At 46.0% G+C, this 108,968-nt stretch overlaps 3 protein-coding genes across 11 annotated transcripts; all 3 read right to left on the reverse strand.

Moving 5' to 3' along the window:
* Nucleotides 1-26,243: 26,243 nt before the first annotated feature.
* On the reverse strand, nt 26,244-52,551 carry RBM38 (RNA binding motif protein 38). 2 transcript variants are annotated; one of them, XM_069952633.1, is made up of 5 exons: nt 51,533-52,551; nt 41,330-41,583; nt 37,075-37,198; nt 36,482-36,536; nt 26,244-29,332 (listed from the first exon to the last, which is right to left on the reverse strand). In XM_069952633.1, exons 1-5 carry the CDS (start codon nt 51,543-51,545, stop codon nt 29,032-29,034), a joined length of 747 nt encoding a protein of 248 aa, XP_069808734.1. In that variant the 5' UTR covers nt 51,546-52,551; the 3' UTR covers nt 26,244-29,031. The 2 variants fall into 2 exon arrangements, with proteins under 2 accessions (XP_069808734.1, XP_069808733.1); XM_069952632.1 differs by lacking the exon at nt 51,533-52,551 and adding an exon at nt 44,756-44,862.
* A 1,149-nt stretch (nt 52,552-53,700) lies between these two features.
* RAE1 (ribonucleic acid export 1) lies at nt 53,701-64,230 on the reverse strand. 3 transcript variants are annotated; one of them, XM_069954033.1, is made up of 13 exons: nt 64,137-64,230; nt 62,615-62,711; nt 62,434-62,538; nt 61,168-61,260; nt 60,728-60,814; nt 59,134-59,220; nt 57,613-57,684; nt 57,397-57,504; nt 56,027-56,133; nt 55,874-55,949; nt 55,558-55,752; nt 55,369-55,485; nt 53,701-54,084 (listed from the first exon to the last, which is right to left on the reverse strand). In XM_069954033.1, exons 2-12 carry the CDS (start codon nt 62,702-62,704, stop codon nt 55,399-55,401), a joined length of 1,107 nt encoding a protein of 368 aa, XP_069810134.1. In that variant the 5' UTR covers nt 62,705-62,711; nt 64,137-64,230; the 3' UTR covers nt 53,701-54,084; nt 55,369-55,398. The 3 variants fall into 3 exon arrangements, with proteins under 3 accessions (XP_069810134.1, XP_069810136.1, XP_069810135.1); XM_069954035.1 differs by lacking the exon at nt 64,137-64,230 and adding an exon at nt 64,094-64,112; XM_069954034.1 differs by lacking the exon at nt 64,137-64,230 and adding an exon at nt 64,075-64,093.
* Nucleotides 64,231-69,487: 5,257 nt separating this feature from the next.
* On the reverse strand, nt 69,488-95,212 carry SPO11 (SPO11 initiator of meiotic double strand breaks). Of its 6 annotated transcripts, none has more exons than XM_069951600.1 (15): nt 95,109-95,164; nt 82,113-82,368; nt 78,187-78,325; nt 77,537-77,650; nt 77,340-77,428; nt 73,747-73,813; nt 73,354-73,462; nt 73,191-73,277; nt 72,083-72,119; nt 71,587-71,696; nt 71,409-71,508; nt 70,531-70,568; nt 70,202-70,278; nt 70,014-70,125; nt 69,488-69,932 (listed from the first exon to the last, which is right to left on the reverse strand). In XM_069951600.1, the coding sequence occupies exons 3-15, from the start codon at nt 78,315-78,317 to the stop codon at nt 69,813-69,815; spliced, it is 1,191 nt and encodes a 396-aa protein (XP_069807701.1). In that variant the 5' UTR covers nt 78,318-78,325; nt 82,113-82,368; nt 95,109-95,164; the 3' UTR covers nt 69,488-69,812. The 6 variants fall into 6 exon arrangements, with proteins under 6 accessions (XP_069807701.1, XP_069807698.1, XP_069807699.1 ...); XM_069951597.1 differs by having other exon boundaries at nt 77,537-77,671; XM_069951598.1 differs by lacking the exon at nt 82,113-82,368 and having other exon boundaries at nt 77,537-77,671; nt 95,109-95,212.
* Nucleotides 95,213-108,968: the final 13,756 nt, after the last annotated feature.

Below are 108,968 nucleotides of genomic sequence, written 5' to 3' on the forward strand. Positions count from 1 at the left end.
ATACAGGAATATAACTACTATAATACTGCCTCCTAGCTGTGAGGACGTGTTTTGGTTGCTCTCCTGATGCCTGGAGAAAGCCCAGGGCGGGGCCACCCTGGGTGGGGAAGCTCCCCAAGCGAGGCCCAGGCTTCAAGGCCTATTATGGGAAGTAATTCCCAGACCCCTTCTCCTGTGGGTGAATACCCCAAAGTTTTTCCTGATGGAAGAAAAGGTCAGAATGTCAGCAGTCCCAGTGCAGCAAGAACTGTTGATGGGAGTAAAGTTGGTGAAGTAAAGAAAGTATCGTCAGCAGCAGCAAGTAAGAGTGTGGTGGAAGAATCTTCCAGTGTGGGTGTGCAGCAGGTAAAAGAAATGAATATAAGAAAAGAAAGTTCTAAAGTTCTGGATAAACCAGAGAACAGAAGCCCCCAGAATGTGCAGGAGGTGAGGCAGACTCCATTGCAGCCCTCAGGTGTGCAGTGCCCCCCTCCCCATGGCAGACAGAGGAGAACGTCCTTGGAGAAGCAGACCATGCAGGAGAATCTGCAGCAGCCTGTGCTCATACGGTCTGACCGCACGCGATCCCGGAGCGGGAACTGCGCAAAAGTTACCATGTCTGTGGAGGAGACCAAAGTGAGAGCAACTGGAAGGCTTCCTAGCACAGCAAGTGCCGCCATTGGGAAGAACCAGGGGCCCAGTCCCCAATCTGCAGATTGTGACTCCACAGTGAGAAGCCATCCACCTGCAAAGCTCCTGGAGCATAGAGAGCGCGCACCTGAGCTCTGCCTGGCCGATAACCTACCTGCACTGGTAAAGAGACTAAACACCCTCAAAAAGAACAAGCTACTGGTGCAAAAACAGATAGAATGTGTATACCAGCTGAAAGCTGCAAACCCTCACAGCCACACCATCCATGACAAGAAACTCACCTCCCTGGCTAAAGATCTCGCCGACAATGTGAAGGAGATTGAAAGCATTCTGGAGCAGATGGGACCAGTTGCAGAGTCCTACAGGAACCAGCAACGATTTGAGGAGGACAAGCAGAGTTCTGAGCCCAGATCACCTCCATCTACTGCTGGAACCAAGCCTAAGACCATCTTGGATGACAACATGCAGTCCTGTGCAAGGCCTGTACTGAGACCAGCCACCTTTCCCTTTGGAAAAAAGGATTTGGACAGACAAGGAGGAGCAGGTGTCCAGCAGCAGCAAGGACCTGCAGTAGCTGCTCACCAGACACCACAAGTCCCAGAAGGCCCTACTGTGAAGCAGGACTATGGCATTGTACCTGAAGGTAACGGTGTAGTAGCAGTGCAGTCACCACAAGCCCTGGGGGGCAGTACAGAGCAGCAGGACTGTGAACTTATTTCTGGAAGTAACAGTGTGGCATCACACCAGGGTTCACAGGTGATTGATGAGCAGGACTATCCGGGCTCTGGTGTGGTGGACTCTGCAGGCTCTGATGTGGTAGACTCTCCGGGCTCTGGGGTGGTGGACTATCCGGGCTCAGATGTTGGGGGCTCTCTGCGCTCTAATGTGGTGGACGCTCTGGTCTCTGAGTTTGGGGCCTCTCCGGCCTCTGATGCTGTTGACTGTCCAGGCTCTGCTGTGCAGGATCATGATACAAGTGACTCTGTGGATATGACTGTATCTGACATTGCTGATAATCCTGTGTGTGATATTGATGCTTCACAGTCTGTGTGGGATCTGGGATCATCTGTGGGGTCTGGACCATCTGTAGCTCACCCTGTAGAGGCTGGTAACATGGAGAGCATAGAGGTTGATGGTGGAGAAGGGACTGTACAACCTGGGGCACAGGACTTCCCTCCTTTGGCTACAGAGGTGTCAGGTCCCAGTAGTTCAGGTGGTCAGCAGCCAGCACAGCGCCCCCAAGTACAGCAGGAGGGTAGAGCTGGGCAGGCCTCCTCTGGCAATGCCTGGAGCCGGGGATCACCATTCTCCTCTAATGTAAACTATACAGGCCAGGCATTTAAGAGGAGGAATGTGGTCAGGTTCAGGCATAGAGGGGCCAAGGAAGATCTGCCAGACAGGAGGTTCATAGTCCGAGAGCTACTGTGCAAACAGATGGGCTTCTTGCCAACTAACATCCTGGCAGTGATCAATCTCCCGGACAGACAGGGCTACGATATCAGTTTCAAGCTTATGTCTGACCTGGACCGCTTCTGGTCCGGCTTCGCGAGGTTCAGAGATGCTGATGGGTGGAATAAGTTCAGTTTCATCCCCATCTCTAAACCAGACACTGTTACGGTCACCATCTTATTCTGGAATGAGTCTGTTCCCCATCAGGACATTGTAATCTGGCTCAGGAGACATTGTGAGCTCATGTCTGATCTGACTAAGACCAGGGATGAGGATGGTATATGGACTGGAGGGTGGCGGGTCTTGGTGCGGTTACACCAACACAATAACATAACCCAACATCTGCCCAACTCATTCTTCATTGGTCGGGAGAAGGGCGTCTGTTTTTATGCAGGTCAGCCTAGGAAATGTTTTAAGTGTGGTAAGCCTGGCCATATAGCGAGTGTGTGTACCGTCCTGAAGTGCCATCTGTGTGGGGAGACCGGTCATGTGAGTGCGGAGTGTAAGAGCATTAGATGTAATCTTTGTGGTAAGATTGGTCACCCCCATAGGGACTGCCCTGATGCCTGGCATAACATCTGTAAGGACTTCCCTGATGAGGACCTGCTGGAAGGGGCAGATGACCTGGAGGAGGAGACCTTGTTGTCAGGGTCAATGTTGTCACAGCCAGAGCCCCAGCACCATAGTAATGATATAGTGCAAGACCAGCCCCATCCAGTAGCCATTGAAGAGAACAGGGAGGGTGCTGAACAGGTTGTGCAGCACTCAGCGGCCATGTCTTCTCCTGCCCCAAAGGTTGATGCTGAGAGCAATAAAAATTCTCAGAAAAGAAAGAAGAAAGATAAGTCTAGCCGCATGCCTGAAGGTGAATGGACCACTGTCCGGAAACCTTCTAAAAAGAAAGTGAGTACAGCACCAGGTGTAATGGTGGTAGAGAATAGGTACAGTGTCCTATCAGAGTCAGATGTAGAGGCAGAGATGGAAAAAGAGTTGAACAGAGTCCGAGAAGAGTTTGATGAGGAGCCGGAGGGCGATCCTCCCCCCATAAAAAGGAGACTCCCCCAAGTTGAGCAGCAGACTGAGTCAGACATGGAGACGGGTGGTGAACATGAGGACTCTGATTCAGAACTATGATGATGGGGGTTATATCTCTGATACTTCTAACTTTCTTCACTCTGATGGCGGACTTTACCCTTAACTTTATTTCCAGTAATGTAAATAGTATAAGAGTGAGGAGGACACGGCAGGCTGTCTATGAGCATCTGAGATATCTTGATGCCGATGTGTTTTTCTTACAGGAAACCCGGTTAAATACTCTAGGGCTCTTACGAGAGGCAGAGCGGGAATGGCAGCATGGTCCGTCCTTTTGGTCACTGGCTGTGGAACCGAGTGCCGGGGTCTCTATCCTTTTTAACACCCATGATGTCACCGTACATAAGTTAACAGAAGTATTAATGGGACGGTGCTTAGTGCTGGAAATTACTATTCGAGGTAGAAGACTCCGGCTTATTAACATCTATGGTCCACAGACAGTGACTGAGAGGATTAACCTCTATAATGAAGTAAAGCCATACCTTTTTACATCTGTTCCGGTGGTCTTGGCGGGGGATTTTAATGCCTCTAGGTCAACTGACGATAGATCCTCTCATAGACCACTGACCAGGGATTCTAAGGTCCTCAACAGAATCATTCTGCAAGCTGGATTGTCTGATGTGTTTATACAGGGTGGTAGGAGGCCAAAATATACCTACTCATGTGGTGGACGAAGTAGTCGAATAGACCTAGCCCTGGTAAGCCCAACAGAGGTAATCAGTCAGAAAGATGAAAAGTTGGTTCCCTATTCAGACCATCTTGCCTTGTATTTTTGTTTGGGTGCTACAAAGTGTCCAGACATAGGTAAAGGGTTATGGAGACTCAATTCCAGTCTTGTAGAGGATCTTTCTGTTCAGGAACAAGTTCACTCTCTTTTAATGAGTCAGCTAGAGAGAGTGGACTTTTATGATCAAATGGCCGACTGGTGGGAGGACGTCAAGGATGAGATCAGAACCCTCTTAAAGAGACTGTCAATTAATAGAGGGAAAAGTAAGTATGGCCAGTATCTCAGGCTGCGTAAAGAATTGGAGTCACTCTATTCGGCGGGTGGGGAAAACCAACAGAAGATTTACCGGCTGAAATCTGAGATGAGGCAGTATCAGTACAGTAGGTATACCTCCCTGGTAGTTGAACGGGATTATGGGTCCTTAGGGTCTCCTGATCCCTTTGAAAATTGCCGGGAGCGTGTGGCAAAGAAATCTGTCACCGGTCTCACTGACTCCCAGGGTGTTTTGCAAGAATCACGGGAGGGTATCCTGGAGGTCGTGAGATCGTACTATACTGAATTATTTCAGAGGAAGGCTTTGGATAAGGAAAAAGTGACCCAATTCTTGGAGGCAACTCCACTCCCTGATACTAATAATTTGGACTTTTCTCCTTTGACAGCAGAATTATCGGTGGAGGAGGTTAAAGAGGCCATTGATAAGTTACATCTGAAGAAGGCACCAGGTCCAGATGGTATCACAGCTGAATTCTATAAGAAATTTAGAGACCTCTTGGCTCCAGTCCTCGTGGATGTATATAGGAATTGTTTAGAAAATCACCTGATGCCTCCATCCATGAGGGTTTCATCGTTGATTCTGCTGTCTAAAGGTAAAGACCCTAGCGACATCAAGAACTGGAGGCCAATTGCCCTCTTGAATGTCGACAGGAAGATTCTGGCAAAAATTCTGTTCTCTAGATTAGTTTGTTTGTCCCCGTCACTGTTGGCAGGCTGTCAGTATGGCACGGTACAAGGGCGGAACATCTCTGGAGCGGTGCTCTCTATCAGGGAGATGTTTGAGAGATGTAAAGCCCTTGGGTGTGGGAGATATGTTGTTGGTCTTGACCAGGCTAAAGCCTTTGACAGAGTGGATCATGCATATCTATGGGCTACTTTGTCAAAGTACGGTATTCCGGGACAATTCATAGATTGGCTGAGAACTTTGTACTGTGAGGCTGAGAGCTTTCCTCTGATCAATGGTTGGCAGGGTGGCACGTTCAGGGTTGAGGCCGGGGTGCGACAAGGTTGTCCCCTGAGTCCACTGCTGTATGTGTTTGCTATCGATCCGTTCCTGAGGTCACTGCAGCGGTGTGGTTTTCAGGGGGTGCCGGTCCCCCATTGCTTGCCCCTGGATGTTGTTGCCTACGCGGATGATGTGACTGTAGTGATATCTGAGCCTCGTGAGGTGGAGATGTTGTCTGCAGCCATCAGAAGCTACTCGGAGGCCTCAGGGTCTCTGGTCAACCTTGAGAAGAGTCAAGCTTTCTGGATATTAGATAGTGAGCCAGATTTTGATCTGCCACAGTTTTCAAGAGCCTCCTCCAATATTAAGATCCTAGGGGTTAAATTCGGGAGGAACGATAATGCCAGGTTAAATTGGGAAGAAAAGTTGGATGCCGGAAATGCAAAGATTCAGCGATGGAAGAACTGGAGGCTGACCTATAGAGAGCGGGTTACGATGTTGAAGACTTACCTGGTCCCCGTCTTCTTGTACGTCTCTGTCGTGTTTCCTTTGCCAGAATCTTTCTCGGCTAGGCTCTTTAGCCTGTTCTTCCAGCTTTTTTGGGGAAACAGGTTGAACCCAATAAAAAGAGGGATCACCTACCTGCAGAGGAGAGAGGGTGGGATGGATATGTTAAATCCAAGGGTGTTCTTTGACTCCATGTTTCTAAAAGTTAATTTTGGTTGCCTGGACTCAAACGACAGTCCTCTGTGGGTGAATAGTGTCAGGGACTGGATATTGCCTTTTGCAGAATCCTGGGTGCGAGGCGGCAGTCTCAAGAGGGGGAGATTGACTCGTGGCTTCCTCCCCCAGTATCTGGAGTATGGGATTAAATGTCTTAAGAGATGGGGCATAGAAAAATCTTACATTGAGAGTAAGACCCGGAAGGAGCTATATGTCAGGGTGTGTAAGACCTTTTTCTGTTTGCTGCCAGCACTAAGGGACTGTACAACTGCAACCCTACAGGACAGTCTGAAGCTCCTCAATGGTGTCAGGCTCCCTCCCAAGTTCTATGACATTGCCTGGTTGTCTTTACATGGGAGACTTTTAGTAAAAGGTAACTTGAAATACCTGAGCGTGTCAGAGCGCAAGTGTCCCCTGGGATGTCCGGAGGAGGAGACCATGGCACATTTTATATCAGAGTGCTGGGGAGGGCGACAAATATGGCAGGTAATATCAAGCAGGCTAAAAATCCCACATCTAAAGTCCATAAAATATCCAGATATCATCTATGGTGTACCATCTAGTGTGAGTGACATTGATCGGGGGACCCTGTATATAATCATCACTGTCATAAAGTACTATCATTGGCAGACCAGAACCAGGGTGTCCATGTACAGTGAGCCCTTCTATCATAGCCGAGCAGTGGACCTGATCCTGTCAGAGCTCAGGTGGATCAAATCTTTAAAAGTAAGGAAAAATGAGAACAATAAAACATTATGGAGGAATGTATATATATAGAATGATATCCATCATTATACTGCACTTGTGTTGTCTTTACTATTTCTTTTTATTTATTTAATTTTCCCATTAACAGCAATGGACTTTTGTTGAGCTAATATTTTTCATTTTACTTTAAGTTTGACATGTATGATTTCTAATACTTGGTCATCGTATTGTTGATTTGATGGAATGTTCTGTATTATTTCTGTTTGTTTTATACTAATAAAAATTGCCCCCTATATACAGGAATTTAACTACTATAATACTGCTCCTATATACAGGAATATAACTACTATAATACTGCCCCCTATATACAGGAATATAACTACTATAATAATGCTCCTATATACAGGAATATAACTACTATAATACTGCTCCTATATACAGGAATATAACTACTATAATACTGCTCCCTATATACAGGAATATAACTACTATAATACTGCTCCTATATACAAGAATATAACTACTATAATACTTCCCCTATATACAAGAATATAACTACTATAATACTGCTCCTATATACAATATAACTACTATAATACTGCTCCTATATACAGGGATATAACTACTATAATACTGCTCCTATATACATGAATATAACTACTATAATACTGCTCCTATATACAGGAATATAACTACTATAATACTGCTCCTATATACATGAATATAACTACTATAATACTGCTCCTATATACAGGGATATAACTGCTATAATACTGCTCCTATATACAGGAATATAACTACTATAATACACGGAAACTGGAGAGAATGGAACCGCTGCACATCCCATCTATGGCTGATACTAATGCCGCTAGGCCTATATTAAAAATCAACACCAGAGTGTCTGTATATGAATTGATCAAGCCATATTGCCCCGTGTACCACCGTGCAGGTCCTCTGGTCCACACGGGTCCCTACGCTAACTCCACACCGTGTCGGTCAGCGACCGCCAACCCCGCAAAGCGTGCACGTGCAGGGAAGGGAGGCCATAGAACGGCCCTGCAACCCCAATGTCACAGGACCAGACCCAAAAAGCCCCCCCAAGACCGACACGGTGTGGAGTTGGCGTGGGGACCCGTGTGGATCAGAGGACCTGCGCGGTGGTACACGGGGCAATATGGCTTGATCAATTCATATACAGACACTCTGGTGTTGATTTTTAATATAGGCCTAGCGGCATTAGTATCAGCCATAGATGGGATGTGCAGCCGTTCCTTTCTCTCCAGTTTCCGTGTATTATAGTAGTTATATCCCTGTATATAGGAGCAGTATTATAGTAGTTATATTCCTGTATATAGGAGCAGTATTATAGTAGTTATATTCCTGTATATAGGAGCGGTATTATAGTAGTTATATTCTTGTATATAGGAGCGGTATTATAGTAGTTATATTCCTGTATATAGGAGCAGTATTATAGTAGTTATACACGAACTGGAGAGAATGGAACCGCTGCACATCCCATCTATGGCTGATACTAATGCCGCTAGGCCTATATTAAAAATCAACACCAGAGTGTCTGTATATGAATTGATCAAACCATATTGCCCCGTGTACCACCGCGCAGGTCCTCTGGTCCACACGGGTCCAGAGCACTCTGTTTCTTCCCTGAACCACATAACTACTATAATACTGCTCCTATATACAGAAATATAACTACTACAATACTGCTCCCTATATACAGGAATATAACTACTATAATACTGCCCCTATATACAAGAATATAACTACTATAATACTGCTCCTATATACAGGAATATAACTACTATAATACTGCTCCTATATACAGGGATATAACTACTATAATACTGCTCCTATATACAGGAATATAACTACTATAATACTGCTCCTATATACAAGAATATAACCACTATAATACTGCTCCTATATACAGGAATATAACTACTATAATACTGCTCCTATATACAGGAATATAACTACTATAATACTGCTCCTATATACAAGAATATAACCACTATAATACTGCCCCCTATATACAGGAATATAACTACTATAATACTGCTCCTATATACAGGAATATAACTACTATAATACTGCTCCTATATACAAGAATATAACCACTATAATACTGCTCCTATATACAGGGATATAACTCCTATAATACTGCTCCTATATACAGGAATATAACTACTATAATACTGCCCCTATATACAGGAATATAACTACTATAATACTGCTCCTATATACAAGAATATAACTACTATAATACTGCTCCTATATACAGGGATATAACTACTATAATACTGCTCCTAAATGCAGAAATATAACTACTATAATACTGCCCCCTATATACAGGGATATAACTACTATAATAATGCCCCCTATATACAGGAATATAACTACTATAATACTGCTCCTATATACAGGAATATAACTACTATAATACTGCTCCTATATACAGGAATATAACTACTATAATACTGCTCCTATATACAAGAATATAACTACTATAATACTGCTCCTATATACAGGAATATAACTACTATAATACTGCTCCCTATATACAGGAATATAACTACTATAATACTGCTCCTATATACAGGAATATAACTACTATAATACTGCTCCTATATACAGGAATATAACTACTATAATACCGCCCCCTATATACAGGAATATAACTACTATAATACTGCTCCTATATACAGGAATATAACTACTATAATACTGCCTCCTATATACAGGAATATAACTACTATAATACTGCCCCTATATACAGGAATATAACTACTATAATACTGCTCCTATATACAGGAATATAACTACTATAATACTGCTCCTATATACAGGAATATAACTACTATAATACTGCTCCTATATACAGGAATATAACTACTATAATACTGCTCCTATATACAGGAATATAACTACTATAATACCGCCCCTATATACAGAAATATAACTGATATAATACTGCTTCTATATACAGGAATATAACTACTATAATACTGCCCCCTATATACAGGAATATAACTACTATAATACTGCTCCTATATACAGGAATATAACTACTATAATACTGCTCCTATATACAGGAATATAACTACTATAATACCGCCCCTATATACAGAAATATAACTGATATAATACTGCTTCTATATACAGGAATATAACTACTATAATACTGTTCCTATATACAGGAATATAACTACTATAATACTGCTCCTATATACAAGAATATAACTACTATAATACTGCTCCTATATACAGGAATATAACTACTATAATACTGCTCCCTATATACAGGAATATAACTACTATAATACTGCTCCTATATACAGGGATATAACTACTATAATACTGCTCCTATATACAGGAATATAACTACTATAATACTGCTCCTATATACAGGGATAAAACTACTATAATACTGCCCCTATATACAAGAATATAACTACTATAATACTGCTCCTATATACAGGAATATAACTACTATAATACTGCCTCTATATACAAGAATATAACTACTATAATACTGCTCCTATATACAGGCATATAACTACTATAATACTGCTCCTATATACAGGGATATAACTACTATAATACTGCTCCTATATACAGGTATATACTACTATAATACTGCTCCTATATACAAGAATATAACTACTATAATACTGCTCCTATATACAGGAATATAACTACTATAATACTGCTCCTATATACAGGAATATAACTACTATAATACTGCTCCTATATACAGGAATATAACTACTATAATACTGCTCCTATATACAGGAATATAACTACTATAATACTGCTCCTATATACAGGGATATAACTACTATAATACTGCTCCTATATACAGGAATATAACTACTATAATACTGCTCCTATATACAAGAATATAACTACTATAATACTGCCTCCTATATACAGGAATATAACTACTATAATACTGCTCCTATATACAGGAATATAACTACTATAATACCGCCCCCTATATATCAGACAGCAGGTATAGCAGTCGGCCTGTGATGTGTCCCCCTTCCCTGTTGTACAGAATTCTGTTAGTCTTATACAAATCTCCTGATGCAAATCCTCCTGTATGTAAATGTGGGTGATGATGATGGGAGTGTCTCAGTGGTGCAGCCTCCTGTGTGGTCGCTCGGGCAGGTGGGGGACAGCTGCCTGTCTGTGCAGCACATCTCGCCTGCCCCACTGATCTCTGGGAGCCGGTAATTTGCACATCTATGCAAATAGGTGATATGTGTGGTACTGCGGCAGGTGATCCCAGGGGTCGGCAGTGGAAGCACACAGGGTACTGCCCATTGTTCTCTGTTGTTGGGGGGACAGACAGTAGAACAATAGTAACAGCCGGTCTGTCAGAGCTGCAGTGTAAAGTACGGGGGACAGGGAGGTCTGCAGCCCAGTAAATAGTCTCCACAGTAGTCCCAACCACAGGACCTCCAACCCAGCGGCAACTACAGGGCACCCATCACAGTGCCAATCCCAGGGATCCAACAGCAATGGCCGCCTTATGGCGTCTACAACAGGACCAACATGGTATGCAGTGACAGTGGGAGCATCCTCATCACATACCCCATAACACTGCCAGTCATAGTGTACCCCCATAACACTGCCAGTCATACTGTACCCCCATAACACTGCCAGTCATACTGTACCCCCATAACACTGCCAGTCATACTGTACCCCATAACACTGCCAGTCATACTGTACCTCCATAACACTGCCAGTCATACTGTACCCCCATAACACTGCCAGTCATACTGTAACCCCATAACACTGCCAGTTATACTGTACCCCCATAACACTGCCAGTCATACTGTACCCCCATAACACTGCCAGTTATACTGTACCCCCATAACACTGCCAGTCATAGTGTACCCCATAACACTGCCAGTCATACTGTACCCCCATAACACTGCCAGTTATACTGTACCCCCATAACACTGCCAGTCATACTGTACCCCCATAACACTGCCAGTCATACTGTACCCCCATAACACTGCCAGTCATACTGTACCCCATAACACTGCCAGTTATACTGTACCCCCATAACACTGCCAGTCATACTGTACCCCCATAACACTGCCAGTCATACTGTACCCCATAACACTGCCAGTCATACTGTACCCCATAACACTGCCAGTCATACTGTACCCCCATAACACTGCCAGTCATACTGTACCCCCATAACACTGCCGGTTATACTGTACCCCATAACACTGCCAGTCATACTGTACCCCCATAACACTGCCAGTTATACTGTACCCCATAACACTGCCAGTCATACATATAGATGTGTCTCTGTTCATCCTGAGCCTCCTGCTTCATGAAGTGATGGCAGATCCATGGAGATGACTATATTTCAGTAGGAGAGAATTGGGGGTTCTGTGTGTGGTAAGGAGCGCCCCATAACTCTGCAGCTCTGGACATCATTCAGGATCTGCGGAAAGCTGGGTGCACTTCTCTATTGACGGCAGAGGCTGCTGCCGGCTGATTATACCCCCTGGGGCTGCACCCACCGACAGCCCTGCACCCCGGAGATAAGAGCCGCCAGACGGGCCCAGATAAGTGGCCTCGTCACCCTGCATGGCGCTCACCCACACTCACTCAGCTCCCCTAGGACAGAGGCCTCCTCAGCAGAGGGTCAATATGGCGGCCAAGGTGGCCATGAGTGAGGGCCAGAGGGGCCCCTGTGTATTACCTGACAGGACCGGAGATTGGGAGCATGGCAAGGGTTAAACATAAGGGTGGCGGAGGATCACATGATCAGTGATGGGTGACAGTGCCGAAGACTCTGTTATCTGTGACCCACAGCATCAGCCGGGAGGATCAGCCTCCACCAGAGAGAACGTGGGAGGGGGACTACAACTACCAGAGAGACCAAAGAGAGGAGGAGGAAGGACTACAACTACCAGAGAGAGCATAGAGAGGAGGAGGAAGGACTACAACTACCAGAGAGACCAAAGAGAGGAGGAAGGACTACAACTACCAGAGAGACCATAGAGAGGAGGAGGAAGGACTACAACTACCAGAGAGACCAAAGAGAGGAGGAGGAAGGACTACAACTACCAGAGAGACCAAAGAGAGGAGGAGGAAGGACTACAACTACCAGAGAGACCAAAGAGGAGGAGGAAGGACTACAACTACCAGAGAGACCATAGAGAGGAGGAGGAAGGACTACAACTACCAGAGAGACCAAAGAGAGGAGGAGAAAGGACTACAACTACCAGAGAGACCAAAGAGAGGAGGAGGAAGGACTACAACTACCAGAAAGAGCATAGAGAGGAGGAGGAAGGACTACAACTACCAGAGAGACCAAAGAGAGGAGGAGGAAGGACTACAACTACCAGAGAGACCATAGAGAGGAGGAGGGGGACTACAACTACTATAGAGAGGAGGAGGAAGGACTACAAGTACCAGGCCCCCCTATGGTGGTGGTGGTGGTGGTGGGGGGGGGGTATAGCATGCAGCCCCCCCTTTGGTGGTGGGGGGGGGTATAGCATGCAGCCACCCTATGATGGTGGTGGGGGGGTATAGCATGCAGCCCCCCCTTTGGTGGTGGTGGTGGGGGTATAGCATGCAGCCCCCCCTATGGTGGTGGGGGGAGGGGGGGTGTCACTTTCATTGCTTCCCAACCCCTCACCGAGCAGGATACGGAGCCTGGTGAATTGCATCATGGGGCGACTGATAGAGACTGATAAGCAGCGAAAAGGGGGGCACTTATTTATTATCACCCCCTTATAGTGACAGTCTCTTCATACCCCCCTTATAGTGACAGTCTCTCCATACATCCCCTGATAGTGACAGTCTCTCCATACACCCCCTTATAGTGACAGTCTCTCCATACACCCCCTTATAGTGACAGTCTCTCCATACACCCCCTTATAGTGGCAGTCTCTCCATACCCCCCTTATAGTGACAGTCTCTCCATACCCCCCTTATAGTGACAGTCTCTCCATACACCCCCTTATAGTGACAGTCTCTCCATACACCCCCTTATAGTGACAGTCTCTCCATACACCCCCTGATAGTGACAGTCTCTTCATACCCCCCTTATAGTGACAGTCTCTCCATACCCCCCTTATAGTGACAGTCTCTCCATACACCCCCTTATAGTGACAGTCTCTCCATACACCCCCTGATAGTGACAGTCTCTCCATACACCCCCTTATAGTGACAGTCTCTCCATACACCCCCTTATAGTGACAGTCTCTCCATACACCCCCTGATAGTGACAGTCTCTTCATACCCCCCTTATAGTGACAGTCTCTTTATACACTCCCTTATAGTGGCAGTCTCTCCATACACTCCCTTATAGTGGCAGTCTCTCCATACACCCCCTTATAGTGACAGTCTCTCCATACACCCCCTTATAGTGGCAGTCTCTCCATACCCCCCTTATAGTGACAGTCTCTCCATACCCCCCTTATAGTGACAGTCTCTCCATACACCCCCCTTATAGTGGCAGTCTCTCCATACACCCCCTTATAGTGACAGTCTCTCCATACACCCCCTTATAGTGGCAGTCTCTCCATACCCCCCTTATAGTGACAGTCTCTCCATACCCCCCTTATAGTGACAGTCTCTCCATACCCCCCTTATAGTGACAGTCTCTCCATACCCCCTTATAGTGACAGTCTCTCCTTACACCCCCCTTATAGTGACAGTCTCTCCATACCCCCTTATAGTGACAGTCTCTCCTTACACCCCCCTTATAGTGACAGTCTCTCCATACCCCCTTATAGTGACAGTCTCTCCTTACACCCCCCTTATAGTGACAGTCTCTCCTTACACCCCCTTATAGTGACAGTCTCTCCTTACACCCCCCTGCACTGACAGCGTCACCATCAGATTTATGACCTGTGGAGGAGTCATCTCTGCTCCATTGATTCATGTTACTTTGATAAGCAATGATGCTGATGGTCCAGAGTATCAGAGGATGAGACCTCCACCTCACAGCGAGGCGGCCTGTGAGCCATTACATATGGTTATATATATATAGTTACCATGGTATATATGGATCATCCCGTGTGAATGCAGCCATCTACCCCAACAAGACAAGATGGCGCCTCATAGGAAATAATCCAGATAGAGTCCCCATACTGTACCTAAGCTGTATGCGTTATACTCCAGAGCTGCACTCTTAAATCTTTTACAGGTAGTAAAGGTGTAAGGTTAAAAACCTGACTACCTTAGTAAATCAGCCCCATAGTGTGTAATATCACCAAACCATTACGAAATAACATCCGCTGTACAAAGACCAGTATCCCTATGCACTCACCCATATAGAGGTAAATACCTCTCTTCTCTTTGCGGAGTCACTTTTCCATCTCTTCTCCATCTGGCCCGACTACCATGAGGCCCCCATATAGTAGTTAGGCCTCCTTTGTGTCTCTATATAGTAGTTAGGCCTTCTTTGTGTCTCCATATAGTAGTTAGGCCTCCTTTGTGTCTCCATATAGTAGTTAGGCCTCCTTTGTGTCTCCGTATAGTAGTTAGCCTTCCTTTGTGTCTCCATATAGTAGTTAGGCCTTCTTTGTGTCTCCATATAGTAGTTGGGTGTCCTTTGTGTCTCCATATAGTAGTTAGGCCTCCTTTATGTCTCCGTATAGTAGTTAGGCCTCCTTTTTGTGTCCATATAGTAGTTAGGCCTTCTTTGTGTCTCCATATAGTAGTTGGGTGTCCTTTGTGTCTCCATATAGTAGTTAGGCCTTCTTTGTGTCTCCATATAGTAGTTAGGCCTTCTTTGTGTCTCCATACAGTAGTTAGGTGTCCTTTGTGTCTCCATATAGTAGTTGGGCCTTCTTTGTGTCTCCATATAGTAGTTAGGCCTCCTTTGTGTCTCCATATAGTAGTTAGGCCTTCTTTGTGTCTCCATATAGTAGTTAGGCCTTCTTTGTGTCTCCATATAGTAGTTAGGCCTTCTTTGTGTGTCCATATAGTAGTTAGGCCTTCTTTGTGTCTCCCTATATTAGTTGGGTCTCCTTTGTGTCTCCATATCGTAGTTAGGCATTTTGGTGCCTCCATATAATAGTTAGGCCTCATCTGCTCCTCCATATAGTAGTCAGACCCTTCTGTTCCCCAGCATAATATGAGGTTTTTCTTTGCATCCATATAATAGCTGGATCATCTCTGTGCCCCCAGATAGTAGTTAACCCCCTCTGTGCAGATAGCCTCCCCAAGTACATAGTATGCCAGTATGCTCCATGTACCTATTATCCCCCCCAACCCTGCAGGCAGTACCACCCCGGTAGGTAATCCCCTGATACTTAGACCCCCCACAGTAGTTACTATCTCCCTTAACATAATCCTTCTTGGTAGATACCCCCCACCAATTGTTCATTGTTACCACTTACATTTATAGGGCTCTGCACAGCACGCAGTAGCTGAGTGGGCCTCGACATTTGCCTGGGTGCTGATGCCAGTCCAGGATTCCCACACCAGCTTGGTGCCCACCAGATACCATCTGGTCCTTCACCTGCTCACCACCACCGCCCTGTCCACTCTTCTGTACTCCATGCTTGTCCAGGGGCTGCTTGTGTCTTCTGACATCATCTTTCTTATTCTGATCCCTGCAGCAATAATACCTCTGGCCACTAGGGTGTGCATGCGGCCACCTGCTCTGGATTTATACATGGCGCTTGTCTCCACCTGCTACTGCCATTCACCAATCCAGAGCCGTCTGCACCAACTTAGTCTGCCCCGTCCTGTCTGAGCATTGTTGCATTGTTGGTGCGTTTCTGTGATTCTCCTGATTCATGCCTGTGTGCTTTCTGCCTTAACCTGTCTGTACTACCGACCTCTTCCATCGCCGACCCGCATCTGAAGCCACCTGGTATCCTCTAGTCACAGTCCAGCGTCCACATCCTGGAGCAGCATAAAGGGGCACGTGGACTCTGGGCTTCCTGGTCTGGCCCAAAGCCTTACGAGTTGAGTAGCGAAGCTGGTCCACATACATTGTTAGGCTATGTTCACACTTTGTAAGAGACCGGCCGTTCCGTGACCCGGCCGGTCTCTGCCCAGATCATTCCGGCCGGTACTTAAGTACTGGTCGGATGATCTTTCCGGCCGCAGTGTTCTGATGCAGGCACATCAGCACGCGCCCGCATCAGAACTTCCCCCTGCACACTATGAAACAAGCGGCCGGAGCCGCTCGCTTCATTGTGTGAACTGACAGGGTTTCCTACAGACGCAATTCATTGAATTGCGGCTGCAGAAAACTGACATCTCAGTTATTTGCAGCCCCGTGTGGGATCCCGGCAGGAGCGTATACGATGTATACTATCCCATACAACAAAAGGCAATGTTCCACACCGCACAAAGTACGGCCGTTGTTGCCGATGGCAACAACGGCCGCACTTTTAAATAGTATTAGCATAGCCTTACACAGGGGTTCCCCCCAGTCCGAGCCTGTACGTGGATGATATTAAAGGGGTTATCCAGCATTTGAAAAACACGGCCACTTTCTTTCAGAGACAACACCCCTCTTGTCTCCAGTTCAGGTGGGGTTTGCAATTAAAGGGGTAGTTCACGAAAAATGTTTTTCTTTCAGACTAACTGGTCCCAGCAAGTGCCATAGATTTGTAATTTACTTCTATATAAAAATCTTCCAGTTTTTTATATGTCTTCCAGTACTTATCAGCTGTTGTATGTCCTGCAGGAAGTGGTGTATTCTTTTCAGTCTGACACTGTCCATGTCAGGAACTGTCCAGAGCAGGAGAGGTTTTTTTATGGGAATTTGCTACTGCTCTGGACAGTTCCCGACATGGACAGAGGTGGCAGCAGAGAGCACTGTGTCAGACTGGAGAGAATACACCACTTCCTGCAGGACATACAGCAGCTGATAAGTACTGGAAGACTGGAGATTATTTAATAGAAGTAAATTACAAATCTCCAATGTGAACGGAGTACTGAAGACAAGAGCGGTGCTGTCTCTGGAAGAAAGCGGCCATGATTTATGTTATATATTGTGTAGAGGCGGAGCTGCCCTTTAAGACCAGATACACCTGATGCTTTATGTTACGTCTCTAATTCTGCTGATGTACTAAGACTAGAGTTACGCAGCTGGGCGGCTAAGAATAACAGCCGTCCGTCAGGTAGCGCTCACATCGCCATATATATACATAGCTGGGCCTTTTCCCATCTATTGCCGGAATATTTGGGTTGGGGGCCTGTCCATGAGCGATCTGCCAGGCGGCTTACCCCGCTGACAGCTTCCTGACGACATGAGCTCCTGTTAGTGGATTCTTATTGCAGATGTTTCTCTTTCTGGAAAGTTAACGTATTAGCGGTTTTACGGCGCGGCGCTCCTCATACATCACTGTTTATAAGCCCTTTATTCCAGATTCCTCCATGAAATCCCCCTCTATCCCGCAGTGTTTACACTTTGCAGCCTAATTGTTCTCCCATTCCAAACATGGCCTGGAGTATAACACCCAGCGGAGCAGACGCAGCCCGTCTCATCATCAGGAATACAATGCTGGAACTGCAGAGAACACTGACACATAGAGCAAGGGAGAGGCGCTAGAGCAGGGATGGGGAACCTTCGACGTTCAAGCTGTTGCAAAACAACAACTCCCATCATGCCTGGACAGCCAAAGGCTGTCCAGGCATGATGGAGGTTGGAGTTTTGCAACAGCTGGAACACAGAATATTCCCATCTCTGCCCTAGAGAGAAGAGTATCTAAGTATCACAAAGACAACCTCATGGGAAAAGGTTCCTTGTTGTAAATGGAGGGTAAGCGCAGAATACCCCACACTGTCACCGATATATTACCACCTTAAAGCATACTTTTTTTTCTGTTAAATAAACTGGTGCTAGAAAGTTATATAGATTTGTAATTGACTTCTATTTAAAAATTTCCAGTCTTCCATTACGTATCAGCTGCTGTATGTCTTGCAGGAAGTGGTGTATTCTCCCCAGTCTGACACAGTGCTCTCTTCTGCCACCTCTGTCCATGTCAGGAACTGTCCAGAGCAGGAGAGGGTTTCTATGGGGATTTGCAGTTCCTGACATGGACAGAGGTGGCAGCATAGAGCAATGAGTCAGACTGGAGAGAATACGCCGTATCCTGCAGGATATACAGCAGCTGATAAGTACTGGAAGGCTGAAGATTTTTAAATTGAAGTAATGTATGGCTTAAGGCGACTATACTTATAAGTAGGGAGAGATTGGATGATGAAATGATGAATGAGGTGCTGCTCACCAGGATACGGATTACAGAATCTTCTTAGGTGCAAAGACGGACAACGTGTTTCAGGAGTGGATTGGTCTCTTCATCAGGTCATCGTCCCTTGTGTTTTTAAGGCGGCCATAAACATCCAGCTTCTTCTCCTGTGACCCCTCACACAGGTACGTGCTGGGCTCAGCCAAGTGTGAAGGTGTTCTCAATGGGGAGAGAAGAATAAGCCGCTGCCAGACTCTCCTGTCTCCTCCAAACTCCTCTGCCCTCCCCCATATCCCCCCAAACCCTCCACAATCCTTTGTCCCCTTCAGACTCTTTTGTCTCCCTCTGGGGGAGGGGTAATGTTGACGGAGTTGCCCTTTAAAGAGTCACTGTCGTATTTTTTTTTCGGTGACAGCCGTATTCAGAGGTCTGAGAGGTCAGTGCTGACTGTCAGAGGAGATAGCCCGGTGATTTGTTGTCCGGTTTTGGTGCCTCATCTCCCTCCACCCCTCCCCTCTCCATAAGCAAGCCATGAAGACAGGAGGAAAGCTTCAAACTGCTTTCTCATGATAAAAATGCATTTTTGGCTAACAAACCCAATTACAAAGTTTCTGAAAATCGCCTGTACTATTGATTTCTGGGGAAAAAAAAAAAATTTAAACGACAATGACACTTTAGGTAAGCCTGGTCATAGCAGCATGAATGGGATTAGGGTGATAGTAGTAGTTGCAATGGAACTAACCCATCATGAAGAGGTCAATGAGCGGAGTGGGCCCAGAAATCCTGCTGGGGGCAATACACCTCACTTTGAACAATAGGGCAGTGTATAAAACCATCTTGCATGGTGTAAAGTGAAACTGGCTCAGTTGCCCCCGGCAACCAATCAGATTCCACCTTTAATTTTCCAAAGAGTCTGTGAGGAATGAGAGGTGGAATCTGATTGGTTGCTAGGGGCAACTGGGCCAGTTTCACTTTACACCATGTTTGATCAATCTCTACCTACAGTCAGGGCCGGCGTTAGGTGGGGGGCAAAGTAGGGACTTGCCCAGGGCCCCCATCCCCCAGGGGCCCCCTAGCTCCTTCCTTCATTAGTGGAGCAGGAAGCAGAGCAGCACAAGCAGCTCCCCTGCTCCACTAATGAACGAAGGAGCTGAGCTGTGAGGACGGAGCGCCCCTCCTGCAGAGCTGCCTGTGCCCTACAGAAGAGGAGGAACGGCAAGCCCAGGTAAAGAAATAGAGGGGGGGGTGTTAGAGGGTCACGGAGACTGGGGGCGGGACTTGCGACCAGGGGGCGGTGCTTACGGCCGCGGGTGGGCGGAGCCTCGGGTGTCTTTATAAAACAGTAACCCCCTCCCCATATACTAGCCTAGCGAACAGTATACAGGAAGTGGGCAGGGGATCTTGTATGATGCAGTCCCCCCTTCCACCATATACTGTTCAGGGCCCTCCTCCCTCTGTATCTATGGCCACCAGGCCCTGAGCAGTACATGATGGAGGTGGGTGCTGAATCACACAGTATCCTGTATGATAAAGTACCCCCATATCTCTCCTCTGCTCTACTACTACCCCCAATACTACTCCTAATACTGCTCTACTACTACCCCCAATACTACTCCTAATACTGCTCTACTACTACCCCCAATACTACTCCTAATACTGCCCTACTATTACCCCCAATACTACTCCTAATACTGCCCTACTATTACCCCCAATACTGCTCCACTACTACCCCCAATACTACTCCTAATACTGCCCTACTATTACCCCCAATAGTGCCCTACTATAACCCCCAATACTACTCCTAATACTGCCCTACTATTACCCCCAATAGTGCCCTACTATTACCCCCAATACTACTCCTAATACTGCTCTACTACTATCCCCAATACTGCTCTACTACTACCCCCAATACTGCTCCACTACTACCCCCAATACTGCTCCACTACTACCCCCAATACTGCTCCACTACTACCCCCAATACTGCTCCACTACTACCCCCAATACTGCTCTACTAATACCCCCATACTGCTCTACTAATACCCCCAATACTACTCCTAATACTGCTCTACTACTACCCCCATACTGCTCTACTAATACCCCCAATACTACTCCTAATACTGCCCTACTACTACCCCAATACTACTCCTAATACTGCCCTACTACTACCCCCAATACTACTCCTAATATTGCTCTACTACTACCCCCAATAGTGCCCTACTACTACCACCATCAATACTACTCCTAATACTGCTCTACTACTACCCCCAATAGTGCCCTACTACTACCCCCAATACTACTCCTAATACTGCCCTACTACTACCCCCAATAGTGCCCTACTACTACCCCAATACTACTCCTAATACTGCCCTACTACTACCCCCAATAGTGCCCTACTACTACCCCAATACTACTCCTAATACTGCCCTACTACTACCCCCAATAGTGCCCTACTACTACCCCCAATACTACTCCTAATACTGCTCTACTATTACCCCCAATACTACTCCTAATACTGCCCTACTATTACCCCCAATAGTGCCCTACTACTACCCCAATACTACTCCTAATACTGCCCTACTACTACCCCCAATAGTGCCCTACTACTACCCCCAATACTACTCCTAATACTGCTCTACTATTACCCCCAATACTACTCCTAATACTGCCCTACTATTACCCCCAATAGTGCCCTACTACTACCCCAATACTACTCCTAATACTGCCCTACTACTACCCCCAATAGTGCCCTACTACTACCCCCAATACTACTCCTAATACTGCCCTACTACTACCCCCAATAGTGCCCTACTACTACCCCCAATACTACTCCTAATATTGCCCTACTATTACCCCCAATAGTGCCCTACTACTACCCCCAATACTACTCCTAATACTGCTCTACTATTACCCCCAATACTACTCCTAATACTGCCCTACTACTACCCCCAATACTACTCCTAATACTGCTCTACTACTACCCCCAATAGTGCCCTACTACTACCCCAATACTACTCCTAATACTGCCCTACTACTACCCCCAATAGTGCCCTACTACTACCCCCAATACTACTCCTAATACTGCTCTACTACTACCCCCAATAGTGCCCTACTAATACCCCCAATACTACTCCTAATACTGCTCTACTATTACCCCCAATACTACTCCTAATACTGCCCTACTACCACCATCAATACTACTCCTAATACTGCTCTACTACTACCCCCAATAGTGCCTTACTACTACCCCAATACTACTCCTAATACTGCCCTACTACTACCCCCAGTAGTGCCCTACTACTACCCCCAATACTACTAATACTGCCCTACTACTACCCCCAATAGTGCCCTACTACTACCACCATCAATACTACTCCTAATACTGCTCTACTACTACCCCCAGTAGTGCCCTACTACTACCCCCAATACTACTCCTAATATTGCTCTACTACTACCCCCAATAGTGCCCTACTATTACCCCCAATACTACTCCTAATACTGCCCTACTACTACCCCCAATAGTGCCCTACTACTACCACCATCAATACTACTCCTAATACTGCTCTACTACTACCCCCAATAGTGCCCTACTATTACCCCCAATACTACTCCAAATACTGCTCTACTACCCCCAATACTGCCCTACTACTACCCCCAATACTACTCCCAATACTGCTCTACTACTACCACAAATACTGCCCTACTACTACCCCCAATACTACTCCCAATACTGCTCTACTACTACCACAAATACTGCCCTACTACTACCCCAATACTACTCCTAATACTGCTCTACTACTACCCCCAATACTGCTCTACTACTACCCCCATACTGCCCTACTACTACCCCCAATACTACTCTTAATACTGCTCCACTACTACCCCCAATACTGCTCTACTACTACCCCCAATACTGCTATACTACTACCCCCATACTGCCCTACTACTACCCCCAATACTACTCCTAATACTGCTCTACTACTACCCCAATACTGCTCTACTACTACCCCCAATACTGCTCTACTACTACTACTCCCAATACTACTCTACTACTACCCCTAATACTGCTCTACTACTACCCCCAATACTGCTCTACTACTACCCCCAATACTGCTCTACTACTACCCCCAATACTGCTCTACTACTACCCCCAATACTGCTCTACTACTACCCCCAATACTGCTCTACTACTACCCCCAATACTGCTCTACTACTACCCCCAATACTGCTCTACTACTACTACTCCCAATACTACTCTACTACTACCCCTAATACTGCTCTACTACTACCCCCAATACTGCTCTACTACTACCCCCAATACTGCTCTACTACTACCCCCAATACTGCTCTACTACTACCCCCAATACTGCTCTACTACCATTGCTATTATTACCTCCACTCCTGATACTACTACTACTCCCAAAACTGCTACTCCCCTTATCTACTACTACACCCCTCATCTTATATGCTTCTACTATTGCTACACCCCTTATCCACTATGCCTATACTACTACACCCATCAAAAAATAAATAAAAAAAAATCGAGAAAAGAAAAAACGAGATTTTATTTTTTGCCCACATCACCCCAGCCCTAGGAGATGCTATGTGCTGGGGGCGGGGGGGCATTTAACTATCAGTGGAGATGCTATCTGCTGAGGGGGCAACTATCAGGGGGCTAGCTAACAGGTGTAAAACCTACAGTGAGATGCCTCCTACATTGGTGGATACTACATACTGGGTGGTGGAGGTAACTACCAGAAGAATTACCTACAGAGGGATACCGACTATATGTACTATGGAGGCACAGAGGGACCTATCTACTATATAGGGCACAGAGGGGTCTTATTTAAGGTCACAGAAGATCACCCCACCTCGAGCAGCGCGCCAACCGCTGACAAAAAAGTATCGGGACCTTAAATTGCTGCTACAATGTTTTAGCATTTGGGGCCCCACCTTCAACTTTGCCCAGGGCCACATTTTGTCTAAAACCGGCCCTGCCTACAGTGTGTGTATATATATATATATATATATATATATATATATATTCTACTTGGCCCAGACACTCTAATTCTGGGCAACAAGAAAAGTGGCGCCAACCCATCTCTGGCAGCCCATAGCCCTGTCTAGTGCCATGATAATACCACCTCATAGTATCCCCATATAGTGCTGCGGCCACATTATACCGCTATACACTGCAGAATGAGAATGGCTCCGGGGGCGTCCGGCTCAGACCTCCCTCCATGGCTCTACTTTTACATACTACAATGGCGGACCCCCTACCCTCCAGGTCAGCGCACATGGCCGTCGATTCGGCCGTCTCTGCATTTGCAAGGAGCCCCATTTGCGGTTCAGGCTCAGACTTTTATGCGGCCTAGTCCTACAGACCAATGGCTATGCTGACCACAAAACTAACATAACCATGAGCAGGAAGCCTTAATAGGTGCCGCGTGTAACTCCATAGTTTTACCTCCTCTCATCCCTGTCTGGACGTTCTGCCCTATACCAGCTGACCACACACTCACATAGCGGAGTCATCTCTCCCGATCCCCCTATATACATGCAGACTTGTTGGTATAAGCTGTCAGGGTACAGTCCATGGTGGCTTATCAAACAGAGAACAAAAGGGTCAGACACATAATATTACATTTTGAGCCTTCTGTCCCGTGACAGGAAGCCTCCATAGACTGGCAGGTTCAGCCAATACTTACCTAATGGGAGTAGTCGGGGTTACAACCATAAAGGCTCCTTCCCTGCAGCTTTTGCTATAATTTCCAGCCATATTGTGGTGTACCCCCCGTTGTGATGTTATATCGGAGGATTGGCCGGTCACTTGGTTGGGTGTGACTCCACCCCGGAGGTGGTTGGCCAAGATACAGCCGGACCCGGAGTGTTACTTCGTGACGCCAGTGCCTGGTGGGCACACAGGTGTGATGCTTTTAGTTAACAAGGCCGGTTGTACCCTTTTCCCCTGTGGTCAGTGTCCTGCGGGGTTACTACCAGGTCCCTTGGGTTACAGTGATCACTGATGGCCAGAGCGGTGTAGTGACCCTCCCAGACTATCGGAACCGCCATCCACAGAAAGCGGAAGTGTCCCAAGGTTGCGGTGTGCGCTGTGTCGGTGGATAGTGATTGGTTTACTTTGAGTTGCAAATGTGCAGCAGGTCATACAGAACAGTATGAGGTTCCTCAGGATAAAGCACTGCATAACACACTTGGCAATAGTTCTGGACAATACAACAACCCAATCTGGAGTAGAGGTGCAGTGTAGGATTATAGTCGTGCTGACTGGGTAGTGTGCTGAGTAGTACGAAGAAGCAGAGCAGCAGAGAGGAGGATGCTGTGAGAGTCTCAACCCATGTAGTACTGTGCTCTGCCGGCATGTTGGAGGATGAGGTAGAATACTTAGAAGAATAAGAACACCTGTGCCCGTGTATTGCCTTTGACTAGTCTTCACACTACCTTATGCTCGGCTGAACCGTCCTAGGGGGTAACACAGGCCCCAGACCTTGTTATGTGGGATGAGCAGAGTGCTGAGGGTTCCTTGCTGACACCCGCGTTGCGGGAAAGAGTGCCTAGGCTTGCTGCAACTCTACCTAGATCAGTTCCTAGCTCTGTGTCCTTCCTCCACAATGCTGTAACACGAAAGACCTTGCACCTCCTCCACCCATGTGACTTACTTCCCCAGTGTAACTAACGTGCGCTGTGAGTGGGTGAAGAGTACAACAGAAGAAATAAGAAGAGAGGTGATATGAGAGAAGAAAAAAAGACCCCTACTGGTCTACAGATTCAGGGGACACACAAATAAACAATAACCCTTTACATCCTTCAGCTGTGCAGCTTCCATATACGCATATACAGTACAGTGACATCTAGTGGTGAACCTTAAAACTACCTTCATCACCACACAGGTACCGTAAGTACAGACTTTTGCGAGGGGTGTATATTACTGTAACACCTGTGGTAGGACACCCCAATATTACAGTGGGAAAAAAAACTTTAAACAATGTCATGTAGAGCTTTAAAAGGGCTAAACTGGCTTAAAAAATCTTTAAGATTATCTGTTGCCAGAAAGTTATATAGGTTTGTAACTTACTTCTATTTAAAAATGTCCAGCCTTCCAGTACTTATCAGCTGCTGTATGTCCTGCAGGAAGTGGTGTATTCTCTCCAGTGTGACAGTGCTCTCTGCTGCCACCTCTGTCCATGTCAGGAACTGTCCAGAGCAGGAGAGGTTTTCTATGGGAATTTGCTGCTGCTCTGGACAGTTCCTGACATGGATAGAGGTGGCAGCAGAGAGCACTGTGTCAGACTGGAGAGAATACACCACTTCCTGCAGGACATACAGCAGCTGATAAGTATTGGAAGACTGGAGATTTTTTTTTTTTTTAATAGTCCATAACCAGTTGATTTAAAAGAAAACATTTTTCGTACCCCTTTAAGGACATGCAGCCGGCCGATCGCCACCACTATATATTACACAGCAAACACAAAACTTTCAAAATTAAAATTAACTTTATTTTTTTTTTTACTAAAAAAAAAAAACAAAAACAAAAAAAAAACTTGTATTCTTCAAGTCATGGATGAGGACAAAAGGATTTACAGGAAGTATAAAACAAGTTGTTTCAATTGTGCATCATTGAATACACACTGTAGAACACCAACCTGACCTCTATGGTAGTGGGGGGAGGGCAGATCGGCCCAGGAATCACAGTGGTGGCAACTGCACATTGGACCTTTGGGGTTGCTGGGACCTCCAGAACATTGCACATTATGGGGATATGATGAGGTCCACCCACAGCTCTACTATCCCTCAGACATTGGCTTGTAGGAGCTCGGCCACTGACTTTAGCGTAAGGTTGGATGATATCTCAGACTGAAGCAAATTCAACGTCCAGATCCATGAGATCACATATCGGGACAGATTTGGATGGGATTATGGGTTCTACAGGAAATCGGCCTCCAAGAACTGACAGGGGGCAAGAAGGTTTTCTCTCTACTAGAATACGTTGGCACTGAGGTCTTCTTCATTGGCCACCACTTGCCCTGCTGGTCTCCCTTAACCATATAGTCAGTCTCCAATGGAACCCAGATGAATTAATGGCTTCTACTTTGAAATTGTAGGAAAGTGTTGATATTATTGCCACCTCCCATTCAAGAAAAGCAATCCTATCCCATGACTATAGGCTAGTAGCCGGAAAAGAGAGACAACGGACACTGTTCCTAGTGTACCATCTGGCTGCACGCATGGCCCAAAGCCCCAAAATACAGACATGTCACCATCAGCATCACCAACTCTAGACAACTACAAGTCCCAGCATTCACCATGGGAGCTGCCTATTTGCAACAGCCGAAAAGCCACGATTAGTAACAGTAAAGTCCAAAATGTTCGAAAATCCATGAATGAAGGAATTACGAGTGGGTGATCCCAAAAAAAAAAAAACACCAGGAAAACTGTGGTGTCCCCCCAAACAGGCAACCACTACTTTTTATGGTTCGATACCTGAGGCCCACTTAAGCTGAGACTTGCAGAACATGGGATAATATATTGTCTTCAACTTCCCAAATAAAAAAAAAAAAGGAGGAAAAAACAAAGTAGTTGTAATTTCTTGAACTCCCTCAAAAAATAAGGGGAAAAACCCCCCACAATCCTTGCAAAATGTAAAGTAAAATTCTGAAGAGAAGGACTGCAGCAAGGATGAGATTGCATAGTATCGGAATATTCTGGAGAAACAAGATAGAACAACAAAAAGGATTGTTCACGTGGATCCAGTCCTCAACAAAGGCTTGTGCTATTCAGGTCCGGGGCCCCATAGTAACGTCAGAGTCCTTTACCGGGCTTGTGTCTTGTAGGAAAGAGGGAACGTCAACTTTAACCATAGCCCTTAAAAATGGGAGAATTTTTTACTTTTTTTTTCACCCTTTGGGGGCTAGATACCAAACAGGCCCCTATCCAATGAAGAACCCCTCAATTCTTGAGTTTTGTTGTCCCAAAACTTTTTTAACTTTGGAGTATTCCACTTTCTCATTTTGGGGGGTCATAAATCTTAACAGAAACCCTTGTAGCATCCTACGTGCATCGTAGCGCCCCCTCAGTCCCACTTAAAGGAAGCCGATACACCTCAAGTCATCACTTGGTTGTGACAAGGTTCCGCCATGTCTAAGGTAAAGGGCAACTCAAAGGAAAATATTGTCAAAAACATCAACATTTTTGTTGCCTTTTTTGCGTTACTGCTCCTTATGGGATGATAATAAAAAAAAAAGGAATTAAAAGTCCACTAAGGGTTAAGAAAGGAAAAAATAGTCTTTTCACCCGCTGTGGCGATCCGTCACCAGATGCAGCCTGCGCTCCGCATGAATAAAATATAGTATATAGGGTTTTTTTGCATTTATAAGCACATCCTAGTAAAATCACTTTTGGTGTTGCGATTCCTCCGTCTCGACATAAAATACTGCATTTCCCTCGGCTGCAGCTCGGCGAGACCTCAGCAGTTACACAATGTACTTTAGCTTTTGTCTTTTTTTTTTTGTCCTTTTTTGTGTTTTGTTGTTTTTGTTTTATTTTAATATACCTATCTGAACAGTTATTATCAATAAAATATTACAGTGCCGCGACTACGGAGGTCTCCGCTTTTACATCCCCCAATAAATGGGGAGCTTAAGTCCAATCTCCGTCATTTGCATATTGAAATAGTCAGCAATTACCTAGAAAAAAAAAAAAACTTTAACAATAATTTAGCAAAAAAAAAAAAAAAAAAAAAAATTCAACAAGGTGGATAAATACTCCTGCCCCTTCATGTACTAATTCACAGCTAAGGTGAACATGGAAAAAAAAAAAACAATAAATATTGAAAAATAGTTATTTCTATAAGGCATCGCTGAGCAGTTTAGTTTGTGTACGGACAATGAAGAGTATTTTTGTGTTTTTTTTTATTTTTGCTTTGTAAGAAGAGTACCTCCAGGAGACGTTTTTCTGCCCATTTCTACTTCATTCTTTTTAATTTTTTTTTATTTTTTTTCACTCGCAGAAAATGGCCAGAGGGGGCAGCGTAAACTGTCGTCAGATTGGGTTCCCCCCTTCCGTGTACGACTCCCACTTCTCAGGATGCCAAAAAAAATCAAAAATAATGAACATAAAGAAACTCCGACATTGTCTGTAACAACTGAAACCTTAAGGGCACGGCGTAGGAGTCTTTTGCCTCTAGGAGATAATACGTCTTGTCTTCTTGCAGCCGCATCCTCTGGCGCTCGATAGAGGGGAACCCTAGGCAGAGCGTGGTCCTCTCACTGCAGGCGGTCCGGCTGGAGCTGTGCAGGCTGGTACTGGATGTAGGCGGTGGGCGGTGCCCCAGTGGTGGTACCAGTGATCGGCTGCTGGACAGCACTGGTGTAGCCGTAGCCCATGTAGCCAGTGGCGGGCGAGGCCGCGTAAGGATACTGTTCATAGGCAGCTGTGGTGTAATGGGTGTAGGCCTGGGTAGCAGCGTTATAATCAATGTACGGAGATGGTAGAGACTGGATTGGCGTTGGAATGACCACACTTGGTTGGATGAGGGTGGATGGGTAGATATACTGCGGTGTCAGCCTGTAAAAAAAAAAATCAATAAAAAGGTTAAAATTAACAAAAAAAAAATTATACTTTTCATAAATTTTTATTTCATTCACATATTTTAGTATCTATGTAGGAGAATTTTCCCCCCTTCCATAAGGTAAACCAGCAAACAATGACAGATGCATGAGATTCAACCCCCCCCCCCCATACAGACGCCCTCACCGGCCCGTCTTATTCAGTTATTCTGAACCAATGTAAAAGAAAAAAAAAGGTGTAAAAGGAAAAACAAAGTTTAAGGTTTTACCTTCCAAAAACAGGAACACAATGGGACAAAGATTCCGCCCCAGACATAACAAAAAGAAGCGATTATCATCCGAGAAGGACGAGACAAGAGCCGTGTTTACAGCGCACAATCTGCATAATAAGCTTATATGGAAATGAGTTGTTTGGGGCCCGACCCACGCTGGGGGATGTTTATGTGACCAGAGGCCTTATCTCCTGCTGCTTCCACCACACAATGTGCAGATAAGTGCGAGACACAGACAACACTCACAGGAGCCTTCCAGGACACAGAGATGGTAATGACAACAAGATATCCCAATATCCAACATGGTGGGAGCAAAAGGGACACCGCAGGGGCCGACACCGACCCCCCCCCCCCAACTATAATACCGCTCCTATATACAGGAATATAACTACTATAATACTGTCCCCTATATACAGGAATATAACTACTATAATACTGCTCCTATATACAGGAATATAACTACTATAATACTGCTCCTATACACAGGAATATAACTACTATAATACTGCTCCTATATACAGGAATATAACTACTATAATACTGCTCCCTATATACAGGAATATAACTACTATAATACTGCCTCCTATATACAAGAATATAACTACTATAATACTGCCCCTATATACAGGAATATAACTACTATAATACTGCTCCTATATACAGGGATATAATAATACTGCTCCTATATACAGGGATATAACTACTATAATACTGCTCCTATATACAGGAATATAACTACTATAATACTGATCCTATATACAGGGATATAACTACTATAATACTGATCCTATATACAGGGATATAACTACTATAATACTGCTCCTATATACAGGGATATAACTACTATAATACTGCTCCTATATACAGGGATATAACTACTATAATACTGCTCCTATATACAGGAATATAACTACTATAATACTGCCCCCTATATACAGGAATATACTACTATAATACTGCCCCCTATATACAGGAATATAACTACTATAATACTGCTCCTATATACAGGAATATAACTACTATAATACTGCTCCTATATAGAAGAATATAACTACTATAATACTGCCCCCTATATACAAGGATATAACTACTATCATACTGCTCCCTATATACAGGGATATACTACTATAATACTGCCCCCTATATACAGGAATATAACTACTATAATACTGCTCCTATATACAGGAATATAACTACTATAATACTGCCCCTATATACAGGGATATAACTACTATAATACTGCTCCTATATACAAGAATATAACTACTATAATACTGCTCCTATATACAGGAATATAACTACTATAATACTGCTCCTATATACAGGAATATAACTACTATAATACTGCTCCTATATACAGGAATATAACTACTATAATACTGCTCCTATATACAGGAATATAACTACTATAATACTGCTCCTATATACAGGAATATAACTACTATAATACACGGTGTGGAGTTAGCGTAGGGACCCGTGTGGACCAGAGGACCTGCGCGGTGGTACACGGGGCAATATGGCTTGATCAATTCATATACAGACACTCTGGTGTTGATTTTTAATATAGGCCTAGCGGCATTAGTATCAGCCATAGATGGGATGTGCAGCCGTTCCTTTCTCTCCAGTTCGTGTATAACTACTATAATACTGCTCCTATATACAGGAATATAACTACTATAATACTGCTCCTATATACAGGAATATAACTACTATAATACTGCCCCTATATACAGGAATATAACTACTATAATACTGCTCCTATATACAGGAATATAACTACTATAATACTGCCTCCTATATACAGGAATATAACTACTATAATACTGCCCCCTATATACAGGAATGTAACTACTATAATACTGCTCCTATATACAGGAATATAACTACTATAATACTGCCCCCTATATACAGGAATATAACTACTATAATACTGCCCCTATATACAGGAATATAACTACTATAATACTGCTCCTATATACAGGAATATTAGTAGCCATCCCTCCCTAACCCTATATACATACAGCCATCCCTCCTGACCCCTATATACATACAGCCATCCCTCCTGACCCCTATATACATACAGCTATCCCTCCTGACCCCTATATACATACAGCCATCCCTCCTGACCCCTATATACATACAGCTATTCCTCCTGACCCCTATATACATACAGTCATCCCTCCTGACCCCTATATACATACAGCTATCCCTCCTGACCCCTATATACATACAGCTATCCCTCCTGACCCCTATATACATACAGCCATCCCTCCTGACCCCTGTATACATACAGCTATCCCTCCTGACCTCTGTATACATACAGCCATCCCTCCTGACCCCTATATACATACAGCTATCCCTCCTGACCTCTGTATACATACAGCCATCCCTCCTGACCTCTATATACATACAGCTATCCCTCCTGACACCTATATACATACAGCCATCCCTCCTGACCCCTATATACATACAGCCATCCCTCCTGACCCCTATATACATACAGCCATCCCTCCTGACCCCTATATACATACAGCCATCCCTCCTGACCCCTATATACATACAGCCATCCCTCCTGACCCCTATATACATACAGCTATCCCTCCTGACCCCTATATACATACAGCCATCCCTCCTGACCCCTATATACATACAGCCATCCCTCCTGACCCCTATATACATACAGCCATCCCTCCTGACCCCTATATACATACAGCTATCCCTCCTGACCCCTATATACATACAGCCATCCCTCCTGACCCCTATATACATACAGCTATCCCTCCTGACCCCTATATACATACAGCCATCCCTCCTGACCCCTATATACATACAGCTATCCCTCCTGACCTCTGTATACATACAGCCATCCCTCCTGACCCCTATATGCATACAGCCATCCCTCCTGACCCCTATATACATACAGCCATCCCTCCTGACCCCTATATACATACAGCCATCCCTCCTGACCCCTATATACATACAGCTATCCCTCCTGACCCCTATATACATACAGCCATCCCTCCTGACCCCTATATACATACAGCCATCCCTCCTGACCCCTATATACATACAGCCATCCCTCCTGACCCCTATATACATACAGCCATCCCTCCTGACCCCTATATACATACAGCCATCCCTCCTGACCCCTATATACATACAGCTATCCCTCCTGACCCCTATATACATACAGCTATCCCTCCTGACCCCTATATACATACAGCCATCCCTCCTGACCCCTATATACATACAGCTATCCCTCCTGACCTCTGTATACATACAGCCATCCCTCCTGACCCCTATATACATACAGCCATCCCTCCTGACCCCTATATACATACAGCCATCCCTCCTGACCTCTATATACATACAGCTATCCCTCCTGACCCCTATATACATACAGCCATCCCTCCTGACCCCTATATACATACAGCCATCCCTCCTGACCCCTATATACATACAGCCATCCCTCCTGACCCCTATATACATACAGCTATCCCTCCTGACCTCTGTATACATACAGCTATCCCTCCTGACCCCTATATACATACAGCCATCCCTCCTGACCCCTATATACATACAGCTATCCCTCCTGACCTCTGTATACATACAGCCATCCCTCCTGACCCCTATATACATACAGCCATCCCTCTTGACCCCTATATACATACAGCCATCCCTCCTGACCCCTATATACATACAGCTATCCCTCCTGACCCCTATATACATACAGCCATCCCTCCTGACCCCTATATACATACAGCTATCCCTCCTGACCCCTATATACATACAGCCATACCTCCTGACCCCTATATACATGCTGCTTGTAATGAAAGAAAGGGATGTAGAAACCCCCTAAGCAAACACACTGACAGATCTGGATACATCCCAAGTGCAGTACACTATCCATCCATCATAACTGTGCAGTTTTCGTCACTTTGTTACTATACACACACAATCTCCGCTTGTTGGCAGTGAATGGAAACTCTCTTGTTTACGTCTAAAGCCAGAAAATCCTGTTGTGCCGCGGCCCTGTTCACACCTGAGGGTTTGTTACCATTGTCTCCAGTCTCTTTGATGCTGAACGGCCATGACCTCCGGCCTCCCATACATAGAGCTGCACCGACACATTGTGACAGACATCTCTCCAGGTATCTCACAGGGAGACAGCTCTCTAATGCTGCAAGACTACAACTCCCAGCATGGCTGACAGCCTGAGCCTGATGGGGGTTGTAGTGCTGCGTAGTGTGGAGATGAGTGATGTGTAGGAGGCAAGGAGTGGATGATTCCGGTCACTGACAGCAAGCAGAGGTCCTGAGACTATGAGGAGGCTGCAGAACGCTCAGTATACACGGGAAAACCCCTTCTTGTCCGGTCCTTCCCGCCAATCCCCCGATGATGTCACCAGAGATGGCGGCGGCTCTGTTTACCTCCTCATGTATCTGCACTGTGCCAAGTCATCTCCAGATAAACTACAGTATGGCTGCCAACTTCCCCTTAACCCCTTGTGCTCCGGGGGGTAACTCCCCCTCCCCCTATAGACCTGAGATGTCAGAGGAAGCTAGGGGGGGGGGGGTCTGGTGTAAAACATCACACTAGAGGTGACATGGAGGCTACAGAGGAGTGACAGCAGCGGCAGCCCATCACCCCTCCGACCCTGCCGGCCGCCGCGCAGGAAGCTGCCCCACACTACACAATGCAGGGTGTGGGGCCACAACCACAACACAATGCAACCGGGGTGAGGCCATGTGCTCAGCCCCACACCACTACCACCCGCAGCAGGAGCCGCACACCACTACCACCCGCAGCAGGAGCCGCACACCACTACCACCCGCAGCAGGAGCCGCACACCACTACCACCCGCAGCAGGATCCGCACACCACTACCACCCCCAGCAGGAGCCGCACGCCACTACCACCCGCAGCAGGAGCCGCACACCACTACCACCCCCAGCAGGAGAGCCGCACACCACTACCACCCCCAGCAGGAGAGCCGCACACCACTACCACCCCCAGCAGGAGCCGTACACCACTACCACCCCCAGCAGGAGCCGTACACCACTACCACCCCCAGCAGGAGCCGTACACCACTACCACCCGCAGCAGGAGCCGCACACCACTACCACCCCCAGCAGGAGCCGCACACCACTACCACCCCCAGCAGGAGCCGCACACCACTACCACCCCCAGCAGGAGCCGCACACCACTACCACCCCCAGCAGGAGCCGCACACCACTACCACCCGCAGCAGGAGCCGCACACCACTACCACCCGCAGCAGGAGCCGCACACCACTACCACCCCCAGCAGGAGCCGCACACCACTACCACCCGCAGCAGGAGCCGCACACCACTACCACCCCCAGCAGGAGAGCCGCACTGTCTAACCAGCTGTGTATCAGCTTCCTCTCTTTTCCTGGTCGTCTCATGTAGAGCAGTATATGACGGATTCCAGCTGTGAGGCTCACTATCTCTGTGGGGGGATGGGACGTATTCACACTGCGCAGTTCTGGGTGATTCGCAGGGAATATACGATCACAGCGGACTGCTCCGTCCATCACGTTTATTATCTGTGTCACCCCCTGCGGCCCCCGACGTCACATGACAGACGCCACACCTGCAGCGGCATCAGACACAAACTATGGGGGCCGCAGCACCAGCTCTGCTATATACTGTAACACAACTACAGCTCCAGCTTTCCCAGAGCCCTGAATGGCCACTCTGCCTAGTTATTTGACAACAATGCACCCCCCAATGTCACAACCAAAATTTATATTAATATATATACATACACACACATATATACAGCCTGAGCTACATCCAATACATTACACATGGTCACCCAGCTTTCCCAGAATCCTGACCATCAGTACACATATTAGCCATTCAGAAGTCTTAGAGAGCTGGGTGATAACCAGTAGGACGAGGGTCGACCACACAGCTTTCCTAATTATTACAGTAATTCAGGAGTAGGGGAAAGCTGGGTGATCAGCCATTGTTGTATCACCCAGCTTTCCCAGACTCCTGAAAGGCTTTGCAGTGATAATCCTGACAGGTAAAGCTGGGCGTCATCTATAGCAGCAGCCGCCATGTTGTCTGTCCCCCATCTTTCCCAGGAGCGGAGGATGATGTGGCCGGGGGGGGGGGGGGGGGGGGGGGGGGGGGCACACTTGGTGGTGGCGGTGACCCCCCGGCCCGGCCGTCTGCGCGGCGTTGTGACATAAGTGTGCGCATTGTCCCCATTGTCCGTCCCTCATACATCCAGCACAACAGCTGGGATCGGCCCCCGACGGGACAATTAACCCCACAGCCGCCACATCCAGGAGGTAAACAAACGGCAGGCGGAGGCTGCGGCGCCCCACAAAGGGTTAGCCGGAGGCCTTTGTCGTGGGCCCATTGTTTTCGGGGATCACTCGAGCCTTCTAGAACAGCTGCCGTGTCCAATTAGAGCGGCTGGGGGGAGGGGAAGCTATTCAAAAAGGCCACCAGACAATAGAGCCCTATGAGAGTCCGTGCCAGACCCCGCACAACATCTGTCTGCTACGGCTTCTAACGTCTCCTCGCTGCCGAGGAGGGAGACAGGGAGCCAAAAACACCTGGGAATCCGGAGGACAGATACCTCCGCAGCCTGGACCCCCACATCACAACCAGCCTGGATTCCTATACAGCAAACAGGGCTCCTCACCCAGCTTTCCAGGGACTCCCATAAGGAAAGCTGTGTCGGTCTGTACAGTAATGCTGGCATTGTATTCATGAACCAGCATGCTCTGGATGAACAGGTTTAGTGGTCCCTACAGATCCACTACAATAAAAGTGACCAGGGGTCATTCCATATGTTATATACAGGGGGTAACCACAGGGGGGCGCCCATAACTTACCCGATGGGTCTCTGGATGAAGGCCGGGTGTAGCTGCTGAACGCCGATGGTTAAACCTGCGGAAAGAGACAAACGTTATAATGTACAGAAACATCACATACATATCAATATATTAATCCTGCCCCCCCTCCCGGGCAGATATTTAAAGGGACAGTAACTCTTTGTGCGCTATGGTTTAATATAGTCTATTGTTCTCAGTTATCGGCCGTTCCAGGTTATGGAATCAATGACGCAAAGTGCAGAACATCAAGAAGTTAAGGAGGTGATCTCCAATAGTTGCAAAACTCAACTCCCAGCATGCCCGGACAGCTGATGCTGGGAGTTGTAGTCTTGCAACCACATCACTTTACTACACTAGGAGGTGAAGGTTACATGTGACTGACACAGCCGCTCTCTGAAGGTTACCGGCCCTTTAACACGGCAGTGGTTTCCACTGCCTCGGCCAGTACACCCAGTTACCCCGCTGTCAAACAAATCAATCCGGATCATGCCGTTTCTATGGTGGCAGCAAAATGGCCACCAACAGAGACTTCCAATATGGCCGCCGTCCCAGGAAGAGTTACTGGTCTTTCCCAGTAAGGGAGGGTTTCTTACCAGTTTGGAGGTTCCTGGGCTTGGCTCCGATGTAAGCGAGGTTCACATTTGCTTTCCGGCCGTCTATGATGGGGTTGGGGTCCTTGCAGGCCCGGTCAGCAGCCGCTCTGTCCGCCATTGTGACCTGCAACCATAAACACGAAAGATTAGAGACTGACAGTGACCAAATCTCCTGTGCTCAGAGCAACTACCTCTGTCTGGTTAAAGGGGTACTCCACTCAGACATAACTTCTGATATGTTGCTGCCCATGGTGAGACTAAAAATTCCTTCCATACTTGTTATCTATTCAGTCTCCTTCCCCCAGTTCTTAGCTGCTGCTTTCTGCTCAAGACACAAAAATCAGTGTGTGAGCTTTTCTCTCTGTCTCCCCCTCCCTTCTGAGACATCTGATGTAAACAAGTCCCTGGCTGGCTGTATCTGCAACATTGTACCTTCTTTGTAATGCTGGGAGGGTTATTCTGAGGCCAAGTTGCTGATGAATTCACTGTGATTATCCACCCCAGCATTACAAAGAAGCTACAAGGTTGCAGATAAAGCCTGCCAGGGACTTGTTTACATCAACTATTTTAGAAGGGAGTTGGATGGGGAGAAAAAAAAGCTCACACACAGAGATTTTTTGTGTCTTCAGCAGAAAGCAGCAGCTGAGAAGTGGGGGAAGGAGACAGAATAGATAATAACAAGTATGGAAGGAATTGTTAGTCTTACCATGGGCAGCAACGTATCAGAAGTTATATGTGGGTGGAATACCCCTTTAACATGAATATTGTCATCTGGAAACAACTACTTCTGTCTGGTTCTGAGAAGGAGAATCCTGTCCTTACAAGATCCTAGACCTGACTTCATGCCCTGCATGGACGCCTGGAAACTCTCCAACTCCCATCAGTGTGCCCCCCCAGCACCTGTGTAACATGGTGGCATCATGGGTCAGGCAATACAAAACATTGCATGATGGGAGTTGTAGTTCTGCAACAGCTGGAAAGCCATGAAACTACAGCACTTGATGGGAGTTGTAGCATAGGGACAGCCGGAGCGCTACAGAGTATAAGGGTAGAAAGGGAGTTGTACGTTAGACTGCTGGAGAGCCACAAGGTGTCAGGGCATGCTGGGAGTTGTAGTACTGCAATAGCTGACGAGTCACAGAGCTTAAATATTATATATAAATCCAGGACCTGACAACTAACAGGATGAGAGTTGTAGTTCTACCAAGGCCAGGGGGGGATTCTCAATAGACCCAACCTGTAGGCCTGCTGGGAGTTGTAGTTTTACAACATAGATTGGAGAACACAGCTCTAGACCAAAATAACTATCTATGCGATTACAAAGCAAAAGGAACGGCTGCCTCCTTCTATGTATCTCAGTTTACAGCAGAGGGTTGGGGTGTGCCAGGATCCTGAGCTGTCTGTCTAAGCTCCTGTAATCCGGCAGCACTGTGCTGGACCATCAGACCCCCGCCATCTATTCCTAGTCCATACACGCCTGGCTATGAGGTAACCGGGCTGCGGCCATCACAATGCCATGTGAGAACAGGATGTGCCCCCCAGTTTGGCACGCTCTGCCATTATCCCGGTGCCCAGAACGGCCTTTCATTCCCCAGCCGAGGGTGATCTAAGGGGCGCCGGTGCCAGCTTGGCATCTACTCAGCTACAAGGGGTCAGGGGGTCACATGGCCCCAGAAAACTTCATGACATTAGGGGCATCAGCCATTCTCCTGAAGAATATTAAGAGACATCGGGACCCAGAGAACTACAGGTGTCAGCATGCCTGCTCACAGAAACCCCCTGGAAATGAGAAGGCCGAGTGAGCCCCCATGTCCCGGTGAAACTGGGAGGGGGATCATGGCAGCCATATTGGTGGTCACCCAGATTTTCAGAACTTAAAGGGGAAATACAACCTGCAGCTCCCAATGATCTGTATGTGAGGGAGAACATGTTACTATATGGAGGGAGGGGGGAGGTATTCCCCTACGCACAGCTGACTTCCTGTCATCTAATCCAATGGACAGACTGTAACCTGCAAGAGATGACGGACTGCACTGATATATATATATATATATAAATACAGTGGTACCTTGGTTTAAGAGTAACTTGGTTTAAGAGCGTTTTGGTTCAAGAGCTCACAGTTTTTCAAAATTGTGACTTGGTTTAAGAGCATTGCTTTGGTTTAAGAGCTCCCTGTACTGGGTGGGAGTGGAGGAGGGGCATGGTCTGCATAGCGGGGTCTACAGCCCTGTACTCTGACCCAGGAAGTCTCCCTCACCTTCCAAATCATAGCAGATCCACTTTAGGCTGGGGCTTACATCAGGGGACAGGACTGTGGAGGTAATCTCTCCATAGATGTAACCCCTCTCTCCCCGGACAGAGAGTGCTGCATGTATGTACCCACATCTGTCCTGCTCATTCCTTCCTGCTCCCTGCAGTCTCTGTCCGCCCTTGTGTTTCCCATCCCCTCCATTACTGTACAGTAACTTATAATATCACAAATTCTGCTGTTTCTGAATGTTTGTTTCATCTGTTTTACACGTTATTCAGAATAAAAAATCTTTTTTTTTGGGGTGTGGAACCAATTGTCTGCATTTCTATGATTTCTTATGGGAAAATTTGCTTTGGTATAAGAGTGGATTTGGATTACAAGCACGGCCCCGGAACCAATTATGCTCCTAATCCAAGGCACCACTGTATATGTATGTGTATATATATATATATATATATATATATATATATATATATATATATATATATATATCACACACACACAGTCCTGTAACAATAATCCAGAATTTGATAATTCAGCACCTAAATCCGTCATCACGAATCAAGAGCTCCCCAACCTGTGTCTCTTCAGCTACTGCAGAACTACAACTCTCAGCATGCCCTGACATTCAACGTTCTTAAATGGCAGCATTCACCCACCAGTGTCTCTCCAGCTGGAGACACACTGGCCGGGGGAACCCTGATCTGACAGGTTTGTGTGTCCTGTAGCTTTTCAGCATTTTTTTTCCCCTCAACATAACCTTGGCCACTAGGGGCACCCTTGCGTCTATTAGCTGGCTATGAAAAATGGCTGACTCAAAAAAGCAATTGGCTTTAAATCTTTAGTTGCAAGCCATCCAATTCCTAAGCATGACGGGCAGCACAAGAAATCACTTATTATAATAAATTCTTATACTGCTGTTATTCATTTTTATTATGTTACATATTATATTGTTACAGTTATATTATCGTTTACGTTATTAGTTTTATTCTTATTTAGTATTATTATATTATCGTTTACGTTATTAGTTTTATTCTTATTTAGTATTATTATATTATCGTTTACGTTATTAGTTTTATTCTTATTTAGTATTATTATATTATCGTTTACGTTATTAGTTTTATTCTTATTTAGTAATATTATATTATCGTTTACGTTATAAGTTTTATTCTTATTTATTATTATTATTGTTTGTGTTATTAGTTTATACTGTTCCTTAGTATTGTGTCACTACTATACTGTTATTATATTATCATTTACATGTTATAGTTTAATAAGCTGTTATATCATTAATTACTAACATAAAAAAACACAATGACCACCACAAACACCCAGTAATCCTCTGATGCCAACAGCCCTGACCCTGGTCTGGCTGCCCTGAAGTGTTATCATAGGGTCACGGGTAGGTTATAACCGTACACGGGCGATTAGATTATTCTCATTGGCAAAAAAAAAAAGTTACAATGTAACCACCTAGTAAAAGACGCAGGTGAGCAACAAGCGCACAATGCGGCTGAGGTCAACATTGCACAACCCCGATCCCCGGCAGAACCCTTCAGGTCTCGGTGAATGTTTTCAGTCTAAACATGTTTCCTTATAAACTACCTGTTGTGTCGACCTGCAACAAAACCTGTGTTTTTACCACAGTGACAAAAATAGGCGAAAAAAAAAAAAAAAAAAAGAACAGGACGGCAGAAAATGACAGGGGGGGGGGGGGGGGCCCTGACCTTGGGCTAAACTAAAAGAAATCCAGAGTGGGGCCCCGGCTGCTAACAAGGGCAGACAATGGCTCCGGCTCTGCATACATTGTATATAAAAGCATAAAAACAATAAAAAGCCCTGAGCCTGGATGAGGCGTCTGGCGGCTGCCCGGGACCACCTGCTGCACCTGGACCCTCCGCCACCCCAGCATTTCTAGACAATGAGACATCAAAAAAATAATACAAAAAAAAAGGTAAAAAAGAGGCGGTGATGGCGAGGATGGCGACCACTCCGGATACTTACAAAGCCGTAGCCCCGAGACTTGCTGGTCTGTCTGTCCGTGATCACCACCGCTTCATCTATATCCCCAAAAACCTCAAAGTATTTCCTGAGGGAGGAGTCGGTGGTGTGGTACGGGAGCCCCCCCACAAAGATCTTGGTGAAGGTGGTGTCCTTCTGCACCGTGTGCATCTTGGGTCGCTCTTCAGGAGCACAAATCCAACATCCAAAATGATCCCAGGAGGAGGAGGAATCTTCTTCCCAGTCCTTCACCTTCACTGCATAGAAGAGAGGAAACAATCACCACTCCACAAGGTAAAAGGCCAATCGAGCCGGCGGCTTAAAGGGCCGGTGAGGTAGCTGTGCAGACTGCTGGGAGCGGGGATGATGTGTGGCCAGCGTGCTGCACCGGCCGCCCCTCGCTCAGCTCTGTTATCATAGCCGATCATACACTGCACAAGGTTTTGTACTCAGACCAGGCCCCGCCCACCAACAAACCCCCCTCCCCCCGCCCACAAGAAAAAAAAAAACCCTGAAAGGACCAGTTGCATCATGGGTGTTGTAGTTTATTTTTGTTTATTTAAATGCAACAGGATTCTATGTGTGCAAATCCTAGTAAGTAAATATTGTGAGAGAAAACCTGGTGATATTTATAAAGGGGGACGCCAAATAATGACACAAAGAACTCTACCCGAGGCCGTGTCAGCGAGAGACAGGGGGCCCGGGACATGTCACCGAGACATGGGGGGGCCCCGGGACATCTCACCGAGAGACAGGGGGGGCCCCGGGACATGTCACCGAGAGACAGGGGGCCCCTGGACATGTCACAGAGACATGGGGGGGCCCTGGGACATCTCACCGAGAGAGACAGGGGGCCCCTGGACATGTCACCGAGAGACAGGGGGCCCCTGAACATGTCACAGAGACATGGGGGGGCCCCAGGACATGTCACCGAGACATTGGGGGGGGGGCCCTGGACATGTCACCGAGAGACAGGGGGCCCCTGGACATGTCACCGAGAGACAGGGGGCCCCTGGACATGTCACCGAGACATGGGGGGGGGGGGGTGCGCCTGGACATGTCACCGAGACATGGGGGGGCCCTGGGACATGTCACCGAGAGACAGGGGGCCCCTGGACATGTCACCGAGAGACAGGGGGCCCCTGGACATGTCACCGAGAGACAGGGGGGGGCCCCGGGACATGTCACCGAGAGACAGGGGGCCCCTGGACATGTCACAGAGACATGGGGGGGCCCCAGGACATGTCACCGAGAGACAGGGGGCCCCTGAACATGTCACCGAGACATTAGGGGGGGGGGGGCCCTGGACATGTCACCGAGACATGGGGGGTGGGGGGCCTGGACATGTCACCGAGACATGGGGGGAGGGGGGGGGGGGCCTGGACATGTCACCGAGACATGGGGGGAGGGGGGGGGGGCCTGGACATGTCACCGAGAGACAGGGGGCCCCTGGACATGTCACAGAGACATGGGGGGGGCCCCAGGACATGTCACCGAGAGACAGGGGGCCCCTGAACATGTCACCGAGACATTAGGGGGGGGGGGCCCTGGACATGTCACCGAGACATGGGGGGTGGGGGGCCTGGACATGTCACCGAGACATGGGGGGAGGGGGGGGGGGGGGCCTGGACATGTCACCGAGACATGGGGGGAGGGGGGGGGGGGCCTGGACATGTCACCGAGAGACAGGGGGCCCCTGGACATGTCACAGAGACATGGGGGGGCCCCAGGACATGTCACCGAGAGACAGGGGGCCCCTGAACATGTCACCGAGACATTAGGGGGGGGGGGCCCTGGACATGTCACCGAGACATGGGGGGTGGGGGGCCTGGACATGTCACCGAGACATTAGGGGGGGGGGGGGGGCCTGGACATGTCACCGAGACATGGGGGGAGGGGGGGGGGCCTGGACATGTCACCGAGACATGGGGGGAGGGGGGGGGGCCGGGACAGGTCACCGAGAGACAGGGGGCCCCGGGACATGTCACAGAGACATGGGGGGGCCCCAGGACATGTCACCGAGAGACAGGGGGCCCCTGAACATGTCACCGAGACATTAGGGGGGGGGGGCCCTGGACATGTCACCGAGACATGGGGGGTGGGGGGCCTGGACATGTCACCGAGACATTAGGGGGGGGGGGGGGCCTGGACATGTCACCGAGACATGGGGGGAGGGGGGGGGGGGCCTGGACATGTCACCGAGACATGGGGGGAGGGGGGGGGGGGGCCTGGACATGTCACAGAGAGACAGGGGGCCCCTGGACATGTCACCGAGAGACGGGGGGGGGTGGGGGGCCTGGACATGTCACCGAGACAGGGGGGGAGGGGGGGGGGGGGCCTGGACATGTCACCGAGACATGGGGGGAGGGGGGGGGGGGGGGGGCCTGGACATGTCACAGAGAGACAGGGGGCCCCTGGACATGTCACCGAGACACGGGGGGGGGGGGGGCCTGGACATGTCACCGAGACACGGGGGGCCCCAGGACATGTCACCGAGACACGGGGGGCCCCAGGACATGTCACCGAGACAAGGGGAGGCCCCAGGACATGTCACCGAGACAGGGGACCCCAGAACAGGAGCGCACCGCCTCAGGACATGTCACAGAGACAGGGGACCCCAGGACAGGAGCGCACCGCCTCGGGACATGTCACCGAGACAGGGGACCCCAGAACAGGAGCGCACCGCCTCAGGACATGTCACAGAGACAGGGGACCCCAGGACAGGAGCGCACCGCCTCAGGACATGTCACAGAGACAGGGGACCCCAGAACAGGAGCGCACCGCCTCAGGACATCTTTACACAGGACTGGAAGGCTGCAGATCTGTTCTGGGAAAAACTGCAGCAAATCTTTCCTGTGTGAACACGGCCAATGCTGTAACCAATGGAATAATAAATACACATGCAAAATAAAGGTGACAGTTAAACTATAAAATCTTCATATAATTTATTAATTATTTAAATAAAAAATTATAGAAACTAAAATCTTTTCGCTATAAAATACATATAATAATAACAAGACTGCGTTGTGTTCACTCATTAAAGTTTTGCGGCAAAAACTGAAGATACTGCAAGGAAAACTGCACGGTGTGAACACAGCCTTATAGTGAGGATAATAATAAGATAAAAAATATATTTAAAAAATAATTTAAAAAAAATTAATAAAAGAGTAAAAAACGACTATTTGCCCTTATATTCTCACACACACATACATATATATATATTATATATATATACATATCTCTTCGGGGGTCTCCAGCCATGTGGGAGCCGCAGGTGAGGAGACACTGACGGATACACATGGTAATTATAACATTAACACAATAATAGTGACAAGACAAAAGGTAAGTGAGAGGGTGTGAGGGGCGGCATCCCCCCCAGCAGGGCTCCATTCACACCTGTCGCCCCCTCTCCCCGCCTCCCGCGCTCACCTGAGTCGCACTCACTCCACATAACTGCTCTGAAGTGACTCAAAACTTTCACGCCCCGCCCACTACAAAAGTCCTAGAGGAAGGATTGTGGGAGCTGTAGTCTTCTCCCAATGAGCCGCGCGGGAAGCGAAGAGGAAGTGACTACGAGTCCCAGAAGGCAGTGCGGCCGCAGCACGTGCACCACGTGACCCGCCCCGAAGCGTCTATAGAGGCAGCGACTGTTTGTATTGGGATAAGTGTGATATAATAGACGAGACGTATAATAAAGAGGTTGCCATAGCAGCAGGGAGCATCTCAGGAAAGGGGTGTGTAGTTCCTGTAAGGCGCAGGGCTGCACAGCGCAACAGAGTATTTCAGACGAGGGTCACACACAGAGGGTGCAGAAAGAGAGCAGCACAGAGTATGTCAGGAGAGGGAGCCTCCCAGCAGCACAGAGTATGTCAGGAGGAGCCCCCCAGCAGCACAGAGTATGTCAGAAGAAGAAGTCTCCCAGCAGCACAGAGTATGTCAGGAGAGGGAGCCCCCCAGCAGCACAGAGTATGTCAGGAGAAGGAGCCCCCCAGCAGCACAGAGTATGTCAGGAGAAGGAGCCCCCCAGCAGCACAGAGTATGTCAGGAGAGGGAGCCCCCCAGCAGCACAGAGTATGTCAGGAGAAGGAGCCCCCCAGCAGCACAGAGTATGTCAGGAAAGGGAGCCCCCCCAGCAGCACAGAGTATGTCAGGAGAGGGAGTCTCCCAGCAGCACAGAGTATGTCAGGAAAGGAAGCCCCCCAGCAGCACAGAGTATGTCAGGAGAAGAAGCCTCCCAGCAGCACAGAGTATGTCAGGAGAAGGAGCCCCCCAGCAGCACAGAGTATGTCAGGAGAAGGAGTCTCCCAGCAGCACAGAGTATGTCAGGAGAAGAAGCCTCCCAGCAGCACAGAGTATGTCAGGAGAAGGAGTCTCCCAGCAGCACAGAGTATGTCAGGAGAAGGAGTCTCCCAGCAGCACAGAGTATGTCAGGAAAGGGAGCCCCCCCAGCAGCACAGAGTATGTCAGAAGATGGAGTCTCCCAGCAGCACAGAGTATGTCAGGAGAAGGAGTCTCCCAGCAGCACAGAGTATGTCAGGAGAGGGAGCCCCCCAGCAGCACAGAGTATGTCAGGAGAGGGAGCCCCCCAGCAGCACAGAGTATGTCAGGAGAGGGAGCCCCCCAGCAGCACAGAGTATGTCAGGAGAGGAAGCCCCCCAGCAGCACAGAGTATGTCAGGAGAAGGAGTCTCCCAGCAGCACAGAGTATGTCAGGAGAGGAAGCCTCCCAGCAGCACAGAGTATGTCAGGAGAAGGAGTCTCCCAGCAGCACAGAGTATGTCAGGAGAGGGAGCCTCCCACCAGCACAGAGTATGTCAGGAGAGGGAGCCTCCCAGCAGCACAGAGTATTTCAGGAGAGCTGTGAGCTGATTTTGTGGGAGTTTTTAGACTGATTGATGTTACAGAAGGTGCGCCCCCCAGCAGCACAGAGTATTTTAGGAGTGTGCTAATCTCTTATAGGAGATTACAGGCCTGACAGAGCTGTGCTGAAATACTCTGCGCTATGTGATGAATAATGTTACTATTAGCTGTGATGCCTTCCCCCTCTTGTCACTTCCAAGTCACCTTTTTCTCTTTTACTGTCACAACTACAATTCCCATGATGCCTTGCAGCCCTGTGAACACATTGTAAAGGCCCCTGTGGCTGCTGGGCGGGCGGTCAGGAGGTTTACAGGGGGAGGAGGGGGGTTACAGCAATTTGACTTGGAAATCTACTTTTGCAAAGCAAATATCACAGTCATAACCCGCCATGAAAAGCCGCTGAAAATGCTGAAAAAGACACAGCAAACACGATGCCCTGATACCAGGCTGATTTATGAGTCAGGCGCGACCGCTCCTTGTATCCAGGCAAACAGATGAGAAGAATGAGAACAGTCCAGAACCTTCCCTATAATACAGCACCATAGTGATACAGGGGATGGGTGGCAATAAATATAAACTGTGGCTATTCCCATCAGGCCCCAGGACCAAGAACACAATACAAAACCACATATACCAGGATAATACTACATTATAATACTGCTCCTATATACAGGAATATCACTACTATAATACTGCTCCTATATACAGGGATATAACTACTATAATACTGCTCCTATATACAGGAATATAACTACTATAATACTGCTCCTATATACAGGGATATAACTACTATAATACTGCCCCTATATACAGGAATATAACTACTATAATACTGCTCCTATATACAGGAATATAACTACTATAATACTGCCCCTATATACAGGAATATAACTACTATAATACTGCTCCTATATACAGGAATATAACTACTATAATACTGCTCCTATATACAGGAATATAACTACTATAATACTGCTCCTATATACAGGGATAGAACTACTATAATACTGCTCCTATATACTGGAATAGAACTACTATAATACTGCTCCCTATATACAGGAATAGAACTACTATAATACTGCTCCTATATACAGGGATAGAACTACTATAATAATGTTCCTATATACAGGAATATAACTACTATAATACTGCTCCTATATACAAGAATATAACTACTATAATACTGCTCCTATATACAGGAATATAACTACTATAATACTGCTCCTATATACAGGAATATAACTACTATAATACTGCTCCTATATACAGGGATAGAACTACTATAATACTGCTCCTATATACTGGAATAGAACTACTATAATACTGCTCCTATATACAGGGATAGAACTACTATAATACTGCTCCTATATACTGGAATAGAACTACTATAATACTGCTCCTATATACAGGGATAGAACTACTATAATACTGCTCCTATATACTGGAATAGAACTACTATAATACTGCTCCTATATACAAGGATATAACTACTATAATACTGCTCCTATATACAAGAATATAACTACTATAATACAGCCCTTATATATTAGATAGTTTGGTAAGCCTCATGTTTGTTACACCGTTATATACTTCGCCAGCAACAATTTCCTGTTTTGGTTGAGAAGAGGTTAATGAGATGCGGCTTTTGCTGCCTCCATGTGACATTGAGTTGCTCTCCTCTCACCATGTGTTGAGTCTTTGTTGTGTAAATGGTTTGTTGTCACACCTTGCACTTTACACTGATATACCCCCCCTCCCCCTCTATCAGGGCTGGATTATATTCCGCCCTCCACCTTCCTCTCCTCCCTGGTGGTTAGATAGAGTACACTGTGGCGCTATTATATATTACTGTAGATCTCCACCACCTGTGCGCACATGTTCCACCATGTTTCGGCTCTGTGGATGAAGCACTTATATAGCCGTCCGTCTCCTGTCGCATTTGCGGAGTGAACGTGGCGCTATCTAGCCCACTTTTAAAAAATCTTCTCCTCTGTGCTGAGACTACCCCAGTAATAAATGGCGCACTAGTCTGCCCCGCGGGTCTCCCCTCAGCGATGTTGTAGACGCCACATTGCCAGGTGAGACATGTCGGTGTCCGGCGGTGATCTGTCAGCTGCTGCTCCATTCATCGGGGTGCGGAGCAGCTGGGAGACGTTCTCAGGACTGCGCCGTCCTCCGGAGTGAACGTCCGCTCGTCCCTGCACCATTTCCTTTTTTGGTATCTGCCGGTGACTTCTACGTAAACAAAATAAAATTAAGAAAGACTCTTTCCCGTCATCCATCAGCGAACCGGCAGCTATGGAGACGACCTCGAATCCACCGCCACCCATTAACCCCTTCCTGCGCCCCCTGCCGGCCTCCACCATCACAGGCCGACAACTGCACCTACATGCACAATTTCATGTGTCCCCCCCCCCCCCCCAAAAAAAGTTGCATTTTACCAAAAGCAAATTTCAAACCTAAAATTCGTAAACCGATATGTGAATCTAAGGCGAGAATAACATAGAGACTGTGCGCCATTGAGGGGTTCTTTAGGATTCTTCCAAAAACAGCGCCATCCCTGTCCTCAGGTTGTGCGTGGAATTACATCTCTCTTCACTTCAAAGGAGCTGAGCTGCAGTACCACAACCGGACTGAGGATAAGGGTGGCACTGTTTCTAGAAAAATACAGCACTGTGTTACTAAAACTGGAGAACCGATTAACCAGAAAAGTTGCTAAACCCAAAACTGTTAAAGCGGTCATCACCGTAATCAGCTGATCTGGGGAATAACATTATCCTAAAAAAAAAAAAATGGCGGCATTGCGATACGTTTTATTTTTATTTGTTTTATAAGTAACTTGATATTTTTTTCTGACATATTATGTCTCCTGAGAGGGGAGGCCTCTGAGCTGCCAATCTCCAGCCCAGCAGGGATCCGGTGAGGTCACCACCAGACCCCCAGGACACCAGGAGACAATAGGTCTGAGCCCTCCGGTTATCAGCAACTCAGAACCAAGGATATCAGAGGTAACCTGTGTGTGACCCATCCAGGAGATAAGCACCAGATTATAGGAGCACCATGTATACCCTACCGCTCCCAACCCTATATACAGTGATATGGGACATGCTGGTATAACCTGGGGATCTCCTGTATATAATTGTATATGTACAGCTGGTATAACCTGGGTACATACTGTATATAATTATATATGTACAGCTGGTATAACCTGGGGATCTCCTGTATATAATTATATATATACAGCTGGTATAACCTGGGTATTTCCTGTATATAATTATATATGTACACCTGGTATAACCTGGGTATATACTGTATATAATTATATATGTACAGCCGGTATAACCTGGGGAACTCCTGTATATAATTATATATGTACAGCTGATATAACCTGGGTATATACTGTATATAATTATATATGTACAGCTGATATAACCTGGGTATCTCCTGTATATAATTATATATGTACAGCTGGTATAACCTGGGTATCTCCTGTATATAATTATATATGTACAGCTGATATAACCTGGGTATATCCTGTATATAAATATATATATGTACAGCTGGTATAACCTGGGTATTTCCTGTATATAATTATATATGTACAGCTGGTATAACCTGGGGATCTCCTGTTTATAATTATATATGTACAGCTGGTATAACCTGGGGATCTCCTGTATATGATTATATATGTACAGCTGGTATGACCTGGGTATATACTGTATATAATTATATATGTACAGCTGGTAGAACCTGGGGATCTCCTGTATATAATTATATATGTACAGCTGGTATAACCTGGGTATATACTGTATATAATTATATATGTACAGCTGGTAGAACCTGGGGATCTCCTGTATATAATTATATATGTACAGCTGGTAGAACCTGGGTATATACTGTATATAATTATATATGTACATCTGGTATAACCTGGGGAACTCCTGTATATAATTATATATGTACAGCTGGTATAACCTGGGGATCTCCTGTATATAATTATATATGTACAGCTGATATAACCTGGGTATATACTGTATATAATTATATATGTACAGCTGGTATAACCTGGGGATCTCCTGTATATAATTATATATGTACAGCTGGTATAACCTGGGTATATACTGTATATAATTATATATGTACATCTGGTATAACCTGGGGAACTCCTGTATATAATTATATATGTACAGCTGATATAACCTGGGTATATACTGTATATAATTATATATGTACAGCTGGTATAACCTGGGGATCTCCTGTCTATAATTATATATGTACAGCCGGTATAACCTGGGGATCTCCTGCATATAATTATATATATACAGCTGGTATAACCTGGGTATTTCCTGTATATAATTATATATGTACAGCTGGTATAACCTGGGGATCTCCTGTATATAATTATATATGTACAGCTGGTATAACCTGGGGATCTCCTGTATATAATTATATATGTACAGCTGGTATAACCTGGGGGTCTCCTGTATATAATTATATATGTACAGCCGGTATAACCTGGGGATCTCCTGTATATGATTATATATGTACAGCTGGTATGACCTGGGTATATACTGTATATAATTATATATGTACAGCTGGTATAACCTGGGGATCTCCTGTATATAATTACATATGTACAGCTGGTATAACCTGGGGATCTCCTGTATATAATTATATATGTACAGCTAATATAACCTGGGGATCTCCTGCATATAATTATATATGTACAGCTGGTATAACATGGGTATATATACTGTATTTAATTATATATGTACAGGTGGTATAACATGGGTATTTCTTGTATATAATACATATGTACAGCTAATATAACCTGGGGATCTCCTGTGTATAATAATATATGTATAGCTGGTATAACCTGGGGATCTCCTGTCTATAATTATATATGTACAGGTGGTATAACATGGGTATTTCTTGTATATAATACATATGTACAGCTAATATAACCTGGGGATCTCCTGTGTATAATAATATATGTATAGCTGGTATAACCTGGGGATCTCCTGTCTATAATTATATATGTACAGGTGGTATAACATGGGTATTTCTTGTATATAATACATATGTACAGCTAATATAACCTGGGGATCTCCTGTGTATAATATATGTCAGGGCACATAGTGGCTATAATTATTCTGTAGTTTCTCTTTCAGTGTACACAGGAGTGGACAATGTCATTATTGTAGCTGTACTGCCCCCTAGTGATGGAGATAACATGTTGCAGGACATTAATACACTCACATGTTGGTAGGATGTGGCCTGAGGGCTATAGATTACATCTCCTCTTTTTCCTTCATTTTTCTGTGATTTTCAGAAGCCAAGACGTTACCTTTAGGTGTCATGGAGGCTGAAGCTTAGATCACTGTGCACCCATGACAACACTTCCTGTCCTGACAGCAGCAGAAGGTGTTATATAACCAGGGGCTTGGAAAGGTGATTCTTCTATACAGCTCTCATGCGATATAGATACACACACAGACCATTGGTATTTCAGGCCCCAGAAATATACTGAAAGAACATAAAAAGTTGGTGGAAATGACAGTAAAGGGATCTAAAATAAAACTGCACCAACGTTTCACTGATAAATTACAAATCTATGTAACTTTCTGACACCAGTTGATTGGAAAGAATAAAAATTTTGCTGGATAACCCCTGTAAGGACTTGTGCACAGTAGCGTATATGTATATATGTTTAGTCGACCTAGAGACTGTATTTCATTCATATGACACCATTACTACCCCTGCCTCCTCTTATCCTCCACCCCAGCCGCCATCTTTACTGCTGGGTACCCCGTGATCAGGAGGGGGTGACTGGAGAACGGACGCGACCACAGTGCAGGTCTATGGGGCTAGATGCAATGATTCTAGCTGAGGTGTCAGGATCTGCTGTGTATGGAGCCGCTTAGCTCCAGGAAACCTTCTCCGCATTACATCAAAGGTCAGGAAGGGGTTAAACGGGTTGCTGGAGAATGTAACACGTGGCCCAGACTACAGGAAAAGCTCAGGAGAAGAGGTGACAAATACAAGGAAATAAGGCGTCTGGTGTGAGAGGAACCGGGACAGGAGGGATCAATTGGCTCTGATGGTGTACTGGGTGGTGGGCGACCTGTCCGGACATCTGGTGTGAGAACAGGAGGGATCAATAGGATCTGATGGTGTATATGACCTGTCTGCTAGGGTGAGGGGTCCACATGGCGGTGTATATGACCTGTCTGCTAGGGTGAGGGGTCCACATGGCGGTGTATATGACCCGTCTGCACCTGCTGGGGTGAGGGGTCCACATGGCGGTGTATATGACCAGTCTGCACCTGCTGGGGTGAGGGGTCCACACGGCGGTGTATATCACCCGTCTGCACCTGCTAGGGTGAGGGGTCCACATGGCGGTGTATATGACCTGTCTGCTAGGGTGAGGGGTCCACATGGCGGTGTATATGACCCGTCTGCACCTGCTGGGGTGAGGGGTCCACATGGCGGTGTATATGACCCGTCTGCACCTGCTGGGGTGAGGGGTCCACACGGCGGTGTATATCACCTGTCTGCTGGGGTGAGGGTTCCACATGGCGGTGTACATGACCTGTCTGCACCCGCTGGGTGAGGGGTCCACATGGCGGTGTATATGACCTGTCTGCACCCGCTGGGTGAGGGGTCCACATGGCGGTGTATATGACCTGTCTGCTGGGGTGAGGGGTCCCAATGCCGGTGTACATGACCTGTCTGCTAGGGTGAGGGGTCCACATGGCGGTGTACATGACCTGTCTGCACCCGCTGGGGTGAGGGGTCCACATGGCGGTGTACATGACCTGTCTGCTGGGGTGAGGGGTCCACATGGCGGTGTACATGACCTGTCTGCTGGGGTGAGGGGTCCACATGGCGGTGTACATGACCTGTCTGCACCCGCTGGGGTGAGGGGTCCACATGGCGGTGTACATGACCTGTCTGCTGGGGTGAGGGGTCCACATGGCGGTGTACATGACCTGTCTGCTGGGGTGAGGGGTCCACATGGCGGTGTACATGACCTGTCTGCTGGGGTGAGGGGTCCACATGGCGGTGTACATGACCTGTCTGCAGGGGTGAGGGGTCCACATGGCGGTGTACATGACCTGTCTGCTGGGGTGAGGGGTCCACATGGCGGTGTACATGACCTGTCTGCACCCGCTGGGGCGAGGGGTCCACATGGCGGTGTACATGACCTGTCTGCACCCGCTGGGTGAGGGGTCCACATGGCGGTGTACATGACCTGTCTGCATGGGTGAGTAGTCCACATGGCGGTGTATATGACCTGTCTGCACCCGCTGGGTGAGGGGTCCACATGGCGGTGTATATCACCTGCCTGCTGGGGTGAGGGGTCCACATGGCGGTGTACATGACCTGTCTGCAGGGGTGAGGGGTCCACATGGCGGTGTACATGACCTGTCTGCACCCGCTGGGGTGAGGGGTCCGGCCCTCTGAAAATGACCAAAAAAAGCGAAGATGTAAAAATGACAAAATAGTCCCAACTTATTAAACCAAAATCTTATTTAACCATCTCAGTCCAGTGCAGCAACCAAGTATCACAATACGGCAACAACGTATCCGGAGGCGAGGCTGGGTCATGTGACCATCGCTAAGCCAAAAAATAAAAATAATAATGTTTTATTCAGATACAAAATAAGGAGCAGGATGCAGTTTCCATTGTAGACAGATAAGGCAGGTTGTAGCTGTCCGCATGCGGAGGCCTCGCCGTCCCACAACAGAGACCCAGAGACGCTGCTGCAGAGGCCGCACACCGGCGCTGTATGTCAGCATTCTGGGCTCAGTGTGAATGTGAGGAGTAGTGAAGAGCTTGAGAGATGAAACCCGACGAGTGCAGAGAAGGTAAGGGCAGAAGTCAGTAAGATCCACCTGTCAGGAAGAGAGGCAGATTACATGGAGGCCCCTGCCTGACACTATGTGGAGACAAGACCTGTGGAAAAGGCCCTTAAAGGGAAACTCCAGCAAAAACTATTTCCTTTCAATTCAACAGGTGTCAGAAAGTTATATAGATTTGTAATTTACTTCTATTAAAAAGTCTCCAGTCTTTGGTACTTATCAGCTGCTGTATGTCCTACATATGTATGTCTGATATACAGCAGCTAAGTACCGTCAGGGTATGTTCACACTGCGGAATCCATGGAGACTTCAAGGGTAGGCTGCCCAGCAGAATCCACTTGAAGTCTCGCCTGTTCCATAGAATCAATATGATGATACATCTCAATTCTTTGGCGGACAGCAGAATCCGCCAGCAAATATCACCGAGTCTAAGGGATTTGAAGCCAAAGCCAGAAACAAACTATAAACAGAGATCACGTTATAAAGGAAATATTGAGATTTCTCCTCTGTTCAAATCCATTCCTGGCTTTGGCTTCAAATCTTTGGCAGATAATCTTTCTGTGTAAATGGACCCTAAGGAACGGGTGGCCGCCCAGCTGAATCCACTTGAAGTTTCCGCATGGATTCCGCAGTGTGAACGTACCCTGACAGTGCTTACTAGCTGCTGTATGTCATAGACATAGATATGCAGGACATACAGCAGCTGATAAGTAACAGAAGACTGGAGACTTTTTAATGGAAGTAAATTACAAATCTATATAACTTTCTGACACCTGTTGAATTTAAAGGAAATAATTTTTGCTGGGCCTTTTCCACAGGTCTGATTTAAAAGAAAGTGGTTTTTGCTGGAGTTGCCCTTTAAAAGGAAGCACTGCAAGAAAGCGGCAATCCAATCCTGGCAGGAACCAGCCGATTCCCCTGCACCCTTCCTCTGTCCGATAAGACCCCCATCAACCCCCCAAAAACTACTATGACGTTGCTGTTTTACTGATAATATCCTGTATGTTAATACATCATCCTCTGTGTCACTATGAGGGCAGCAGGCTGGGGGTACAGACGGCCCTGGGGTGACTGGGAACCATTTCCTAGAAAACACCTGGGGCTGTGGTGATGAAAGGGTAAAACAGCTGGTGTCCTGTGGTTACTATAGGAATAGCTGTTGGTAAGACCGGGTTCACACTGCGTTACATAGAACGCATACATAAAGAGGGAAGCAGTGTGAACCGGCCTAGCAGTAAGAAACCCCCATCTACCTGCTGTTAAACAGAGATCGGTCACGGAGGGGTTAATCTGCAGTATGGAGGACTATGGCCTCACCGGTAATAACACAGGATTCTGGGACTCTTCCTATTTTTTATTCCGGGGCTTCAGCTCCTCAGCAGCGTTCCGCAGGAAGATGTAATTCTTCTTCTGTGGATTGTAGAACTCGTGACCCTGGAGGGAGATGAGGATTAGTGACAGGTAGATGGCAGCACTGAGCAGGCGGCACATGATGGCAGGACTCACCTTGGACCAGTCATAGCTGGAGGAATAGGCAAAGATGTTCCCGTTGTGGTTGAAGCAGCAGGCGGAGATGGGCTGGTCCAGCTGCTCAGAAGTCTTCAGTTTTGTCCGAGCGTCTTTGTCCCAGAAGCTGAAGCGTCCGTCGGAGCCGACCGTGGCCAGAGTGCCATGTACCGGGTGGAAGGCAATGCCGTTTACCTGGCGGACATAGAGAAGGATGTTTATTATGACCGACGTACAGAACACTGCTCTCCCTGCATACAGAGGCAGGCAGCGGGAGGGGGCAGGGAACCCCGGGATAGAACCCCACCATCCCTACCGCATAGATGTCCTGAGGGGCTGCCGTGTTCGTCCCGTTGGACCGATGACATTTGAATGTGAAGTTGTCTTTGGCTCTGTGAGAGAACGACACTCCTGTTACTGCCTATACCCACAATGCATCCTGCCCAGCCCCCACACCTGGAATACTTACGGATTTGGGGGGTTGATATAATGGATGGCGACTCTACCCTCAATACTGCCCAGGGCAAAGCCGGTTGGCTTGTTCTGTTTATCTTTAAATATGGCGACACATCGGTGCTGAAAAACGGAGGAGAGGAAGTCAGAATTTTCCAGAGTATGAGCGGCTTTATATCAATGATGCAATGCCTCCCCCCCCCACTTATAGTATAGCTAAGCCCAGCCCCCTCATCCTGTGTTCTGTCCTTCTGTCACTCTCTCCCCTGCATATAGTATAGCTAAGCCCCGCCCCCTCATCCTATGTTCTGTCCTTCTGTCACTCTCCCCTGCATATAGTATAGCTAAGCCCCGCCCCCACATCCTGTGTTCTGTCCTTGTCTGTTACTTTCTCCCCTGCATATAGTATAGATAAGCCCCGCCCCCACATCCTGTGTTCTGTCCTTCTGTCACTCTCTCCCCTGCATATAGTATAGATAAGCCCCGCCCCCACATCCTGTGTTCTGTCCTTGTCTGTTACTTTCTCCCCTGGATATAGTATAGATAAGCCCCGCCCCCACATCCTGTGTTCTGTCCTTCTGTCACTCTCTCCCCTGCATATAGTATAGATAAGCCCCGCCCCCACATCCTGTGTTCTGTCCTTGTCTGTTACTTTCTCCCCTGGATATAGTATAGATAAGCCCCGCCCCCACATCCTGTGTTCTGTCCTTCTGTCACTCCCTCCCCTGCATATAGTATAGCTAAGCCCCGCCCCCACATCCTGTGTTCTGTCCTTCTGTCACTCCCTCCCTTGCATATAGTATAGCTAAGCCCCGCCCCCTCATCCTTTGTTCTGTCCTTCTGTCACTCTCCCCTGCATATAGTATAGATAAGCCCCGCCCCCACATCCTGTGTTCTGTCCTTCTGTCACTCTCTCCCCTGCATATAGTATAGCTAAGCCCCGCCCCCACATCCTGTGTTCTGTCCTTGTCTGTTACTTTCTCCCCTGCATATAGTATAGATAAGCCCCGCCCCCACATCCTGTGTTCTGTCCTTCTGTCACTCCCTCCCTTGCATATAGTATAGATAAGCCCCGCCCCCACATCCTTTGTTCTGTCCTTCTGTCACTCCCTCCCCTGCATATAGTATAGATAAGCCCCGCCCCCACATCCTGTGTTCTGTCCTTGTCTGTTCCTTTTTTTCCTGCATATAGTATAGCTAGGCTCCGCCCCCATTGCGTTATTACTTTCTATATATGCAGCAAGGACACCTCTAAAGATATGTCTATATATTACACACATAAACCCTTGTAAGCGAGGGCCAATTTTTCACATAGTACATCGGGCTATGTAATAGGGCCCTTATCCTCTATGTACAGACGACCCCGACCCCCATACTGCACATTACCTGGTGTTTCAGGGGGGAGTCAATTCTCCGGAACTCAGACGGCTGGGACTCTAGCTGGTAAACTATTAACCCTCTCTCTGCCGTGGCTACAACAGCCATAGGATAAACCTGTGAAGACCACCACAAGGTAACAGCACGGTGAGTGATGCTTCTCATCTATCATAGACAGACAGCTACATCTATAACGTATGGAGCCATGATTCAGGGACAACTTACCACGTCTGCACAGTAACATCGCTCAGGAAGCTGAAGGGTCATCAGGGGGTTCGGGGAACGGGTGTCCCAAAACTACAGGGAGAACAGAATGTGATGTCAACACTTAAACACCGAGCATTGATGGATGGAAAACGGCCCCATGCCACAAGGTTTCTGGCATCTTCTCATTTTATTTGAAGGCATTATTAAAGTCAGCTTTAAAAAGGGGTCTTCTGGGTTATACCACTGATTGTTGGGGGTGCCAGGTGTCTGCACTCCACCGATCACACATGAATGGGTTATACCACTGATTGTTGGGGGTGCCAGGTGTCTGCACTCCACCGATCACACATGAATGGGTTATACCACTGATTGTTGGGGGTGCCAGGTGTCTGCACTCCACCGATCACACATGAATGGGTTATACCACTGATTGTTGGGGGTGCCAGGTGTCTGCACTCCACCGATCACACATGAATGGGTTATACCACTGATTGTTGGGGTGCCAGGTGTCTGCACTCCACCGATCACACATGAATGGGTTATACCACTGATTGTTGGGGGTGCCAGGTGTCTGCACTCCACCGATCACACATAAATGGGTTATACCACTGATTGTTGGGGGTGCCAGGTGCACTCCACGGATCACACATAAATGGGTTATACCACTGATTGTTGGGTGTGCCAGGTGTTGGCACTCCACCGATCACACATGAATGGGTTATACCACTGATTGTTGGGGTGCCAGGTGTCTGCACTCCACCGATGACACATGAATGGGTTATACCACTGATTGTTGGGGGTGCCAGGTGTCTGCACTTCACAGATCACACATGGATGGGTTATACCACTGATTGTTGGGATGCCAGGTGTCCACTGATCACACATAGATGGCTTATGTAGTGTATAGGCCAGAAGACCAGCTACTGCACAGAATCCACATATAAAACTAAGCTGAGACTTCCTGTTGTGTCTGTGGTGATAAGAGGAGGCTGCTATAAAGCGATCTGTACAGCACTGCAGCATCATGTGACACCAGTAGATAGAGGAGACAATAGCAGCTCCCTTTGGAATGACCTCTTCATAGGTCACAGAGAGCGCTCAGTAATGTCTCACATTCATCTCAAGGGGACACGGTCTGTCTATTGTTGTCTATATCCATGAGTCTTGCTGTAAAGCATATCACTAAATGCTGTTAAAAACAGCCCAGGTAATATGGCCACCCCCATAACAATGTACAGAAAGTGACATAAAAAATACAGTCAGAAAATAGAAACAGATTAGAATAAAAGAACAAGTTTCAGTATCTGACTCTAATCAGTAAAATCTAGGTGACACCTTCCCTTTAACAGACTCCGAGGTCCTGACTTCTCCCGGCTCCTTGAAGGAAGCAGAAAGCTCAGGCCTGGTGGGAGGGTAGAAGTACTTCCCATGGGAGACTGTGATGGAAGGAGGACCTGCATCCATCCCTCAGTTACTGAGCCTCCAGCGCTGCCGTCATGGGGCCATAACTGCAGTGAAATCATCGGCCATGACTTGTACCTTGAGGGTTTTGTCCCAGCTTCCCGTCATGATGCAGCTGTAGTTCGGAGCCTTTATCCAGTGGACGGTCTTTATAGGAGCATCATGCTGAGAGGAGGGAAGGATGGAGGTGTTAGCTGTGCGGAACCAGCCATCTATATCTATACACACACACACACACACCATCTACACACTCACCAGCCACTTTATTAGATACACCTGTCCAACTGCACGTTACCACTTAATTTCTAATCAGCCAATCACATGGCGGCAACTCAGTGCATTTAGGCATGTAGACATGGTCAAGACAATCTCCTGCAGTTCAAACCGAGCATCAGTATGGGGAAGAAAGGTGATTTGAGGGCCTTTGAACGTGGCATGGTTGTTGGTGCCAGAAGGGCTGGTCTGAGTATTTCAGAAACTGCTGATCTACTGGAATTTTCACGCACAACCATCTCTAGGGTTTACAGAGAATGGTCCGAAAAAGAAAAAACATCCAGTGAGCGGCCGTTCTGTGGGCGGAAATGCCTTGTTGATGCCAGAGGTCAGAGGAGAATGGGCAGACTGGTTCCAGCTGATAGAAAGGCAACAGTGACTCAAATAGCCAACCGTTACAACCAAGGTAGGCAGAAGAGCATCTCTGACCGCACAGTACACAGTATGGGCTACAGCAGCAGAAGACCACACCGGGTGCCACTCCGCTCAGCTAAGAACAGGAAACTGAGGCTACAAATCGAAATTGGACAGTAGAAGATTGGAAAAACGTTGCCTGGTCTGATGAGTCTCGATTTCTGCTGTGACATTCGGATGGTAGGGTCAGAATTCGGCGTCAACAACATGAAAGCATGGATCCATCCTGCCTTGTATCAACGGTTCAGGCTGGTGGTGGTGGTGTCATGGTGTGGGGAATATTTTCTTGGCACTCTTTGGGCCCCTTGGTACCAATTGAGCATGGTTGCAACGCCACAGCCTACCTGAGTATTGTTGCTGACCATGTCCATCCCTTTATGACCACAATGGACCCAACATCTGATGGCGACTTTCAGCAGGATAATGCGCCATGTCATAAAGCTAGAATCATCTCAGACTGGTTTCTTGAACATGACAATGAGGTCACTGTACTCCAATGGCCTCCACAGTCACCAGATCTCAATCCAATAGAGCATCTTTGGGATGTGGTGGAACGGTATATTGGCATCATGGATGTGCAGCCGACAAATCTGCGGCAACTGTGTGATGCCATCATGTCACTATGGACCAAAATCTCTGAGGAAGCTTCCAGCACCTTGTTGTATCTATGCCACAAAGAATTGAGGCAGTTCTGAAGGCAAAAGGGGGTCCAACCCGTTACTAGCATGGTGTACCTAATAAAGTGGCCGGTGAGTGTGTGTATATATATATATATATATATATATATATATATATATATATATATATATATATATATATATATATATATATATATACACACACACACACACATCATCTACATATACACACACACATATAAATTTACATCATCTACATTTATACACACACACATCTACATCAACATCAACATATACATATATACACATACACACCATCTACTACTCATCTACACCCCAGTAGTTACCTGCGCGATCTGTAGGGATTGGTTACTGTTCAGATCCCACATTTTGGCGGTTTTATCACAAGATGCTGTAAACACTTTACTGCCATCCTGAGCAAAGATAAGAGACAAGAATGACCAAGTATCCTCTGCTATGAGCAGCTGCTGACCCCCCTGAGGCTCTTACCACATCCTACAGAGACTTTATTCCATTTATAGTACCCCCGCCCTATAGAATGGACTCCAGACTCTCCTCAGGTCACGGCCCCGGCAGGGGCGCACACCGCCCTGTAATGTCTCCTCACAGACTAAAGAGCATGACTGCAGCTGCATCTCCCTCCTACCCATCCATATATCAGGTGATGTCATCCAAAAACATATAAAAGTTTTAATACTTGTGATTGTAGTGTAGCCCTATAAGTAAGATAAACAGTGCGGATACAATGTATATAGTGTATACATACATCGCTCCAGCACACGTCCAGCACCGGTCCCGTGTGCATCTGCTGGGCCTTGGGGATGGTTTGACCATTGTCCTGCACTTCCCAGCAACGAACCTGCAAGAAGAAAGAGAAAGATAACTGAGGAGACATGTGACCCATGGACACACATGACTTACTATCACAGTTTAGTCACCGACTACTGGAAAGTTCTCCATACTCTAAGAAACAGCCATGAATCTCCCAGGACCTCAGAGTCACCATGAAAAAGTGGTGTCTAGGTCCCTGCATGCCCTGACCTCACCACACTGCAGCGGCGTCCTACAACTACATGTCCCAGCATGCCGACCTCACCACACTGCAGCGGCGTCCTACAACTACATGTCCCAGCATGCTCTGACCTCACCACACTGCAACATCATCCTACAACTACAGGTCCCAGCATGCCCTGACGTCATCACACTGCAGCGGCGTCCTACAACTACAGGTCCCAGCATGCCCTGACGTCACCACACTGCAGCGTCATCCTACATCTACAGGTCCCAGCATGCCCTGACCTCACCACACTGAAGCGTCATCCTACAACTACAGATCCCAGCATGCCCTGACGTCACCACACTGCAGCGTTTTCCTACAACTACAGGTCCCAGCATGCCCTGACCTCGCCACACTGCAGCGTCATCCTACAACTACAGGTCCCAGCATGCCCTGACGTCACCATACTGCAGCTGCGTCCTACAACTACAGGTCCCAGCATGCCCTGACGTCACCACACTGCAGCGGCGTCCTATAACTACAGGTCCCAGCATGCCCTGACGTCACCACACTGCAGCGTCCTCCTACAACTACAGGTCCCAGCATGCCCTGATGTCACCACACTGCAGCGTCCTCCTACAACTACAGGTCCCAGCATGCCCTGATGTCACCACACTGCAGCGTCCTCCTACAACTACAGGTCCCAGCATGCCCTGACGTCACCACACTGCAGCGTCCTCCTACAACTACAGGTCCCAGCATGCCCTGACGTCACCACACTGCAGCGTCCTCCTACAACTACAGGTCCCAGCATGCCCTGACGTCACCACACTGCAGTGGCGTCCTACAACTACAGGTCCCAGCATGCCCTGACCTCACCACACTGTAGCGTCCTCCTACAACTACAGGTCCCAGCATGCCCTGACGTCACCACACTGCAGCGGCGTCCTATAACTACAGGTCCCAGCATGCCCTGACCTCACCACACTGCAGCGGAGTCCTATAACTACAATGTCCTCCGCTTCCAGCACTTACATCATTGGCCCAGGAGCCTGCGATGAGGAAGTTCCCTGGTAATGTTGGGGGGCTGAAGGAGAGGCAGGCGATGCTGTCATCAGGCGGGGAGGTGACCTCTATGTCCTGTGGGTGACAAGAGATGTTAGACTAAGCTCCAGTACATCTACTGGGACCAGTGACGGCTGCACCAGGAGCCCACCTTCATTGGGTTGTGGTTGTCGGTGGTCGAGCTTCCAAACATCCCGGTCCCTCCAGTGCCGAATCCCCCAGTGGAACTAAACAAGCTCATATTGGTCCTGGAGGGAGAAAGAAGAGGACACAGAGGTCAGATGTGTGATGTATGATGTGTGACGTGACTGATGTGTGTGTGATGTATGATGGGTGACGTGACTGATGTGTGTGTGATGTATGATGTGTGACGTGACTGGTGGGTGTGATGTATGATGTGTGACGTGACTGGTGGGTGTGTGTGATGTATGATGTATGATGTGTGACGTGACTGGTGGGTGTGTGTGATGTGTGATGTATGATGTGTGACGTGACTGGTGGGTGATGTGTGATGTATGATGTGTGACGTGACTGGTGGGTGATGTGTGATGTATGATGTGTGACGTGACTGGTATGTGTGTGTGATGTATGATGTGTGACGTGACTGGTATGTGTGTGTGTGTGATGTATGATGTGTGACGTGACTGATGTGTGATGTATGATGTGTGACGTGACTGGTGGGTGTGTGTGATGTATGATGTGTGACGTGACTGGTGTGTGATGTATGATGTGTGATGTGACTGGTGTGAGATGTATGACGTGTGACATGACTGGTGCGTGTGATGTGTGATGTGTGACGTGTGGCGTGTGATGGAAACCAGGGAGGGAGATGTACAGGAAAATATAGAGAATGATGTGACTGCTATATAACAGTACAGTCTGTATGATGTATACTGATGTTATATGTATAGTGAGAGCTCTACAGCGTATCAGATACACAGATCTAAACCATGTATAATATATATGAGAGAGAGAGAGCTCTACAGCATTTGATATAAACATATATATATATATATATATATATACACACAGAGAACTCTACAGCATGCGATATACAATTATATACACATACATACATATATATATATATATACACACACACACACAGAGCCCTACAGTATGCAATATACAATTATATACACATACATTATATATATATACACACACACAGAGAGCCCTACAACATTTGATATAAACACACACACATATATATATATAATTGTATATCGCATGCTGTAGGGCTCTCTCTGTGTGTATATATATATATATATATATATATATATATATATATATATACACACAGAGAGAGCCCTACAGCATGCGATATACAATTATATATATATATGTTTGTGTGTGTGTATATAATTGTATATCGCATGCTGTAGGGCTCTCTCTGTGTGTGTGTATATATATATATATATATATATATATATATATATATATATATATACACACAGAGAGCCCTACAGTATGCAATATACAATTATATACACACACACACAAACATATATATATATATATATATATATATATATATATATATATACACACACAGAGAGCCCTACAGCATGCGATATACAATTATATATATATACAGAGAGAGAGCTGTACACTAGATGACATATATTACTGCAGCCATCGCCCCCAGTTCTCCCCGCTCTCCCGGTGCTCACCCTCCGGTGTGTCCGCTTGTCAGGCTCCGGCTGTCAGCACCTCCCGCGCTGCACGCTTCCTAAGCGACGAGTGACGTCACGAAAGCGCCGCACAGCTCTCACACTACAGTAGCGCCACCTAGTGGTGGGAGTGCGGGATTGTCACATGCCGTTAGCAACCACAGGTACAGCGCGCCACCTGCTGGACCATGCGGGGATCTCATGGATGAAAACTCCAGGGCTGCTTGTGAGTAAGGAACATTGACATAAGGCACAGGCGCTGCTGTATATAAGGTGGGGGCTCCTATATCCTCCATTACAGTATATGTCAGTGATATAAGGTGGGGGGCTCCTATATCCTCCATTACAGTATATGTCAGTGATATAAGGTGGGGGGCTCCTATATCCTCCATTACAGTATATGTCAGTGATATAAGGTGGGGGGCTCCTATATCCTCCATTACAGTATATGTCAGTGATATAAGGTGGGGGGCTCCTGTATCCTCCATTACAGTATATGTCAGTGATATAAGGTGGGGGGCTCCTGTATCCTCCATTACAGTATATGTCAGTGGTATAAGGTGGAGGCTCCTGTATCCTCCATTACAGTATATGTCAGTGATATAAGGTGGGGGGCTCCTATATCCTCCATTACAGTATATGTCAGTGATATAAGGTGGGGGGCTCCTATATCCTCCATTACAGTATATGTCAGTGGTATAAGGTGGAGGCTCCTGTATCCTCCATTACAGTATATGTCAGTGATATAAGGTGGGGGGCTCCTGTATCCTCCATTACAGTATATGTCAGTGATATAAGGTGGGGGGGGGGGGGGGGGGCTCCTGTATCCTCCATTATACAATATGTCAGTGATATAAGGTGGGGGGCTCCTGTATCCTCCATTACAGTATATGTCAGTGATATAAGGTGGGGGGGGGGGCTCCTGTATCCTCCATTACAGTATATGTCAGTGATATAAGGTGGGGGGGCTCCTATATCCTCCATTACAGTATATGTCAGTGATATAAGGTGGGGGGGGGGGCTCCTGTATCTCCCATTACAGTATATGTCAGTGATATAAGGTGGGGGGCTCCTGTATCCTCCATTATACAATATGTCAGTGATATAAGGTGTGGGGGGGGGGGGGGGGGCTCTTGTATCTCCCATTACAGTATATGTCAGTGATATAAGGTGGGGGGGGGGGGGGCTCCTGTATCTCCCATTACAGTATATGTCAGTGATATAAGGTGTGGGGGGGGGGGGGCTCTTGTATCTCCCATTACAGTATATGTCAGTGATATAAGGTGGGGGGCTCCTGTATCTCCCATTACAGTATATGTCAGTGATATAAGGTGGGGGGGGGGCTCCTGTATCTCCCATTACAGTATATGTCAGTGATATAAGGTGGGGGGGGGGGGGGCTCCTGTATCTCCCATTACAGTATATGTCAGTGATATAAGGTGGGGGGGGGCTCCTGTATCACCCATTACAGTATATGTCAGTGATATAAGGTGGGGGGGGGGGCTCCTGTATCTCCCATTACAGTATATGTCAGTGATATAAGGTGGGGGGGGGGGCTCCTGTATCTCCCATTACAGTATATGTCAGTGATATAAGGTGGGGGGGGGGGCTCCTGTATCTCCCATTACAGTATATGTCAGTGATATAAGGTGGAGGCTCCTATATCCTCCATTACAGTATATGTCAGTGATAAAAAGGGGGGGGGGGGGCTCCTGTATCCTCCATTACAGTATATGTCAGTGATATAAGGTGGGGGGCTCCTATATCCTCCATTACAGTATATGTCAGTGATATAAGGTGGGGGGCTCCTATATCCTCCATTACAGTATATGTCAGTGATATAAGGTGGGGGGCTCCTGTATCCTCCATTACAGTATATGTCAGTGGTATAAGGTGGGGGGCTCCTATATCCTCCATTACAGTATATGTCAGTGATATAAGGTGGGGGGCTCCTGTATCCTCCATTACAGTATATGTCAGTGATATAAGGTGGGGGGCTCCTATATCCTCCATTACAGTATATGTCAGTGGTATAAGGTGGGGGGCTCCTATATCCTCCATTACAGTATATGTCAGTGATAAAAAGGGGGGGGGGCTCCTGTATCCTCCATTACAGTATATGTCAGTGATATAAGGTGGGAGCTCCTATATCCCCCATTACAGTATATGTCAGTGATATAAGGTGGGGGGGGGGGGGGGGCTCCTGTATCCTCCATTACAGTATATGTCAGTGGTATAAGGTGGGGGGGGGCTCCTGTATCCTCCATTACAGTATATGTCAGTGATATAAGGTGGGGGGAGGGGCTCCTGTATCCTCCATTACAGTATATGTCAGTGATATAAGGTGTGTGGGGGGGTGCTCCTGTATCCTCCATTACAGTATATGTCAGTGATATAAGGTGGGAGCTCCTATATCCCCCATTACAGTATATGTCAGTGATATAAGGTGGGGGGGGGGGGGGGCTCCTGTATCCTCCATTACAGTATATGTCAGTGGTATAAGGTGGGGGGGGGCTCCTGTATCCTCCATTACAGTATATGTCAGTGATATAAGGTGGGGGGGGGGGCTCCTGTATCCTCCATTACAGTATATGTCAGTGATATAAGGTGTGGGGGGGGGTGCTCCTGTATCCTCCATTACAGTATATGTCAGTGATATAAGGTGGGGGGAGGGGCTCCTGTATCCTCCATTACAGTATATGTCAGTGATATAAGGTGGGGGCTCCTGTATCCTCCATTATACAATGTGTCAGTGATATAAGGTGGGGGACTCCTGTATCCTCCATTACAGTATATGTCAGTGATATAAGGTGGGGGGGGGGGGCTCCTGTATCTCCCATTACAGTATATGTCAGTGATATAAGGTGGGGGGGGGGGGCTCCTGTATCCTCCATTACAGTATATGTCAGTGATATAAGGTGGTGGGGGGGGGGGGGCTCCTGTATCCTCCATTACAGTATATGTCAGTGATATAAGGTGGGGGGCTCCTGTATCCTCCATTACAGTATATGTCAGTGATATAAGGTGGGGGGGGGGCTCCTATATCCCCCATTACAGTATATGTCAGTGATATAAGGTGGGGGGGGGGCTCCTGTATCCTCCATTACAGTATATGTCAGTGGTATAAGGTGGGGGGGGGGGGGGCTCCTGTATCCTCCATTACAGTATATGTCAGTGATATAAGGTGGGGGGAGGGGCTCCTGTATCCTCCATTACAGTATATGTCAGTGATATAAGGTGGGGGGAGGGGCTCCTGTATCCTCCATTACAGTATATGTCAGTGATATAAGGTGGGGGCTCCTGTATCCTCCATTATACAATGTGTCAGTGATATACTGCAGTGAATCTGTCCATGGGGCTAGTTATCATGAAAGTTTTTCTCAAGATGAAAAATACGCCATCATGTCTGGACTGATGTCTGTGCTGTTGTGGTGTCCCACTGCGGGTGTGGCTATTCCTTACACCCCTCATAAAAGTCAGTACTTGTTTGTGGACTTGTTGTAACTGTAGTATAACTAAAGATGACCACTAGATGCCGCTGTATTGTGTAACTAAAGTCTAGGAGCTGCAGGGCTGAAGTATCTCAAGGGTTATTTGTTTGTGTCTGTACCAGATTCTGTTGTTACAGTAGGATCACTCCTTTCTTCTGTCCTATTCTCTCTATCTTTCCCCCTTCTCTATTGCACTCTTTCCACCCAACCACAGCGCACCTTACACGCTGGTTAGGAAGTTAGCCCCTTGGGTGAAGGAGTCTTAGCCGAGCTTTGGTGAAGAAAGGATGCAGCTCAGATAGCTCTCCACCATGGTTCTACCTGGGCCCTGGCCCTCTGCCAGATCCCCTCTACAAGTTAGTTCTTAGTCAGTACTCCGCATGGGTAGGACGCAGAACAGAGCCCTCTTACAAACTTCTTTCTAGAGGCACCACACATGCTGTGTGATGCACTGTTAAGCCCTTCAAGAGAGGACTAGACTTCAGATCACCTCAACCCATGCCGAGGAATAAGAGTCAGTACAGTGCAGGACAGTCTCTGCAGAAAAGCCAAAGAGCTAGGAACTGATCCGGGTGGAGCAAAGTTACTAAAGGTCGATGAAGTCCATCTCGCAGCGCGGGTGTACTTAGGAAATCCTAACCATTCAGCTCATCCCAGGTAACAGAGTCTGGAACCTGTGTCACCCATCAGTACGGTTCTGCCAAAGCTAGTGGGCATCAGGTGGTGTGAAAACTATAGGAAAGGTCAATACACAGGCACAGGTTGTTTCTTCTTCTACAAGTATTCTATACACTCCAACCTCTCGGCAGAGCACATTACTACTTGGGATGAGACTTTCACGGCACCCTCCTCTCTACTACCTCAGTACTACTCTACCAACACTACTACATCCTACTCCGCACTTATCCCACAGATCTGGTGGTTCTATGTTGGTGTATTTATTGGAACTGTATCAAGTGTGATCAAGATTTGTTGTATTCCCTGCTGCACATTTATAAGTAGTAAATCAAATCAACGTTATCACCTGAGTCTGTGATTACTGACTACCACCTGCACAGAATATACACCGCAACCTTGGGAAGTTTCCCCTCTCTGTGGGTGGTGGGTCCTACCACTATGCGGGAGGGTCACTACACCACTCTGACCACCTGTGGCTACATTATTCCAAGGGACCCTGCAGCAACCCGACAGGACACCGACCACAGGGGAGAAGGGTACAGCCGGCCTTATACTCAAAAAGCAGGCGTGCCATCTCACCTGTGTGCCCACCAGGTACTGGCGTCACGTGACAAAACCCTTAAGGTCCAGCTGTATCTCGGCCATCCACCACCAGTAGTGGCGTCACAATTCCATCTAGCAAGTGACCGGCCGTCCCACCACTACATCATCATCCGGGGGCTCACCACACTGTGACCATCTGTAAAGTCTTCAATACAAAACTATTTAAAGGGGGTATTCAGAATTAGAAAAACGTGTCCGCTTTCCTCCAGAAACAGCGCCACTCCTATCCTCAGGTTTTCTTTTGTATAACAGTTTAGTTGCATGGAAGTGAGTGAAGCGAAGTTGTAATAGCAAACACAACCTGAGAACAGGGGTGGTGCAGTTTCCGGAAGAAAGCAGCCAAGTTTTTCTAATCATTGATAACCCCTTTAAGTGTGTCTCTGAGTGACAATGATGCAGTGTACACATGTATTAGTCTTTTAGCAGCGTGTCCTCTAAAAGTTGTCATGGCCCCGCCCTTTCGGTATCAGCTTAGTGCTGGGCAGTGACTGGCTGAAGATTTATGCTGTTGAGTGGAGCACAGTACCAGTCATGCTGCTGCAATGTCCAGGTTTTCCTGTCACACAGAAATGTCAGACATTGAAGGATGTGTATCACCGGGATTTATTAGATTCACAGACTGAAATGTATTTTTTTTCTATTTTCTGTCCCATTGACATTGATGGGAAAGGTTACTGAGCATGCTCATTCTACAGGGAGGGGGAGGCTGAGCTCCCATTGTCTTCTCTATCTACAGGTGTCCCCTCTCTAGTAACCATATGCGATCTCTTTATGGAGGCACCTACTTATAATGTAACGTATAGGACCCAAACAATGATCCAATATTTACACTGCAATCCACTCATAAAGAACAAAACTCTAACAACTAGAACAGATCTCCCTGCTGAGGAGCACCCCGCCCCGCTCAGATCCATCCGCCATACTCCAGCTTGTTGGGTAAGTATACACTGGTCAGAAATGTTGGGGAGAGAGAGGTCAGCGCCTGGATTTCCGCTTTCATGTTCCTCGAGGTCATAATCTCCATCTGCAAAGGAAAAACATCCAGAATTATAACCGATTCTCTTCTGTGAAGTTCATGTATGATGATGTGAGAGGGATCCCGCACCTCCTGCTTCCACAGCGGCTGGCAGGACACATATGGCCTCCTCTGTAGACTCTGCAGCTTCCTCTGGTCCAGTGCAGACAGTGGGATCAGAGCCTCGGAAGGGATGTATAACCTGTCAGACATGGAGGACGACGGTCTGTAATGTGTCCAGTGATGACCCCCTCCATAGTGCCAGTATGGCTCCTTACCTCTCTATGTCAGATGGCAGCAGGCCCAGCCAAGCGATAGATGGCACTGTCAGATTATGAGCCTCAAAGGACATGGACTGAAGGAAGAAAAAGCGAGAAACATCAAAGATGGACGGACCCTCCAAAGATACAAACACCAGGAGGGACATAAGTGCCATAGATCCGACTAGAAAGACAGCAACCCATCACATCTCTACTTTTGTTTCTCAGAATGAGCTGTGATTGGTTCATCTGTCTGTGACACAGGTGAGACACATTAATAAATCTGGGCCCTTATGCCACTTTGGCCACTGGCCAGGACTGCACTCAATACACTATTGTGTACTCACCACTGAGCCGTATTTGTAGATACACATAATCTCTATCCCTATATAGATATAAAACACAGAAAAAACATCATAAATACTATCCCAGCCGAATCTCACAGAGCGACATCTCCATTATATGCACAGGCTGCATGAACAGTGGGAACATCAAGGCTGCTAGGTAAATAGTAAGATGCTTGATAACAAGAGAAGGAAACATTTTTGTCTGATAAGATATATTACAAAGTTTCTTCTATTTTCTTGTACTATTGACCTGTGCAACGTTTGCTGACACAGCAGCATTATAAATAATGAAACGCATCGGCAAGTAGCCGCAGTAGTTCTGTTAGGAGCCTCCCTTGCAGATTCCGGTAAAAATCGCATGCATGCCGGGCTATATTACAGTTCTAAATGCCTTGCTGGAAACCCTGATCCTATTATAGTTGATAACATCCATCAGGCACCATCAGTGTGCGGGATTCAATGGATCTGGTATTGCTCCTATGATGGAGTGGATGTGAACAGCGCCTTAGTTTAGGTTTTGTCAGTCTTTTTGCTGGATATAGTACTGCAACATGCTGTCATGCTGTCATGTTCTGAAGCCTTACAGAGAAGAGGTGGCCTGAGCCTGACAGAGAATAAACAGCAGCTCATTGCATAATTCTTTGCTTATAGCTGTGGTCATATCTCCATTTTTCTATTACATCATAAGAACAGAAAAAAGTAAATAAGAGCAATGCCGGATCAGTCCCATTCAGCCTTCTGTATACAAGCACTGGGCACCTCTATCTATACACTTAGTAGTTGAAGTGTCGGCTTATCTACCCATTGAGGGTCCAGATGACTGGAGATTATTGCAATTTTCATTGCAGTAATCCAGTATCTGAAAGTAGTCACCATACCGTGAGGATCAGCATCAACCAAGGTGAATATAGGGATCTGGAAAGTGTCCCACAACTTCCGGACGAAGAGTCGAGTGTTCAGATCTGGGACTCCTTTTCCCTGAGAACAGAATAAGACAATGCACAGGTTATGGGCGGTGTATGGAGGGCTACGGTGCTGGCAGAGGTGCTGTCTTACCGTAATAAGGATGCAGGGACCGCACTTGCCACAAAAGTCGTCATCCAGAAGCCTTTGGAATGTTGCGTCCTTCTCTATAATCAGGATAAAGCGAGCAAGGGTTCTCAAGTCTTATGCGTTAAAGAAAGTAAGCCACACAGCTAAATGTCACTGACATCTACACTGTTGAATAATATTTTGCACTTGCTCTCCTACCTGTGTAAGGGCGTGATCACACTGAGTAAAACAGGCGGAAATTCCAAACTGAACCCCCGCTCAGAATCCCATCTGCCTCAGTGTCTCAATGTAATGTGTTGCTTGCCTTCGCTCTCTGCTCAAAGAACTGACATGTCAATTCTTTGAGCGGAGAGAAGGAGCACGCAACACATTACATTTAGAAGGCTCAGAATGAAGAATTATAAATCCCCATGGTGAATGTGAGCACCACTACTTCAGTCTATAGCCGCCTGTGTTTGTCTGTAATGTCTGCATTTCCCATCTGGCATTTAAAGGATACTGGTGACTCCTTCAACGTTTGATGGCACCAGGACTCCCTATAATACAACAGAAATGATGAGCTACACATAGCAGTAAAGCTTTGATTCTTTCACATCACTACTAGACATGAATGAATCTTAAGCATGCTCAGGTCTGTCCCAAGCCAAGCGTGCAGCATTAGGAGAGCAGGTGCACCAATAGCTCAGAAGTAAGAGCAACAGACTAGTAACCCTTTGAGCAGTTGATTACCGGTGGCTGCAGAAGTTGGATAAATACAGCCTATGGTCTATAGCTGTATCCATATTTTCCAGGCAGCCTTAGGGCTGCATCCAACTTCTGCAGCCACCAGTAATCAAATGCTGCACACCCAGGTTAGGATGGACCTGAGCATGCTTAAGACTCGCTCATCTTTAGTAGTAACTCTTCTTGGCTACTGGAACACAAGGACTGGAAGTGCTATAATGCCCAGTAAGGGCCCTATTACACAGATAGATAATCGGCTGAATAGGGCGAATTTGGCTAATTATCACTCCATAGGGACAATGATCAGCTGATTACAACGATCATTGGCTGATCGTTGATTTAGGCTTGAACCTGAAATCGTCAGCAGCGATCGTGCATCGCTACATGTAGTGATGAGCAGTCAACAGCTGATGATTGCCCAAACACCTGACACCTTACCTCTCCCAGCTCCCGTTCTTCTCTTCTGTGCTCTGCAGTTTTCCGGTCCCAGTGGCTGCAGCGTCTGAGCGTCCTGTCAGCGGTCTGGGCCTGTGATTGGCTGAGCGGCTTGTCCGCTGCCAGGACGCTTAGATGGAACACAGGAGAGAAAAACGGGAACGGGGAAAGGTAAGGTATCAGATGTTTGGGCAAGGGCTGCATGGACATCACTAACAATGACCATGTAGCCCTTACTGCCCGATTATCAGGCCGTATAATAGTTCCAGTAAATGGGTGCTGATCTAGCAGATCGGCGCTCATATACTGAAATGATTGGGCCATAGTCGGCCCGTGCAATAGGACCCTAAGTCTGGTTTTCCAAGCCATCCCTTCCAGATACAGGGACACAGGAGTGATGGGGACCTCTGTAACCTTGTTACTGAACTTATTGAAGAGGAAGTCCTTACTGAGGTGTTAAAGCTGCAGTCCACCTTAGTGCCATCTTGCTCGATATATAGCAGGTTGCCGGCCACACAGCCCTTAGATGTGGAAAGCTGGGATGGAAATCAATAGTGACACTTAATGACAATCAATAAACATTACAACAATAAGGCTGATGTTAGGACATACGATGTGTAGGCTTCTCCGTGGGACCTTCAGCATACAGGATATATCTGTCACTATGTTGTCCACTGTAGTCTGGCTGCCATAAAGCTGGACGTTCTCATAAAATATGTCCCTGGGGTTAAGAAACACATGAAGGCTTAACTAAATGAACTACGTTTTTATTTTTTCGTATGGCCCCAACTGTCACATGACGTTACTATGTACTACTTTCCCATAATGTGGTAGAGAATCACCCGGGCCTGAGTGTCATTACAACCAAGCTGCTGCAAAACTACAGCTCCCAGCATGCCCTGACAGCTGAAGCCCGAGTAACAGCGGTAGATCCACAGGTCGGAGAACACAGCCTTATAACTCTACGAATGTTTGATAAATTATGGTTGCAGGGCATGAACCTACCTTTTGGTGGCATATGTATCAGTCTGCACAAGTTTGTAGATTACAGACAAGATTTTCATGGTCAGAGCTGGGGATAAAATTTGGAATGCAGAGAAATTGTATTAGTAATATGTACTTATAGGGGGACCTGTGCATGCCGGTCTTAAAGGGGTAGTTCACCAAAAATGTTTTCTTTTAAATCAACTGGTGCCAGAGATTTGCAATTTACTTCTATTAAAAATCTCCAGTCTTCCAGTACTTATCAGCTGCTGTATGTCCTGCAAGAAGTGGTGTATTCTTTCCAGTCTGACACAGTGCTCTCTGCTGCCACCTCTGTCCATGTCAGGAACTGTTCAGACCAGTAACAAATCCCCATAGAAACCATCTACTACTCTCCAGACTGGAAAAAATACCACTTCCTGTAGGACATACAGCAGCTGATAAATACTGGTAGATTTCAGATTTTTTAATAGATGGTGATTACAAATCTCTGGCACTTGCTGGGACCAGTTTATTTGAAAGAGAAAATTTTTTGGTTGACTACCACTTTAAATTAGGCCCAGCCCCCATTCACCCCACAAGATTTACTATGAGATGCACGCCTCTTAAGGGTACGTTCACACTTACCGGATCCACAGCAGATTTCATTTCAATAACTGAACACAGCATCAAATCTGCACCATCAAATCTGCTGCGGATCCTGTAGGTGTGAACACACCCTAAAGGAGTAATTTGGAGACTGTTTAACCCTTTAAGGACATGGCCCATTTTCGTTTTTACGTTTTCGGTTTTTCCTCCTTGTGTTTAAAAGGTCATAGCACTTGCATTTTTCCACCTAGAAACCCACATGACCCCTTATTTTTTGCGTCACTAATTGTACTTTGCAATGACAGGCTGAATTTTTGCATAAAGTACACTGCGAAACCAGAAAAAAATTCAAAGTGTGGTGAAATTGAAAAAAAAAATATGCATTTCTTTTATTTGGGGGAAATGTGTTTTTACGCCATTCGCCCTGGGGTAAAACTGACTTGTTATGCATGTTCCTCAAGTCGTTACGATTAAAACGATATATAACATGTATAACTTATATTGTATCTGATGGCCTGTAAAAAATTCAAACCGTTGTTAACCAATATACGTTCCTTAAAATCGCTCCATTCCCAGGCTTATAGCGCTTTTATCCTTTGGTCTATGGGGCTGTGTGAGGTGTCATTTTTTGCGCCATGATGTGATCTTTCTATCGGTACCTTGATTGTGCATATACGACTTTTTGATCGCTTTATATTACATTTTTTCTGGATTTGACGCGACCAAAAATGCGCAATTTTGCACTTTGGGATTTTTTTGCGCTGACGCCGTTTAACGTACGAGATCAGGAACGAGATTAATTAATAGTTTGGGCGATTACGCACGCGGCGATAGCAAACATGTTTATTTATTTATTTATTTGTTTACTTTTATTTAAAACCTGGGAAAAGGGGGGTGATTCAGACTTTTATTAGGGGACGGGGCTTTTTACTATTAACAACACTTTTTTTTTTTTTTTTACACATATACTAGAAGCCCCCCTGGGGGACTTCTAGTATATACACTTGGATCTGTCATTGAGATCTCTGCAGCATAGATATGCTGCAGAGATCCATGAGATCGGCACTCGTTTGCTTTCGGCTGCTGCAGCCGAAAACGAACAAGTGCCGAGCCGAGGACGGCGCCATCTTGGACGCGTCCCCGGCCGGCATCAGTAACGGAGATCGCTCCTCCGGGACAAGGTCCCGGAGGAGCGATCTCCCCCACTAGACCCCAGGGAAACGTTGCCTCCGGTAATCGGAGGTAGCTGTCAACTTTGACAGCTGCCTCCGATTAGCTAATTAGCGGGCACGGCGATCAGACCGTGCCCGCTAATAGCAGCGGTCCCGGGCTACTCGCGGCACCCGGGATGAAGTGCAAGTGAGGACATATGACGTACGCATACGTCCTATGTCCTTAAGAGGTTAAGCTTCTTTTTTTTTTTTTTTTGCTAACAGATTGCATTAACCCCGTAATGACCCAGCCTTAATGACCAGGCCCCAATTTTCATGTTTGCATTTTTATTTTTTTAAAGAGCTATAGTTTTTTTTTTCTCCCCATCTCCAGGGCCATGTAAGGACTTGCTTTTTTCAGGAACAAGCGTACTTTGTAATGGTGCCTTTAAATCCACTATTAAGTGCATAAAATTATTTATAGGGTGCAAGTAAAAAAAAAAAAGCAATTATGTAACTTTTGAGGGGTTTCTTGTGTCTATGTAATGCACTTTACGGTAAAACTGACATGACATATTTATTCTATAGGTCAGTCCGAATATGCATATGCATGTTTAAATAGCTTTTCTAACATTTTATTATTTTTTTTATTTTTTATTAACTTTTTTATTTGCAAATAATTATGATTAAAATTGCCCTATTGTGTCTCTTAGAACAGTTTTATTTTTGCGTCATGATTTTTTTCCCTGATATATAGTGTATAAAAAAAATCAGCTATCCCCGCGTTTTTTCCCTGTTTCCATTTACGTTATTCACCACACGGGAACAACAATGTTATATCTTGATATATCTTGTTATATCTTAAACACTGCAATCGCTGTGTCCCATCACAGTGAGGACCCAACTGCTGAAAGCCCCTGCAGATAATTGTGTAAATGTATGCCAGGGGTCATTTAGGCACAGACTTCCATGGCACACATTTACGTCCATTGTTGTTAAAAGCTTAGTAAAGTTATATTACTTTGTAAAATAACTCTATTAAAAAAAGTTTTTTTTTTACATTTCTATATTTACTTGCGGTGCCTGGCAGCTGCCACCACTGTTTCTGTTGGGAACTGAAGGGCTATAAGCCCTGCAGTTTCCAGTCTCCTGCTATGTTCTAGCGTTGCTACACAGTGCTACAATGAGCAGCATGCCACTATATATTCTTATATACAGTACACAGGGAAAAGAGGATGCCCGTCACAATCCCAGTGTCCAGCAGACACATAGGGATAACATTAGGTGGACTTCATCATCACAGACACAAGGGGCTAAGATGAGGGGGATTTCATCACGTCAGACACAAGGGGCTAAGATGAGGGGGATTTCATCACGTCAGACACAAGGGGATAAGATGAGGGGGACTTCATCACGTCAGACACAAGGGGCTAAGATGAGGGGGACTTCATCACCACAGACACAAGGGGATAAGATGAGGGGGACTTCATCACGTCACACACAAGGGGATAAGATGAGGGGGACTTCATCACGTCACACACAAGGGGATAAGATGAGGGGGACTTCATCACGTCAGACACAAGGGGCCAAAAATGAGGGGGACTTCATCACCACAGACACAAGGGGATAAGATCATCCCGCAGTGGTGCAAAGTCTGCAGCCCTCAAGCTGTTGCAAAAAACTACAGTTCCCACCACGACTGAACAGACAGTTTTTGCAGCACAGATCTTGTCACATTGTAAGCCTAGTATACTATATACTATAGTATATATACTAAAGTATAGTATAGTTCAGCAATGTGACTGTCACTGTTGGATGCATTTCTCCTTTACAATAACTTGTATCTAACCTTACTGCATGCCTGAAGGCTCTTACCAAACCGCTGTGCAGACTTGGGATGGTTACTTCTTACTTTTCGAGTTGTGCAGTTATTTGCCATTTGCAATCCAATGGATTCGGTGAACCTGAACAAGAGCAGTAGGACAAGTGTATGTTGATGTCTGGATGTATGAGATGGTTCATGCCTCCATTTATAGAAAAATATTTGTGCCCTGATGTTGTTTTCCACTTACTTAATGTTGGCCCAGTTTGATCTGTCTTCCATCCTGAGAACCGGGGCTTCATCTTTAGAGAGACTTTCCAGCACCTCTTGGACAACCCTATCTATCGCAGCAAGAACCTGAGAGCTAAAAGGGGAAGATCTTAATCTACAGATGTAAGAGAAATAGATGTAGGCCTCCATCTGCCAGGGCATGTGGGTGGTAAAGACTGCTGTACTGTGATGTCTGTCACCATCATCATCGGGGGACTGTTCTACATCTTTGACCATAATGACAGATAATTAAACAAGACAAATATTCCAAGGACTTTATCCAGCTGATGAGCAGACTATTCCACTGTGTTAGTAATGACGCCAAACAAGTTCTCTAGGGGTGCATGTGTTCTGAATGAATAGAAAGGAGAAAAACACTGCCAGACACATCTGTCCTCTCTAGGCATATCTGATGGTAGCTTATCTCTTCGAGGACATAAGGATAAGGCATGGTGAAATCCAACATGTATGACCCTTCTCTCTTATCCCATCTGCCATTGTTGGAGAGTTGGGGACCCTCCATACACGTCGCTGAAATCAGCAGGTTTGGCCAATGTGTTACGACTCCTAACAGTCCTAAGAGCTACTATTATGTATCCTCAGTGTAATTTTATTATATGATTCTCTTACCTAGTCACAGGTTCCTGTGTTGCTGCCGTTTCCTCAGGATTTTGCCGTTCACTCCTCTGTATGATTCTTAACAGGGATGCTCGGTGCCTTTCTATGTTGTGGAAAAAGTCCGGACTCTGCACAAAAGCCATGTGGAAACCTGCATATAAATGCACAAGACACATTATATTGTTCAGTATTCACTGATAGAAATGGTTTATAGATTCTATGCCCATAACTGAAAAGGCTGAAGGCTGAAAAACGATGTAACAGAAAACAGACATTACATAAATTACTGACAAAAAAGAGATTTTGTTCTAATAACGGCTAGATACAAACTGAACACTAGAGGGCACTATAGGCATAAGGACTTCTTATGGATCAGCTTGAGCTATTGCATGATGAGAGCTATGGAAAGCATAACACATGAGAGGCAGAGGGCCACACTGCTACAAATGTCACTATTAGTAAAGGAGATCTCCTACATCTTATAGAGGTAAGTATCTGAAGTGCTGTAACTACTTTTATATATTCACTTATATCCAGGACAGCCATGCCAAGTGCAATGTCATGTGCACAGAATATTGGGGTCATGGCAGCACTTCTGGATGGAGGGGGGTGATGAATTGGTAGTGGCTTCTGCAGTAAATAGAATTTTTTATACCGGGCACAGAAAAAAAATCCCTTTAAAATTCTCTTTGTAAGTTACTTGAAATTAAATCCTGCTCCATATCGATTGCAAACAGGAAATCAAAAAGTTATACTGGTACCAGTGCTGGAGCTCTCATTTTTCTCAAACACTACATACATACATTACTATGTATTAACCACTGACTTATGAGGGTCTTTGAAGCAATAACCTCATTTTACAGTTTACACATAGAATATATACTTAATGTAATTATTAAGTGACTCACATTCTAATGATCTTGAGTTAGATACATCCTGTATTATACTCCAGAGCTGCACTCACTATTCTGCTGGTGGGGTCACTGTGTACATTCATTACATTACTGATCCTGTATTATACTCCAGAGCTGCACTCACTATTCTGCTGGTGGGGTCACTGTGTACATACATTACATTACTGATCCTGAGTTACATCCTGTATTTCTTTTATTAAAATTTTAAACATAATAATAAATAAATACAGAAATAACTCACCATATCTGACCAGAACAAAACAATAAATAGAAAAATTACCAAAACAAAATGAAACCATAACATAAACTACCGGTCCATCCCCACACAGACAACCCACATACCTATATACAATATATACACAATATAAACAATTTTAGCCAAACATATTAATAAAGTATATACACTACTATATACAAACCTATATACACTACTATATACAATACACCACAATATACTATACACCTATATAAATAACTAAATGTGAACTCCCTGGCCCAGTTCCCTTTTTCACAAACTAATACCACAGACATAATTCTACTCAACCCAACACCAATTAAACAAGACATCATTACACAAATAAACAAAAACTTTTTTTTTTGGGCCCTGAGCTGGTCCCACATCCCATGCCCCCAGTACATGATCACGGACGTCCATGAACCGGCCCAGGATTATATATATATATATATATATATATATATGTCCCAAGAAAGTCCCACAGAAGCCCCCTCCTCCCCCTTTTACCCACCACCCAACCTAGCACTAAACCCGAACCCCAGGTGCAAACATCCTGTATTATACTCCAGAGCCGCACTCACTATTCTGCTGGTCGGGGTGACTGTGTACATACATTACATCACTTGTCCAGTACTATGCTCCAGAGCTGCACTCACTCTTGTAAATCTCATTGTGAGAGTGGTCATTACACATATATAAGTAACTGCCTCTCTATATTACATAGAACTCCCAGCAGTCCTGTTGATATATGTTTATGGTTTCTGTATGGAGTGCCCCTTTAATATTAGAGTTCCTCAGAGCTGGTAACTATATCTTTCGGGGAGGTCACATGGTAGCTGACACTCTATATTTTATATCTTTGTTCCAAGCAAAAGCAAAAAAACGTCTTAAACTCCTCTAAGTGTTTGGTAGTAAATTGTGGAGCCTGTTTGGTCCATATATCTGCCAGGAAGCACTTTCCCATCAGGAGGCTGTGGTGGATAAGTCTGCTCTGGCTGGTAATCCTCCCCGGGCTCCTCAATGGACAGAATAAATAGAGACGCTGCGCGCCATTGATAAATGTTTGTCTAATCTCTTTAGGATGAATGCGGTTGAATTCCATTAGCATTACAAGGCGGCGCAGGCTTTATGTGCAGGAAGAGAGACAAGAGCGGAGCATGGAGAAGTGCCTGACCAATAAGAGGGGCCCAGGCTTCTACCAAATAACCTGATCCTGTGGTCTCCATAAATCCACCACTTTTCTTCCTTGGTGCTGCAAGTATAGTGCCACAAAGTAGAGACGTGACTATTGCAGCAGAACTTACTACCATCGCCAACCTGCAGCCTAACTACAGCTCCCGGCATACACAGAGCTGTATATATGCAGCAGATGGAGGGCAATAGGTTGGAAACCACTGATCAAGTCGTTTTTCCATTTGGATCCAATAGAACCCAGTGGGAAAAGACGGACATTTTAAAGATGTTTTTGAGACATCAATCATTTGGGGTTGTTTTATGGCCCAAAGTATTGTGTGTGCACATAGTGGACATTTACTAAGGTGCACCCCTGGTGGAAAAAAAGAAAATGTCAAATTTGCTTCTTTTTCCGTGGCGTACTCCAGCCGTATCCAATCTAAAGCTTCGGCTGTCGAGGCATGAGGGGAATGGTAGTTTTGCAACAGCTGGAGGGCCACAAGTTTAACGCCCCTGCTCTAAGGGTAAAAACAGACAATGCAGTTGTGATGCATGTGTCTATGTGGTAATGCTGCTGGTAACTGCGTTATTTTAAAGGGGTACTCTGGTAAAAAAAAAATATATGTATTTAAAATTAAAAGGTGTAAGAAATTTCTATAGATTTGCAATTTACTTCTATTTAAAAATCTCCAGTCTTCCAATACTTATCAGCTGTTGTATGTCCTACAGGAAGTGGTGTATTCTCTCCAGTCTAAGGCTATGTTCACATTACGTATGAGACCGGCCGTTCCGTGACCCCAGCCGGGCCACGGAACGGCCGGTCTCTGGCCGGATCATCTTGGCCGGTACTTAAGTACAGGCCGGATGATCTTTCCGGCCGCGGAGCTCTGAAGCGGGTGCATCAGTGTGCGCCCGCATCAGAGCTTACCATAGCCCACAGTGAAGCGAGCGTCCGGAGCCGCTCGCTTCACTGTGTGAACTGACAGGTCTATCTGCGGCCGTAATTCACTGAATTCCGGCCGCAGAAAACTGACCTGTCAGTTTTTTTCCGGCGCTGTATGGGATCCCGGCCGGAGCACACACGATGTGTGTACGCTTCGGCCGGGATCCCATTGCACATAAGGCTTTGTTACACACAGCAAAACTACGGCCGTAGTTCTTTACGTTGTGTGAACATAGCCTAACACTGTGCTCTCTGCTGCCACTGTCCATGTCAGGAACTGTCCAGAGCAGCAGCAAATCCCCATAGAAAACCTCTCCTGCTCTGGGCAGTTCCTGACATGGACAGAGGTGGCAGCAGAGAGCACTGTGTCAGACTGGAAAGAATACACCACTTCCTGCAGGACATACAGCAGCTGATAAGTAGTGGAAGACTAATGATTTTTTTAAACTCTGTATAACTTTCTGACACCAAATGATTTAAAAAGAAAAACAAATTCACTGGAGTACCCCTTAATACTTGCCAGTTTAAGCTATTTAAAAATTAAGGTGTAATTGATAAAGCTGGCAAACATAACAAGCATCATTTCAGTACTGTGCTGCATATGACCAAACATAATGTGTGTTTCTCCCCCACAATGAATGTGAGCGCCTCTGCGGTGTCCCCCCATACTTACAGTCTTTTCAGGCCAGGCTGTGTCTTTCTCATCAGCGCGCACCTAATCCCCCAGAAACCTGCCTGTTCTGCTCAGCGTTCTGTAAGCTTAATGGGCGTTTTGTGGAAATGACTTGCACCAGATTAATTCACCCATTCAGGCTTCTGTTTCTTACGCTGCCCTCGGCCTCTGACCTCCTTAATTTCTAATTGGCCTTTAGCTTTTATTTCAGAGGAGAACAGTCACTCTTCCAGGATCTGGGGGTAATCTTTCCCATCTGAAAAGCAAACGCAGTAATTACCGATTCGACATGCACGTTATAAGTGATGTAGACTTCCTTTATGGGGCCGAACGTTTCGTTTTCCACTGATCCTGTAATGTTACATTGTGCTGAATGATGTTAGACACAGTATGCAATCCCAATGCTCCCAGTATCCATAGGAGGCCATTCAGACTGTGTTTCTTTAGAGTTTATAGAGGGTTCTAGCACAGCCAATGGATAGAATGTGGGTGGCACAGTAATGGGGTGCTGACTGGCACTGGTATGGGGGTTCTATGGTGGAATGACTAGCTCATATGGAGAAAACGTTGCTGGAAGTAATTGTGGAAGTTGTAGTATAACGTGACACAATCATGGTGAGTGCGGTATATAGATATATAAAGCAGCCCGCGCATGCTTTAATCAGCATAAACTGCTGTGTGATAACAGAGGGGAAGAATTCCTGCAGACAACATAAAAGCGGCCACAATCAGCAGGCTCATGTTCATGCCGTTCCAGCGCCTAATGGGGGCTGCAGCTTGTATCAGGAAGGGCTTCTGCTGGCCTGCACCCCGCGGTACACTATCTGGGATCCGGACTGCATTTACTAAATGAGAGGAGGACACAGCTGGTTTGTGTTTGAGGCTGGATGGTAACATATAATAAAGAGGTAATAGGAGCTGAAAATAAAATGCTGTCATCTGTTGTTCTTTTTTTTTTCTCTCTCTCTCTGACTGGAAAGTCAAGTGTTTGGCTGCCAGACAAAAATGATCAAAAGCTTGTTCTCTGTTAACTAAAAATGACTAAAACCGACTGTTTTCCCCTTCACAGCACTGGGCAGGGATCATAGAGACTGTACACAACAACCATGTCAGGAGCTCAACAACATATAAACCACAGCCAGGAGATCATCCACCTGGATCCAGAGATATACACTGTATATATATATATATATATATATATATATAACGGATTAGGAGCAGTGTTATAGTAGTTACATCCCTGTCTTGGGCCTGTTTGCTGTCTATGGGTGCAGCTTACAGCTTGGTCAGGGTGGCCTAGATGGCGGCCATTTCTCAGTAATGTTCCTCCTCTCAAAGTCTGTCAACTTGGCACAATGAGGCTGATTTACTGACGTGTTCTCGGCAGCAAATTGTCGGGTTTTTCACCATTTTCGGTTTAGCGTTCCAACATGTTTACTAAAGGTATGCAACACAATTTTTCCCAAAATTTTTTTATTAAAAAACCTGAAAGTGGGCTTGTCATGGGAATGTCCTTTAAAACCAGCTGCAACCAAGAGATTTACTAAGCAATCTGTGTTTTTTTCTTACGAGTTTTCTATTCTAAAAAACAGTCTCTTCTAGAGAGGCGGAATAGTAGGGTTTTAGTTTTGTCATGTGAAAAACCTTCCAGATTTACTAGGGGTGTGCACCCCATTAATGAATTTAATGTAAAAAAAAAAAAACACAGAGACACAACTGGCGGCCTACCGGATTAAAGGAGGAACACTACCTAAAAGTAGCCTCTGAAAGCTTTTTTATAGAGCAGCAGGGGAGGCGCTTTTACGTCCCCTGATGAGTGACCTGAACACCTCGGACATTTTTATCTGGGTGCTTTATGTTTTTCCCAATGAGTGTAGTAGTTACATTGTTGTTCATAGGGAATAGTCACAGTTATCAGAACACAAGGATCGGGCGTGTTAATATCCATCCCTTCTCTCCAATATGAACTGTCAGGGGAGAGTTGGGAGGCCAACATACACATTAGATCGGAAGTTACAGATATGGCCAACATTATTGTGAAGTTTACAGCCAGCCTTAGGGTGGTATTACACAGAAAAAAATCGTTCGAAAAATCGTTAGGATTTGAACAATAATAGTTTAGTGTAATAGCAGACAACAATTAAACGAAAAATCATTGGTCGTTTGATAGAATTCGGACCTTCTTTTATCGTTTGATTGTTCACAAATCGTTCGGTGTAATAAGAAGTCAAAGCTGAAACGTTCACAATAGCGACGACAAAACGACCGCAAGAACAATCATAAGTAACGTTAATCGTTAGTCGTCAAAAAATTGCTTGGTGTATTAGTACCCTTACAGTGTGCTCCTGGTAAGGCCTTCTAGAATCTAGCCAGGAAAAAAAACTGAATAGCTATTTATTTTTGGGGTCTTTCTAATTGACCTCATTCAAATCCTATTTGTGAGTCCAAAGTAAGAACACTTAATGCTGACAATATGCTAAGTGCTCCAGGCGATGCGTCTCGTGGGGAAAGCTCTGAAGTGTTTATACAACAATCCCGCTCCATTAAGGTCTTAGCGCTGTGACCGTCACCAGCTCGCCGGTCCCTCAGCTTCCTCTTAGAAGTGATAAGGACGAGGTGATGGTGACCAGGACACGGCTGATAGACCTCCCATGGGAGCAACCAAAGGGGCTGTAAACTATAGACGGCATGGATAACAATCCATGGCTAATGTGCAAGGGGGTGGCGCGTTCATACTCACACACTTTGTATTCATTTGCTTTCTACTGATTTTTATATAGACTATTTTCTTTTTACTCTGCATAACCTGCAATAAAATCCGCTTCCGCATCACCAATTGTAAATTCCAGATGGGTTTTAATTCCGCCTATATTAACCGGCCGTCTATAGACTACAAGTCATTAGAAGGAGCATGCGTGCTATATCATACATGCCTCAGTGTCAATGCAACAATGTCAACCTCCTGTATATAGCAGCGGTGTCAAAGGAGAAGCACTCCAGCTGTTGCTAAACTACAACTCCCATCATGCATGGACAGTCAAAGCTTTAGCTTTGCAGGCATGATGGAAAATATAGTTTTGCAACAGCTTGAGGGCCGCAAGTTTGACCCCCTTGACATATAACATGTAGCCCACGACATATAGCCAGTTTTTTTTTATTTTTATGGTCGACCGTGTTTTTTGTGTACGCCCAAAAAAAAGATGCATTTTGATTTTTTTTTCTTTTATAATGGAAGTCAATGGAAAAAACGGATGCACACAAATATGCCCATTTTTTCATCCCTTTTTTTTTTTTGCAAATAAATGGCCTACAAAAACGCAGTGTGAACCAAGCCTTAGCAAACATCTGGTGGCATTCTTTTTCTTTTTTTGCAAAAATTTTGAAAAAAAAAATGCTAAGAAAAATATGACATGACATAAAAACAAGACAAAAAAAATAAAATAAAACATGGTTTGTGTAAAACTAACCTAATGCATCTGGTGATGGCTAACAAGACAACTTTATCTTTCCAGCTGAGAATCAATGGGCGGGAAGTGTGTTTAGCGAAGTACAAAGGTAATCTATCCAGCTTGTCCAATAAACCTGTAATAGCCAACATTGCGCACATATAGAGAAAATAAAAGGATGACCCCCGAGGTCAAAGGGGATAAAACTCATGAGAAAGAAATGTAATTGCCTAACGTACCCAGGATTATAAAAAACAAACCCAAGAGAAGATGTTGCATGGATGAGCGCCCGTACTTCACTGCACACCAGTCTATTAAACGCTAGTGGAAGTGAAGGCCGGGCTTTGGAGAAACATCACGGGTCATTGCTCTGAGGTGCTAGGCACTTGGATCGGCCATTAAAACATCAGGGCTGCTTTAACAAGGGAACCATTCCCAGGATTTGTAAACTTTTTTCTGAGAATCTGAGTTTTTATCACTTGCTACAAGGCCCAGCTTGTCTCCCAGACTCATATTGACTGAGTCGTAAAAGGAAAAGCATGTAGCCCTGTGGAAAACATGTCAAATAATATATTTTTATAACTCAACGTGGTACAGCTCATTTTCTCAAGTTCGGGTGCTATAAATATGTCAATGAATGAGGAACATGCAACATTGTGGAAAAGTTATAAAACCGGGGGAAAAAATGTAAGATTTGCAGAAACTCGGTAAACAATCCTTGACTAGGTTTCTTCTGGAAAATTCTTACTATTCTATCAATTCTAATATTGTATTCACATGTGTTCTATATGACCAGAACATGAGAAGGCAGTCGGGGGGTTGAGGGATGGAGGGGGGTGCGGGAATATAATAAAGGAAATATACTTACCCATCCCCGTGCCCCTGTAGCGCTGCCTTAATGATATCTGACAGCTGCTTACGTGACGGAGCAGATGGAGGAGCCAGGTACATGACATGCCGAGATGCTGGCCAAAAATAACAGCCAACGGGTGTCAGAGAGACCCAAGAGTGGCGCTATGGGGGCACAGTGACAGGTAAGTATACTTTTTTTATTATGTTCCCGCACCCCCTGCCTGCCTCTCATCTTTCAGTTTCACTGGACTTCTCATTTAAAGGGGTTTTACCATCATAGACAATTATGCCCTAGCCACATGATATTGACATTACCAGGATTCTCCATGACATCACCAGAACACCCCATGACACCACCAGGACACCCAGTGACATTACCAGAACACCCTGTGACATCACTAGGACTCCTGTTGCATTACCATGATCTCTGTGACATCCCCAGGACTCCCTGTAAGTGCCCCTTTATTCTAGAGCTAACAGATGAGTACAGAACATGGCTATCTTTGAAGCTCCGATAGACAGTTAAAGGGAATCTTCCAGCTCCGTATCAGGTACAGAGCTGCAAACACAGGCTGATAGGTGATAGGGAGATAAAGCAATTGATGCTTTGGTCTTTGGTGATGGCCATTTGCAGAGTTATGAAATTGCATTTTCCCTCAGAGGCTGAAGTGCCACAGCTAACTGCTTGTAACACTTTCCTTGGAAGCTGAAGTGCCACACCTGTCTGCAGCTCTACCTAGTAAGGACCTGAAAGATTCCCTTAATGGATCGGCACAGTCCTGTTCAGGAAGCTTGTTCTTGAAATCGCAGGGAGGTTCCAGTAGCTGAGCCAACCACGATCAGACACTTCTTGTAAGCATGTGAATAGAGGATAAGTCGCTATTGTGATAAAATCCCTTTAAGGTGGCCCATTATGCCTGGATGCTTTGGCTGTTCAGGCATGGAGGGAATTGTAGTTTTGCAACAGCTTGGAGGGCTGAAGGTTCCCATCCCTGATCTAATGTACAAGGATCCCAACAGATAATGTCGGGGAGCACAGGCATCGGGCATGTTGAATTTTGGTTCTCAGAATAAGCTCCCATCTCTCCCTGGCTGTCAATTAAATCCAACTTCGCTCTATAGATTGTAGTGAAGCACAAACTTGGATTTGATTGACAGCCGAGGAGAAAGGCACGCCGCTGCACACTCCCCCTGGCTGAATCTTGGTATTGCACATTACTGGTGGTTACCATTACACATGCCAAGTTTTTCTCACTTTTTTGGGGTATTTCACACATTTAAAGCATCATGTACAAGTCTGCTGGCAAAATGACATCATAAACACTTTCCCTAAATAAAGGCGGCCATTTCTATCCACCGACCGCCTTTGTTTTGTTAATAATTGTGTGTTTTCTAGCCCTCCGACACTTTCTCTCTCTGCCTTGTCACAAGCCATGTCAATAAAAGACTTGTTGGGGCTCAGCCACTGTTTACAGAGCCGATCATTAGGAAGAGTTTAGCCAGAACAAAGACGTCCTTGTTTGTATTGTTTTCTGTTCAACATATCAACAGGAAAGCTAAGAGTGGGACAATGCATTCCTATGGAATCTGTACTATTGTCAAAAAAAGCTTCCGGATCTCGGCTGCACCCTTTCATCCCCAATAAATAAAAGCGTCTGGACGGTGAAAGAGATATTTGTTCTGATTAACCTTTCTCCAGCTGATGGCCTCGGCCAGATGACTTACCCAGCCCTGTTATTAAACACAATGGCCAAAATTCAGCGAATTACAATTCTGGTGCAACCTCCTGATGTTGTTCACCCCAACTGTGAGGTGATGGGGGCAGTCGTGTCTAATACACCTAGCGAGTTCTGCGATATTCCCCTTATATATCTGGGATCATTGGTGCCATTGTCACAGATTTTAAAGCGGTTCTCCAGCTAGGGAAAACTTTATATATTGTTGCAAGTAAAGAGCCTATGATTACCTTGCTGTGCTCCACTTGGGTCTCCGATGTCCCATGCTGAATGATCCTGCCTCCACATCCAAAATGGACTCGTCGCGCCAGTGACAGCCCGCTCAGCCAATCAGTGAATGAAACAAGACAGCACCGCGGCCAGTGATTGGATGAGTGGGATATCAACACTGAGATGAGTCCGTCTCGGAAGTCGAGGCAAGATAGTTCAGCAGAGGACACCAGAGACCCCTAGAAGGACATTGAGGGTGCGCAGAGGTGTAAGGGCCCTATTCCACCGGACGATTATCGTTTGTATAATCGTTAACGATTAACGATCTCAAACGACCGCTATTGCGAAAGACCTGAAAACGTTCAGTCATTTCCATGGAACGATAATCGTTACTTATGATCGTAATTGCGATTGTTTTTCTTCGCTATTTCTTCGCTATTGCGTTCGTATCTATTGTGAACGACCGAACAATGTCTTATTCAATGCGAACGATTTGCAAACGACCAACGATAAAAATAGGTCCAGGTCTTATAAAGCGATCAACGATTTCTCGTTCGGTCGTTAATCGTTAACTGCATTTCAAACGAACAATCATAGTTTAGATTCGAACGATTTAACGATAATCTGAACGATAATCGTCCGATGGAATAGGGCCCTAAGTCTGGAGAACCTTTGTTATATGTAAATAAGTACATTATCTACAGTATTTGTTTCATTTTTTAAATTATTATGGGAGCAGCCATCTTGCCTGAGCATTTACAGATACACTTTACAGCAAGAGACATAATAGATTGGCCCAGAGCCAGATCCACAATAATGGGGACATTTTATCTGTGCTGAGGTCATTCTACAGGGAGGGGTAGGCTGAGGTGTGAGCTTCAGATGTTGTGCTGTATTGGTGTCCCTGTAATCATAGGAATCTGCTGGAAAGTGATCTGTACGGAAAAGGAAGTTTCCGCTTAGTGGTCAGAATGGAAACAGAAAAAAACATTGGTAATAAAATAGACAATGTCCAAAATTTCTTTAGAAAATAGATGTATCTGTGGTTGAGAAAAACTTTGTACATATCACAGAGACATGTCAAGTTCTGATTGGTCGGAGTGTCAATCATTCCCACTGTTAATCATCTCCATCCATAGAATTATAGAAGGAGATCGCTGCAAGCTGGGGAGGGAAATGTGCTACCTAGTTCTCCTGACAGTCACGTTAGTGCCAATCCATCAATTGTCTGGGAGAAACAGCTGCCACTCGGCTTTTAAAGTCGTAAACAGCAAAATAACTAAAAAATGCAGTATATCCTGTCAGGTCTCTCTAGTAAGAAAAACATGCAAACAATTCCTGAAATAGTTTAAAATAATAAGCTGCTGTGTTGTGCTGTTTAGCGGTTTGGATTTTGGCTGGTTTGTACAGGTGAATTGCACTGAAACCATGTGATGCTAATTTACTAGAAGGGTAGTATCACACGTAATGTATCCACTGCGAATTTCCAACAAAATCCACTGTGGATACTTGCCCATTCACTTCAATGGGCTGACATACTCTCAGCGGGATTGTCAAACTCAGCACCATTAACCCCCGCGGCCCAGGAACATATTGTACCGGTTCCAGGACCCGGTACAGTATGTTCCCGATCCGTGGGGGTTAATGGCGCTGAGTTTGACATACTCGCAGCTCATTAAAAATGACTGGCAAGGGATCTGCAAATTAGCAGCGAGAAATCCATTGCGGATCCGGTACGTGTGTTTCTACCCTAAGGCTATGTTCACACTATGTATAACAGCGGCCGCTGTTTATCATGTTCCTCTGGCTAATATTGCCATATCAGCCGCAGGAACATGATTTGGCACCTTTGGCTGTGCCTGCCATCCAGTTAGTCGCTGACCTCTGTGCAATGGACAGCTGTCAGTACTGAACTGTGTCTGTAGAAAATGGACAAGTTAAAGGAGAAGTCTGGCAAAAATTTTTTTATTAACCCCTTAAGGACGGAGCCAATTTTCGTTTTTGTGTTTTAGCACTTGCATTTTTCCACCTAGAAACCCACATGAGCCCTCATTTTTTGCATCACTTAATTGTACTTTGCAATGACAGGCTGAATTTTTGCATAAAGTACCCTGCGAAACCAGGGAAAAATTCAATGTGTGGTGAAATTGAACAAAAAAACGCATTTCTTTTATTTGGGGGGACTGTGTTTTTACACCATTCGCCCTGGGGTAAAACTGACTTGTTATGCATCTTTCTCAAGTCGTTACAATTACAATGATATATAACATGTATAACTTTTCTTGTATCTGATGGCCTGTAAAAAATTTAAACCATTGTTAACAAATATACATTCCTTAAAATCGCTCCATTCCCAGGCTTATAGCGCTTTTATCCTTTGGTCTATGGGGTTGTGTCAGGTGTCATTTTTTGCGCCATGATGTGTTCTTTCTATCGGTATCTTGATTGCGCATATACAACTTTTTGATCGCTTTTTATTACATTTTTTCTGGATTTGATGCGACCAAAAATGCACAATTTTGCACTTTGGTATTTTTTTGCGCTGACGCCGTTTACCGTGCAAAATCAGTAATGGGATAAATGAATAGTTCGGGCGATTACGCACGCGGCGATAGCAAACATGTTTATTTATTTACTTTTATTAAAAACATGGGAAAAGGGGGGTGATTCTGACTTTTATTAGGGGACGGGGCTTTTTACTAATAATAATTTTTTTTTTTTTTTTTTTTTTACACTTATACTAGAAGCCCCCCTGGGGTTAGGGTTATCCCCCCTCTGGGGTTAGGGTTATTCCCCCCTGGGGTTAGGGTTATTCCCCCCCTGGGGTTAGGGTTATTCCCCCCTGGGTTTAGGGTTATTCCCCCCTAGGTTTAGGGTTATTCCCCCCTGGGGTTAGGGTTATTCCCCCCTGGGCGCGGCGGTTCAGAGTGGAGTCACCGTGCGGCCCCGCTCTGAACACCTCTCGGGGACATATGACGTACGGGTACGTCATAAGTCCCTAAGAGGTTAAAGTATTGTATTTCCCCCTAAAAGTTATACAAACTGCATCAAGGCTTCACTTCCTGGATAACCTGGTGATGTCACTTCCTGGATAACCTGGTGATGTCACTTTCTGGATAACATGGTGCTGTCACTTCCTGGATAACATGGTGATGTCACTTCCTGGATAACCTGGTGATGTCACTTCCTGAATAACATGGTGATGTCATTTCCTGGATAACATGGTGATGTCATTTCCTGGATAACATGGTGATGTCACTTCCTGGATAACATGGTGATGTCACTTCCTGGATAACATGGTGATGTCACTTCCTGGATAACACGGTGATGTCACTTCCTGGATAACATGGTGATGTCACTTCCCAACTCCCAGAGCTGTGCGGGCTGTGGCTACTGGAGACGATGATGGCAGGGGAATGCTCAGTGTCCCTCCAGTGCCCTGTGTCCCCCTGCCATCATCCTCTACAGCAGCCACAGCCCGCACAGCCTCTGGGAGTCGGGTCGTGACATCACCATGTTATCCAGGAAGTGACATCACCATGTTAATCAACGTTATCCAGAAGGTGACATCACCATGTTATCCAGGAAGTGACATCACCATGTTATCCAAGAAGTTACATCACCATGTTATCCAGGAAGTGACATCCCCATGTTATCCAGGAAGTGACATCACCATGTTATCCACGAAGTGACATCATCATGTTAATTAACATGTTACCCAATTAGTGACATAAACCATGTTATCCTAGAAGTTACATCACCATGTTATCCAGGAAATTACATCCCCACGTTATCCAGGAAGTGACATCACCATGTTATCCAGGAAATGACATCCCCATGTTATCCAGGAAGTGACATCACCATGTTATCCAGGAAGTGACATCACCATGTTATCCAGGAAGTGACGCTTTGATGCAGTAGTTATTGCAGGGAAAAAAACACTTTATGTGCATTTCCCGTAATAAGTGTATATTGGTGATTTGTAAAACTTTTGGGGGGGCAATACAATACTTTAATAAAACATTTTGCTAGACTTCTCCTTTTATTTTTCTCTCCAGTCGCAGTGCTCACTGTGTGTGTGCATTAACTGCTACATTCAACGCAGCGCTGGAGAACTACGGCCTTTGTTTTAAATGAGAACTACAGCTACTAGTTTACCGTTTATTTTTACGCTGTGTGATCATAGCCTAAGAATTTGTTCCTGCACAGTATTTTTGCTAAGTATTCTGCTATCAAAACCAGGAGTGAATTAAAAACACAGAAAGGGTATGTTCACACACCGAACATTTAGTGGATGGCCGCCATTTAATGACAAATAATTACAGTTATTTTAAAACAAAGGCCGTTATTTGCGGTTAAATGGCGGCCATTCACCAAATTTCAACAATGTGTGTGAACATAGCCTTTCTGTGTTTTCAATCCACTCCTGGTTTTGATTGCAAAATACTGAGCAAAAATAGTGTAGGGGAACATAGCCTTATGGTGTGTTTACACAGGCAGATTTATCTGACAGATTTTTGAAGCCAAAGCCAGGAACAGACTATAAACAGGGATCAAGTCATAAAGGAAAGACTGGGATCTATCCTCTTTTCATATCTATTCCTGGCTTTGGGCCCTATTCCACCGGACGATTATTGTTCAGATTATCGTTAAATCGGTCGAATCTAAACGATAATCGTTCGGTTGAAATGCAGTTAACGATTAACGACCGAAAGAGAAATCGTTGATCGTTTTATAAGACCTGGACCTATTTTTATTGTTGCTTGTTCGCAAAACGTTCGCAAATTGTTCGCATTGAATAAGACATCGCTCGGTCGTTCGCAATAGATACGAACGCAATAGCGAATAAATAGTGAAGAAAAAACTATGGCAATTACGATCATAAATAACGATTATCGTTCCATGGAAATAAGTGAACGTTTTCAGGTCTTTTGCAATAGCGGTCGTTTGAGATCGTTAACGATTATGCAAACGATAATCGTCCGGTGGAATAGGGCCTTTTGGCTTCCAAAATCTGTCAGATAAATCTGCCTGTGTAAACGCACCATGAGGCAGTATTTTTGCAACCAGAACCAGGAATGGATTGAAAACACAGAAACTGTGCAAATCTTTCCATTATAATTTTGCCCAATCCTGATTTTGGTTAAAAAAAAAAAAGAATAACAGAAATACTGTGTGTGAGCACAGTGTTCAGTTTACTGCATTGCACTTTACTGTCACAATTGTGGGCACCTTTAGGAAGATTCCCCAAATGGTACCCTAGACTCAATGATTATTAATAACTATGTAACAATTGTTCATTACTCAAACTTTGTCTGAATGGACCACGATTGAGGTTATTATTTACTATAGGAAAGCCTGTAGAGCCTGTATAGCCTTCTCAGGCTGCCCCTCAGATATGCTGGACTCATTGTAAGGTGTGGGAGAAGGGGTCTGGAGTCTAGGGAAGGCTGGGTTCACACTATGCTTTGGCAATCCGTTTTTTGCAAAAAAAAAAACGGATTGAAAAAACGGGTTCCTTTGTGTGCATCTGTTTTTTTATTGACTTCCAATCTATCAAAACTGATCCGTTTTTTTTTTAACAGACACAAAAATGGGGTCAACTACATTTTTGTGTCCGTTAAAAAAAACGGATCCGTATTTTTTTTTTTTATAATGGAAGTAAATGGAAAAACGGATGCACACAAAGGCCCTGTTCCCACTGAGCAAAACTAGCGGAATTCCGCTACTTTTGCTCAGTGGGAACGGGGCCTTTGTGTGCATCCGTTTTTCCATAATGGGAGTCTATAGGAAGCGCGCGCTCCTGCCCTGTCCGCGCTGAAGAATGAACATGTTTATTCTTCAGCGCGGACAGAGCAGGAGCGCGCACCTCCCATAGACTCCCATTATGAGCGGGAGGCTAACGGCATTCTGCGGCAGATTTGCTCAGTGGGAACGGGGCCAAAGGCATGCAAATTTTAAATCCGTTTATTGAAGAAAACGGATTGCAAAAACATAGTGTGAACCCAGCCTAAAGGGGTACTCTAAAGAAAAATGATTTCTTTTATATCAACTGTGTCAGAGTTATAGAGACTTGTAATTTACTTCTATTTAAAAATCCCCGATCTTCCAGTACTTATCAGCTGCTTTATGTCCTGGAGGTAGTGGTGTATTCTCTCCAGTCTGACACAGTGCTCTCTGCTGCCACCTCTGTCCATGTCAGGAACTGTCCAGAGCAGGAGAGGTTTTCTATGGGATTTGCTGCTGCTCTGGACAGTTCCTGACATGGACAGAGGTGGCAGCAGAGAGCACTGTGTCAGACTGGAGAGAATACACCACTTCCTGGAGGACATACAGCAGCTGATAAGTACTGGAAGACTGGAGATTTTTAAATAGAAGTAAATTACAAATCTTTATAAGCTATATATATAAATTAGGGATCAAAATAAATAGGCCCGCCGCTGTATACTGTAACAGGGCATATACCAGTGATGTAGACAGGTGAGCCCTGAAAAAGTGTTACCTTATAGAGCAGGAATCGGGAACCTGCAGCCCTCCAGCTGCTGCAGGACTACAATTCCCATCATGCCCGGGCAGCCAAAGCTTTAGCTCTCCAGACATGATGGGATTTGTAGTTCTGCAGATTCCCTATTTCTGTTATAGTAGAAGCTATATACCAAAGCAGTATAATATATCTAATAAAGAAGTATAATATATAGGTAAACCACCACCATTGCGCCTCACACCACAATCTATCGGGGCGCGGGCTTTACCTCAGCAGCGCGCTCACACAACTCGCCTCAGAAATCCCGCCTTCTCACACTCGGCGCCTCCTGCGCGATGACGTCACCGAATAACCTGAGCGCCGAGCCGCACCCACCGGGAGCAAGCGAGGAGGCGGGGCTTATCGTGCTCTCCTATGTGGTGAAGCCGAGTGCGTGTGGTCCTGACGTGGGACAGAAAATGGCCTCCTCGTCTCCTCACAGAGATTTAACTGATCATGAGGTGAGAAAGTGCAGAAGGAGTCGGAGTTGGTGGGAGATCTGTACATATGTGACTGAATATAGCACATTCTCATGTATATACTCATATCATTTTGTATCTATGTGTTATACTATAGTATATAAGTGCTACTATTGTGTTTGTGAGGGATAAATGTAATATCTGCTCCTTTTATCCTTCGTATTTATCAAGCATCTAAGTTCTTTTGGTAATTCATACACCCAAAAAAAATCCCTCATGCTTAGCGAATATGTGGAAAATAATGGAGTCTTCGCATCAATGTGGTATATGTGTCATACATACGCGTACGATGATCTGCCGCTCTGGGCGCTGTTCACATTGCGCCATTGGCTTACTGCATAAAATAAACATTTATTACACTATATTTCGTTACAAGAAGCCTCTGCTAAAAACATGTCCGACTGCGCCATAGAAGGAAAGTTATGGCGGAAGAAATGAAAGGAGACTCCGGGTAAGGTAGGGTAGCTGCTTCTTCTGGCCTATATGATGTGCGTTCTGCAACCTTTACACGAATCGGGACACGGCCATGTTTCTTCTTTTTCTCTGGACGTCCCCATAAGCTTATAACTAAGGCCTCATTCACACGTTCAGTGATTATTCTGGGCCGCAAAACCTGACGCTATTTTTTCTCTGTGATCCATGCAACATCATCTGTATTTCCATCTGTATTTCCATCTGTATCCATTTTTCGTAAAATGTGAATAGTGCTAGTTTGCATAAATGTGATCCGTATGTGATGTCCGTAAAAAATACGGATCCCATAAACTTCTATTGGTAATCCGTACCCCAATCACAGTCCGCACTAGGACATTGCCTTTTTTTACAGAACAGATTACGGATCAAAATTAGAAATAAAATAAGCCCTTAGGGCCCGTTTACACTACGGATTCGGCACGGAGATTCCGCCGGGAACCTCCGTCTGCGGACTTTGCGCCTCATCTCTCCTGCTAATCTCTGAATGTGAGGGCTCGCCTGATCTCCGTTCTAAGAATTGACATGTCCCTACGGGCCCTAATACTGGCCTATTCTTGGCCCTCATGATGAAAAGAGCCGCTCTCCTCTTTTCTGGCCTGCAGCCTATGAGCCATAGGGAAGGGACCCCATAGAAGTGTATAGAGGATTCCCCTTACTATACCATGTATAGTTCTAATCTTTGCCTTGTCCTGCATATATCTAGCCATCACCCCCCATGCCACCTTACTTCGAGGTATATCAGCCACTCAGGAGCCTAGAAAGCTGTGTGGCTACCTCAGCTGCGGCCATACTGACTAGGAACACATACGTTAACATCTGAACAACATTTCTAGTTGACAGACTTGGACGACCGGAGGATTTCCATTTCTTTTATAATATGTTTTGTTTTGTGGCAGAATATAAGCCGAGCTCGGAGCTCATGGCTCCCCGGTGACACGGCGGCGCACAGAGACCTTTCATCTCCTTCCAGTATGAGTATTAAATATTAGCGGACACTTTCTTCAGCGGAGTCCTGCGGGATCAGACAATTCTGAAATATGTTCACGTGTTCCGGGAACATCAGATAGAGTACGTAACCGATCCAGAATGTTTCTTCCTGCTCTCCAAGTGAAATGTCTGGCCTGAAGAGCCACCCAAAGGGGCTGAACGGTACTAGAAAATCATAGGAACAAACACAGCGCCATCTTGTCTTTAGTTTGTGCATGGTATTGCAGCTAAGTCCTATTCACTTTAATGGAGTTGAGCTGCAATACCAGAGCTAACCCATGCACAGGCATGCCACTGTTTAATACCGAACAAGCATTTTAGAGGGAAACTATCAGCAGGTTAGTCTAACCTGATGATATGTCCCAACTGCACAGGATACACCGAGGAGGATTGTATGTCTCTTACCTTCATCCTCGGCGCCATTCCGGTGCAGTTAACTGTTTGCTCCATGGTCCAGTAAGACCGTTAGAAGCACTGGGGGGTCGGGGTGGCGTTAGGAACACTACCTGCCCCCATAGCTCCGATACCCTGGCCGGCCTGCCCCTTTCTAATAATCTAAGATCTTCTTGGTGTCATTTATTTCTTAAACCTGAGTGCACAGGAGATGGGCCCTTCAGTGCGCTGAGCAGCCCTATGTGCATATAGAGAAACCGACGCAGTTGACGGGAACCGGCCGTCAGTTTAAGAAATGGATTGCATTGCTATGATCTACGTGCCACAAGAAAAAAAGACTGAAAAATTGGACTGCACCTCACAAATGATGTAAATGGATAGAAATTTTATTATACATAAATGCCGGGAACAAACAAAAACCATAAAAACAATTTAAAAATGTTTTAATTGTTTTTATGGTTTTTGTCTGTTCCCGGCATTTATGTATAATAAAATTTCTATCAATTTACATCATTTGTGAGGTGCAGTCCAATTTTTCAGTCTTTTTTTCTTGTGGCATATATGTATTTTTGGCTGTTAGGACTTGCACTCATCCTTTGATTAGCTCCCTGGTGCCAGTCCGTTTACTACATGATCTACGTGTCGGCGCCGACCAGGTCATATTATTTTTATTTTTTTGCTACGGGAAGTAATACCTTTGTTTTAAGTAAGATGCGGAATCCATGGTCATGTACATTGGCGCATAGACTAAAGCGGGTGCAGTACTGTCTGCAATTGCAGTTACGGGTGAAAGAAAAGGTTTGTGCTGCCCTGAGAACACTGAGCAGAGTTAACACAACATTCACTGGGATCTGCTATTACTCAGACCCCATTCACACTATGTTTTGTGCCCTCTAGTACCAACTTATTCCACAACACTTTACATCATTTGTCATTTATAGTCCCTGTTCCCATTAGGGCTCCCAATCTTAACTTGCCTGTCTGTATGTTTTGGGTGTTGGAGGACACTGAAGTACCCGGGGAGAACATGCAAACTCTTTGCCCTTAGTGGGATTTGAACCCCTTTGACTGCTAACCACTAATTGCTGCCCCTCTAATTCCTTTAATTTGCCATCCAGAGCTGCAGTGTAATGAATATAAATGTACAGGCTCAGGGCCACGTTAGTGGGTGACACATACGGGGTCCCTTGTCTTCCATACAATACTCAAGTTTGTGCTCCCAGATTGTAACCATGACTAGCACACCAAGGTTTCTGCTCTGGTTTGACTGATGCCAGCCACCATGCCATTCTACACCCATGGCCATTAATATGGAGCATTGGTATATCAGCTCTGCTCCTCTATGGAGACTTTTTACAAGATTTTGGAGATGTCTATGGGAACTTTTGCCCATTCGTCTAGAAGGTATTTTCTATGGTGGTTCTGCATCAAATTCCCAAACTACTGACATACTTTGGAATGTCACAACATGTCACTTGTTCATCCCTCTTGGTGTACACAACCTCTGCACTTATGTGTTCTTTTCTCTTTAAGGTCTAGCCTCGTCCATCATTGAGATGACATCACACTACAACAGATCCAAGAAGACTCCTCTCTCACCTGGGATTGGCCATCTGTCCGGCCTCATAGGTAGACGATGAGGTAAGTATCAGCGTGTGGGTGTCCTGTTCCCAGCCTGTTCCTATGACGTAGATACACAGCAGAGTGTGAGAGATGATTTCTGGGAATCCGTGGAATGTTGGATCAGTCACTGGTAACAATCCCCTGATCCTGATCTGATCTTAATCTTCTTAACTTGTTGCGTGCTGCTTGACGTAATCACTGTACATCAGGGTAAGTCACACCGGTGAACACCGCAGAGTTAGAGCCATTTTCTCAGGCTTTCTAGCACTTTATACATGAACCAGGAAGCTCAGGATGAACATTTGCTGGTTGATATTATTGTTTATCCTCAGCAATTCCAGTCTATAATAGTGGTCTCCAGCCTATGGCTCCTTACCTGCTGCCCAACTACAACACCAAGCATCTGTGGTAGTGGTCTCCTGAACTATAACTCTCAGCATGCCGTGACCGCTATACCTAACTATGTTAGGTGGTCCTTTATGTTACATCTCCCAGCATGCCCTGACCGCCATAACCTTATGCCTTACTACCTACGTCTTCAATACTACATCTCCCAGCATGTCTTAGGGCCCTATTCCACAGTAACAATAATCGGCCGGATCGTCCCCATTTGGCCTGATTCGGCCGATTATCCTTCGGTAAAATAGAGAGAACGATCAGCCGATGATCGTGTCATCGGCTGATCGTTTATTTAGGGCCAGACCTCATCGTTTCCCCACCGCGCATCGCTACGGTTGAATAGCGTTGCACGGCGGGCGACCGACGATTACAAGCAGCAGCAGCATCATACATTACCTGTCCAGGCTTCTTCTCCGCGCTGTCTTCATCCCCGGGTCCCGCGCGCTCTATCTTCAGAATGGCCCGTCAGCTGACGGAGCGCTCAGCCAATCGCAGGCCAGGACCGCCGCGGCCTGTGATTGGATGAGTGTGGAGTGTGCTGAAGACAGCGCGGAGAAGAAGCCTGGACAGGTAATGTATGATGCTGCAAGGACATCGGTAACGATGTCCTTGCAGCCCTCGCTCAACAATCATCGGGCTGTGGAATAGGCCCAGTAAACGAGCGGCGATCTAGCAGATCGCCCCTCGTTTACATCGTTGATCGGGCCCTCCTTGGCCCGTTCAATAGGACCCTTACTATCTGTCTATAATAGTGGTTTTTAAAGCTCCCAGCATGCCCTTACAGCCCTGTCTCTCTTTGGTAATGGTTTCCCAACTCTCAGAAAGCTCCATCACCTGTAATAGTGGTCTCTAAAACTACGACTCCTAGCATGTCCTGAAAGCATGTGACTGGAGTTGCTATTACATGAATAGCCTGTTGTTTTTGGCCTTCTCTATGAATATGGATGAAGCTGACAGAAGGGCTCTCTGGGCCGACAGGTGCAGTGTAATAAATGACTATTTCTATCTAACATATACAATTATCTATGTGAATGAAGAGCTCTTTTATCCGACGGGATCAAAGCCCGCTTTCTGGGAGGCTCGGACACCTGCGCTCATAAAAGACGCTTTATCTGTGACTCAGAGGTCCTGTTAACCTGTTGAGGATCTGAGCCCAGATTATTAGGTAGGAAGCATGTACCACCAAGGCTGCCATACACATCTCTCCCAATCCTCTAATACAGAACATTCAGCTTGGCTTAGCATGCATGTGTTCTTAATGGACATGCTGACTCCTTTCTTCTCTCTAGACTCCTGGCATCGGCTTACCTCTCTGAGAACAGCCTCTGAGAATTGAACAGTAGATGCCCAACATGACCAATCCTTTTTTCTCCAGCGTCTATCAGGGTAGAGCTGGAAGGCAACCATATATACCTTAGATGCCAAAATTAGAGGGTTCAGACCAAGGTTGTCTAATGCATATAACCAGCTTATGGGTGGATTCATACTGCAGAGATTCCTCTTACGTATGACACGTGTGACACTTGCGTAATATATATTTTGGGGGGGGGGGGTGCAGGATGCTCATGGATAGGATAGCTTTTAGGCTACACAATTCCATAGTAGAGCCTAATGGAGACCTCTGTGGGGTGAATGGGGCCTAGGAATATATTGAATACTCATTTATTGTATTAAGCCTCATATTCATAGATCCCAAAACAGGAGGCAACAGGAGACAGGGGCCTGATAATTTCCACTTTACAGTATATGGCAATGATGGTGGTGGACAAAGCTTGGCTGTAGGGGTGTGGGTTCAAGTTATTGGTATAACGGTGCACATCTGGTGTTGGCTGAGAGGTGGCGACTATTGCAGGAGTCTTTGGAGTTTGGAGTGGAGCTGCTGTTTTCATGATGAGTGACTTGTGAAGCCGGCATGACTCGCTTCGATGCCCCAGATCGACTGTGAGGAGTTGAATTCTTGCAGTACGGGATCACTTACTAACACCTGAGAAAGTTGTGTTGTGAAAATCGCCAGATACATTCCACATTCCCTCCTCCGCAACGCTAGCATAAAGTCACGCCATTTTCACGGTAAATAAAAAATAAACTGAAATGAGACGTGCTGTGACCGTCCTGGACGTAGCGTGCCGTAGAAAACGCCTCACTTTCCGTCACAGAATCCAGGTGCTGACAACTACAGGATAGCTCCAAGTGTTGCTCCCAAATCCGGATTGTTTCCTCCAAGGTGCACACTTAGGTTTCTTTCCTGGATTTGCAGACTGCTGTATTGTTCCCGATGAGGGCAGAATCCATGATAATAAGTAGCATGCCACTTACCTCCATGTTTGTGCCAAAAGCTGCACAGTTCTGCTTCTAATTGGAGATGTGGGAGTGGGGCCAACCATGTGTTTCTCTGTTTACCTGAATGGGACAAAGTACATTGCATCTCTGTAATAGCACTCCAAAGCAGCTACAAGTGCTGGGAAACATTCAGGAGGCTGCTGTTCTTACACCAACCATAGATTTCAAAAGGATGAAGAGCCATTTAAAGGGAAGCTCCAGCAAAAAATGTTTTCTTTTGAATCAACTGGTGTCAGAAAGTTATATAGATTTGTAAATTATTTCTATTTTAAAAAGCTCCAATCTTCCAGTACTTATCAGCTGCTGTGTGTCTTGCAGGAGGTAGTGTTTTCTCTCCAGTGTGACACAGTGCTCTCTGCTGCCACCTCTGTCCATGTCAGGAACTGTCCAGAGCAGCAGCAAATCCCCATAGAAAACCTCTCCTGCTCTGGACAGTTCCTGACATGCACAGAGGTGTCAGCAGAGAGCGTTGTGTCACACTGGAGAGAATACACCCCTTCCTGCAGGACACACAGCAGCTAATAAGTACTGGAAGAATGATTTTTTTTTTTTTTAAATAGAATCAAATTACAAATTTATATAACTTTCTGACACCAGTTCATTTAAGAGAGAAAGCTTTTCACTGGAGTTTACCTTTTAAAGGTCTTTTAGCTAAATGTTAATTGGTTCACTAGTGGCTCATCTGCACCTGAACCCATGTACATCCTTCTAGATTCTAAACATTCTAGATTCTGGACATAAATATTAACATGAATTTTCCCATTCACTGACTGAGGCTAAGCGCCTCGAAAAGGTAACGACCTGCAGTGATATGTGGGTGGGTGGGGGGGGAATACGTGAAGGCCGCCGTCTCATACACCAGTCTTAACCAATCCACCACCAGCGCACAGGTACACTGACTTTGTGTACAGACGCATGCCTCTGTATAGATTTAGGCCCATCGAAGCTGCCCGTGTGCGCTGTCACTGACATCTAGCTTGCAGCTGGTGTAGATTTGCAGCCTTTCCACTAATGTGCAGGAGTGCTGAGTACACTGTCAGCTCTGTTTTAATGTCATGTCCTGAATGGATGGATGTGAGTTATTCTCTTCTGATTATACGGGCTGGGGGGGGTATCCATTACTTTGTGTCCTATGTAGTAATAATCAGAGACTCATTGAGCACGGAAACCTCCGGCGAGTCCTCACGGACGGCTTTGGGGCTGCTGCGCATGGTAACAATTTCTGGATATTTTTCTCTTTTATTTATGGGGTCGGTAATGTAAAACCACTTTCTCTCCTCATGCAAACTGATTTTGGAAGCATTTGTTAAATCACTTCCATGGCCGGGGCTGCGCTTCGCTGTACAAGTTCATTTTAGTTAAACAGTCATTCAGAGCATATGGTCTGCGATGGTATCAGCCAGTTGGACGGGATCCATGGATCTGCATTCGGCCAGATATGCAAATCAGGCTGGATCCCGCAGAGAGATACCGGGGTCTGCCAGGATCGGGGGATGGATTCTCAGGCTTACTGTGATGTAACCGGGCTGGGGAACATGACAGCTATGACAAGGCATCACCACTGGCGTCCTCTCCTGCAAATGGCCATATTATCTTCTAGTGAAGCCTCATGAGAAGTGGTCTACCTGACACAGGTGCAGACCCCATTACATTGTGACAGCTGCCGTAAGGGATGGTGATGTGGCTGCCATATGCATCAACTAGCTATAAGAGACCGGAGAAGAGACTCTGGACAATATCAGTCTGTATGGAACACGATGCTGTAGTGTGAATATAGATGTTCTGCAATGTAATGTATCGCTGGGTATGCGGAGCTGTAACTTTAGTATTTCTATAGTGGCTTGGGGGACACTTGGACACGCTCACACTTGGGGGACAGGATGGTGACACTTGGGGCACAGGATAGTGACACTTGCGGTACAGGATAGTGACACAGACACTTGGGGTACAGGTAAATGACATGCTGACACTTGGGGTACAGGATAATGACACACTAACACTTGGGGTACAGGATAGTGACACGTTGACACTTGGGGTACAGGATAATGACACTTAGGGTACAGGATAGTGACACTTGGGGTACAGGATGGTGACACTTGGGGTACAGGATAGTGACACTGGGGGTACAGGATAGTGACACTTGGGGTACAGGATAATGACACTTGGGGTACAGGATGGTGACACTTGGGATACAGGATAGTGATACTTGGGGTACAGGATAATGACACTTGGGGCACAGGATGATGACACTTGGGGTACAGAATAGTGACACACAGACACTTGGGGTACAGGTTAATGACATGCTGACACTTGGGGTACAGGATAATGATACTTGGGGTACACGCTAGTGACACGCTGACATTTGGGGTACAGGATGATATTTGGGGTACAGGATGGTGACACTCAGGGTACAGGATGGTGACACTCGGGGTACAGGATAGTGACACTCGGGGTACGGGATGGTGACACTTGGGGCACAGGATAATGACACGCTAACACTTGGGGTACAGGGTGATGACACTTGGGGTACAGGGTGATGACACTTGGGGTTCAGGGTGATGACACTTGGGGTACGGAATGATGTCACTCTCTGGGGGGATCCCGTCAGGTAGACCAGTGTATTCACAGTGCAGACATCTGGATCTGTCTCGTCCTTGTCTGTCAGGGTTACAGGATGCTGCACCCAGATAGGAGAATCCTGCAGCCTGGGTCACATTACCAGCTGGGATGAGACAAGGATCAGAAGACGATGGAGAGAACAGGATCAGTACAACATGAGGAAGGTCCTGCATGAAGCTCATTTGTATATACAGTAATATAATGCTCAGCCAAGCAGTATGCCCTACGTGTCCACTCCTTGCTTATTCCTGATACCGCGAGAGAAATTACATGCTTGATGAGATGTACATACACCTTTAATACCTGTCCATTAAATGTATAAAGTGTACGGACACCATGACTATTGTGGTTGGTTGTCATGTGTGTGGAGGCTCATTGGAATATTGGAGCGTATGAATGGTCCATACATGGCATATCCCTATAGCGAGGAGCCGGCTGTCACTCATCCTCAGGCTATGAATGGCTCCGTGTGATCAGGTGACACACACCCCACAGATAGTCCTGATAGAGACGCTGCTGCTTTGCATCTGAATCATTGTCTCCTGTCTGGGACGATTCCTCTTACAGATAAGGCCCCCATGAAACCAGATGTCACATCCACAGTAATAGTCATACATAGAGACACACATATCGGGCAGCATTCAGGAAGGAGGGGGTCAATATTCATGAGGATGGGACTTCTCTATGATGCTTTGTTCCTGCTTCCCATCCACCAATGTGCGGCTATTAGATGTGTTCACCTATCCCACAGTTGTGCTGTAAGATGGGCACATCCCTTATAGTAAGATTTTACCTATTATTAACTTATATAGCTCCTACATATTCCACAGCGCTGTACCTTTCAGGATGTTTTCTGAGGATGGGTGGAAACCGGAATACCTGGAAGCGAATTTCCATTTGCAGACGCATCAGCTGTCTGTTCTTCAGGTTGCCATGTTGCAATGTTTTCCTTGTTCAGATTTGAACCCAGGACTCCAGAGTTGTGAGGTAACAAGGCCAACCACATAGGAATGTCACAGGTTTAGGCCCACCTCACACATTAGGAAAATCTAGAGATTTTTGACCCATAGGGTTCTGTTTGGATTTTTCCTAAAGGGTGTCAGTGTTGGGAAATAGTTCCAGAAATTATAGGGCATGTCCTACAATTGTCCAGAATTCTGACATGGATCCCTTATAGACTCCTATGGGTGTCCGGAATTCCAGATCTAGAATTCTGGATGCACAGTTTGGCAGCCCAGGCAAGTGCCCCTGGGTGCTGACGCTGGCCCTTTAAGTATATGCCCTTCTAATTAGTGGCATTGTGCTTGACAGGACCTGGAGCCATTGGCTCCTGATCAGTGTTTCCTGACCGTAAAAACAGCCACGGGCATGTGAAGGGGGCCTTATTGTGGATTTTGCAATCATCATCAGCGTTGATAAATCTGAGCCATTGTGGTTTTATCCACAGTCTCAGAAGCCTGTTTTTATTTTACCTTTAAAGTGACTGTACCACCAGGCCCAGGCAGAAGCACTGGAGGCGACCAACCCACCCTTAGTGGAAGGAAACCCCTGCCCCTATATGATAGGGTTCCATTGATTCTAATGGAGTCATGTCATGGAGCGGCCTTGGGTTTCTTCCCACTAAGGGTGGGTTGGTCTGCCTCCAGTGCTTCTGCCTGGACCTGGTGGTACAGTCACTTTAAGCCAGGACTAAACTTTGGTTGTACAACAAGGAGTTTGTCTTTGTATTGTGGTTGTGTTGCCCAGCACCACCACACTGTCAGGGCCCTATTACACCAACAGATTATCTGACAGATTTTTTATAAGCCAAAGCCAGGGCTGGATTTGAAAAGAGGAGAAATCTCAGTCTTTCCTTTATTACCTGTTCCCTGTTTATAGTCCATTCCTGGCTTTGGCTCAAAAAAATCTGTCAGATAATCTGTTGGTGTAATAGGGCCCTAAGTCACATCCAGTTGTAGTTATTTGGGCTGCACTGTCACTTTGGCCATAACCTGTATCATGGCTGAGAATAGTAGCGTCATGCTGCCTGCATCGTCATGACACTTAATGTGGTTGCCTTACATGAACACGACACGACCACGTTCAATGTCATTGCTATTCAATGAGCAGAGATCCTTCCTGCGGCATTCACTGCATTGCAGAATTCACCATGGAGCTCACATTATTTTAGTTTTTTTTTATAGGGGTTGTATAGGGTTAGAAAAAACACAGCTACTTTTTAAAAACAGCACCACCCCTGTCTTCATGTTGTGAGCGGTATTACAATTCAGCTCCTTTCACATCACTGTAACTGAGCTGCAAAACCCTGCACCCAAATAAGAAAAGAATGGTGCTGTTTCTGAAAAAAAAAGGGGCCATGTTTTTCTAAACCTGGTTAACCCCCTTAAAGAAATCTATTAGGAGGTAAGGCGGTGCTTGGGCAGGGGACGGTGAGGACCTTTACCTTTAAACTCAGCTGAGAATAAAGGAAGTAGGTGAGGAAGAGCAGCCAAAAGTGAGGGAAGTAAAGATGGGATTTTAAAGGGGTTATCCAGCACCGGATCCGCTGCGGATTTCTTGCCTGTCATTTTCAATTAGATTACATACTCACAGCGGGAGCCCCCTAAAGCAAGTAGGAGCGTGGAGCAGGTAATGGTACCAGCTTTCACGTACTCGCAGGCAAGGGACCCACAGTAGATTTCGCTGCGAATTTGCAGCAAGGAATCCGCTGCGGATTCGGTATGGGTAAATCTAGCCTTAGAAAAACATGGCAACTTTCTTCCAGAGACAGCACCGCTCTTGTCTCCAGGTCAGGTGTGGTTTGCAATTAAGCTCCATTTACTTCAATGTAAATGAGTTGGAAAACCTGCACCCAAACTGGAGACAAGAGCGGTGCTGATTCTGAAAAAAAGTGGCCATGTTTTTTTAACGCTGGAGAACCCCTTTAAGCCTGGGAAAAGTGGCACCACTCCTTTCCACATCTACATAGAAGTAACATACCTGGTTGTGGCAGATTATGTAGTCTTCATTCACCAACATCTTGGCCCGAATTTATCAGACTTTATAAAGGCCAATCACAGCTCAGCATTCATTTTATTAGAGGTGTGTATGTCTTTATTTCTGTAGCCAGAATAATAACCCCTTTAATAGCAGAGAGTCATGGCAGACTGTAGCAGCAAACGAGAGGAGGTCAGTATCTCTTCCTCTTCTATCTCCCCCTGAGATCTGTGTTTCCATTACTTCTCTCCTCCTATCACCACAGTATTTAACATGATAAGGATCTGTCCTTGTCCGGAGACGGGAAGAGATTCTGGGACATCAGCCGATATAGTACGAGACGCTAAAGCCGCATAAACCCTCTGCAGTCGATCAGCTAATGTCACCGTAGTCGTAAGTCTGTTCAGATATTATGTGGTCATATCTGTTACTTGGAAAGGTGACATAGCGTATCGCCAACATTTTGCACGATGCACAATGTCGGCTGATCGTTGTCTTTCAACAGGCTGAAAAGGCATTGATCAGCCTGGTAACAATCTGCTGCCGTCACTCCGTGCCACCGCTCTCTTCTATGGGCTGCCTGGACGATCTGCCGATCCCCGGGCAGCTCCTGTGCCTCCCCACGGGTCTTACCCATTCCTTCTCACTTTCTGTTAGCGCGTGTAATAGCGCAGGCAGGGGGACGAGGAGCAAGCAAGCTCTAACCTCACAGGTAAAAGCTCGCTTGCTCTCCATATTGCCCCGTGTAATAGGGGCTTTAGAGTCCTATCAGCCCTCCAGCTGTTGCAAAACTACAATTCCCATCATGCCTTTACAGCCAAAGCAAAGCCTGGACATCCCTAACTATGCTCAGCCAATGGCGGCTGAGCAGCTGATAACGCGGCAGAGGGGGGCTGGCTGGAGCGGTCGACAGCGATTCAATAAGTATACCGCACCACATTTCCAGGGTGAGGGGGACACGGGGAAGGGGGCCATTTACTTAAATAACACACATTACAAAGTTGTATAACTTTGTAATGTGTGTTATTTAGTGAATAAATGTTAAACGCCGCACTACCCCTTTAAAGTGCACTGACAGGGTTTTCTGCAGCCGCTATTTATTGAATAGAGGCCGCAGAAAGCTGACATGTATGTACTATGTATGTATGTACTATGTGTATACACTCCGGCTGGGATTCCCTCAGCCTGCAGCACAACGTAAGTTCCGTACTAGTCACAGCTGTTGCAACAACGGTTGTGATTACCGCGGAACTTACGTTTTGTAAGCATGGCCTAAAACTGTTTTTGTGTACGGGTTTTTTAATGCAATTCAGAATTTAGAAGGGCAGCATATGCTCCTGTGTATTCCCTCGCATCAACATCAGAATTATCATGTTATTCATGTGTGACATCCCATTGTTCTCATGTTGTGTGTTCTCTATAACCTGACCAGTAAGGGATCATACAAGGTGGGGTAATGGACTGCTGTTTATCAGTGATCTTCAGTCTGTCAGGACATGCTAGGAGTTGTAGTTTTGCTACAGCTGGGGAGCCACCAGTATAAAACCACTGTACAAAGTGCTGCTATTACTGCAAGGTGTAGGGTATGCTGGGAGTTGTAATTGTAGTGGCAGGTTAGGGAGCATTCCTGCAGCTGTAGGGCATGCTGGGAGTTGTAGTGGCAGGTTGGGGGGCACTCCTGCAGCTGTAGGGCATGCTGGGAGTTGTAGTGTAGCAGCAGCTCTGTACATGTGAAGCTTCCCGTTTGCAGCGCGCCGTCAGCCGCCGTCGCTGATCCTGATTGCTCCTGACTGGCTTGA

This window comes from Dendropsophus ebraccatus, chromosome 14 (assembly GCF_027789765.1).
Source record: "Dendropsophus ebraccatus isolate aDenEbr1 chromosome 14, aDenEbr1.pat, whole genome shotgun sequence".
Classification (NCBI taxonomy): Eukaryota; Metazoa; Chordata; class Amphibia; order Anura; family Hylidae; genus Dendropsophus; species Dendropsophus ebraccatus.

What these genes read in the sequence shown, in the direction of transcription:
- RAE1 (XM_069954033.1), bottom strand. Translation starts at nt 62,704, where the DNA reads ATGAGCTTGTTTAGTTCCACTGGGGGATTCGGCACTGGAGGGACCGGG. An exon ending in GATGTTACTGTGCAGACGTG is followed by an intron (nt 57,505 to 57,612) that starts GTAAGTTGTCCC and finishes TGGTCTTCACAG; the next exon opens with GTTTATCCTATGGCTGTTGT. An exon ending in ACTCCCCCCTGAAACACCAG is followed by an intron (nt 56,134 to 57,396) that starts GTAATGTGCAGT and finishes TCCGTTTTTCAG; the next exon opens with CACCGATGTGTCGCCATATT.
- SPO11 (XM_069951598.1), bottom strand. Translation starts at nt 78,317, where the DNA reads ATGGCTTTTGTGCAGAGTCCGGACTTTTTCCACAACATAGAAAGGCAC. An exon ending in TCAAACTGGGCCAACATTAA is followed by an intron (nt 77,429 to 77,536) that starts GTAAGTGGAAAA and finishes GCTCTTGTTCAG; the next exon opens with GTTCACCGAATCCATTGGAT. An exon ending in CACGGAGAAGCCTACACATC is followed by an intron (nt 73,278 to 73,353) that starts GTATGTCCTAAC and finishes TTTCCATCCCAG; the next exon opens with CTTTCCACATCTAAGGGCTG.
- RBM38 (XM_069952632.1), bottom strand. Translation starts at nt 44,777, where the DNA reads ATGTGGAGTGAGTGCGACTCAG. An exon ending in GTGGAGTGAGTGCGACTCAG is followed by an intron (nt 41,584 to 44,755) that starts GTGAGCGCGGGA and finishes TCTTCTATGCAG; the next exon opens with TGAAGGTGAAGGACTGGGAA. An exon ending in TTCATCCAGAGACCCATCGG is followed by an intron (nt 29,333 to 36,481) that starts GTAAGTTATGGG and finishes TTTTTTTTACAG; the next exon opens with GCTGACACCGCAGTATATCT.